This window comes from Lygodium microphyllum, chromosome 14, assembly GCF_053477565.2.
Source record: "Lygodium microphyllum isolate KBCC chromosome 14, Lygodium_microphyllum_v1.1.10, whole genome shotgun sequence".
NCBI classification, from domain to species: Eukaryota; Viridiplantae; Streptophyta; class Polypodiopsida; order Schizaeales; family Lygodiaceae; genus Lygodium; species Lygodium microphyllum.
Window position 1 is genome coordinate 43,463,042 of NC_141148.1, and position 121,896 is coordinate 43,584,937.

General features: G+C 41.9%; 1 protein-coding gene across 17 annotated transcripts; it reads left to right on the plus strand.

Annotated features, from left to right (window-relative positions):
- The first annotated feature begins 24,685 nt into the window (after positions 1-24,685).
- On the plus strand, positions 24,686-121,636 carry LOC148025546 (uncharacterized). 17 transcript variants are annotated; one of them, XM_087692759.1, is made up of 12 exons: positions 39,895-48,362; positions 48,482-48,982; positions 49,057-49,162; positions 49,248-49,461; positions 49,537-49,811; positions 49,899-50,127; positions 50,220-50,311; positions 50,401-50,606; positions 50,702-50,920; positions 82,409-82,541; positions 119,532-119,602; positions 119,957-121,105. In XM_087692759.1, the coding sequence occupies exons 2-10, from the start codon at positions 48,769-48,771 to the stop codon at positions 82,423-82,425; spliced, it is 1,572 nt and encodes a 523-aa protein (XP_087548885.1). In that variant the 5' UTR covers positions 39,895-48,362; positions 48,482-48,768; the 3' UTR covers positions 82,426-82,541; positions 119,532-119,602; positions 119,957-121,105. The 17 variants fall into 17 exon arrangements, with proteins under 17 accessions (XP_087548889.1, XP_087548892.1, XP_087548893.1 ...); XM_087692753.1 differs by lacking the exons at positions 82,409-82,541; positions 119,532-119,602; positions 119,957-121,105 and adding exons at positions 50,995-51,067; positions 51,172-51,308; positions 51,386-51,523; XM_087692754.1 differs by lacking the exons at positions 82,409-82,541; positions 119,532-119,602; positions 119,957-121,105 and adding exons at positions 50,995-51,067; positions 51,172-51,308; positions 51,386-51,523 and having other exon boundaries at positions 48,509-48,982.
- Positions 121,637-121,896: the final 260 nt, after the last annotated feature.

The following is a 121,896-nucleotide window of genomic DNA, read 5'->3' on the forward strand; positions in this document are numbered from 1 at the left end:
CTTGTCACAGTATCACTCTTTGATACTATGAGCTTTCTCTTGCCCTTCCTCATCTATGTTATCAAAGTATGGCCACCTTCTCCTGATGTCACTCCTTTCCCACATGCAATTGCAATGGTTGCCTATAGCTTGCAACGGAAGTCAATGATCCCATTTGTGTTGCTCTCCCTCTCGCTCTTGGAGGGTGACTCCCCCCTTGTGATTGCATGTTGCTAGTGACAATAGCTTGTCCTCTTGCTCTAGATCGAGGCAAGTCTGAGTCCTCAAGAGACTCCTCAAATCATCGCTCTCTTTCTTGCAAACAACGATCCGAAATAGGGTAAGAGGGGGAGATAGAGCAGCCATAACAAAAATCAAGAGAGGGGCTATTTACCATCTGTTCCATTGGCCATTGCACAATTGTGTTTTTCTCAACGTCAATTTCAGTATCGCCCAGGCTCGCCTGCGGTTAGACCCACCTCCCCATTCCACTAGCACGAGCACAATGCACTAACATGCTGAGATAAGCACTCCCCTTAGGAACAGCACCGCACCTTCTCCTTCCAAACATCAGAGAATAACAAACCACCGACTTCGGAGGCCCCATCAACCACGCAATGCCCGTTTGGCTCCTCCGACAAACAATGTCATAGCTCCTACCAGCACCTAAGTCTCCAAGTGGCCCTCACCATTGCACCACTTGGCCAATTGCCTGCCAACCTACAACAACATAGAAGTGCCATGGGACTGGCACCCGTCTAGGAGGGAGGTAATGTTAACCCCAAATCGAGATGGCCCCAGGTCGAGATGGCAGAAAAAGGAAGAAAAAAGTTTTTTTTTTAAACATGGAAAAAGAGCAAAGACACGCAGGTGACCTCCAAAACTAAGCCAAGGTAAAAAGTGCAATTTTAAATGAAGGGCGCCTCAAAAAACTCAAAAAACTCTTGTAAAAGAGCGCCAGGCTCCCTCCTGTGCCAATTGTAAAATGCTAGACGGGTGTAGGCTAGAGGCATAAGACTAGAAGAGGGAAATGGAAAAAAGATCTTGCCACAAGGTCCGGTCATGTAAAAAAGGGATGGGTGCCCATGGGATTTTAGGGTTTGTATACATAAAGTTCAAAAAGTGAATGAGAGCTCATTATTTTGGTGTGTGGCAACAAGAGTCTTCTTCTTCTTCTCTCCTCCTCATCTTCTTGTTTGTGTGTGCTCTTGAGAGAGGGAGTGTGAGAGTGAGAGGGAGTGAGTGTGTGAGAGTGAGGGATCGAGGGTGAAGCTCTTCACCATCTCCTCTTCTCTTCTTCTCTTCTCTTCTCTCTTCTTGCACACGCGGCTATGGAGGATGGAGCTTGGAGGTGGAGGAGGCTTGAGGATGCTTGAGCTCGCATCTAGGATCGTGGAGCTATCGGTGTGTGTGAGAGAGGAGGCAACTCATATCAGCATCAAGGTAAGGTCACTACACTCATAGGATCGACGGCGCGTCGGCTAGGTGAGAGATAGCTATCAGAGCTCGCTTGGAACGCTTGAAACAATAAGCGGTTCGTGGGTCTTGGCAGTTGAGCGAAAGCTCCCACAGTAAGGGGAGGGGTTCCTTTTAAAGACAAAGGAGAGAGTGTGAGGGAGGGATACAAAGAGAGAGAGAGAGAGAGAGAGAGAGAGAGAGAGAGAGAGAGAGAGAGAGAGAGAGAGAGAGAGAGAGTCACATACCGAGATTCATGGGAACAATTTGCAATGAGAAAAGGAGGGATGGGTCCTTTTATAGGTAAAGGAGAGAGAAAATGGGGGGAGAGAGAGAAAGAGTAATGAGAGAGAGGGGAAAGAGAGAGCATGCGATATGTGTAATTGTTTCTCACCAGAAAGGGGTCATCAACAGTCCCTTATCGAACGAATTTTTTTCGATGACCCATTCTTGAAGAGAGTAAATTTTGGCCCAACTAGATTTGTAGTTCTTTTTCCCACTAAGGGGCTGCTAGCAACCCTTTCTCGATGAAAAAACAAATTACAATTCTGAGAATAGACAGCATGCGGAGAAGAGAGACCAACAGAGTATGGGTTTTTTTTTCACTCAAGAAGGGGCTGTCGGCAACCCCTTCTTGTCGAAAAATAATAATCCACATGTCTGAGAATAGAGGGCATGGGGAAAAGAGAGTAACAGAATGATGAGAGAGGGGATGAGAGAGGGAGAGCATCCAATATTTTTTCATCCAGGAAGGGGCTATCGGACGGTCATGCCTTCTCGGCGAGAAAAAATAATACATTTTGCATTCTCTCTCTCTCTCTCTCTCTCTCTCTCTCTCTCTCTCTCTCTCTCTCTCTCTCTCTCTCTCTCTCTCTCTCTCTCTCTCTCTCTCTCTCTCTCTCTCTCTCTCTCTCTCTCTCTCTCTCTCTCTCTATGTTACTCTCTCTTCCCCCCATGTATTCTTGGACATGTGGGTTTTTTTTCATCAAGAAGGGGTCACCAACATCCCCTTCTTGGGTGAAAAAAACCCACACTCTGTTGCTCTCTCTTCTTTCCATGCTGTCTATTCTCGGAACTATGGTTTAATTTTTTGCCAAAAAGGGGTCATCGACAGCCCCTTATTGGGCAAAGAAAACTCACAAATCTAGTTGGGCAAAAATTTACTCTCGCCAAGAATGGGTCGCCAGAAAAATGCTTCGTCCGATAAGGGGGTTGTCGGCAACCCCTCTCTAGCAAGAAAAAATTACACATATCACATATCCTCTCTCTTCCCCCTTCTCTCTCATCACCCTTTCTCTCCCTCCCCCCATTTTCTCAAATAATTAACTAATATTTACTTAATTAACTTTATGAGGGAAAGAGAGAGACATAATTTTCTAAATAGTATATATTTACACTCCTTGAAGCATAATATGAGATAGTCATACAGAGTAGAAGTTTATACACAAGCTCGCTAAAAAAACAAACATTGCTTTATTCATGTTGTTCCATGTTTGCTAGAGATATATGCTTCTTAGCCAAATCCATATCACTGGGGGGAATTCCATGTTTTGTATAGGTAGTATAGTCTTACCATTATCTATGGTCAAAGTCAGGGTTGAGTTGTATGGACGTACTTAGATGGGGACCCCAACAACTTTGTCTTTATAATAGCATCAACTAATCTTCATCTAAGATCTGGTAGTATGTTCTGAGGATCCCTTGGTCTAGCTAGTCTCCCTTAGTGTAGTCCCACATATCTTTCCATGTGTTGAATCTCTTTTTACATGGCTTGTGTGCCTTGGACAATTGGTCTACATATAAAGTCTAAAGAGCTCTATGGTAAAGTGAAATTTATTACTAGTGATAAGATTGTTCTTTGCTTAAGCAAGAGCCATGCACTCCAAATATTCTTCATGAGTTTTATGCACCCTTTGACTACAAATTAAGCTTTGTTGAAAGCTATTGTGATTGCATTGTGCCCTTTCCATCTTGGATATCCTTCAAAGGGAAATTTGTAATAGCTCTTTAGGATTAGAGTTACCTAGTCTTTTTATTCATGCTAGAAGGTTTGGACAATCCATTTGGCTATCATTTTTTCTAATAGTTTAAGTAGGTTGGGTAATCCTAGGCCACCTTCTTGTTTGTTCCATGTAGTCTTCCAAAGCTACCTTGGGAAGTTTTAATGTTTCACTATTCCATGACTAGATAAAATTCCTAGCCAATTATTATAGTTTTTTTATGATCTTTGAGAGGATAATCAACCTGATACATCAATGGATTTTTGTTTCAATTCCAACTTCAATTGAGTGAGCTCACACACCTCCCCAAAAACCTTTGGCCCTTTGTTAAAACTCTGATGGTCCCTTTCGGGAAGATATTAGGGAAGAGACTAACAAACATGGTTAATCCTTGATTGTTCCCCCAAGAATTAATTAAAATGGATTTGATTAATAAGCTCCCTGACTTTCTTCTCATATCTAATTTCAAGGGGAATATGATTATGAAACAACCCCTATCTTACAGGAATTTGCTTAATGGCATGCTTCAAATGCATGAAGGTGGGATATTTTATTAGGGATTTTCTTGATTAAAATCAAAGAAGTCTATAGAAACTAAAGAAAAAATGAAACTTGTAGATGATGGTTTTCATTAAGTAAATAGGAAAGGGAAGAAAGGAAACAATCAAGCTAATCTTAATCAAAATTCCAATAAAAAGAAGACTAATAACAATACATACTCCCCCCTTTGATGGAGGTCCCTAATGAATCTATAATCCCTAAGCCTATTGCAAGGGCCAATAAAATAAGGGAACTGCTGATTCAAAATTTAAAAATGAAGAAGTTCTAGTGGAAATCAACTAGAAAAAAGAAAACCCTAATCTAAATCTGAATGAAAAGTGTGATGACATAGTGATTGAGGATGTGGATGATATTTAGGAGGATTATGATCAAAATCCTAAGATCTCTCTCAATCCTCAAAAAGATCGGGCTAATCTAAATAAAATTACAACACAAAGGTTCTCTAAGGTGGGAGAGAGTGATGGCAATCCCTTCTCCAAAGGTATGGACATCACAACTAGAAAGGGGAGAAACAAGAAATATATAAAATGATTAAGTCCCTTAGAATACTATCTTATAAGTGCAAAGGATTGGCAAACCCTAGAAGAGAAAGAACCCTTAGGAATCAAGTCAAAGATCTCAAATATGAGCCAAATTTGATATATCTTTAGGAAGTAAAAAAAGGGAGAGACGTGGGGGTGGATGGAGCCAAGTGGGCGGGGCCAAAGGGCATAATTGATTTGCCGTGAAAGGGGGCATCCACGCCCCCTTGTCGGGCTCCCCCAAACTTATTGTCACACGATTGTCCCCCGTTCTCACACGACCGCCCGCCCACATCTGCACAACTATCCCCACCCATGTCTCTCTCTCTCTCTCTCTCTCTCTCTCTCTCTCTCTCTCTCTCTCTCTCTCTCTCTCTCTCTCTCTCTCTCTCTCTCTCTCTCTCTCTCTCTCTCTCTCTCTCTCTCTCTCTCTCTCTCTCTCTCTCTCTCTCTCTCTCTCTCTCTCTCTCTCTCTCTCTCATGCACATGCTTTATATATCCTCCTCGCTCTCCCTCTCTTGTATATGGCATACACCCCCACACTAAGTCTTTCAATGACACCCATATCTGACATGCATATTCCCACGTGTAGATAGCTTTGAAAATGGATCTAGCATACATGCTACACCAAATACAAAGGTCCACATATATGTATCCTCCCTCTTTGCCAAACCTATTGTGCGTTATACAAGTAGTTGGATTTTGATATTGAAGAAGACTTTGAAAGACATTTCCAATGGCAATGGCTACCGTGTTCTTGCCATCACCCATGCAAATGGCCAAATACAAAGCACACCGATCCATTGTAACAATGACCATGAGGCTGTCCCGGTGTATGTTCTGGATACCTTGGTCTCACAAGACTATCTTGTCAAACAAGGAAATGGGCCTATATTGTGGCCTACATTGTGCCCTTGCAGTGTTGAGAAAACAACAATCACCGTGGAAGCCTCAACACCCCCCTTGGACATTGAGAAAAACAAAACCATCCCTATCATGCTTGATGTGGAAGAGGAGGGGATGCGACAATTTTCTTATGTTGTAAGTGTGGTTAAGTACATAATGTCTTCGAGGGGCCGACACTGAGTGTTACGTCATTTGCTTCAGAATAGGAGCACTATAGAGAGAATGGAAGAGATCCCAGTTTTGTATGATAGCAATGTGGCATATGAGCTTTCACTAGTAGCAGACAATATGCGTCCAATGGAGAGTATGGAGCAAAAGTACGATGGCGATTGCTAGACAAAGCCCCCATCTCAACATCGATGGCATTCCTCGGTACTATTCACCGAATCAAATGTATTGGAGAGCTAGAATGTCCCAATAGAAATTGTACTGGCGGGTCAATTTTTTGCTCCCCAGACAAGGTGGCATGGATAGGTACAAGATTCTTCATTCGCTCCACTATCATTAAAAGATTATAGTCACATGACATGGTTCTAGTACCCTATTGTAAGTAAATCATACTAATCAAGTCCCAATACACACCATGCAGGTAAACTCAATACCAGCATACCAACTATCGAAATGTCACATGATGGTCTCGAAAGCCTTGGATGCTTCTATTGTAAGAACCCCCCATCCTGCTCTCCAAGTGTGAGTGTGTAGTATATTATGTGATGTTAGAGAGGCCAATGTCAAGATTGTTCATCCATCAAGGTACACATAAACATGAGGTACAAAGAGGCACATGCAGAGCTAATGTCAAAGAGGTGCAAAAGTCCGTAGAGGAAATGGTAAGAGACTTTAGTGTAGCTAGACGTCGACACATACAAATGACTGTGGCTAGAAGGTTAGTGATGAGTGCCTTGGTTCGTGAGCAAAGTGTCCCCATGTTTGACACTGAACTCTCGAGGATGCTCGAGGAAATCCAACCACTCATTCAAAGGAATGGGTAACATATTATTCTATTCACAACACATTCCAAAATATCATTAAAACGTCATGCATATGAATATCAATATTCTATGCATGCAAGTTCAAACACATGGCCCGTGTATCACATGTTGAGAGTGATCAGGGAATGGAATCTTGTCTTCTAAAGTTAAAGCAACATTGTGCATATAGATTTTTCCATGGTAACCTATTTCCTAGGAAAGCTGTTGACAATGATAGTAGGTGCTTTATATTCAAAATGTCAATGACTGGACCAGCCTTAGGGGTTGACTTAGTGAATTGTATGTGAAGGAATGGGCACTGGGGACCTACACAATAGTTGGATATGCTTTGACCACGTGCATGACATTAATGATTGGACCACCATGGCAGCACATGTGTATGACCCAAGGTAGTTTCTCTTACATGATTCTACCGTCACAACAGGAACTTAAGTAACATAGTTCTCCTTACTCTTCCATTCCTGTCTTGTGTTTCTATAGTGTACAAGAGTTGATGACTGTGGCAATATGTGAGATGAAGGAAGAGGATAAAGATGCACAAGCTCTTTTTTGGACAAAGATGAATGAAGTGATGGAGAAGTGTAGATACCCAAGCGTTGATTTTCAAGGATTCATGGTAGACGAGGCACCTACCAACTACACCATGTTCAATGGTGGTCTGGACAACGTAATGCAAGGAAGGGAGAGATCTTGCTTATTTCATTGGAAACAAAGTCTCCAAATACACACATCACAGTATATGCACAAGAGTTTCCAAGATGAGCATAAGCACTTGTGTCATATGTGGAGATGTGCAATCATGGAAGATGATGCAACAATGCAATATTGATTCATTCGGGCTTGGTGGGCCTCAAGGAAAGTTGTAGATTGCAATATACCAGCAATGGATTGTTAGCTTAATTGGTGGCATATTAGATATCCACGTTGGAGGCGGCCCTTTATCGAGGTAAGACTAGTTCATAATAGTAGGATGTGATATGTGGTGCATTTGTTTTCTCACGCTCCTTACCTTCTCGTGCTGTATTTTTGTCCAAGTAGTGGAAAACATTGCTGATATGCCAACCACGAACCTAGCAAAGCCAATGAATGCAAGTTGGTTGGCAGGGAAGGGATTCAAGGGATCTATCAGCTTGTACGATGCATGTGTCATTGTTTTGGCCAATGCTCTACTACGTAGCAAAGAATGACATGCATTCATTGGTGGAAAGTTCCATGGTGCAGTCTTAGCGACACATTTTGGGCTAATAGACAAAATTGAAATAAATACCATTAGCATGTCATACCACTTTGATTGGTATTATCGCACAGCTTATCAGACATTTAAAAGGACTAAGTGGAGTTATGTATTGCCTTGGATACATGTATCGAGAGACTTGAAATTTTCTTTTGACACAAAAGACATGAGAGAGATAGCTGAAATTCTAGGTCTAATTCTTGAGCAAGAGGAGAAACTACCATATGGAGAAGAAAATCCAGAATTGCCGACTATTCTCAAATTTTTGAGCATATACTTAACCACAAAAACCCTAACTTTGGAGCTTTAGGAAAAAATGTATAAGTTGCAAGAAATTTGCAAAGAATGGCATTAGTGGGTACTAAATTAGTGGTGGATGAGTTCTGAGGAGAGAGGGAGACAACAAATTGAAGCTTGAGATCAATGTGCAAGGGAACGAGCAGCTCGACAAGAGGCTTGGCTGCCAGAGAGGTTGAAAAGGGTGAATGCTTTGTTGAATTTGGGAATAGACATTGCGTCAAGTTCAATTAACGTGGAGCCGTTTGGTCCTAATCCAAATGCCCATAAAAATCAAGACTATACCTCTCTTTGTAGGAGGTGTAGTGGCAAAGGGCATTACAAAAAGAATTGTCCTAAGCGAGAGGAAAACAAAACTAATGACAAAGGTAAACAAGCCTCCAATGAACCTTCAACATCTGTTACAAATTTAGTTGAAGTAGATACAAAAGTGCAAGGGAGTAATGTTAAGTCAAAATTTTTGTCTCGGAGGGTGACCTTTAAGGCTAACCCCATGATTGGTATCACTACTAGAGCGCAAAGGCAACAACAAAAGGAGCATGGTCTAGAGGAAGAGAGTTCACAATCAAAAGAAATCATGGAGGATAAATCTAAGGATGTAGATCCTAGCATAGAGCTACCTGAGTCGGATTCTCCTCAGTAGTCTTCTGATCATCGGTTACTGCCTGTGCCCCTAGCAAATCCCAAGATCCAAGTAGGGGTAGCTCCTTTTCCTGAAAGACGTACCTCCAAAGAAGAGAGTAAAGAGCAAGTGAAAACAATGAATAAGGTCTATGATATTTGGACATTATTAGAGGAAATAAACTTAATAATTAACATGAGGCAGCTACTTAAAATAGCCCCTTTATATTGAAGACAGCTTTATCATAAGCTAGTTCGACATAGGAGGAAAAGAATCGAGACTAACGCTTCTAAAGTAATTGCAAATGCATCCAAAAAGAAAGCAACTAAGGAAGTAAAAATTATAGATCTATTTGTGGATCCAAGAGCACTAGTTATAGACACTACCATCAATGGACATTTGTTGAATGAAGTACAATTGGATGGTGGTTTAACAGTCAATTTAATGACAGACCAAACGATGTAGGAATTAGGATTGAAGAATCTAGAACCTACTCATATAGTTTTACATGTGGCTGATCAAAGGAAAGTGACTCCTTCAAGGTTACTTCACAATGTGAAATCTGTAATTGTTGGACTAGAATTTAATGTGAATTACCTAGTAGTTTGCTCATTGTCAAATATCTCTTCATACTGTGTGTTGCTAGGTCGATCTTGGTCATACCAAGCAAGGTGCACTCATGATTGGTATAAAGGTTCAATTGTGATTGATCATCACAACAATGATAGGGTCAAGATACAAGTTATTACAAAAGGGTTTTTAAGGGAGTCAAGAGACGAAGTAGTTAGTGAGATAGATGAAAAATCCAATAGTGAATTCTATGATTCAGAAGTAGAGAGGACCGATAACAAAGGGCCTTACGCTTGGTTATTTAAAGCACAACGACCAGCACGAGTAGAAAAAGTAGGGGCAAATATTGTGTATCAGCCTAATAAAGTAGAACAAGTGGATACTGGTGGTGGATATCCTATTAATTTCTCATTAGATAATGACTCTGATAGCGATATTAGTCACTGGTTATCCACCTCAAAAGATACAACCCTAGATTGTTTAATGGTTTTAACAAGGGAGGATAAATATCCTAAGGATGTAATCCATGAATTCAATTATTTAAATGATTCATTTTTTGAAGCATGTCTTGGATTTTGTAAAGATGAGGAAGAAGGTGACCTTGGGGATGCATTTTTTGCTTATAACAGATCAAAAATCTTTTCTACTAATGACTTAGAAGAGGAGGAGGAGAATGAGGCAAGAACATCACACTTAGACAAAATTTTAGTAAGCTCCTCAATAACTATGGAGGAAGTCGATACTACTGAGAATGATCGTGACGAACCTTAAGAGAGTTTAGTTACTTCCTTATGAGGTAGATATTCTACCTTTTGGACTCGAACAACTTCTAATTGTAGCTGAAAGATATTACTATCATCAACTAGAAAAGAAAGAAAGAGAGAGAAGAAACAGGGGTAGTTGCAAACCTTTACAACAATTGATTTTACATAATGATATAGATGATCCATCTTTGGCTTTAAATAGATTTTCACAGACTTTTAATGAATGTCATGGTAATTATGATAGGATAGTCTAGACAATTAAATGAGGCTTTGGAAATAGAACATGAGGTAGCAGTGACAACTGTGAATGAAGTAGCGAAGAAAATTGTCGAGTTACAAAAAGAAAAGTCAGAATTCCAATTTAGGGAGAGGTGATATCTAGAAGAAATCTCACTTCTAGAGATGTATTTAGAAGAGCAAGAATCTAAATTAAATAATGATGTGCAAAAAATGGAGCAAATATTGCTTATTCCTAGGAAATGCTCAGTTGAATGTGAGCAAACAAATGAATTTTATCAAAGAAGTAAATCTGTCTCTACTTCTAAAATTGGATTGCAAGAGAAAAATTCTACTACTGCTCCTTGGCTATATCATTCCCTTAAGTGCTCTATGAGCAATAGGCAAAAGCCATATCATTATTTTAAAGGGTAGCTAGGGGGATATCATAGAAGGCAATTGAAATCAAGCAAAACTCACTTGCAAAAATATATATGAGGTAGTATTACCCCATCCCAAAGAAATAGTAATGGATTTTATTGTTTATGGGGATGGAGTTGAACTAGATCTTAGAGGGTTTGAACCTCTTGCACCTAAGGACTTTCTAGAGCTGAAACGGGTTATACACTATTTAGGGTGTTGGATTCAAGGTGAGGAAGATGAAGATTTACACTCATTAATCCTTAAGCTTAGCAATGCTCAATGGTCTTGGGATTTGAATGACTAAGAATGTTTCGAAAAGCAAAATAGAATTTTACATCATTATCATCGAACATTACATGCTCAATTTCCATGTGATCAAGAGCAAATTTCTCAGATAATAGGCTCTATAAATACCATGTTCACAGTAAAGTATAACAAAAAATTAAAGCCTATTTTGCATGGTTTGAGCAAAAGACAAGGAAGTTATACCGGTAAGCTATTATTAGATATATTGGATGTCTATACAATAGAAATGACTTAGGGTATTCAAGATAATCTAGCTATTGTACCTTATAGGGCTTTATCCTTGGCACACTCTATGAATGTGAGGGAAGAAGAACCAAAACCTAGTACTAGGCATAGTCTACTTGAAAATGTATCAATGGAAATATCAGAAGATTCACCTATCATCAAGCCTAAAAAAATAGCCTCTTTGTTATTAAAGAGCCCGAAGTGAAAGTAGTTAAAATAGAAATGGCAGAAGGAAAATACTTAAGCTTAGGGGCTCAATTGGAATCCCAAGATCAAGAGAGATTTGAAGAAGTATTACGAGCGCATGTTGAGGGGTTTTGCTTAGCCTTATACTCACCTTAAAGATATTAAAGTTGAACTTTGTTAGCATTATATTGATCTAGAACCATGCACAAAACCCATATCCCAACGCCAACGAAGAACAAATCCTGTGTATGCAAAACTAGTCAAAGCTAAGATTACTAAGCTTCTTGATGTGGTCTTTATATAGCATGTGGCATATTGTGAATGGGTTTCTCCTATTGTGGTAGTACCAATGAAGAATAGTAAGAAAATACGCATCTGTGTTGATTATAGGAAGCTTAATAGTAAGACCCAAAAATATCATTTCCGTTTGCCATTTACAGATCAAGTATCGGATAAGATTGCAGGCCAAGAGCTATATTCTTTTATGGACGAGTTTAGTGGCTACAATCAAGTGCTAATCCATCCTGAAGATCAATCTAAAACTACTTTCACTACGGAATGGGGTACATTCGCTTATAAGGTAATGCCTTTTGGCTTGTGCAATGCACCTACAACGTTCCAAAGGGTTATGATTGTAGCTTACCAGGACTTTCTTCAGACAGTGGATGGAAGTTTTTCTAGATGACTTTTGTATCTATGGGATAGCAAAAGAAATGCATGATCAATTGCGTAAGTGTTTGAACGTAGTGATGAGGTAGGTATATCATTAAATCCTGATAAATGTGTTTTTGGAGTTCCAAAAGGAACACTATTGGGGCATATAGTTTCTAAGAAAGGAATTTCTATGGATCCGGGTAAAATTGCCAAGATTTCTACACTTCCACCACTAACAAATCTTAAGCAATTACATGGATTTTTTGGACATCTAAATTATTATTGATGATTTATTTCGGATTTTGCTAAGGTGGCATCACCTTTAACAAATTTGTTACAAAAGGATACTCCTTTCAACTGGGATGATGTCTGCCAGAAAGCATTTGAATTTCTTAAGCTGGAGGACCAGTATTGGTACCCCTAGATTGGATGAAGGAATTCCATATTCATGTAGATGCATCTATGTATGATGTGGGAGCTGTTTTATGTCAAGCCGATGACAATAATGTGGATCATCGGATTTATTATGCAAGTCATAATCTAAGTGATGCGAAAAGAAATTATACTATCATTGAGAAAGAATGCTTATAAATGGTTTTTGCGGTGGAGAAATTTCATCATTATTTATTGGGGAATAAATTTATTATTTATGTTGATCATGAAGCATTAAAGTACTTGCTTAATGAAGTAGAACTTTCAGGACATGTAATTCATTGGATGTTATTATTTCAAGAGTTTAATTTTCAAATAGTTACTAGTCTTGGTAGAGCTCATGTTTTAGCAAACCATCTTTCTCAATTATTAACATCAAATAAGGAGGAAGGTGTAGAGGATGATTTATCGGATGCCTCACTTTTTACTGTGGAGACACAAGTTCCATGGTATGCTGATATTGCTCATTTTCTTAATACAACTCGATATCCACCTAGTGTAGATAAATGCAAAAAGTGACATGTATTGATGCGAGCACTCTCCTATGGATTATTAGGGGGTTACCTTTATAATTTTTTTCCAAGAGAAGGTATTTATTGCTCGTCAATGTGTATGAGAAGATGAAGTTCCGATGGTTCTTAAAGCATTACATGATGAACCTTGTGGTGGCCATTTTGCTGGTGAACTAACAACATGGAAGGTTTTATTAACTCGATATTGGTGGCCTACTTTATTTAAGGATGCTCATTATTATTGTGGAAAATGTGATATATGTCAAAGGACTAATCGACCTTCTAAAAGTTTGCTACACCTTTGACCCCTATCTTGGCATTAGCACCTTTTGAGAAATGGGAAATTGATTTTGTGGGTCCAATTGATCTACCTACAAGGTATTGATCTAATCGATATATTTAAGTTTGTACAAATTATATCACCAAGTGGATGGAAGTAAAAGCACTTAAGACATATAAAGCCATTGAGGTAGCTAAGTTTATGTATGAGAATATCATAAGACATTTTGGTTGCCTACTAGAATTAGTAAGTGATCATGGTTCCCATTTCTTGAATGGCTTAATTGACAAATTAACAGAACTATATAAGATTAAGCATCTCAAGTCAACACCTTATTACCCCATAGCTAATGGTCAAGTAGAAGTAACTAATTGATTTATTTGTGGGATTTTAACTAGAACAATTGATTCTCATAAGCGAGGTTGGGATGAGCGTTTATGAGGCATTATGGGCCTACAAAACTACCTACAAGGTGATAGTGCAAAATACACCATTTAACTTAGTTTATGAAACTAATGCTACTTTTTCCAATTAAGCAAGAATTGCCTACTTTGTGAGTAGCTCTATTGTTATGGCTAGGGGAAGCCGAATCATTGAAGCAAAGGATCTTACAATTAGTGTGGTTAACTGAGGAACAATTGTTAGCTTTACAAAGCTTACAAGCCATGCAGAAATGCTGAAAAGCTTGGCATTATCAAAATATCAAAGTACGAGAGTTTAAGGAGAATGATGGAAGCTTAAAATTCATTGGTTATGACCTTTTAAGGTTATTAAAGTTTACGATAATGGTTCTCTAGATGTACAAGATATTAATGTTGAAAATGAGATATTTAGGGTCAATGGCCTCCGCCTTAAACATTTTTGACTTAGGATAGTTAGGTACAATTAGGTTAGTGGTTAGATTAACCCCTGGCTAATGGATGCATGTATGGCTTTTCTATGGATGGGTGCGCTTTACCCTCGTCTTGATGCTAATAGTTCTGATCCAATTTATGTAGGGCCTTATAGTATTCCACGTTTTCAGATGCATGACAGGTTTTTATATGCACCAAGGGGAGAGGCTTGTCGCGGTTCTTCTTTTGTGATCATTTTTTATTTGCAATACCATCCACCCTTTGGTTGTAGACAGTGTCATCGACATCTTTATGTGCATGTGTAGCTTTTGTGTTGGCAGTATTGCACTTACTTTCAATGTTATGGTACCACTATCATGTAGGATGCTATTGGTTACACTTATCAGCGCCACAATTATGATAGTGTATTCACCAGTGGCACCTATGCCCTATTATGATGATGTAGCCGACTCCACTCCATGATGTGATGGAAGTTTTTAGTGATGCACCTGATAGTGGGTCTCTGACCTCTGATGTGCCTATGCTAGAGGCTATTCATGAGCATCTTATATTTGCTAGTTTAGTTGATAGGTTTGACTTAGATAGTATAGATGATTTTGGGTTGACTTTGTTGTTTGTGCTAGAAGATTTTTGAGAGTTTGAGGATTTTAGTTTAAATCTTTTGTTTTCTTAACTTCTTTTATGTTTATTTTATCCTCTTTCAAAACATAATTAATTAATTAATTAGAAAAATCTTTGTGCGGGGAAAAGTTTCAATACTTATTTATCTAACCCTTTAACAATGCACTCGTTATTAGTGTTTGATTTATATGTAGATTTGGTTCTCATTTTGATTTAGACGTTGTTGCATACTTCTATCGACAATTCTTGAAGTTGCAATATCCCCGTACATAACGTGTTGTTTCATATCTTATCTATCTATACCTATTTGTTTGAAATAACAAAAAGTCACAAATATAAATTGATTGAGATAATTTAGAGATTCAAAAGCCTAAGTAATTACAAAAGGAACACCGAACAACACCAAACAAAACTTTTAAAATAAAAAGAATCAACCAAAAGAAACATAAACATTTCACTTTATGTGAGAGTCCACCCACATTGGATGGGACATTAGCACTAAGAAGTGATTTCAGGGGATGGTATGTGTGCATAACAATGAATTTCAATGTATGTGGTGCCTACCTAGGAATCTAATAGATTTTACTCCTATAACTTTGTTGCTTTCTTAGTGATGAAGGGTAGTTGAGTAACAATGTTCTCTCCACAAAAATTTGACTAGGGATAGCGTGGATGCGAGATGCTAAGCTGGTGGGTATAATTGTCTTTTCATTTGCCTAGGCAAGGTGATTGATATTCCGTCCTAAATTAAATTCCTCAAGTAAAGTTGTTGAGCTAAAATGTTTGAAAGTTCAATTAGTGATGAATTCCTAGCCTTCTAGTCATTCATATAAGTCAATAGACTCAAAACTAAAATAACAATAAATTAAGTTCAAGAGAGTCTATCTATTTATTCTTCTAGAAAGACAAAGAAAAAGACAAGAAGAAAACAAAAAAAGAAAACCCTAAAGACTAAAGGGGCCAAAAAAAAAAACCAAAAGAAGATAACCATCGTCTCTGAGGTCCTGGTAGGCTGCTGTAGGGATTTCCTTAACGAGTGCCCTGTGTCCAATGCCCTGCATCTCTTTGGGGTGGGATCTTTTGGGAAGAAGAATAAATATGTATACTCTATTGACTAAAAGTTCTAATAGAAATGCTTTTTTTTATAAAGGGAAGTTGGGAGTTAGGGACCATTGAACCGGTTGTTCTAGTAGCACATTGAAGGTTAGCAGCTAAACCATAGGAGTCCTATTTGGTATTGTAGTATTAGATTTCCTTATATAGGTTCTTTGATAGGCATGGAACTTATTAGTGACGCTATTTAAGAAACACTATTTGGTATTGTAGTATTAGATTGCCTTATATGGATTCTTTGATAGGCATGGAACTTATCAGTGACGCTATTTCAGAAACACTGTTTCCAACAGGAAATTAGTGTGGCATTTTGTTGCCTAGAGCGATTCTTGTTGCTTAATGAATCTAGAATGCTTCCTAGTTGGTATGCTCCATGCATTGGATGCAGCTATGTTATGCACTCTAGTGGGGAGAGTGAGTTAAGGGGAATGCTAGTTTGCAAGAATTTTTATACAACTTACTTGTATGATTTGTCTTGTTTAATTTATAATCAAACACGTCTTTATTTTTAAATATACATTTTCAGTGTCTACTAGTCTTCTATGTGCTATTTTGCAAATGTTGTATCTATGCTCGCAAGGATGTTTCGTATCTAAGTGGAGGAGAATATATTTTCTTTTTTGAAGATGAGTAGTAGCGGTGTTCGTGATGCTGGATGTTTGTGATGTTCATTGTAGCTATGCTTGTGAGGACACTTCGCAATTAAGTAGGGGAGAAATTACAACATCTAGACACATTTAAAAAAATTGCAACTATTTTAAACCAATTGTATCTAGTGACACAATGCTACCGTATTTTTGAATAAATTCTACACAGATGCGATTGTACTTGTCGTCTTTGGTAGTGGATGTGTCTTTATAGTGTGAGAAGGAAAGAAGGATGGTGGGATGACTTGATACTATAGGTAGATGCAATGTTATAACCTTAAGGGTACTAGAGAAGGACAATTGGCAATTAGACTTTTCATTTTCCCACTTGCATCTTCAAATTAGACATTTAAGAGGGGATTATAAGGTTTGGAGAATATGGTTTTAAGAGGGGAGTTAACGAAAGAGAAAGAAAGGGAAAAAATAAAAAAATGGAGAGAGGTCGTTACCATGATTGAGAAGGGGATGAAGGCATGAAAAAAATGACCGCCATGATTGAGAAGGAGGGCGCCATTGTTGTTGGAGAAGAAGGGGGAGAGAGGCATGATCGTGGCAATCATGGCGGCCATGAATGTGGATGCGTAAGCATAAGCGTGTAGAAAGAAATTGTTTTTATCATGATTGATGTTTAGTTTAAAGAGAGAAGAGAATGACATTTTTATCGAAAAATGAGAATGAAGTAATTATTTAAACATTAAAGAGCAACAACTGATTTCACAATACGAAGAGGGTTTGTGCTTTAAAAAGGGGGAATTAAAGTCTTGGTTAGTGGAATGTCAAATGATTTTCTCTGAATGTTTGTTGAATTAAATAAATAAAAGAAATTAATTGTATAAAAGGTGGAGAAGAAAACAATTAAAAGGAACTTAAACGGAGATGTACTAATAGATCCATTGGATCTATATTTTGAAACCAATCTTTCTTAAGTTAAACAAATTTCCTAGATAAACCACCACAAGTATGGCATGACAAAATTATGAGGAGCTACCCCTATAAGATTGGGGGAAACCATAGCTATCCTAGACTTAGCATTCTAGTGCCCAATCTAGAGACCTACCTGTGAAGTAATTATTGAAAAGAGAAACAAAAGAACTGAGTAGATTTGTTGTCTTAGGCATTGAGTGATACTAGTTGAACTACTACAACAAAATAGTATCATAAATACTTGGAAGGTTAGATGGAGCTATTGAAATTAGTGATACTTATCACCTATCTAGTGCAACAGCTCTTAGGAGTTGGCTTGGCAATCCAGTTAAAAGTGTCTTGGTGGCCGGTCACTACTATGATAATGGCGGCGTTGTCTTGAATGAGAGCATAGATGTTATGATCTGTATTTAACCTTCTAAAGCCATGGTGTACTAAGTGACTATGAATGTGAGTGTACTATTGCTTTGATGCTTGTTTCAAGCCATATAGGGCTTTATGTAAAAGACAAATATGGGTAGGAAATCTAGAATCCACAAAATTTGGATGTTGGGACATATAAATTTATTCATCTAACTGACTATGCAAGAAGGCAGTTTTGACATCGATATGATGCAGAAGTAATTTGAAATGAGCAGTTATGGAAACTAATACATGTAAGGAAGTCATGGATAGTACTAGAGAGAACGTGCTTTCATAGTGGAGGCCTTTAATCTCTTTGAGATTACAAGCTACTATGCAAGCTTTGCACTTGTCAATGGTACAATGTGGTTTGAGCTTTTTCTAAAGCATCCATTTTGCAGTTGATCGCTAATTGCCCAGGAGGAAGAGGAACCAATGTCCATGTGTGGTTTTGAATAAGAGCCTTGTATTCCTCAAGCATGGTAGCTTGCCAATGAGGAGCTTTTATGGCCTCTGAGTGCTTGAGTGATGGAGGGACAATTTGGTGGCTTGGGAATTCTATAATGAGGTGGATTTCAGGCTTGTCCAACTACAATATTGGCTTGGACATAGAGGTCATCCAAGCTCTTGTAGCATGGATTAGGTAAGGACATGACTTCATCATCTTCAGAGTCAAAAGAGTTGAAGAGAGTGATGGGCTTGGAGGAGGAGATGAGAGGTGGAGGTTTGAGAGTAGTGACAATGAGGGCAACATGAGGGGAGTTACCTGAAGTTAAAGACAAGGCAACTATCCTTGAGAACCTTTGAAGATTGGGGGTAGAGTTGGAGGTTGCTTTTCTTCTTGGATTTCTTGTTTTGGTTAAATGGAGCTGCTCAAGAGTGAAAGATGAAAAATGAGATTTTTTAGGAGCTGAAGCCAGTGAGGGTGGAGTGAATAGATCTGTCGGGACTATATGTTGAGTATAGTTTCCTAATGTAGCTAAGGTTTGAGTATCATTGGGCATCTGAAATGGAGGAAACTGTGAAGGTACAATTGATGAGCTGGTTTGGTAGGGGTTTTTTGATGGATTGATGGATGAGATAGTAGCTAGAATGAGTGTTGAAGCAGTAGGAATGTGACATGCTGCCAGTGTGGCTTGTATTTGTGGACTGCTTTGTGCCATATGGTGCATGGTATGTTGCTAAATGGCACTTTTGTGACCTGCATTGGATTGGGAAACTAGGCCTACTGCAAGTAGGGAGTTACGAGAAGGATTTGTGAGGGAAGAAGGAAGAGAAGATGGCACAAATTTTGGCACTAAAAGACTATTGCCAACAAATTGCCATGAGCTGGAAGGATGAGGTGAGGAGCTTTGGCAAGTGAAGAGCACCCTGCCACGGCACAAATATGAACCACGAACCGGCTAGGTAGAGGCTGCAAATACATTGCTGGACACAAAACCTGCAAGAAACCTCTTCTTCTTCTCACCAAAAACCATGCTCTCAAAACACACAAGAGGAAGGCACACAAGAAATTGAGAAATTCTTCCATCCTCACCCTCTTCCTCTTCCTCACTCTCCATGAGATCTTGCAATGAAAGCACAAGAGAGGGAAACAAGAACAAGAAAGATGAGAGTTGTGCCAAAATGAGAGAGGAGAAATGAATCGTGAGAGGAGAAGATAAAGGAAGAGAGGGTGTAACCACCTCAACCTCCCACCTCCTCAAATCCCACGACTGCAACCACCTCCTTTTCCTTTCTTGAATTATGAAATTCAAATTTGCATACATTGGCTAAGGTCTAAAGACCTTTCAATTTTTAGCATGAGACAAAAGGGTTTGACCTTTCCTTTTCCTAGCAACATTTTATAGTGTGTCTCTTTTGGACTACACATTTTACATTGCTTCATATTTGATTTTTGACAAGGGGGTACAAAAGCAAAGTGTTATTTTGCAAAGGATGTTTCCATGTGAGCACATTTTTGTGCCTTTATTTGCACTGATTTCCTGGTCATCATTCCTCCCATGCTTAAGTGTGAAGCGTCCCCGCGAACAAACTTGAAGAAGAACCACGATCAGCTTGGACAAATCTTCATCTTCATCATTAGTCTTCAGTCTTCATTTCTTTTCTTGAATCTTCTTTGAATTGCCATTGGATTTGGAGGGAAATAACACACAAAATAGAATCACAACTAGGACGTTGAAGCCTAGGTTGAAAATAACACAATTAAAACCACAAACAAAACCCATAAGATAGGGCTCTTCAACAATTTGCAAACAAGAACAAGGTCACACTCAAGTTAGAATGGAAGATAACCACACTATAAAGCTCATGAAGAAAACCCGAAAAAGATATTACATGTAAGCACACCCTTATGAAGGATTTTAAAATAGAGTTCTCCCACCCGATTTATGTTATTTTTTTAGAAAATTCAAGAAGGAAGGTTTTATTAAGAATAAAACTCGGAAACTGAAAAGAAAATGAAACATAGATATACGTGTGTGGTTTGAGGGGCATGGGGATTCTTGGTAACGAAAGGCATACAAGGAGGGTTAAAGTCAAGCATATGAACTAGATTTTAAAGGGATGGATGATAATTAAATTGTTTTTTTTTAAATTGATCGTTCTGTTATAGCCTGAGGATAAGGATGAGATATGAAATGCCATCAGCCTTGAAAACTGGTTCACTAATTCTGCCATGTCATGAAGGATTGGAGGACGTGCTGGACTCGTGTGGTGGATGCGTGGCACTGCGATGAGGAGGATGGAGGAAGTATGAACGTGGATGCGATGAAGCCAGGCGACGCTGGTCCTGCCCTCCATTGAGCCAAGCAATTGAGAGTGCTGGGTGTACTGGTTTCTTCTGCGCCGAAAGGAATGGGGGAGACTGGATCCAAACCAATCTCCTCTTGAGCTTCTCGTAGAGCAATGGCTGTGTTATTTGCATCATCCTTGTCCCTCTTCCCGCCAGGAAGCGTAGGCCTTCCACCAATCGTGGAGGAGAATGAGCAGTACGGGGAGCCGTGAGGTGATGAGGAACATCGTGGAGGACATAAAGGGAAGGGACGGGCAGAGTGTGCGGAAGTTGAAGCAGAAAAGGAATAGGCGGCGGGGGACCTGAAACACGGAGAGGAAGTGGAAGTTGTTGGGGGCGTTGTGTTGGGCAGAATTCGAGGAGGGTGGAAATTGCAATGGGTAGGGAGACTGGATGGATGGGGCTTCAGCATGCCGTCATGGAAGAAGGAAATGATGCTTGATGAACTGGATGGGGGACTCAGTCCTCAACACTGCTCCATTTTTCTTTTCTTCAACTTATCCTTCATCGATTTCTGCAACCACATCTTCCCTTTAAGAATCCAACCTTTCTCATTCAAGCTCTTCATATTTTAGAGTATGTCTCCTTGCGGGCTTCATAACCACCTCTTTCCCGGCCAGTGCACCAAATGAAGAGCACCCTGCCACGGCACAAATATGAACCACGAACCGGCTAGGTAGAGGCTGCAAATACATTGCTGGACACAAAACCTGCAAGAAACCTCTTCTTCTTCTCACCAAAAACCATGCTCTCAAAACACACAAGAGGAAGGCACACAAGAAATTGAGAAATTCTTCCATCCTCACCCTCTTCCTCTTCCTCACTCTCCATGAGATCTTGCAATGAAAGCACAAGAGAGGGAAACAAGAACAAGAAAGATGAGAGTTGTGCCAAAATGAGAGAGGAGAAATGAATCGTGAGAGGAGAAGATAAAGGAAGAGAGGGTGTAACCACCTCAACCTCCCACCTCCTCAAATCCCACGACTGCAACCACCTCCTTTTCCTTTCTTGAATTATGAAATTCAAATTTGCATACATTGGCTAAGGTCTAAAGACCTTTCAATTTTTAGCATGAGACAAAAGGGTTTGACCTTTCCTTTTCCTAGCAACATTTTATAGTGTGTCTCTTTTGGACTACACATTTTACATTGCTTCATATTTGATTTTTGACAAGGGGGTACAAAAGCAAAGTGTTATTTTGCAAAGGATGTTTCCATGTGAGCACATTTTTGTGCCTTTATTTGCACTGATTTCCTGGTCATCAGCAAGTATTGATTAATGTAGCCATATTAAATTGTTGGTTTGTTAGAGGAAGTTCACATGTGGCAAGTGGGTGGGAAGGTTTATGAAGTGACAAGTGGGTGTAAGAGAGGCAAGACCTAGCATTGTAAATGGTAGGAGAGGATCTTGAAGATGTGGACTTGAAATGGGATTTGTGTGTTGTAGAGGATGAAGTGGAAGTAGCGGGCCCGGCATTAGAGTTATGTGTGGCAGCAACAGGGGATGAATTCGAAGATGTGGTTGCAAAGGGTGCAAATGGACAAAGAGTTAGAGATTGAGAGTTTGAGGTGGCTGATGAGGTCGGAAAAATATGGACCTCATTAAATATGGGGCTCCTACCATAAATAAAGATTTTGTGTTGTGTGGGTCATAAAATCTATAAGCTTTGTGAACATAAGGCTCACCATATCTAGTGAAGATAAGTTGTGTGGCTCTGGGGCACCTTTGAGTTCACAATGCTTTTTCACAAAAACATCAATTCTTTTCGTGTGTTAGAGATGCCTATAAAGAGGCCATAGGTTGTGAATCGAGGGGAGGATGAAAAACTCGTGAAAGAAGACATGAATGGTGCAGTGGACAATCTAAGAATACAAGAGTGTGTGTTTGAGGTGTTGAAGAGGAATATCAAAGGTTGCTACAATTGCTCATATTGAAGGCTTGGAAACCATTGCTGAGGATTCGTGGAAGTATGGAAGCTTCTTGAGAGGTGACTTGTGGAGGAATACAAAGCTAGTGACATGCATGGGATTAATGAGACTATGGAGTTGAAGTCTCCTTGGTAGATTGGTGAGAGCTTCTGCTTGCCCGCTTCTCTTCATGAAGTTGGAGTAGATTGCAATGCTAGTGCTTTTGATTTGTGAGCCACGGGTCAAGATTGTTATGTATGTGGCTGAAGACAATGTGTATGATGGTGCTATTGTTTCCAAGGATGACTATTCTTTTGTGTTCATAAAATTGATGCGATGTGTCTTACTAAGAGTTTCCCTCCTAGGTGTTAGAGATGATTTCTACCTTTAGCAAATTGTATAGTTGGACACCCTCATACACCATGCTTCACTTAGTGTGGTCTAAGAGTGTGACTTTATGCCTTGCTTCAAGCTATTTTTGGTTATATATTCTATGGCTAATGAGCATCAAACCCTTTGAGCTACTAATTAACCATTACTTATACTATTGTGAAAATACCCCTTCTTTGTTATAAGTGAAGTCTATTGGGAAGGTAAATTGTTTAACATGCCTTCTAGATTCATGATTAAGGAATTAAAGATTGCCCTGGTCAAAACAACAAAAAGGACTTTCTTGGATTTGTAGAGAAGATAGAAAAGGCAGTTTGGCTTTAGCATAGTCTTTATGGATTTGTAAGCATGCTTTTGTGGATATCTTTATTTCCTTGATCCAAGACCTCTCTATTCTTCGAACAGAGAGGTCAATGACCTCAAACAACATTATAGTTTAATTGATAGGGAAATTGAATGGTTGGAAGAAGTTTGGAGTAAAAGATGGAAAATTGGCCAACTTGAACCTATTTGAGACTTGAAAATCCTCAAAAAATTTGGTCCAATGTTAGAGGAGTATTGTTAGTTCATCTGAGATGGAGAAGTTAGTTCTCTAGCAACATTATGCAGTGGTTGCTACAAGCTCAAGTCACTTGGAAGAGAGTCTTTCTGCATTATTCAATAAAGGTTCGAAAAATGAGATTTAAGTATGTTTCAAAGGCTTTTGCATCTTGCCTAGGAGAGTTCTTGTACAATCAATTTTCTATAAAAGGTAGAATTGTTAAGTTTAATAGCATTTCTCCTTATTGTGTGTTTTAAAAGAGTAAAGAGGAGAATGTAACTTGTCTCTTTGAGAATGCCCAACAGCGAGGTCTCTTTGGAGCAGATCCAAAAATACCAAGAACAAAGTGGGTCTGTATTCGAATGTGTATAGTTGGTGGAAGATTTTTAATGATTGTGTTAAATTTAAAGGAGAGTAAATTAAAATAAGGGATACCTATCTTGATGTGATCTTGAGGAAGGTATAGTCTTACAAAGATTCGGTTCTCCATGGAAGAATTAAGAGTCACTTGGGAGCTGCTTTTGTAGACTCATTGATGAGTGTTTATATGAGGCTAAGATAGCACCGACCTTTTTGAGAAAAGTTGCAAATACTATGTGATGTTTGGATAGAGTTGAAGTTTTTGAGAAAAATTGTAAATACATAACTAGTAAAGATGGCCTCTTGCATTAACTAAGTGCAATTTATTTAGAGTACTTAAGTCTTTCCCTATATGGAAGTTATACAAAATTTTAAGTTTTTATAAGAGGCTAATAGATATGTGTATGAATTGAACACCAAGGCTTACATCTAGACTTGTAGTTCAAGGGCACCCAAACCCTTGACCACTAATGCAACATGTGGGCCGGATACAATGCCCATCTTGGTGGTCAGCCAAGTGGCTTGAGCCATAGTCACTTTTTACATTGTATAAGGTGCCTTCACTACAGCCAGTGAGAATGGAACCCTTGACCTCGGGGTCAACAAGGCATCTCATGTTACCTATGAGAATGGAACCTTTAATATTGGGTTTTACAAGCCAACTCACTACCACTTGAGCTAATGGGTCTTGGTATTAATTAATCCTTTTTTTTTCCTTTTTTGAGAAGGCTTGAAATTTGAAGGATGTAAGATGCTTGTAGGTTGTATGCAAGGTTTGGACTCACACACCCATGTACACGCCCACACACTCAAACCACTTGGGCTAGAACCTGGTAGGCCTTAAACACTTTGGGATGATTTTTTAAACTTGGAATAGGCAAGACAAACGTTACCTGGTGCAAGAAGAAGAAGATGATGATGATGATGATGTGATGTGCAGAGGAAGGGAAATCAACCAGTGTTAGACGCACTGGAATGAATGGCTCTCCTGAAGTATGTGGTGATGCTGCACAAGGACGTGCCGCGGGCTGCCAAGTTCTATGCCGACGGCTTAGGCCTCTCTGTCAACGTCTGCACCAACAGATGGGCCGAGCTTCAATCTGGGCCCTTCAAGCTGGGACTCATGCAAGCTCCCAAGTAATGTCTACTTCTCTTCCCACTTTCTTTCTGAAAACATCATGCCATGCTTGTATTGCGGCGAGCTGTTTGATCAGGATTTATAAGGTTTCCTCTTCACTTCCTTAACTTCGCCAATATCACCTGCTTGGTATTTCAGGCTTCATGTTCGTAACATTTCTCATTATGCGAGAGAGACATGTTAGTCAATCCAAGATATCATGTCAGAGACCATTTGGTCCCAATTCGAGAATCATAGTACCATCTAGGTGTAAGCATGAAAAATTCTCAAGTCCTTGTGGGTATAAGATGAAATCGCTCCTACTTAAGCCGACTAAATGTAGAAATTTCCGTACAGCTATCGTAAGTTTGCTGTACTTTGATCAGAGTCTCTCTCATGAGCTGTTGTAAGATAGAGAGATTGAAGTGGCGGGAGTCATCTCCTTTGACACAATGATAATGGCTCTGATTGGCAGGTGGCAAGGGGGCTGTGGGTGAGAGCTCTTGGTGGGCGTGGCACCATGGGCATCTCACACAAGGTACCCTTGTGGCTATGCCAAGGGTGATTCCTCTTGAAGCTGGTCTATGGGTACTTGACTCTTGAGGGTGCAATGGAGGCTGTGATAATGTGGAGCGTAATGGTATTTGTGCTGAAAAAGTTTGTCATGAATCCCTAGCAAGATGGGTCTGAGTGTTATGCTGTTGGCTGGTAGGAGGACCTCTCTAAGACAATCAAGCTCTAATAAGAAGAGCTCCATGCATCTTTGGTCCTTGAACTCCATCACCTAACATAATGGTTTTAATGCCTCTTTGAAGTGGCAATGGTATCTCCCTTAAATATGAGATAGACAATCATTACATTGGCATGTGCAATGTTTCTTTATCTCCACCCCTTGGTGATAGAACTGATAGATACAATCCCCTTGTATCCACTACTAGTCTCTATCCTCAGTTGGTGTGATGAAGTGTAGATTTGTCCAATGGCATAGTGGATGCTGTGAACAATGAGTACCCATTTATGGAGGTTGTGTTATGAAATCAAAATGGTGTTGATTATGCGTCATCTTTCTACTTGGTGGTAGGCAAGGATTAAACAATATCCTCTTTGGGTCCAGTCTCACAATGTCCATCTTGATCATTCTATTCCACTCGAAGTGGTTGAAGACCAAGAGAGGGTAGTTGTATCAAAATGGCAATGGAAGATGAAAGTGTAATCAAGAGATGAGAACAATGAAGAGCAAGATGAAGGTGGTGAAGAACTCAGATTGATGCAAAAGAAGTTTGATACAAGAATAGCCCTTGCATGTGCTATAGAGTGATCATAGTGAGGGTATTGGGAGAATGAAGGTAGAACAAACAGTCTAATACTTGAACGAGTAGTCACCCAATGGACAAGGCGGTTTGTAGATTGCTAATAAGAACTAAAAAAGTTCTAGAAAGGGTCTAAAGCAAGGGTGGCCATTGACCAAAAAGTGGATAAAAAAAGACCAAATAGCCCAAAGTGATTAACACTAGATTGAGCTCCTAATATTCCTCATTGACTTAGTGTAGGGCTATGACCACTAAATCACAAACCCCTCTTTGTCTTAGGTGTGCTTGAATTGTGAAGGAGTGCAAATGTAGAAGAAGGGAAGGCAGTTAAATAGCCTTTGTGAAGATGTTTGCCATTGTCCACATTGTCCTCCCTAGATAGGTACACCAACTCTAGGTCTTTGTGTCACGAGGATATGATTTTTTAACTTCATGCTTTTTGAACACTTATGTTGGGACACTTAAGTTATGCACATGTGAGATGAAGTCGAATGTGTGTCATGGTTACAGATAATCCTAGCTTGGGTAGTGGGGCATTGGTAGAAGTTGGGGTGATAGGCGCTGATGGCATACCCAGGTCAAATTTTGGTCAGGGACATTGAGTACCCCCTTGGGAACGACTTTTTGTCATGGGGATAAGAAAATAAATGACTTAGTGTCTCTAATTAAGGTTTGTGGAAAGTTTTCAATGCCTTTAGGCTCAAAGAGATTAGGAATTAAAAATTCCGATTGGACATGTTAAAGGTTGGATAGGGGCCATGCATTTTCCAATTTTATTAATAGTTTTTGGTTGAAAATTAAGTCTAGAGGCTGAATTTGCATGAGGAGGTTTTGAACTTCGTAGTTAGTCAAGTTTGGGAGCCATGCAAGTTTGTGTAAGGCTATTATGGGCTGTTTGATGCAGATATGACTTGTGAGGATGAAGAATTCAATTGTGGATTTGGAGAGAGTAGCTGATTCATGAGAGGAATAGGGTGATGAGGTCTAGGGATTTTCTTTTGGGGCAGAGAATGACAAGGTGACATGATCTATAGCACTTTTTGAGGCTACTACAGTAGGGTGACTTGATCTATTGCATGTTTTGGGGCTGGAAACAGGGAGTTATTGCTGTGCAAGCATTTCTCTTATGGTAAAGTTTTAAAATTTTCTCTAATTTGTTGCTCATCTCTTCCCCCTCAGTAGATTTGAATTTTCTCAGCCTTAATCGGTTATTACAGACGAGAATAAGCGAAAAACAAATGAACAACAATCAACAAGAACACCCCCCTGTCAGAGTGCAGCGATGCGGAAGCGTAAGACTGAAAGAGAGAGAACGCAGAGAGAGGAGAGAGAGAGTGGAATATGAAGATCTGCTGTATAAGTGTGCTGTATACAAAGATATGCAGATATATACACGGGCGCAGTGCGCTGGACTGCGTGTCTCCACCTCGACGATGCAACCTGCTGTTCACCTCGAAGTCCGCTGCAGTCTGCACGATCTCCTGCCTGAAATCAGCGAACAGAGACGGAATCTGCACGTATCTCCAGCCTGGAACCTGCGTACAGAAGTGCCTGAAGACTGCTGAAGTATTGGCTATAAATAGCCAAAAAACTGGGCGCTAAAATATGCAGGTCGGTTGCATTAAATGCAGCCGACTGTCAGAAACAGGTCGGACTGCCATGTGGCAGTCCGACTGTACAGTCCGACTGGCTGCTCGATTGGCTGCCCGACCAGGACCTGATTTCGCTAACACCCCCTCTCAGAGCTTGGGCGGGGCAGAAGCTTGAGGGATCTGGAATGTCTCCGAAGGAGAGCCTGGGGAAGCGCCTTCGTAAACAAATCTGCAAGATTGTCCTCCGTCTTGCAGTACTCCACTGTGATGGTCGCATCCAGAAGCTTCTCTTTGATGAAGTGGTACTGGATTTCGATGTGCTTCGTCCGGGCATGGAAAACAGGGTTCCGTGCCAAGGCAATGCAACTCTCATTGTCACATTACAGCAAAGTAGGACGAGTCTGGGGGCAGCCAAGCTCCTCCAACAATCTTCGAAGCCACACAGCCTCACATGTGGTGGAAGATGCGGCCCGATACTCCGCCTCAGTAGACGAGAGGGTTACTGTGGGCTGCTTCTTGCTACTCCATGAGATAACACCTGCACCGAAGGTAAAACAGTAACTTGTTGTAGACCGCCTGTGGTCCATATCACCAGCCCAATCCGAGTCGCTCCAACCTGCAAGTACAAGATCTGAACCACCTGTGCCTACTGGATAATGAATCCCTAAATCAGATGTCCCCCTCAAATACTGAAGTATCCTCTGGGCAACTTGCCAATGCACCATCTGAGGTTCACTCATGAACCCCGCCAAGAGCCCAACAGCAAAACAAAGATCAACACGAGTGTTGAGAAGCCAAATCAATGATCCAATCAACTGACGATAGCGGGAAGCATCCGCCATGGGAGAAGTTGAATGTGAAGTGGCCTTCCAGTTCGGATCCATAGGAGTAGAAATGGTCCGACAATCCTCCATCGCAAAAGAAACTAAGAGCTCCTGTACATATCTCTACTGAGAGATGAAAATCCCCCTCTGAGACTGATAAATCTCATGGCCCAAGAAGAAATGGAGTAGACCCAAATCCGTCATCTCGAATGTCTGATGTAAAGCTGCCTTCGTCTCTTTGACTTTCTGTGCATGATCGCCTGTGACAATCAAATCATCAACATACAACACAAAAAGCACACAACCAGCCTCGGAAGTGTGTACATAAAGCTGCGGATCGGCCTTGGAGTGCCGATATCCCAACTGTGACTGAAGGAACGAGTCAATCTTCTCGTTCCATGCACGCGGAGCCTGCTTGAGGCCATACAAGGCCTTCTTCAACCTGTAGACTTGCCCATCTAAAGATCCAAAGCCAGGAGGCTGCTCGACATAGATCTCCTCCTTCAAATCACCATTCAGGAAGGCTGACTTCACATCCAATTGGTAGACAGGCCATCTCCTATGGCCAGCCAAGGCAAGAACAGCTCGAATAGTCGCCATATGAGCAGTGGGGGCGAAAGTATCATGACAATCAATCCCTGGGCGTTGTACAAAACCTTTAGTAACAAGGCGAGCCTTGTGCTTGTCCAAAGAACCATCGCTAAGGTACTTGGTTTTGAAGACCCATTTGACGCCAATCACCTTCTTATTCGGGGGGCGAGGCACGAGTGACCAAGTGCCATTCCTCTCAATAGCCTCAAACTCGGCTTCCATAGCTTTCTTCCATGGTGCGGATTGTAAAGCCTCCTTCACGGAGGTGGGCTCTCGATCCTGCATAACACGGGTCATCAAACAATAGTTAGAGCAAACAAGCTCCGTAGAATGTGCCTAGTGCCTCTGTGATCGCCGCGGACCATCCTGCGGTCCCCACTCCTCAGGGACCCCCTCGATCCCTAAAATCGGAGTGTGTCACGGGCCCAACGAGGAGGAGGCCAGATCTCTCCTCGTCTCTCTCCATCAGCTGAAGACTCTAGGATATCCACCTGTGGTAACTCCTCGGGGGTGACCGGTGGAATAGTAGACTCTGTATCGGAAACAGAATCGGAATCAAAAGGCCGGGCTCTAAAGGAATTGTCTCGGGAGCCCAACTCTCCCCTGGATCTCCAAGAATGTCACAACTCTATAGAAATAGAATTTGTATCATTTTTCATTAATTTGTCTATATAATGATTTATTAAATTTATTTTCTTTGCACTAATTAGATATAAAGAAAAGTGCATTGGAGCTGGCCATTGATGAGTGGTCATAGGTTATGGTGGACCCACGCGGTGGGTTAGAGAAAAGATAGTTCACACTTCCACCTATATGGCCCGATTGGGCGCTTGTGACCAGAACTCACGCATATCAGGGTTAGACTCGCACATAGAAAAGATTGATGCCTTGAAGTGTGGGCTAGATCCACCAGAACAGACAGTTACAATCAATAAGATGGCTCTCATGAAATGTTTGTATAATGTGCATTTGTGGGCTGAAAGCTTGAAATGCACATTTCTTTGCATAGGAAAGTCACATGAAGATTCTGATACCGTTTTTGCGATGTACACGGAAAAAGCTTTCATATGACACCCATATTGGGGGGGTCCCTAAATTTTAGGAGATCTCTAAATTTTAGGAGGTCCCTAAATTTTAGGAGCCTCGAATTAGCCTAAAAATGCTAGTCCTAAAATATAGGGATGTCATTCTAAAAATAGTAAGTTCTGTACTCTGACTGTGCTTACTAAATTTGGTTGTTTCTATTCTTGATAGTATTCAGCCCAAAAAGGAAGGCCATAGAGAAGAGACAAGTGTCAAGACACTTGTCACACAAGTTTCCAAGTGTCCCACCACTTGTCACATCTCATGACATGTGGCTGGACACTTGTCTTGTGCTACTCCACTTTCCCCTTTTGTACTAGCTCTTCCCTCTCCTATAAATAAGAGCTCGTTTTTCTTCATTCAGCATAATTTTTCTTTGCTGTAAACTGATCTACAGCACTCACAGATAGCCAGAAACTGACCCCATCCATCCCCATCATCATTCCCCACTTATCCATTATCAAATTCCTCCATATTCCCTCTTCTATCACTGCTGCTTTACAGGACAGCAAGCCTGTAAATTCATTACAGCACCTTTTTCTCAAGCTCTTTCTTCCATTTTAGCAACAAGAAGCAAGCCCTATCCATGTACTATTGTTCAACGATGGAGAAAGGCTGATTTTCCCTCTTTCTTCTCTCATACTGTAAAGAAATCAGTTCTTATCATTGCATAATAGATAATGCATGTGTGTTTGTACATCTTTTCATGATCTTGTGAGAGTGAGAATTACTTCTTCTCACTCTCAGGTTGATTGTAACTGAGCTCTTCCCTAAGGGACTTGGGTTGAGCAGAAATACATTCCTTCGGGGGGGAGGGGGGGGGGTTGCCCATCTTCAACCCTCAATCTTGTCTCCATTACTTTTACATTTTCATGGCTGTAATTTTGTAAGTAATTTTCATTTTCAGCTTTAAGTGTTCATTCTCTTTTATATTAAATCTCGAAAACAAGCGAATATCATAATTGTTAAGCATACTACGTCGTTCGGGGCGTTTACAAAGAAAGGGATGCTCCTCACCCGCTGCTATGGCCGGAACCTCCACGAACCGCACATCTCGACTGGTGTACACATCCCGCTTGACGGGATCATACAAACGATAGCCTTGGGACTGAGAGCTATAGCCAACAAACACCTGTCTTTGGGAAGCTGCTTCAAATTTATCACGATGAGCCTTGGGAATGTGAACATAGGCATCACACCCAAAAACCCTAAAATAAGAAACATCGGGCTTAGTCCCAAAGTATGCCTCAAAAGGGGTCATCCCATCAACGGCCGAAGTGGGGGATCCGGCAACCCTCGAACAAGCTGTCCACGTGACGCCCTCCGAAGATAATCATAGTTGAGGTGACCAAACCGAGCATGCCATAACTCTGACTGTGTCTGAGAGGTAAGAAGAAGAGTAGGGAGGGCGGTAGAAGACGTCAATTTGTAGATGCCGTTCTCCTCATATCCTGATGAGAGAACCTTCCTTGACCCACGATCAAGGACTCGCACCGAATCACTGTCAAACTCCACCAAAAGTCCAAGGGAACAAATCTTATGAATTGAAAGTAGATGGTATCCTAAACCTGGCACATGCAAGACCTTTGAGGTATGGGTACCACCACGTCCATCTGGAATAAGCTGCATCTCACCCTGTCCTGCAATAGACATCGAAGAGCTATCTCCAATGAGAATCTGCCCATGCGAAGGTCGCAACTGGGCAACACCAACTGATGAAGGAGTCATGTGCTGGGAGGTACCACTGTCAACGATCCACTCTCGAGCCTGGGGAGCTGTTATCGCAGCATCAAAAGCATTCGGTGAGTCCTCAATGATAGCTAGATGAAGAAACGCAGCTGATGAGGGTGCAGCCACCGCTCCAGAATCCTTCGTGTCCTTCTTGTTGGTGGATCTTGTCTTTGTCAGGGCTATCCTTCTTCCAATGGCCAGTCTTTCCACAAATATGGCATGTGGATTCTTTGTCCTTCTTTGACTTATTGTCCTCCTTCTTCTTCTTATGGTCCTTCCCCTTCTTCTGAGAGACTTGACCTGTCAAGGCTTCCGACTTGGAAGCATGCTGTCCCTTCAATTGTTCCTCTTGGTCCAAGACCGTAGGAACCAGCTCTTCTCACCGAAGAGTAGACTCATGCCCCGAAGCAATAAGGGTGGAGTAGAAAGCACCAAATCGTGGCGGCAACTGGGACAAGAGTGTGATCGCCATGTCTTCGGAGGAAATCGGCTTCCCCGCATTCTGAACCTGCATCTGAAGCTGTCTAAGCTTGTTGATGTGCTTCCGCAACGAGAAAGACTTGTTCACGGACAAGGTCCCCATCTGCACCTCCCAAGAAACCCGCTTCATAAGGGTCATCCGGTTATACATCTGATCAAGCTCCAGCCATATCTCTCGAGCCACCGTCAAGTGCTCGATGTGGGCTATCACGGCTGTAGTACAAGACAGAAAAAGAAAAGAATGAATTCGGGCATTCAGTTTGTCCCAGTGAGACTGTGCCTTGGCCAACTCTGCACGAGCATCAGAAGAGAGTTTGGACTCATCTCTCACAGAGGGCCGGTCGATCTCCTCCTGTACAAGCTTCGCCAAATCGTAGGACTCAAGGATGGCCAACATCATTACGCGCCAGATGCGATAGTTGTCGCCATCGAGCTTTTGATCTGCGGGAAGAGCCGGTAAGACAGGCACCTTCCGGTCCATCATCGTCTGGAACTCCAAGTCAATCTTTGCAGACATCTTCACCTGTAATGCCTTCACAAACGCAAAAGCAGCCCCCTCTGACTGTGAAAACGCAGCCTGCTAGGGCTCTTTCTTCCGCGTCCTGAACCTTCTTCACTCGCCGGAGGCGATGAAAAAGCAAAACTTGCACTTGAAGACTGAAAACTCAGCCTTCCTCCTCTTCAAACAGCAGCAAACAGTAGCAAATCCATCAACTGGACTCCTTTCATGGGCGCTCACGCTCGCTTTAGCCTTGTTCCGAGGCGCAGCCCTCCCGCTCGCCCTCAAACGCTGGAAATGCAGCCTTGTGTCGCGATGGAAACTCCTCTTCAGGTTGATTCTTCACTCAGCCAGCCCTTCTACACTGCTCTGATACCATGTCAGAGTGCAGCGATGTGGAAGCGTAAGACTGAAAGAGAGAGAACGCAGAGAGAGGAGAGAGAAAGAGAGTGGAATATGAAGATCTGCTGTATAAGTGTGCTGTATACAAAGATATGTAGATATATACACGGGCGCAGTGCGTTGGACTGCGTCTCCACCTCGACGATGCAACCTGCTATTCACCTCGAAGTCCGTTGCAGTCTGCACGATCTCCTGCCTGAAATTTGCGAACAGAGACGGAATATGCATGTATCTCCAGCCTGGAACCTGTGTACAGAAGTGCCTGAAGACTGCTGAAGTATCGGCTATAAATAGCCAAAAAACTGGGCGCCAAAATATGCAGGTCGGTTGCATTAAATGCAGCCGACTGTCAGAAACAAGTCGGACTGCCACGTGGCAGTCCGATTGGCTGCCCAACTAGGACCTGATCTCGCTAATCCTCCCCCCCCCCCCCCTTAAACCCAAAAGAAAAGCTCAAAGTGATTCCATCCTCTTTTTAGGTCTTGGTAGGCCATTGGGCAGCCAACGAGCACCTTTTGTCTGATGTCTTGGCCTCTTTGGAGGTGGCCCTTTGGGCTCCAAAACTAAGATAACCATCACCTTTGTAGTCTTGGTAGGCCATTAAGCAATTGACATGCCCTGGTTGCTTTGGGGTGGGATGCCTTGGGGGTCTATGGGCTAAGCTATGTTTTGCAGTCTTTGGTACACCATTGGTTAGTTGACATGCACCCTTTGTGTGATGCCCTGGCTACTTTGGGGTGGGACGCTTCGGGGTATTATGGACTGAGCTATGTTTTGTATATGAGAGGGGATCTTGAGGTAAAAATGCATTATAAATTGATTACCTCAATGAAATAGCGTCAAAACATGCTTATCACTAGACATTTCATTAAATTACCTAACTTTCCTAGAGTATCTATGTCCTGTATGCGAAACCCTAATTTGGGACAATCCACAGATATAAGTAGAAGTCAGTCCTTTCACTTAACCTCAATCTTGTTTTATAGATCTTCCACCCGTTGGTCTGTGTCTTCAATTTTCATAGTTGTCTACACCCCTCCTTGGCAAATATCTCAATTTGTGGTGCTGCTGGCTAGTGCCTAGTCTTGGCGACTTGCCCTGACTACCTAGATGTTCATGTTTGTTGTTGGCAACTAATCTACAGCCTGTTCTTGCAGTCTACCAATCATTGCCATCATCTTCTAAGCAGTAGACTACTGCATTTTGTTGTAGAGAGCCCTTCCATAGTCAAATCTCCCATAGTGTAGCAGTCGTAAACCTTTTAGGGCCATCCCAAGATGGCTGTTACAAACTCTTGGAATGGATGCTCCTTTACCTCATTGCACTAGAAGGGCTGCTAGACATGTAGCACATGATGTGGGGGGGCACATTTGGCTGATATTACAGAAGCAGATGATTGTGATAAGCATGTATTCATGAGCTCATTGTCGGATGATGATGAGCCTACGTCCTTGGACGAAGTTTAGCAAGATGTACATTGGATTCAAGCCATGGAGGATGAGTTAGACTCCATTGCCACTAGGTGTACATGGGATCTTGTGGATTTACCACATGGCAAGAGTGCCATTGGCACAAAATGGGTTTTTAAACTCAAATGGAAGGTTAAGGGTACAATTAACAGATACAAAGCATGGTTGGTAGCAAAAGGCTATGTCTAGAAGAAGGGTATAGATTATGGGGAAACTTTTACATCCCGTATGAGTATGGTGAGATGTGTGATTGCTATGCTTGCAAATTATGGTTGGAAAGTACATCAATAGGACATTAAGACAACATTCTTGAACGGATATTTTCATGAGGATGTTTGTGTCACAACCTCTAGGGTTTGTGATTAAGGGGAAAGAGCACATGGTATGCAAGCTATGTAAAGCTCTTTATGGTCTTAAACAGGCTCCTTGTACATGGTACTCTAAAATTGATGCTTATTTGTGTTAGAGATATGGTTATTTGGTCATCCCTTGGACAGGCAACCACGTTAGCAGCCATATCAGATCGCCATGTTAGTAGCAGTCGGATAGGCAATCGGCTAGTTCTGGTGCAGTTGTGAAGTTGGAGGATTTCTCCAACTTTAAGGATTGGTTGCTCTTCGAGGAGAACCGATCAAGCTAGAAGTTGAAGACCTTGTAGTCAAACAAGGGAGGAGAGTTTGTTTCTAATTAGCTTGCTAGGTTTTGTGTAGATCGTGTTTCGCACCATGATGGAGCATCGTCAGACACCTCACTGTCTTTGGGCCGAGGTTGTGGCTATTGTTGTCCACATCCTCAATCGGTCATCTACTTTGGCCATGGTTCTTATTTTGGAGCCAAGCCAGATGTTTCTTATTTCAAGATCTTTGGATGTGATGCTTATGTTCATATCCCGAAGACTCAAAGGGACAAGTTTGAAGTGGCTTCGAAAAGACAAGTGTTTGTGGGCTATAGCTCATAATCCCAAGGCTATTGCTTGTATAATCCCGTTAAGCAAGATGTCTACACAAGTCATGATGTGCGATTTGTGGAGGTCCTAGCTTTAGAGGGGAGCGAGGAGCACCCTGTACTTGGAGATCCAGGAGATAGTTGGGCACAAGAGACTGTTCCTTTGGAGCAAGTGCCTCTTGGGAATGCTTCTTCTTCAGATGAGGATTTTTTTTCACTAGTGGCCACCCCACATGAGCCCTTGCTTGTGGATGTTCCAGGGACTTCAGTAGATGGAGAGTGATGAGGAGCGATTTGGCCTCCTCATTGGGCACATGACACACCCTGTGAGGTAGGGATTGAGAGGGTCCTTGAGGAGTGGTAGTGGTAGGATGGCCTGCGGTGTTCTCAGAGGAACCAAGTCCATTCCATTGAGCTTGTTTGTTCTAACTATTATCTGATGACACGTCTTATGTAGGACAGAGAGTTCACCTTTGCGAAGGAGGCTTTGCAGTCACCACATTAGAAGAAGGCTATGGAGTAGGAGTTGGATGCTATTGAGCGGAATGGCACTTGGGATCTTGTGCCTCAATCCATTCATAGGAAGGTTATTGGTGGCAAATGGGTCTTTAAGACCAAATATCACAGTGATGGGACTCTAGATAAGCACAAGGTGCAGCTCGTTGCAAAGGGTTTCGCATAGTGGCCAAGGGTGGATTTCCATGATACCTTTGTACCTATAGCTTGAATGGCTACCATTAGAGCCGTTCTTGCCTTAGCCAACCATAGGAGATGGCCGGTTTATCAACTTGATGTGAAGTTTGCCTTTCTCAATGGTGATTTGAAGGAGGAAATCTATGTTGAGCAGCCTCCTGGCTTTCCCTTAAGTATATAGGTTGAAGAAAGGCCCTCTATGGCCTCAAACAAGCTCTCTGTGCTTGGAACTAGAAGATAGACTCATTCCTCCAATAGAGATTGGGGTAGTGGCACTCCATGACCAATCTACAGCTTTATGTCCACACAATAGAGGGGGCACATGTCTTGTTTGTGCTCTATGCGGATGATTTGATTTTGACAGGTGATCATGTACAAATGGTCAAGACAACCAAGGAAGCATTGAACGGATAGTTCAAGATGACAGACATGGGACTTCTCCATTTCTTCTTAGCGCATGAGATCTATCAGACTCTATTGGGGATCTTCATCTCTCAGCAACGGTATGTGTAGGAGCTCTTGATTATGTTTGAGATGAACAGATGCAGGTCTCTATTGACTCCTATGGATTCAAACTGGAAGGCCACAACCCATGTTGTTTCTCCTTTGGTGGATGCTACCTGTTATAGGTAGCTTATTGAGTCCTTGCTTTGGCTTCTCAACACTCGTCTTGATTTGTGTTATGTTATTAGTTTGTTGGTTGGGTTCATTGACTGAACCTAAAGAGGTATATTGGCAGGATGCTTTGAGGATTTTGCGGTTCTTGAGGGGGCTCCGATCTAGGGCTCTTGTATCTAGTAGGTATAGATGGTTCAGATCTTGTGCTTACCTGTTGGAGTGATTTAGATTGGGTTGACGATGTGGACCATTGCCGGTCCACCATAGGTTTTTGCTTTACTTTGGGTATATGTTTTTGCTTGACACTAAAAGCATGACATTCAATATGTAGTATCTTATGTGAGCGGGTATATGCACAGCCCACGAACCATACATTGGCAAGCTGTTAAGTGGATCTTCAGATATTTTCAGATATTTGCAAGGTACTTAGTCACAAGCATTATTATTTCCTGGGGGGAGATGGGCACCTATAGCCTTATAGTGATTTAGATTGGGCGGGTGATGTAGACACTAGGCGGTCTACTAGTGGACATTATTTCTTTTTAGGCCATTTATGCATTTCATGGCTAAGCAAGAAATAGCCTCCAATGGCTACCTCGCCTTGTGAGGTTGAGTATAGGGCAACCTTCACCCAACAGTGAAATGCATATGGCTGCGTAGATTGTTGGCTGATCTATAGATTTCTTTAGAGGGTCCTATACTCATTCTTTCTAACAGTCAGAGTCATAGTAACAGGGAGTGCCGTCCCGAGGCCCCAGAATGCAGGAATGTTGTCCCGAATGGATGTGTCGAAATGGAACGGGGATGTCCCTCGTCCCGTCCCTTGCAACCATCCCCCCATCTCGGCCATGCCCTACCTTGTCCCCTTGTCTAGGGTTTAAAAAAAAAAATCGAGTGGGTGTCTTTTTGGGGGGTGGGTTTTTGTTGGGTTTTTTTTGGGACTTCTTCCAAGGACTTTCCCTTTTGTAACACATACACATATAAAATCAGTATATTTTGTATGAAGTCGAATCAAATTAGCCCACATTACATATGTAATTTTTCTACAATGGAAAATACATGTACGCATGCATGCACATGTATATGTTCTTTGGTAGTATACATACATCCACACACATAGTAACATGGGACCCGTTTTGGGGACAGGGATGGAAATGGAGACGGGGACAAGAATAATAAATTGCCTTTCCCTGTTACCATGAAAGGGGGCTCTAACATGGGGATGGGATGGGAAGCTATAAAATGGGCATCCCCTGCTATTCTCCTCACACATCCACCCAGCACATCCCCTGCTACTCTCCCCACACATCCACCCAGCACATCATATGTTCTTTGGTAGTATACAGTCATCCACACACATAGTAACATGGGACCGGTTTTGGGGACACGGATGGGAATGGAGATGGGGACAATAATAATTAATTGCCTTCCCCTGTTACCATGAAAGAGGGCTCTAACATGGGGATGGGATGGGAAGTATTAAAATGGGTATCCCTTGCTACTCTCCCCACACATCCACCCAGCACATCACATGTATATATTTTCAAATGCTATTTATGTATGCCGTTCCCTCCCCCATCCCACCCCTTGTTCCTGTTCCTTGCTTTTAGCCATTCCCCGTTCTTGTCCCCCATTCCATGTTACTAAGGTCAGAGTGCTATTGTAGTGGCACGAAATCCTCTATTTCATGCTCGTACAAAACACATTGAGGTACATTATCATTATATCATTGAAATATGCTATGTAGGAGAGATCAGTTTGATGTATGTCCCTACACAAGAGAATGTTGCAGACATTTTCACCAAAGCACTTCCTTGTGAGAAGTTTGAGGCTTTTTGAAAGTCCTTGGAACTTTGTAGACTTCCTACTATTTGCATGTTCTGCATAATCGGAGTTTATATACCCCACAACTCCTGTATCGTGGCTGCCATAGCAAATACACATATCTGCTGTGCCTTTTAGGTATCTCATGATACCTTTCACTGCATCCCAATGTTTCTTGCTAGGTGTAGCCATATAGCGTGCCACAACATCAACTGCAAAGGCAATATCTGGTAGAGTGGCTATCATGGCATACATCAAATTGCCCAAGGCTGATGCATAAGGGATCTTGGCCATCTCGGCTTTCTGCTCATCTGTCTGCGGACCAACTATCTGTGGACCAATCATCCTGTGAAACCTTCACATAAGACCTGCTTCAAGACATAAAGACTTCATGTAAATCTCATCATGCAAATCTCCATGCAAGAATGCAATCTTGACCACATTGGCATTGTAGGAGGGTCTTAGAATTTGCCAATTCTATGGGCAGTGCCCAACGTTTTAGTTAGTTGGTTTGTAGTGTGAACACAACTACATTAATAAGTTGTGTCACCACTTCTAGAGTTAGTTATAGAGTTAAAATAACTCTAGTTGAGATAGGGATAGGTCTAACTTACTTAAGACCTATCTTATTTTCATTCTATCATTCTAGCACTTGCATCTTTGGAGTATGGAACTATTGCCCACTCTTGTTCATTATCTTGTGTTTGCTCTCTCTCTCTCTCTCTCTCTCTCTCTCTCTCCATTTCCAATAGAAAAGAGGAGAGAGTGAGAGGCTAGAGCTTCACAAATCACCACCAAGATCCAAGATCCAAGAGAGGGAGTTGAGAATAGCAAATGCTTGCTGAATCGGTGTGGAAGCATGGAGGAAAGGAGCACCTTTTGTAGATGAGAGAAGAGTGTGGAGAACAGAGAGATCTAAGAAGAGTTAAACAATCAAATAGGGCAAACAGTCAAACTTGGTTGGATGGTATCCAAGGGGGTTGGGGGAGGAGTGCATAGGTGGAAAAGGGGGTGGGAACACGTAGGAACATGCCAGACACGGTGGCCGGAAAAGGTTAGTTTGACTGTATGATTTTGTACAGAAACGTATCGTCATATGGTATGAATCGTATGGTAGGATTAGTATTGTATGACGTATGGAGGCAACCATGTGACCAGTTTAAAGATCAACTAAGGCTATCAACTAAATGTTTTTGCAGTTGGCAAATGATCCCCAATTCATGTGCTTTTTGAACCTCTTAAAGGAGGGAAACAAAGGCAAGAAGAGAAAATTGTCTTCAAGAGCTTCGGGACAGCAAGATGCATCGAAGAAAGAGCTATTACAACAGCATGATATTCTAGGTGGGTAGTGAGCATAAGCAAATGAACTAGTGGGACAATTGATGCATATTCAAGGCCAACTTGGAACTGCCAATCCAATGCTTTATGGACAATAGGGCATGTATGCAATGATGGGGCAGCCATGGTACTTTGGTGGTGGCACTAGTTTCCATGCTATGGTGGGTCAGGGATCTCATATGGGGATGTATGATACAACTCCTTATGGTTTGTAGCAACCAATGCATGGTATGTAAGGCCCAATGTATCCTAGTATGACTGGTAATATGCATAACCCATGTATAGTAATGTTGCATGATGTTGGGGCACAAATTGACAAGTTTGGCACTGCATATATGCAGCCCACTATGTTTGGGACTCACGGTATTAATGCTGGTTATGCAAATGCTCTGTATAATGCTGGTCATGAGGAAAAGTGCAGCTATTCATGCATGCAATGTATGGAAAAATGTATCTTGGTATGGCTAGTAGTATGGAAATTCCCATGCAGATTCATATTGCAATGGTCCAAAGTATGCAAATAAGAATGGTGCTTAATGCATTTGGTGCTCTTAGCATGTTAGGTACATGAGGGGCTAGTCAATTGGATGCAATGTTGCATTTAGTTAAGTTGGAATTGCGGCAATGTGAAAGTATAAAGCATCGCAATTCTCAAGAGAGAAAAATGCCTAGAACCTTGTAGAGGTTTCGTGGCAAGTGAAGTTAGAGGTGAAGTTTCCATGTGTTTCTAGGTTAAGTTTTAGTATTATTTCACCTATGATGGATGCAATGGATGGAGGAGGGTGACTTGGTAGATCATTCTCAGTGATGCACTTTACCTTGATGTGTTTCAGTTAGAGCCGATTTTGGATCGGGCTCTTCCAAGCTTAGCAGAGGATAGAAGGTCCAAAGTATTGCCTGATGCTCAATGGGAAGGTTGCATCTCCACTTACCTAGTGATGGACAACTAAGTTATAAAGTGGATCTTGAATGTACTTGGTTTGCATCCAAGGTACTATATGTTGATAGTATTTTTGCCATTGGGATTACTATTCAATATACTAGTCACTGTGAGTTGGTATGCAAACACGGTTGCTAGCATATATGGAATACATGGAATGTAAATTTGGATGTGATGTGCATTTGCAAGGCATGCATGGAATACATGGATGATATGCAATATACATTTGCAAGTGATGCAAGAGAAGTACAATTGCCTAAGTTACATGTGGTTTGTAGTTGATGTATGTCTTACATGAGTATCATGTGGTACATCATTGTGATGAGACACTAGTTATGCTTAGTTTATGCATTATAATGCCTTGGTGGCTAGAATAGTGTTGGGTTTCGGCATGTGGATGCATCCCTTACGGTTCTGACAGTGGTTGTGATTCATGTGTGTCGTTTGTAACTCATTTAAGTAATTGGAATTTCAGACATGTAGAGGGCATGAGCATGGTTAAGGGATAGGTGCACATATTTTTTGACTACGATGCGAGTGTGTATTTTCAGTAATGGCAATTGATGCTTTAGCACATTGTAGTGCAATTGAGGACGATTGTAAGGATTTCGAGGGGGTGACTTGTCACAAGGATGTGAAATTTTATTGCTTTGCTTAGCATTTGATTAAAAGTTAATCAAATGTGTAAATGTGACTTGCACATGTGAGGTGCAAGTTAATTATTTTACAGTGTGGGACTTAAGACCTCGAAATATCAGTTGATGCTAAAGGCAAAAGCTATAATAAGTTATGCCTAATAGGTACTAGGTGGTGTTTGGTGTTAGATTTTGCCTAGACCAATTTATTGGCCATTAATGTTAGTGATGACATTAGAGATTAGGCCTTAGAGATTTAATTAATGCTAGTCTAAGGGCTAATAATTGCTTAGGGATACTTGGAAGACAAATTGGCCTAGGCAACTTAATTATTAGGTGGTGGAATTATTTTTCTGGGCACTAGAATAATTATCAACTTGATTTTCAAAATTAATATTCTAAAAATTAATTTGATAAGTTGGATAATGTTGAAAAATAGGATTAGAAGGTTGCCACGTGGCTAAACTTGCCCATGCAAGTGGAAAAAACGTTTTTTAGGGCCAGTGGAAGTCTATTCTAGCCATTGTGAGAGAGAAGGAGGTGGTTAGAGAGCAAGAAGATGCTGTTGATGTGATTCAGCCACTAAGGACCATTTGTACAGCAAGTGAGTAGTTTGGAGCCCTCTAGGAGCAGATGATAGCAGCCCAAGGTACTCTTGGTGCATGTGACAACATACAGGAAGGGGTGTGTTATTTTTGTAAGCTTTTGATTTCGTGCTTTTGCAATTGAAATTGATTTTTAGAGCTTTTTGAAACAACCTTGGATGCTTTCTACAAATGACATGTCAAAAATATATTGCGCATCATGCATTACTAACCCATTCACAATAAAGGGAGCAATGGTGTTGAATAATCACAACAAATAATAACATTCCAAAGTTTTGCATTACCCAAAAGGAGTACAATATCTAGAAAGGTTCCAAGATCTTCATGTAACAAAAATGACATGTCACACCCTAATGAAGTGCATGATGATGAGTCCTCCAGAACAATGAATGAGCCATGCTTACGTTGGGCTTCCTACATAACAGGGCATATCTTACGTGTTTGCCCTAACACAAAGGCAAGGTCTGTGGGGGTTAGTGCAGGCTGATGTATGACCATGTGCTCCTTGGGTTGAAGGCCAAGTATGTGCATGTACACATAATATATATGTTTGCAAGCAAGAAATGCCTTTTGGGTAGATTCTCTTTTTTGAAAATCAGGACAAGTGCACCTAGGCTCTTCTTTGATGTGCACATCATAACAACTCTCTGTCAAGACTCGAAATACTGAATGTTGTCTCTCAAGTTGCACTACCTCCTCCAAGAATGTCACAACCATGCAACCAGCTGCCTCTATTCTCTTTTGTGCATCTTTGGAAATTCCATGTCTCCACTTGCGTCTTCTCCCGCTTGAACCACATTCTGTAGAAATAGGAGGTTTGCTCTTCTCGTTCCTTGGTGGTGCTGTAAAGCTAAAGCAGGCAAACTTGAAACCAGCCTGTCTTAGGTTGCTACACTCTTCCTTCGATATATTTGTTCCTATATCAACTGGCCACAAAGATGGAGTGCCACTTCTACCTCTTCTACGTGAGTTGACGTTTCCGCATTTGGTGCACTTACTCCACCTGCAAAGGGCTTGATTGGTATCTCCTCATCCTCTTGGATACATATCTCTTCCATCTTTCCATCGTCAAACTGTATACTCCGCGGCCTGCCCCTGATTTTCCTTTGCCTTGACTCCATCACGTATCCCGGTCTATGAGAACTTACAGTTGCTCCACCTCCCTTCTTTTTTCTTTGCACAGTCTCCCTATCACCTTGCATTATAGGCTCCTCGTACAAAGGACTTCCAGCTACAACACCTTGCAACGCCCGTGCAACAGAGGAGGGATTTGGGGATTCCCTTTTGCTGGCACTAGCCAACAAAGACTCCATAGAAGGCCCAGATCCAATAAACCTCCCCGTGGTATAGCCCAACCTCTTTGCACATTGAATATATGCATTCAAAACATCACTAACACATGCATCATAAAGTGATATCTTTCGTTTTCCACCCTCACCTGCTAACCAACTAGCATGGACACTTTCTGATAAGTTTATGCTTGGAATTTGAGCATGTTCCCAAGGACTTTTGTTAGCCTGCGGAGTCAAATCCAAAAATAGAATCAGTAGCTCTCCCCATTGCTACATTGTGCAACAAATCTTAATGAGCTGGAAAAAATGTCACACTTACATGAGATTCAATTCCTCCCCAGTGGGCAATGCTTTGCTCCCACCATTTCAACCACCTATCCAAAGCCTTGATGTGTTCCTTGTTGACATTTCGTGCCCACCAATCTCGGATAGCAGAGGCTTGAAGTGAGGCTAGTTGAGTTGTCGTTGCTAGCCTCCATGCTTCACACAATTCAATGTGGTGCATTTGTTTATCCACAGTGACTAATTTCTTGGTATGCTTTTGCAAACTTTGCTCCCAATGAAAAAGACAAGAACGCTCCCTCCCTTCCATTATGTTATGAGGCCCTCCATTGTACACAGCCCTTATTGCCATCCAATTCGCACTTGCCTCATCGGACATAAATCCAGCAAAGTCAGGTGGATCATGGCCACATTGAACCATGACAGAATTCAGATTTCTCCAAAACAGGATTTGAGACTCTTCATCCTCCTCTTTAAATTCACATATTGCAATTACCTGCAATGCTCTCATGCTAGTTCATGATTGATACATTAGTATAGTGTTCATCAACAACAATTTAATTTCAATAAAAGCTTTCATTATGTTGCCACATACCCGTGATCATAAACTGAACAAGACATAGTTGCCCACCCTTCAATCCTATGTTTATGATCAAAGTGCACACATGCACGCCGTAAATCTCCAGTCCCAATTCGCCTCATACGATTCACTAAGTCCACCCCTGATGCTGGTCCCTTGGTGGACATTTTAAACAAGTAGCACTTCTCCTTGGCATCACCTTGTCCTGGAAATCTACTTCCATGGAAAAATGGGAAGACACAACGTTTTTGCAAAAGAAGTATGTTGTCATACCCATCACCAACCACCTGACCTTGTTTGGCTCTTTCTTGTGAAACAATGCCTTTGAACCTATGTGTTTATTAGAGGGTTATTTCAAATGCAGGACATACATTGTAAGCAGAAAATAATAATGCACAAGCCTACCCTTTATTCTGCACAAGTGGCATCATTTCTTCTAGAAAATGATTAAGATCCACCTCTGTCGCCTCCGACTCGTCTTCTTTTGTTAAAGATTCAAACAACATCTGCCGAGCGACTAGCATCTGTATTTTTCGTGGGCCTCCCTTTTCGATCTTTAGGACCGTGCTCACAAGCCTTCGCACCTTGTCAAGGGTTGCCCTCTTAGTGCCATGTTGAACACTGTGAGCATGCTCCCCAACATGGATCACCAAACGTGTCATTGTAGGATGCAGTGGCAACACATAATAGATCATGCATTTGCAAATGGCTACACAAGTAGCAACATTAAGACAATAGTGACATGTTATCTTGGAGTTTCCCTCACTTGCAGGATAACCCATGCTCACGGTTCTATCCAAGTGACCATGGAAAAAAACATCATTGTATTTTCCCTTTGTTATGTAGTAAGGACAAGTGATCCTAAGACATTGAAGACTTCCAAGACAATAGCTCAAGCGCACAGTGCACTCAATTGCCATATTTGTCTGTGAGGGCCGCGACCACAGGTGACCATCATATTTTTGTTCCATACCCATCATTCGTTTCTTGCTATCTGTGGCTGGAAGCTCAAAAGCAATTGTGCCATTATACTCGATTGGGAGCTCATCCACCCTTCGTGGAGGTCCACAGAGCGCTAGTAATTTTTTCAATCTACCCGTTCTAGCTTTCTCCTCAATGAAGGCTGCAATCGAGTTATCATAGGAAGATAAGTCCTCGCTTTGGCTGCCCACACATAGGTCCTCCCCGACATTTGTGTCATCAACATCCTTCTTGTTATCTGAGTGTACGTCAAGACACACTGGAGTTGATTTGCTACAACCTGGAGTACAATCAATGTAGTTGTCAATCTCATCTTCTATTGACTCAATAGTGTTAGAGATGCACACATAGTTACTTGAGTGCCTGATAGAGTAGGTGGCTGATAATGTACTATCAATTAGATAGTGCGCATGCCCTTCATGATCCCATCTTGGAGACACAGTGACATTGTTTGCTCCACCATCATTCTCTATGACGGCTTGCAACCCCTGGAATTTTTGTGTTGGAGGCAATAGATTCTGTAGATAGTACTCACTCAAAAGAATCTCCCCATTTCTTAATGAAACCCTGTGCTCTAAGCAATCACTGGCTAGTCTCCATGTCAAAATAGCAAAACTCAACATGTTGTGCCCTCTGGTGGGTTAGTATTTGATGAAGAGAAGAAAACTCTGAATATAGCTCACAGTGTGTATTTGATGAAGAGAAGGCAACAGTTCACCGTCACTACAAGCGGAGAGAAATCAATAGAAAAATTTACGACTCAACCACCCACCATCCCTCACCTTTATGCACTCATAATTTATTTATGTTGTATTAATTATTTAATTATTTAACGGCCAACTAGTTACCTAATTACGCAATCAACGGCTAACTTCTTTATTAGGGTTATTAAGTCTCTCCTCAACTCTCTCCTCTCTTTCTCAACTCTCTTCTCTCTTTGCTCTCACTCTCTCTCCTCTCCCTCTCTCTCTCTCCCTTCTCTCCCTTCTCTCTTTCTCCCTTCTCTTTCTCTCTCTCTCCCTTCTCTCTTTCTCCCTTCTCTTTCTCTCTCTCTCCCTTCTCCCTTCTCTTTCTCCCTCTCCCCCTTCTCCCTTCTCTTTCTCCCTTCTCTTTCTCTCTCTCTCCCTTCTCTCTTTCTCCCTTCTCCCTTCTCTTTCTCTTTCTCCGTTCTTTCTCCCTTCTCCCTTCTCTTTCTCTTCTCTTTCTCCCTTCTCTTTCTCCCTTCTCCCTTCTCTCCCTCTCTCCGTCTCTCTCTCACAACGGTGCCCCACAACTCCTGCAGCTCCTACAGCTCCTACAGCTCTCACGACGGTGCCCCACAACGGCTTCGTATCCTGCGCGACTGTGCAACTCCTGCAGCTCTTGTAGCTCTCGCTTCGTTCTTGTAGCTCCTGTAGCTCTCGCTTCGTTCCTGTAGCTTCCGTAGCTCCTGTAGCTCTCGCTTCGTTCCTGTAACTCCTGTAGCTCCTGTAGCTCTCGCTCCTGTAGCTCACGACGGTGCCCCACAACGGCTTCGTATCCTGCGCGACTGTCCGTAACTCCTGCAGCTCTCGCTTCGTTCGTAACTCCTGCAACATCCGCGACGATCAACGACTTCGTCCGTGGCCTCCCAATCAACGGCTTCGTCCGTGGCCTCGTTCGTGGCCTCCCAATCAACGGTTTCGTCCGTGGCCTCCTAATCCGCGACGATCAACGGCTTCGTCCGTCCCAGGTAACACCTTGAGCCCCCCAATCGTCCGCGTCCACGCGGACGATGGGTGGGCTTAAGCTTGGTCATTTGCTTAAGCTTTGTCACGCTTCGTCTTTTGGTCACGCTTTGTCACGCTTTGTCATGCTTTGTCACGCTTTGTCTTTTGGTCACGCTTCGTCTTTTGCCTTTTGGTCATGCTTAAGCTTTGTCACGCTTTAGCTTGTTAATTTGGTCATGCTTCGTGTGGGCTAAGCCGTCGTGTGGGCCTCCAAGATAACACCTTGAAGCCCCCCAATCATCCGCGTCCACGCGGACGATGGGTGGGCTTATGCCCCATGGCAACTGTCCCGTATGCCGTCCCATCATTTGGTTATGCTGTCCCGTCGTGTGGGCCTCCAAGGTAACACCTTGAAGCCCCCCAATCGTCCGCGTCCGCGCGGACGATGGGTGGGCTTATGCCCCGTGGCAACCGTCTTGTATGCCGTCCCGTCATTTGGTATGCGCCGTCGTGTGGGCCTCCAAGGTAACACCTTGAAGCCCCCCAATCGTCCGCGTCCACGCGGATGATGGGTGGGCTTATGCCCCATGGCAACTGTCCCGTATGCCGTCCCGTATGCCGTCCGACGGGCCTCCAAGGTAAGAGATTGAACCCCCCATGGATACAAGCGTGTGGCTTCGTCCCATATGCTTCGTGAGAATAAGGTAAGAGATTGAACCCCCCAATCGTCCGCTTCCGCGCGGACGATCCGTGGGCTTATGCACAAGCGTGTGGCTTCGTCCGTGGCTTTGTTCCGTGACCTTAAAGAGATTGATTGTGTTGCTAATCTTAAAGAGATTGATTGTGTTGTTAATCTTAAAGAGGTTGATTGTGTATCTATTTGTAAGTGTGTAGAGAAAGTTATGGCACCTGAAAGAGTGCTTAGAAAGAGAAAGAAATGTGTGTCACCTCATAGTAGTCGTGAAGTCTGTATGAAGCTACGTTCAGGATGTGTTCCTGGGCGGATCTTAGAGCAAGAAGCATCATCGCGTTTGAGATCAGTGGACACTCCTTCAACAAAGAAAGGACGTGGTCCAAAAAGATGTGTCTACATTGATGACGAAGCACAAGTGGATGGGGACTCCAATACAATTGACGGGGTTGCGGAGCACACAGGTAGTCACTTATGTGTCCATTTCATTTGCATATGACTCTTTGTTCAGTGTTATGTATTAAATATGATTGGTTTAATGCTACTTTTTTTTATTTTTACTTATTAATATCTGCTCCTACAGAGACTAATGTGCAGCATGATAGTCTAGATGACAAAGAAGAGGTGAGTGGTGATAGTGATCAAAGGGAGAATGATGATGAAAAAGAAAAGAAGCACTCAAGGAACTTAGGCAAGCAAGTCTCTCTAGGACTGATGAAGGATGTGCTGAGTCAATTTTATATAAAAAAGAGGACGCTACCTCCTCTTGTGCCTCTTTGCAGATTAGTGGCTCATGAGGCAGTCAGATTTGCTACGGATGATGCCTAGTGGTTGATTCCTTCCTTTGATTCCACTGGTTATCTTGAGACTATGGGACACTTCCTTGTGTCAGTTGAAGGTCCGAGAGGGGAGACCATGTCTGTGATAGCCAGCAATCTAGATGAATGGGGTCCAATATGGCGTCAAAGAAATGAGGATTTTGAGAGGGCTCTTGGAAGAGAGTGGCAAGACCTTAAGGGTAAAAAGTTCTTGGTTTGGGATGGAAACCACAGGCTTAAAACGTGGTGGAAACGCATCAAGGAAAGTAAGTTGTCCACTATACATGCAAGTATTGAATGTTCGTATCCCATTCTTATGTTTGTTGGTTTTCAATTACAGAGTACTCCGACTGTGCTCACTACCATGTTAGTGTACGGTGCCAATTCATTGAGGTGCCCAAGGCAAAGGAAGCAGAGCTACTACTCGCACTAGACACCACCAACGCGTAAGTCTTCTTCCTTTAACTATGCTCCTCTTTGTAATATGTTACACTTACATTCTCATATTATGCTTTTGTTTGTTTTCAATAGTATTGCCAGAGCTCATGTTACTCCAAATATTGCGCATGAGGTGTATATGTTTCAAAAGTTTGGTATTGCAAACAAAGACTCCATTCTAGATAGATTGAGCCCGGCCATGAGGAAGTGGGCTGAGGTTGAGATGAGTATAGAGGCAAGGTATTATCATGGTGTTGCTCCATGGTATAACTCTCCTTGCGGTTTAATATCTCAGCTTGTATGGAAGGTGATTTTCTTTCTATGGCTCACTTGTATGAGATGTGCTTTTCTATCTCTAATTTAGTTTTTTTTGGAATGATAGGATGGATTTCATGTCTTCATCTCAAAAGAAACTGCTAAGCTTGAGGCTCTTGGTCTAGATGAGGTAGAGAGGAAGAAACGTTTGGAGAAGGCTATAAGGGTGGAAGAGGAGCGCCTTAAGGATAGGGGTTACAAATACCTATCCATTGCTAATCCCCAAAATGGTGATGAGTTCTTTAAGTTGTTATTTGGGCTAAAGTGGGATGATGCAAGCATGCTCAAGATCACAAGAGACAAGCTGTATCGTCTCACAAGCTCAAAAATCCCTGCGGAAAGGTAATTTGTATATATAACGCAAGGTATGTGTATGTGATGCTTTTTTCTTCAATGCTTTCTATTTGCGTATATTGTTGTGCATCACAGGAAAAAAATATTGTTGCATCTTATGAGTCTCACAAAGGCCAAAGACCCCCAATACCCGCATTTTGGTGATTATAAGCTCTTTCGGGTTTACATGAAGAAAGAGACATATTGGGCTCACTTGCATTCGGAGGCACTACTTCAGATTGATAGGATACAAGTAGAAGGTCCACAGCTACCAGATTCATTTGAGGAGTTCTTTAAGCTTAACATGAAGAATCATGTCATGCAGGTTGACTCAATGCAATGCATTCATATTGCTTTCTTAAGTTCTTTCTTAAAATGTATATGTGCTAATGTTAAGCGTTTGTGAAACTTGTGTAGGCTTTTGTACACCTCTTGGATGGAGTGAAATCTTCAGATGTTGCAGAGAAGATGCCAGAGCTTACGTTTTCAGCCAAACATGTGATTTATAGGTTAGCATGCATTTTCATATTAGATTGTGTGTTTGATTTTCATATTAGATTGCATGCATTTGCTTGCGTAATTGGCAAGAATGTTGCAGGTGGATACTACAATGTGTAGAAGAGAAGAGGCTGGATGCAGCTCCGCAATTCACAAGAGAGTGGATTGATGTTCGTGACGAGAACACTATGTATTCTCCATCATTACGTGATAGAAAATTGACGGCATGGGAGGCAAGTGTTTGCCCTTGGTGGCTGGATTACCCTGTGGGGGTTATCCCTAAGCAAGAGAAAGATCTGCATGACAGTAAGTACTTCAATCTATGTAAACATCTTGTCGCTTTTGTAGCAATAGTTTTTGTGCTCATGCATGGGAGTCTAAGGGTGAATGATACTATGTAGGATTCAAGGAGGGAGTTGATACTCATGAACCGCTTACCGCACCCACCACTGTAGAGGAGCAAGCAACCAAGGCTACCAAAGGTGCCACCCAGGGTACTCAAGGTAATCCAGGGAGAAAAAATGTGCTAGAGTCCTCTATGGCGCCCACCACCTCCTTTGTTGCAGATTCATCTCTTGGTCGAGAGAATTGGGAGAGGCGACCTATGACCCGTTTAGTAGGTGAGAAGTCTTATATTAACTTGAAATTCGTGTATGATTATTAAAAATAAATTACTTTGAGATAATTGTTGCAGGGTTCCAGTATCAAACATATGTCGATGCTCTATTAGTGGATGTGACCCAAATTGATAGATTTGCCCTTGATAGGTAGACATGACAACTACATATTGCAAGAACATCAATTTACATGTTGCATATAGCATTGCATCATCGGTTACTTTGCATTAATGACTATGTTGTTTTGTGTATAGCATCAACAAGTTTTTTGCAACACAAAAGATGCATCTTTATAGCAAAGATGGAGTTCCATGTCAAGAGGTGGCTTGATTGATATTTGCGGATTTTCCTACAAGCTTGCTTATGGATGCTCTAGGTCCCATCCCATTGGGTAAGTTATGCTTTCTATCACACAAGGTTTACATCAAACTCACTTCTCATATATCATAATGCCAATGTTGTTTGTAGAGGGCATGACTATTCCCAAGTGGAACACGTTCTCAAAGGGTCTAGTTATGGGTTGTATGGACCTTGCTCGCGAGTATTTGGCCGACCAGGGTTTCTTAGTCACTATGTGCTTAGCAGAGCATATAGGTGAGTTTATTACGGATGCGGCAAGGATGGGGTTTGTGCTTCACCGCACTTGGACACTCATGTGTGACTCCAAGGCTTATCGACATCCCGTTACTAGAGAGGCGGTAAGATAACAAAGTTGGATACGTTGAACGTACGGTTGTATGTTCTAAATAAAGTTTATGTTATATGCTTTAAATAAAAACATGGATCACTTATTCTATTTCCACTCGTGAATAGATACTTGATCTTACTGTGTGTCTTTGGCATCGTGCTGGTCATGTTGTGCCTTGCTACGACAGAGAGGCTGGGGAGAAGATTTCAGAGAGATTGTTTCCAGCGTATCGTAGCTACATGATGGATGATTGTGTCTTTCCCATGGACGTTGATGGTGTCATTGTCAGAGGCGGAGCAGAGAGGTCTCATCTTTTCTTTCGGTAAGTAGTCTTGCATGTTTTTGCTCTTAGGTTACCTTGTATGGTATTTTCATTGTTTCTACTTGCATGGCCGCAAAGATTCTGTATCTTGATTGGTGATATGTGATTGGTAATATGGTTAGGTGGTTACTAGCTACATTTACGAAACGCTACGACTATGTTTTGGATGTGTTTGCGGGGTGTGGTGGTTTGGCGCGGGCGAGTGCAGAGGAGATGAGACATTGCATATGTCTAGAAATAGATGATGTGCTCTATGGGGAGTGCTTGTCCACCATAGTGTGTGGACCGGTACCATGCTGAGAGAGAGTGTGTTTTTTTTTTCGAGAGACTCTAGACATTTCATTTTGTTACTACTTTTATATATATGTTTATTATACACTTCGTCATGTGACTATGCCCGATTTTGTCTAAGAGATTACATGCATTGGGATCTTTGATTTGTTTTTAGGAAGAGTGTACCTTGCAACTATTTGACACGAATATATTTTACTAGTTTTCCGTTGGTTTTGTTTTCTTGATGTGTGTTCATGTAAATGCAATGTGTTGTACTCCTTAAGTAAGACTATTTATATGCAAAATGGATATGTTGCACGAAAAAGCTCGAAAAAAAGAGATTGATTAGAAAAGAACGAAAATGAAAGCCCGCAAAAATAAAATCCCCTACAGGAAGGGGCAATGGCCCTTTTGGTGGTCCTAAGCTATAGGTGACAGCTTCCATGGTTGTTTGAGTAGGACAGCAACAATTTTTTAGATTTTCTTGCGATAAAACTTTGAAATTTCTCTCTATGCAACATTCTTTCTCATTCTACAGCCATTTCTCAATTCTCTTAAGCATTTTTCAACAGTTTGAGTCATCAGAGATAAAGATATTGGAAAATCTTTGTTATAAACCCTAATTTGTAGTAGAAATTAGGGTTTTACAGCTACTGTCATGAGGACATATATTTTTGAAACCTCACTTAACATGTGGATTAATTTTTAATCACATGGTTAAGTAAACGTTGCACATGTGAGGTATAACTGGGGTTAGAGTAAATACAAGCCCGAGACTTGAGGAAATCACGGGATCTCAAAGGCAAAGGTTGCTATAAGGTATGCTACACAGGTACTTGGTGGTATCTGGTGCCAATTGTTGGCCTAGGTCATCTATTTGGCCATAAGTGTCAGTTGGTGACACTAGAGAAGTGGCATTTAATGGTACCTAACGCCAATTTGATGGTCAAAGATGGCGTAGAGATACTCGAGAATGGAAGTTGCCTAGCCAATTTGATTATTGGCCAGTCAGATTATTTTTTAGGGCACCGAAATAATTATTAGATTAATTTTCAGTATTTTAAGGCTGAAATTTAATATTTAATTATAAAAAAATGCTGAAAAAACCATTTGGGAAGGCTGCCACTTGTGAAAAATACCCATGCAAGACTGAAAAACGTCTTTAGAGGTTGGAGAGAGGCATTTCTATAAATTCAGCCTGCAAGAGAGAGGGAGGGGAGGTTGCTGGTCTGATTTGCAGCCATTGGAGGATCTTTTGAGGCAGCTAGGGACAAAAGAAGACCAAACAATAGCAGGAGACAGCATCTACAAGCTGTTGAGGCAGGGCATCAGCAGTAAATGATTGATTTTCTTCAACTCTTTGCATCTATATGCTGTTGTGGCAGGGCAGCAGCTGTACTTGACTGATTTTCAGTCATTCTTCGCGAGACAAAACTCTGAATTTTCTCTCTCTACAACTTTCCCTCTCATCTCCCAGCCATTTCAAAGCCTTGCTGTGAAGATCTCAACATTTGGACCCTTGGAGGCTGAGAAATTTCAGATTTCTGATTTTGAGTTATTCTTCGCGACAAAACTCTGAATTTTCTCTCTACAGCTTTCCTTCTCATCTCCGAGTCATTTCATAGCCTTGCTCTAAAGATCTCAGCATTTGGACCCTTGGAGGTTGAGAAATTTCAGATTTCTCTGTTATAAACCCTAATTTACAGCAAAAATTAGGGTTTAACAGCAGCCTTGAGAAGTGTTCCAGAAATTGGAAGCTCCATGACTTGGATTCAACAAGGCTTGTTGGTCACTTTGGACAGCAAGGGGAGTTGAAATACCGAAAGGGATTGGGAGAATCCCATTGTAAATCAACTTTTTCTTCAATAAAGCTAAAGAAATACCGAAAGGGGTGCCAATTTTGGGGCCAATCGGGTGTGCATTGTCTTTGCTTCTGTAATTAAGTTGTAATTAGGGACTTACCACCCTATTCGAGGAGGAAGGCTGGTTTCAACTACCTTGGGATACATGCTCGAAATTGAGGGCCTAGGACTTGATCTTCAGTAATTGAAATTAAAGAATTTCAAGCTAGCTAGCCAATGTCAATTTGGGGCTAAATTTGTCTTGCAAGGAGTAGGGTGAAGGCCAATTTCCGAAGCAAACGAAGGGGCAAATTGGTTTGAAGGCTTGCTGGTTAGTTACGACAGTGAGAAACACTTGGATTAGCGAAGGAGATTGGAGAATTTCAATTGTACTCCATCCATTTGCAATAAAAGCTAAAGAAAGATTGTAAGGGGCCCTAGTTTTGGCACCAATAGGCCGTCAATTGCCAAAGATTAAAGTGGTGAAGTGTGCATTTCAATTTATGTGAATTGATTACTTGCTGTAATTAGTGTTAAATCAAGTTAGTACCTGTGAGAGTGCGCAATGGAAGAGAAACACGAACGCACAGAGAGAGAGAGAGAGAGAGAGAGAGAGAGAGAGAGAGAGAGAGAGAGAGAGAGAGAGCAGAAGATGAAGGAAGAATACTGCATTGATTGAAGAAGAATGTTAAATGCAATGATGATGGATTGATCAGTCCTTGCACGCAGCTCAAATTGTCAGCGAAAGCATTGGACCAGGTTGATGATAATGGCAACACCAAGCACGGAGAGTCGGAGTGTGCACCTGCAAAGGGAAGATTGAAGATTGAAGAGTGTGTGTGTGTGTTTTCCAAGTGGGAGGTGTAGCAATAAATAGCAAAAGCACCAAAAAATTGCCCGACTTTGATCCTGAAGTGGCCATAAATGCTGGCCGACCAACATTCAATGCTGGTCATTGAAAAAAAAATTCAGAAAAAGTAGGAGAGACCTCGAAAAAGTCCCAGATGATAATAACATGTCCAATAGGTGTAGGCACACTATGGAAAGTAGGAATTGGTCTAGTAATGTACACAGGAAGCTGACACATAAAGAAAATATACCTAAATTGCTAGAGCTTGTATGTCTTTGTCAGACTCTAACAAGAGCTGACAACTAGGAGATGACAGATTGACATAACTAATATAGGCAGACTAAGAGTACCACCCTATCTGAGGAGGAATGCCGGTTTCATTGAAAACTTAGGGATTCATATTGGAGGCCAGAGGGCATGCTTAGATTTCCATGTTATGCTTGCAAAGCTAGTGGGCATATTCTCACATTTTGGGGCAACCATGGTTAATTGGTATGAGATTTAGATTGGTATAGAGGCCGATTGGGACTCTATTTAGACAGACCTGCTTATAAGAGGGTGCTCATAAGAGGGTGATTTTTGATATGAAAACAGGGTCTATCATTGAAGGTGGGTATGAGATGAGACCAACGACTTACAAAGTTCTAGCATTGATGAAAAGGACAGAGAATGGGAAGCTAATTTACTTTCTAGAGACGTTGATCTCTTTGGGCTATCAATTTAGGGTCCAAAAGAATAGCAGAAAATAGTAAGTCCTGCGTTGGAAATGCATAACCCGCAGTAGGAAATATGTGACCAGCAGTAGGAAATGAATGTTGGGTTATCTAAGCTGATGGACACATTGGGAAATGACTTGACCGAAAGTGAAAGAGCTAAATATTTAGCTGTCTTTCAAAAAGACCCAAAGTTATTTGTTGCTGAATATTATCAGCTGAGGGGTACCGATAGCATTGTGCATCACATCAAATTGAAAGAAGGATATAAACTAGTAGCTCAGAAGCTAAGAAGACTTAGTACCATTCAAGAAAGTGTATTCAGAGCTGAAGTTCAAAGTGGCTGATGAAGCAGTTGCAGAGATTTGAAATTTGGTATATTAGTAGGGAAATTAACACTAGAGCTCATGAATTTACTGAAAATGCTAATTTAAATTATGTTGCTGCAACGAGTATAGATAGCCCTAGATATAAAGGCAGGGAAAGCCTTCATTTGATTGAAGAGTTTCTAAATTGGGGAGTTGAAATCTTTGGCTATGTAAGTGTCGAGAAGAATGTGAGAATGACAATACTTTGAACTTAACCAACTCAATCAATTGTCACCATGAAAATTAGAAGATAGAGAGAGAAAGAGAGAAAAGAGTTGACACCACATTGAGAGGGGAATTGGGCCCTCCCCCTTAACAAGAATTAATTGAAACAAAATCACGGGTACCAAGTGCTTGAACCATATACGAAAGACTGATTTGTTGCAATTTTGAAAATTAGGGTTTTGAAATCCTAATTTTTGCAAACTCGAATAGCAAGTAGATTTTCTTCTGTAGTGCTTGGTTAGATCAAACTAAGTAGAAAATGCTTCTTGGATGAGAGAGAGATAGGAGAATACAAAGCATATGGCTGAAATTTCAACATGAGAGCTTATTCCAAACGAAGAGAGAGATCTCCAATATATAGGTGTGGGCTTGGCTGCTCAAAAGAGAAAAGTAGAGGTTACAAATGACAAGTATTTGCTTAAAATGAGAAGTGTAGGGACATTTGTCTCTTTAAAATGACTCATGTACTCTTCTAAATTTGAGATAGTTGCTAAATATAAAATTGTTCCTTGCGAAATTCCGGAGTCTTTAACGTGAATAGAATTTCCATAAATAGTAACCTCCTAAAGTTTAGGAGTCGCCAAATATCAATCATGAGTATCTGGTTTTTCTTTTTCAAACCACTCATTATATAGGCTTTCAGTCAATGTGACTATAAGTGTAAAAGTCTTAGTTATTTGAGCTTTCTAGTCAATGTGATCGCTCTCGACTAAACTCTTAATTTCTCTTGGGCATCTCGTCAATGATGACCCAAGTATACTTATAGGGCGTTCTGGCCATTGGCCACCCTTAAATAGAAAGATGAACATTTAATCGTATTTTGAAACACTTAAATAATACAAATTGCCTTTTAAAGTATCTGAGCATCAAATTATTTTTGAATCATTGAGCCAATATGTCTTGGTAACGATTGATATACAAAAGGTTTGTTATAGGTTGATGAGAGTAAAAGACATGCAATTGTTAGAAAGGCAAAGTCATACATGCTTAGAAACGATCAGTTGTATATGAGAGGGATTGATAATGTACTAAGAAAAGTATTGGACAGATGTGAAATTCCTGCTTGTTTATCTTCTTTTCACGAAGAAGGATGTGGAGGTCACTTTGGATTTGAGCTAACCAAAAGGAAAATCCTGTTAGCAAGACTTACTTGGCCTAGTTTGAGTGTTGATATTGCTCACTGGTGTAAAAGTTGTTATTCGCTAAGAGTTGTTGATTTCGCAACCTGCTAAAGCTATTGTTGCCTATGGGCCGTTTGTGAAATGAATTTTATTGGACCTTTGCCTTGAACTAAAACAAGAAAGTCTTATATCCTTACTGCAATTGATTACATGACCAAATGGCCTGAAGCAAAAGCTACTTGAAAATATAAAGAAGTAGATGCAGTTCGATTTTTGATGGAGGATATATGCTACATGTTTGGGATACCATTGGAAATAGTGATAGATCAGGGTAGTTTAGGAATTGATAAGGAAGTTAGATTTGAAGCATAAATTTGCTACCCTTACTATCCTCAATGTAATGGGTTGGTAGAATCATTCAATGGGACTTAGTAGAAGGTTCTCTTTAAACTGGTGGAAGACCATCCAAAGGATTGGGATGAGTACCCGCATCAAGCGTTATGGGCTTGTAGGACAATTCAGAAGACGAGTACATGTTTCACCCCTTTTCATTTGGTATATGGTTAGGAAGCTATAATGCCTATAAATGCTATGTTTCCCACGATGGAGTTTGGGAGAAAATGTTAGTTGGATCAGTTAGGTTGGAAGTTGACAAAGGACTGAAATTGCATATGCTATAGCTGGAAGAAGCTGTTAGTTGGATCAATTAGGTTAGAAGTTGACAAAGGACTGAAATTGCATATGCTATAGTTGGATAGATAGCAAGCAATGGATTGTTATGAGAAACAAATTTTGAAAAGGAGGGAATGGTTCAATAGGCAATTGAGGAGGAAAGACCTTGATAAGGAAATGTTGATCATGAGATATGATAGTAGTCTGGTCTCCACTTTTCAAACTAAATTTTGAGAACTAAATTTTGAGTTAGATGGGAAGGACCCTTTATGATCAAGCAAAAGTTTGAAAGTGGTACTTATTCATTACAGGATGGAACGGTTCATAAAAGTGGGATAAATGGGCTTTGTCTCAAGAAATACATTTACACAATCATGTAAATATGGATGCTGTAAGTAGTGTGTTTACAAGTTATAGAGTAGCTTGTTATGGTTAGCAGTTTTGGGCAGTTTTTGGTATTCTGAAATTTGATGTTAATTATGTTAGAGTGCAGCGATGCGGAAGCGTGGGACCAAGACTGAGAGAGAGTGAACACAGATAGAAGAGAGAGAGAGAGGAGACAGTAAAATGCAGAAAATCTGCAGTGTAGAATGCTGTATAGGAATGCAGAAATATACATGGGTGCAGAGAGAATATCTGCGTATGTCTCTGCCTTGAGGACCTCGATCTTCGTCAGGTCGTGTGCTGTTAGTCACCAGCAGGCTGTCTCTGTCAGATGTCAGATGTGTGTCCAAGTGCTGGATTGGTCTGCTAAGCAAAGGAAAAATACCAAAAAAATGACCAGAATCAAGTCGGCTGCCGGCTGCCTGAAACTGTCCCACTGCTGCTGTACCTGACCGACTGTGCTGATGTGGCAACTGTCTGACTGGTCTGGCCGTACTGCACCTGCTGATGTGGCTTCTGCGATTGCTGACGTGGCACTCTAGCCGTACTGCTATACACACTACTGTCCAGGGAATGACACTCTAACACCCCCTCTCAGGTCAATCTTGGATCAATCTTGGACAGGTTAAAAGATTGAGGGATTTGGCATGTCTCCAAAGAAGAGCTTGGGGAAGCACCTTCGTAAGCAAATCTGCAAGATTATCCTCCGTCTCTCATTGTCGCACCTAGAAGAGTAGGACGAGTCTGGGGGCAGCCAAGCTGCTCCAACAATCTTTGAAGCCACACAGCCTCACATGTGGTGGAAGACGCGACCCGATACTCTGCCTTAGTAGAAGAAAGGGCTACTATGGGCTGCTTCTTGCTACTCCAAGAGATAATACCTATATCCAAGGTCAAGTTGCTCCAACTTGTAAGAACAAGATCTGAAGCATCTGTACTTGTTGGATAAGAAATCCCTAAGTCAGAGGTCTCTCTCAAATACTGAAGAATCCTCAAGGCAGCTTGCCAATGCACCTGTTGGGGTTCACTCATGAACCCCGCCAAAAGAACCACAACAAAACAAAGATCAACACGAGTGTTGAGGAGCCATATCAAGGATCCAATCAACTGATGGTAGCGGGAAGCATCTGTCAAGGGAGAATGTGAGTGTGAAGTGGCCTTTCAGTTCGGATCCATAGGAGTAGAAATGGTCCAACAAGTCTCCATATCAAAAGTCAACAAGAGCTCCTGAATGTATCTCTGATGAGAGATGAAAATCCCCCTCTGAGATTGATAAATCTCGTGACCCAAGAAGAAATGAAGAAGCCCCAAATCCGTCATCTTGAATGTCTGACGTAAAGCTGTCTTGGTCTCTTGGACTTTCTGCGCCTGGTCACTTGTAAGAATCAAATCATCAACATACAAGACAAACAACACATGACCAGCCTTGGAAGTGTGCACATAAAGCTGCGGATCGGCCTTGGAGCGCCGATATTCCAACTTTGACTGAAGAAACAAGTTAATCTTCTCGTTCCATGCACGCGGAGCTTGCTTGAGGCCATACAAGGTTTTCTTCAACCTGTAAACTTTCCCATCCAAGGATCCAAAGCTAGGAGGCTGCTCTACATAGATCTCCTCCTGCAAGTCACCAATGAGAAAGACCGACTTCACATCCAATTGATAGACAAGCCATCTCCTATGGCTAACCAAGGCAAGAACAACTCGAATAGTCACCATACGAGCAGTGGGGGCAAAAGTATCATGGAAGTCAATGCCTGGGCGTTGAGCGAAACCTTTAGCAACAAGGTGAGCCTTGTGCTTGTCCAAAGAACCATCGCTAAGGTACTTGGTCTTGAAGACCCACTTGACACCTCTCACCTTCTTGTGATAGGGATGAGGCACAAGGGACCAAGTGCCATTTCTCTCACGGCTTCCATAGCCTTTTGCCAATGGTCGGCAAAGTCTCCTTCACAGAAGTGGGCTCTCGATCCTGCATAACACGGGCCATCAAACAAAAGTTAGAGCAAAAAAGCTCCGTAGAATGTGCCTGATTCCTCCGTGACCTCCGCGGTCCATCTTGCAGTTCCCACTTCTCAGGGACCCCCTCGATTGTTGAATCTCGGAGTGTGTCACGGGCCCAATGAGTAGGAGACCGGACCTCGGATCTCTCTTGTTGCTCTCCATCTGCTGAAGACTCGGGTACATCCACCGGCGGAAGCTCCACTGGGGGGACCGGTGTAAAGGAAGACTTGAAATTAGAGGAAGAATCTCCATCAAGAGGCTCTGGCTCCAAAGGAATTGTCTCGGGAGCCCAACTTTCCCCCGGATCTCCAAGGACGGGGTGCTCCTCACCCCCCTCTGTGGTCAGAACTTCCATGAACCGCACATCTCGGCTCGTCTAGACATCCCGCTCGACGGGATCAAATAGACGATAACCTTGGGTTTGGGAGCTGTAGCCAACAAAAACCTGTTGTTGGAAGCCGCCTCGAACTTGTCACGCTGTCACGCAGACGTGAAAATTTGATGCTTTGCTTATGTTTAATTGACATTTAATTAAATGATTAATCAAATGTGCAATTAAAAGATGCACATGTGTTGCACATGTGAGGTGCAAGTTACTTTTTCACAGTTGAAGGCCGAAGGTGTTACATTATAAGGTAAATTAAGGGAAACATGCATAAGGATGACCGTCCGGGGTCTTGGGCGCCCGAACGGGGTTTAGGGGAGCCTAGAACCAAAGAGAGTCCAAGAATAGTAGGACTCACCAAGGTTTGACGGCTGGCAATCGGATCACGATGAAGGTGGCCAGCAAAGATCTAGGCAAGGCTGGGAGGTGAAACGATCTCTCGTGCTCGTTTGGTATCGGAGTGCTTTCCTCGAGTCTTCATCGTCTTCTTCAGAGCCTCCTGTCAAGGTCGTTGCATGACATTGGTATCAGAGCCACACGGTTCGACGGACATGACACGTCATCTATCAGTCGATTAAGGTCGCCCGTCATTCGTCAGTCGTCGAAGATTTCTATACGAAGTGGTAACTCGTGGTTGTGCCACGTCACGTAAGTGTGACACGTAGCAGGCAGAAGAAAGGCGTAAGGCGACTGTTGTAGTCGTGAGGAAAAGCGTCAGAACTGTGAGACGAAATGCGTGAGGCGACTGCTGTGCGTGAGGCGACTGCTGTGGGACGGACGGAAAAACGTCAGATGGTACACGATTGAAGTCAGGAGTCAGTTCGTTATCGGCGGACTGAAGTCAATCAGACCCGTTTTTTTTTTACATAGAAGATATACCGGTTGTTCCCATGATTCTTTTGTTTCTACCACAGAATTTCATTCCCAACATGACTGGTTCACTGCTTTAGTCCGGGAAGGCAAAATTTGTTCCTTACTCTTTAGGTTTATTTACAAAACCAGCAACAGTTGCCTGCCATTAAAACCAGGGAAGTACTTTACTCTGTATGCAAATTTCTTATCTTTGCTTTCCAATTCTAGTGTATTAATGGTAGAAAAAGGGAAAGAGGGAGTAATGGAAGGTTCTAGTTTTGGGGACCACCCTATGGTAGATCCCCATGAATCAGAGATGCAAGAAGAACAGTGGGAAGAATTTTTTGCTACGCGAGAACAATTTGATGATCTTACTGCTCGTATACAAGCTCAGGGGGTTCAAATGGAATTTTTAACTCAAACACTCACTGAAATAAAATCTCAATTAACTTTATTGTTAGAAAGAGATAAAAATAAGATAGAAACCTCGGATGTCCCATCTTCATCGAAAGATTTAGATGTGACTATGCGAGATCCTAAGGAACCCCATCACAAGTTGAGGGATAATCCAGTTCTAAAAGATATGAAAATCCCTCAGTTTCACGGGGAGGAAAAATATAGAAATAAAGATACAATCTTTAATTTCCTCCAAAAATACGAAGATTTACATAAACTTAAAAATACTCCACCACATCTCCAAGCACTGGAGGCTAGTTTAACTTTGGGGCCCAAAGCATATAACTGGTGGCAAACTTTAAAGGAGGCAAATAAAATACCTGAAACTTGGGCTCAATTTGAATCCATCTTTTTGAAAGAATTCCTTCCTGAAAATGAAATGGAAAGAAATTGGAAAGATTGGGATTATGTCAGACAAAAGGGAAGACCCCTGTTGACATATCTGGAGGAATATCGTGAGATAATCCTCAAATTGGAAGGAATAGATGAATTTCAAAAGACAAGAGGATTCATTAGGGGACTAGATAAAGCCTGTAAAAAGGAAGTAAAAAGGAGTTCACCTAAGACGCTGAAAGATGCAATTAAATTTGCATTAATTAATGAAGATAGTATGCGTCCAGGTACACTCACTAGTCTCACTGATACGGAGCCCAAGTCTAAGGAATTGGAAACCTCAAAATTGGTGGGCAAATTTAAAAGAAAAATGCCATTTTTAAAGGGTAAAAAACAACCTTTTGAAAAGAAACAATATGTAAGGCCAAAGTTAAGTCCAGACGACTTTGATAAGGCGAAAAAAGAAAAGCTGTGTTTCAATTGCCTATCCCCTAACCATGTTACTTGGAATTGTCCTCAAAGGAAAAAGGGGGAAGATAAAGGAAAGGATAAGAACAAGGGCAAGGGAAAAGAAAAAACAAATCCATGTAGTGCAGACCTTAGAATTAAAGGGGCATGAAATGTTTAAATCTTTAGAGGTCTTGCATATGGATGTACAACACAAGTGTTGTATGTCAACTTCTATGTGGCAGCCTACCTTTGGGCCACATGATTTAGTTGGAGTGCATGGATTGATAGCTGGAAAGAGAGTTAGAGTCATGATTGATGACTCTGCTACACATAATTTTATAAATTATGCACTTGTCAAAAAATTGAAACTTCCCTAACAAAAGAGTGGGCATCAATATGTTGTTCGTATGATGCAAGGTCAAGATAATAAAATATGGGATACAATGGTATCCAATTTGGAAATTGAGATTCAAGGATATAAAGATAAACTTGATTTCCAAATTATGAACATGGAAAGAGCTGATATTGCTCTAGGGAGGGAGTGGCTATGGGGATTGGAACCATCCTTAAAACGTAGTTACCATCATAATACACTGGAATTTGAAAGGGATGGTAAGACTTTTGTCATTCAAGGTGAACATGAAATATCTGATAATCCTTTGTTGTGTTCCACTGAGGTTCAGAAGCTGATAAAGAAGGAAGCTTGTGAGGTATATATGTTATGGTCTCTTTCTGTACAAAACACTTTTACTTTCTGTAATATAAAGCAACAATTTTCTTATGTTTGTGAGTTGAATGTAAATAATGAATTAAGCAGTTTGTTAGATGAATTTAAAGATGTGTTTCCTTCTGATTTACCAAGTGGCCTTCCACCAGATAGGGGTGATATAAATCACCCAATTGACACAAATAAGGATACACACCCTATTTCTAAACCACCATATAAGTTAAGTGAAACACAACACCAAGAAGTTGAAAGACAAATTAAGGATTACCTTGATAAAGGGTTTATACAACCCAGTAATTCACCTTGGGCTTCACCAATTTTATTAGTAAAGAAAAAAGATGGTTCTATGCGACTTTGTGTTGACTATAGAGCACTTAATAAAATAACGGTGAAGAATAAATTTCCTATGCCCAGAATGGAAGATCTTTTTGATCAATTACAAGGGGCAAAATTCTTCACAAAGATAGATTTAAGATCAGGCTATCACCAAGTAAGAATTACGGTACAAGATGTTCCCAAGACAACATTTCGTACTAGATACGTGCATTATGATTTTTTAGTGATGCCTTTTGGCCTCACTAATGCACCAGCTACCTTTATGAAGCTGATGAATAGTGTTTTACGGCCCTATCTAGGACATTTTGTAGTAGTCTTCTTGGATGATATCTTGATCTTTAGTAAATCAAAAGAAGAACATTTGGAACACTTACAATTAGTATTCCAACTGTTAAGAACACATTCCCTTTATGCGAAGAAAACTAAATGTGAATTCTTTGCACAAGAGATCAAATATTTGGGGCATATTATCTCGAAAGAGGGAATCAACATGGATCCAGAAAAAGTAAGGGCAATTATTGAATGGCCATCTCCAAGGAACCTGGAAGAGCTGCAGATCTTCCTAGGTTTATCTGGATTTTATCGTAGATTCATTCGAGATTATGCCAAAATAGCTGTTCCAATGACAGACCAACTTAAAGGGAAAGGAAAAAGTTATAATTGGGGAACAGACCAAAATGAAAGTTTTCAAAAACTTAAGGTAGCTATTGCTACAGCTCCAGTACTATTAATTGTGGATCCCAATAAACCATTTGTGGTTGAAGCTGATGCCAGTGATAAGGCGATAGACGCGGTCTTATTACAAGAAGGTCGACCAGTTGCTTTTGAAAGCAAGAAATTAGACCGTGTAAAACAGAATTATTCTGTTTATGAGAGGGAGCTATATGCAATAGTACATGCAATGAAGAAATGAAGGCACTATTTGTATGGTGCCAAACTTTTGATTTTATCGGATCATGAAAGCATTAAGTGGCTTAATGATCAACCGGATTTACATGGGCGTAAAGCCAGATGGGCCGAACTCCTCCAAGAGTTCGACTATGAGATAAGATATAGAAAAGGAAAGTATAATATAGTAGCTGATGCACTCAGCAGAATGCCCATCATTAATGAATTGAGTTTTACTCAGTTCACTTCCAACTTGCTTGAATCTTTAAAAGGGAAATGCCAGGCTGATCCGGCATATTCCAACATATGGGAAGCAATAAAAAATGGGGATCCAAATGAAAGTGCTTCTACTGAGGAAGGAATATCTAAGGATATTCAACAAGGAAATGGAGCATTAGGGGTTGCTCAAACCAGATTCAAGTGGAAGAATTTTACCATTGATAATGGTTATTTACTCTACAAGGGTAGGGTATGTGTCCCGAAAGATACAGAAATAAGGCGCCAGATACTCTTTGAGTGTCATGATACCCCTAGCGCAGGACATCCAGGAGTTAATAAGACTTATAGTCTTATTAAAAGACAGTTCTATTGGCCTGGAATGAATAAGGACGTCCTTGACGATGTGGTCAAATGTAATAAATGCCAGGTTAATAAAGCTGAAAGATTGAAAATGGGAGGGCTTCTCCATCCACTAGAGATTCCTTCGGGAAAATGGGAGAGTATCTCCATGGATTTTATTATTGCTTTACCCAGAACACAGAGGGGACACGACTTTGTGTGGGTGATTGTGGATAGGTTAACCAAAATGGCTAGGTTCATTCCAACTTCAACTGATGTTAAAACACTAGAATTGGCTAGATTGTTCGTAGAGAACATATATCGATTGTATGACCTTCCGGAAAATATAATTTCTGATCGGGATAGAAAATTTGATAGTCAATTTTGCGGTATTTAGGAAGTTGGATACTAAACTTAGCATGAGTACGGCGGATCATCCGCAAACTGATGGGCAAACTGAAAGGGTTAACCAAATCCTTGAAGATATGCTTAGGGCATATGTAAGTAAAAGGCAAACTAATTGGGAAGAGTATCTACCGATAGCAGAGTTCGCATATAATAGTACCAAGCACTCTTCCACTGGATATAGTCCATTTATGTTAATGTATGGGTTTCAGCCCAGAGCTCCTTTTGCAGTAGGACTGCATAAGGAAAAGGTTCAGGCAGCTAAGGATTTTTTGGAGGAAATGAATAATATGTTAAAATTTGTTCAAGAAAATATTAAAAAAGCTCATATGCAGATCCTCACCAAAGAGACATCTCCTTTAAAGAAGGAGAATTGGTCCATCTTAAAGTGCTTGAACAAACTAAAACTATGAAAAAGGGACAATGTCCAAAGCTTTCACCGAGGTATTGTGGTCCTTTCATAATACTTAAAAAGGTGGGAGAACTGGCTTACAAGCTCCAACTACTTGCTGGTAGTAAAATACATCCAGTTTTTCATGTAAGTAAATTAAGGAAGAAGCTGGGTGATTTGGATAATGTAATCTTAAATGATAACATTGAGGAGCTATTAAATGACCAATCTAATCCACATGAACCAGAAAGAATATTAAATGTTCGTAATAGACGAACAAGGAATACTATTTATCAAGAATGTTTGGTTAAGTGGAAAGATTGTTCAGTAGAAAGCTCAACATGGGAGCGAGTAAGTACTTCAAAGAAAAGGCTTCCCAATTTACAGTTAGACCTTCCAAGTATCGTTTTCAAGGATAAAACCGATTCTTAAGGGGAAGGAAATGTTATATTATAAGGTAAATTAAGGGAAACATGCACGAGGATGACCGTCCGGGGTCTTGGGCGCTCGAACGGGGTTTAGGGGAGCCTAGAACCAAAGAGAGTCCAAGAATAGTAGGACTCACCAAGGTTTGACGGCTAGCAATCGGATCACGATGAAGGTGGCCAGCAAAGATCTAGGCAAGGCTGGAAGGTGAAACGATCTCTCGTGCTCATTTGGTATCGGACTGCTTTCCTCGGGTCTTCATCGTCTTCTTCAGAGCCTCTTGTCAAGGTCGTCGCATGACAAAAGAACCCTGTGAAAAAGATGGGTTTCAAAGGCAAAAGTTGTAACAAGTTACACTTGTTAGATTCTAGGTGAATTTTGGTGTCAGTTTGCCCCTAGGACCATTAATTGGCCATCAAGTGTCAGTGGTGACACTAGGGACTAGGCATTAATTAATGGATTAATGCTTGTCCAAGGGTCAATTAATGCATGGGACCACTTTGGGTTGCAAATGGCCTAGCCAATTAATTTTTGGATGGGCAAGGTCAATTTTCTGGGCATGGATTAAGGGCTGAATTAATTTTCAGAATTAATTAATTCTGAAAATTAATTAAATGGCTGGAAATTGCTGAAAATGGATTAAGAAAGCTGCCACTTGGCAAAACTTTCCCATACAAGTAGGGGAAAGGTTAAATAGGGCTGAAGGGGGAGGAAAATCTCGTTTGTTCATTTTAGAGCTGTTGGGAAGAGGTGTTGGACTGTTGTTGCTAGCTTTTGGGGCCAATTCCCAGCCATTGGAGACCATTTTGGTGATGGAGATTGCATATTCTTGACCTTGGGAAGCTGGCAATTGCTGCTGCTGCACTTTCTCCTGAAGATCACAGTCTCTGATGCTCCTATTGTTGTTGGTGCATCCATTTGGGGCTAGTACAGCAGGGCAGTAGCTGATTTTGATCAGTTCTTCGCGACAAACCTCAGAATTTTCTCTCTCTACAACATTCTCTCATCTCCTTCAGCCTATGCTCAGCCATTCTCGGCAATTCTCAGCCATTTTTGGTGGGCTGATCTGTAATTTCTGCAGTAAACCCTAATTTACAGCAGCAGAAATTAGGGTTTAGCGGCCACCTTGGGATTCATGCCAGAGATTGAAGGCTCAAGGGACTGAAATTAGCAGCTGATAATTGAAGATTATCAAGGGATTTCAGGAGCCAGCCCATCCCGAATTGATTTGGGGCAGCATTTGGCCAGCCAAGGGTCAAATTGGAGAAGAAGTCCTGGGTGAATCAAGGGGCAAATGACCCAAAAGGCTTGCTGGTCATATATGACAGCAAGAGCAATTGGTTAGCAGGAGGAGATTAAAGAATCTCAAGTTATACTCCTTCCGATTGAATGAAAGCTAAAGAAATATCACAAGGGGCGCCAATTTTGGGGCCAACAGGGAGTCTACTGTCCAAGAATGTTATGGTAAAGTGTGTATTTCATTTTATGTGCATTTATTTATTGCTGTAATTAACTCTTAAATCAGGTTATCACCACCCATTCCAAGAAGGAAGGTTGGTTATACACGCTACGTCTTTGGGATGTGTACATAGGCGTTAAACCCAAAGATCCTGAAATAAGAGACATCAGGCTTAGTCTCAAAGTAAGCCTCAAAAGGTGTCATCTTGTCAACGGCCGAAGTGGGAGATCGATTGAGGATGTGAACTGCAGTAGCCATTGCCTCGGCCCACATAAATTGAGGTGTCTGTCGGTGCTCCATCATGGTGCGCGCCATCTCGATTACACTTTTGTTCTGCTCCAAAATGCCATTTCCTTGAGGAGTGTTGGTATTATCAAAATCTTGGTGAATGCCCCTATCTGCACAAAAACGAGCAAACTCATTAGACACAAATTCACCACCCTTGTTTGAGCGCAAGATCTTGAGCCTCTGACTAGATCGGTTCTTCTCAAAGAGAAGCCAATCCTTGAAGTGGGAGAAAGGCTCCGACTTCAATGTCAAGAAATAGGCCCACGTCATCTTGTTGTAGTCATCCAAGATCAACATGAAGTACAAGCTTCCCTTCAGGGACTTGGTCCTCATCGGGCCACAAAGATCCATAGATACAAGCTCCATAGGTGAAGTAGACCACTGCGAAGCTTTGTTGGGAATTGTGTCCCGATGCAGTTTCCCACGAATGCAGGAGACATATGGCTGTTGGCTTACCACTATGTTCGGCAAATCTCGGACAAACGATGCGATGCCTTCCGAAGGTATTCATAGGTTAGGTGGCCGAACCGAGTATGCCATAGCTCGGACTGTGTTTGAGAAGTAAGAAGAAGAGAGGTAAGAGCTGTAGAAGACTTCAATTTGTAGATGCCTTCCTCTTCATATCTTGAAGAAAGAACCTTCCACGATCCACAATCAAGAACTCGAACATCACTGCCAAACTGCACCAAGAGACCAAGAGAACAAATCTTAGGGACCAAAAAGCAAATGATACCCCAAGCCTAGCACATGCAACACCTCGGAAGTGTGGGTATACCCATGTCCATTTGGAATCAGCTGCATCTCACCCCGCATAGCAATAGACACAGAAGAGCTGTCTCCAATGAGAATCTGCCCATGCAAAGGTCGTAAATGGGCAACACCAACGGGAGGAGGAGTCATGTGCCGTGAGGCACCACTGTCCATGATCCACTCTTGAGCTTGGGGAGCTGTCATCACAGCATTAGAAGTCTTTGGTGTAAAGTCCTCAATGACCTCTAAGTGTAGAAAAGTAGCTCATGAGGATGCAACCACTGCTCCAGAATCCTTCAGGTCCTTCTTCTTGGTGTCCTTTTTGTCTTTGTCGGGGCAATCCTTCTTTCAATGACTGGTCTTACCACAAATATGACAAGTCAATTCCTTCTCCTTGTCCTTCTTGGATTTGTTGTCCTCCTTCTTTTTGGTCCTTCCCCTTCTTCTGAGAGGCTTGACCAACCAAAGCCTTCGATTCGGAAGCATTCTATCCCTTCAATTGTTCCTCTTGGTCCAAGACCATAGGAACCAACTCTTCCCACCAAAGAGTTGACTCCCACCCGGATGCAATAAGAGTGGAATAAAAGGTACCGAATCGTGGCGGCAACTGGGACAATAACATGATCTCTATGTCTTTGGAGGAAATAGGCTTTCCCACATTTTGAACCTGCATCTGAAGCTATCGAAGCTTGTTGATGTGTTCCTGAAGCGAAGAAGACTGATTCACGGACAAGGTCCGCATTTGCACGTCCAAAGAAACCCTCTTCATCAGGGTCATCCGTTTATACATTTGGTCGAGCTCCAGCCATATCTCTCGAGCCACCGTTAGGTGCTCGATGTGAGCTATCACGATTGTAGTGTAAGACAAAAAGAAAAGAACGAATCCTGGCATTCAGTTTGTCCCAATGAAATTGGGCCTTAGTCAACTCCGCATGAGCATTGGAAGAGAGTTTGGACTCATTTCTCACCGAGGGCCAGTTAATCTCCTCCATCACAAGCTCTGCCAAATCATAAGACTCCAGAATGGCCAACATCATCACGCTCCAGATGCGATAATTGTCACCATCAAGCTTTCGATCTGATGGAAGAGCCGGTAGGACAGGCACCTTCCTGTCCATGATCGCGTGGAACTCCAAGTCAGTCTCTGTAGACATGTTCACTTGCAATGCCTGCACAAATGCAAAAACAGCCCCCCTCTGACTGTGAAAACACAGCTTGTTAGGGCTCTTTCCTTCGCTTCCCGAACCTTCTTCAGCTGTCGAAGGCGATGAAAAGGTAAAATCTGCAATGGAAGGTTTAAAACACAGCCTTCCTTCCCTTCAAACAGCAACAACCTGCAGCAAATTCCCCAACTGGACTCCTTTCATGCACGCCCACACTCGCTTCAGCCTAGTTCCGATGCGTAGCCCTTCCGCTCGCCCTCGAATGCTGGAAACGCAGCCTTGTGTCGCTCCGAAATCTCCTCTTCAGGTAGGTTCTCCAATCAGTCAGTCCAATTTCACTGCTTTGATACCATGTCAAAGTGCAGCGATGCGGAAGCATGGGACCAAGACTGAGAGAGAGAGAGAGAGAGAGAGAGAGAGAGAGGAGACAGTAAAACACAGAAAATCTGCAGTGCAGAATGCTGTACAGGAATGTAGAAATATACACGGGTGCAGAGAGAATATTTGCATATGTCTTCGCCTTGAGGACCTTGATCTCCGTCAGCCTGCGCAGTGTTAATCACCAGCAGGCTGTCTCTGTCAGATGTTAGATGTGTGTCCAAGTGCTGGACTGGTCTGCTATAAATAGCAGAAGAAAAATACCAAAAAAATGACCAGAATCAGGTCGGCTGCCTGAAACTGTCTGATTGCTGCTGTACTTGACCGACTGTGCTGATGTGGCAACTGTCCGGCTGGTCTGGCTGTACTGCACTTGCTGACATAGCACTCTGGCCGTACTGCTCTTCACAGTGCTGTCCAGGGAATGGTGTAACAAATTAGGGGGTTTCAAATGATGGATAGCATGCTCAAAATGTACTTTCATACCTATGGAAAGTCCCTATCAAGTTTGGTAGCCAACCAAGCAAGTAGCTGGGAGATATGTGCTCTAGGAGTTTAATATTTGTAGTAGATTACATGCAGAAATGTGGGATTGCAGATTGTGTAGAGGTTTTTTGGGGCTGAAATCCTTGGAGTTGGACTGTGGTGTCTTCGGACAAGTTGTAGTTTGGAATTGGAACTTCTACTTTTCTCCAAAAAACTTGGTGATCCGAGTTACAAATCAAAAGTTATGAGCAGTTTTGTGCTTAGGTGTCCTGTTTGACAAGATTTTGGAAGTCAAAGCATATCTTTGTTGGATGTTGTTTGGATTTTCTAGTAAAGGTTTGTTCACACTTTGTGTTCCAAACTGGGAGGGGGGTTGCTCGTGGTGTTTGAAAATGCGTAACCATGGACATGTCACTACATGTAGACGAACTGTACAAGTAGTTTAAATGCCGTTTGTTTGACTTTTCGATACTTTGTAGGGACCGGTTAGGCACGGAGATCGAGGTAGAGAGTCGTTACGCGCAGTGAGAGAGTCGGAGAGAGTGTGAGAAAGCAGAGTAGAGAGTGAGCACGTTTTTGGTACAATGACAAGCGTATCACTTTAGGCTTTTAGATAGATATATGTATGAAAGTACAATGTGCTAAGGGGGTGTTCACACTTGTGCACATATAAAAGGCACGATGGCCCTTTATTCCCAACAACCTCCCACCTAAAGGCAATGTGCCTTAAGAGGAGAAAAGAATCAGCTAAGTCTAGGTATGTACAAAGCTGAAATAAATATATCTATCCAACTCCCATCATCTGTCGGCAATGAGCAAACTGCTCTGTTGGAAGACGCTTCATGAGAAGGTCTGCAGGATTATCATTTGTATGCACTTTGACAAGCTTAATGCTCTTGCTGTCAAGTACATCTCTAATGAAGTGGTACTTCACTTGTATGTGTTGTCTTTGCATGAAAGACAGGATTCCGTGCTAGCATGATAGCACTCTGACTATCGCAATGGAGAACAGGTAACTCTGTGATGCTAAGCTCTCCCACCAAACGTGAAAGCCATAAAGCCTCCTTGCATGCCTCAGTGGCAGCTACATACTCTGCCTCTGTAGTAGACAATGCAACACACTTTTGTAGCCTGGAGATCTAAGAGACTGCTCCTCGTGTGAAAGTAAACACATACTCAGAAGTGGACTTCCTGCAATCCGCATGACCAACATAGTCTGCATTTGTAAAGCCAACAACAGATGCCTTCTGCTTTCCAAAGCAGATGCACAACTCCTTTGTGCCTTTGAGGTATCTCATAATACCTTTCACTGCATCCCAATGCTTCTTGCCAGGGGTTGCCATGTATCTGCTAACCACTTCCACTGCAAAAGCAATGTCAGGACGTGTAGCAACCATAGCATACATCAAACTGCCAACAGTTGAAGCATATGGTATCTTGGCCATTTCAGCCTTCTCGTCATCAGATGTAGGGCTGTCCTTTGCATTGAGCTTCACATATGGAGGCAATGGAACCCCAATTGTTTTCCCCCCCTCCATATTGAAACGTTGCAAAACTTTGGAGATATACTCCTGGTGACATAGATAGAGTAAGCCTTTAGATCTATCTCTGAGTATTTGCATGCCAAGAATGTGATTTGCATCACCCAGATCCTTCATGTCAAAGCTGCCATAAAGACTTTGCTTCAATGAATCCAAGGCATGAGTATCCCTGTCAGCAATCAGTATGTCATCAACATACAAAGCCAAGATAATCAGGTTGTCATCTGCTACCTTCTTGGTGTACAAGCAGTGATCCACTTGACTTGGGACTGCATGAATGTATCAAACTTATGATACCATTCTCTTGGTACTTGTTTCAGTCCATACAAACTCCTTTTGAGTTTACATACCATTTTTTCCTTCCCTTGTTCAACAAACCCTTCAGGCTGTTGCATAAATATGTCTTCATGCAGATCGCCATGTAAAAACGCAGTCTTTACATCCATCTGTATGAGCTCCATATCCTCAATTGCAACCAAGCCCAAAATGGTTCTCAATGTAGTCATCTTGACTACAGGAGAGAAAATTTCATCAAAGTCAATTCCATGCTCTTGCTTGTATCCCTTTGCAACCAATCTTGCTTTGTACTTTGGTGAGGAACCAGAAGTGACCTTCATCTTGTAAACCCATTTGCATGGAAGGGTTTTCTGCCCTTTAGGCAACTGCACTAAGTCCCAAGTGCCATTTTTTTCAAGAGATTCCATCTCTGACAGCATGGCTTTATACCATTTCTTGCTGTCCTGTCTGTCCATTGCTTCCTTGAAGCAAGACGGTTCACCACAGTCTGTAAACATTACATAATCAGCCACATTAATTGCACCAGGAACAAATCTGTCAGGTTGCCTAGTAGCCCTAGACGATCTCCTAAACCAATGGTCATTGTTTGCTGGCTGTTCTTGCAAATTTCCATTTTCAGCATGCTATCCTGGCATTTCAGCCTGCAAATCAGGATTAATAGCTTGCTGTCCTGGTTGTTCCTGCACATGTAATGGCTCATTTTCATGGGCAACAGCTGGCTAATCATTTTCAGCATCATTTCCTGCATTCACAGGTTCATTTACAGCAGGTATTTGCTACTGTACAACGGGCACATTTTGCTGTCCAAAAGGTATTTCTTCCTGGAGTACAACCCTACAGACCTCCTCTGTCTTTTCGGGCTGTTTGTGCATGTGATCTTCCCGGAAGATAACGTCATTGTTGTGTACTATTTTCCTTTTCTCGGGATGCCACAATTTATACCCCATTTCACTCTCGTCACCATATCCTAGGAAAATGCATTTACAAGACTTTGGCTCAAGTTTGCTGCGTTTTTCTTTACGAATGTGCACAAAAGCCTCAAAGCCAAACACTTTCAGATAAGCATATGAAGGTGGCTTGCCCGACCACGCTTCTTGGAAAACTCCCCCCCAAAAGACCTGTTTGGTGACCGATTAATTAAGTGAACAGCTGTCATAATAGCCTTTGCCCAAAAACCATGGGGTAATGCAGCATGAGACAGTATCGTACGGACCTTATCTTGTATGGTCCTGTTCATATGCTTTGCAACTCCATTTTCGGGCAGATTATGAGGGGCAGTGAGCTCCCTCTTTATCCCTTTGCTGTCACAAAATGCCTGAAAGGCCTTGGACACATATTCCCCACCATTGTCAGAGCGAAGACACTTAAGTGTTTTATCTGTCTGATTTTCAGCCAATGCCAAGAATTTTTTAAATCTGACAAGCACTTCATCCTTGCTACGAATAGGGTAAACCCATACTTTCCTTGTAGCATCATTGACAAAGGTGACAAAATATTTCTTTTCCCCTAAAGATAATCCTGGCATTTGACGTACATTCGAATGTACTAACTCTAGAGGAGAAGATTTCAAAGAAAGAGACTTTTTGTGAGACGTCTGTGCATGTTTGCCATAAATGCAATGATCACAATGCTCAAAATCAGCATAACGAAGACAAGGCAAGTAACCCAAACGAGAAAGCACTTTCATTCTTGTTTGACTCATGTGTTCCAACTAGCCGTGCCACAAGGAAACGCATGGTCACGCACACTAGATACATGAAGTGGATACAAAGTATCACTCTTGCAATCTCTGGCAATAACCCTAGATCTCTTACAGATCTTCCATTTTCCATCACCAAAGGTGGTATGAAAACCATAATCATCTAGCTGCCCTGTGCTAATCAAGCTCTTCTTGAGCTGAGTTACATGCCGTACATGGTGAAGTGTAAAGACAGAGCCATGCTGAAATTGTAACTGCACACTGTCAATACGTGCAATCTCACATGCATAGTTGTCCCCAAGATGGACAACACCATGTTGACCCCCTGTATAGGTGAAAAACCACTCACGATGAGGGGTAACATGAAAGGAAGCACCTGAATTAAGAATCTAGGTATGCATGTCATCATCTGTATCTGCAAGTAAAGCATGTGAACCAAAGTGTAAAGAGACAAAGAGTACATCACTCCCACTGTCACTGTCATGAGTGACTACATTCACCTCTTCAATTTTTACAGTGCTATTCTTAGGCTGACTGTCCTTCTTCTCTTCCTTGCTATCATCTGTCTTCTTGCCTTTTCCTTTCTCTTTCTTCCATTTGTAGCAGTCACGTTTTCACGTTTAAAGTGACCCTTCTTGCCACAATGATGGCATTCAACATCTTTGCCACGTGATTTACTGCGTCCCTTGCCATCATATTTTCCCTTTTGCTATGATCCGCCCCTAGTATGCAAAGCACTGGAAGACTTACTGGATGCATTGTTCTGCCGATTCATTTCTTCCATGAGTAGAGCACTCTCTACATCAACGTACAAAAGGATCACATTAGAGTTGCTTATAGCAGTTATGAATGTATCCCAACTCTGTGGTAGAGTTTAAAGAAAGAACTTAGCCTTAAATTCTTCATCAATCAAGAACTTCAAGGCAACCAGTTGGCTGAAAATAGAGTTAATCTCACTCAAGTGAGTAGACATTCGTATACCCTCTTTCATATGCAAATCCATAAGCTTTTTGAGCCAATACACTTTGCTTGCAGCACTCTTCTGTGCATACAATTCTTCCAGTCTAGTCCATATAGCATATGCAGAATCCAAACCTTCAACGTTAAACAGCAAGGCATCAGAAATCGATAGCTCGGTGGTTGAGCGTGCAAGCTCATTTAACTCATCCCAATCTTCCTGTTCCATGTCCGCGGGTTTTGTCCCTTTGGTTTTGATCGGCTTTGCTGTTTCTTTTGCAACAGGATATTGTAGCACTGTTTTTGCCATACTGCAAAATTATGTGCGCCTTCAAGCTTCTTTACTTGCATCAAATTACTGCTGTCATTGCTGCCAGCCATGATTTTCAGCCAAAATGTGACCAAAAAACAGCAAATGTAGGCCCAAACTGTCACCCAAGTGACCAGGGTACAAACAAGTACCAATCAGCAATAAATGACCATGCAGAAGTACAGATTTCAGATCTGTAATTAAGTTTTCTGAAGCATCAAACCAAGTGCTACAGCATTATCCAACTGATTACAGCTGTTCCAAGGGCATGTGCATCACATTACATGAGAAATCTCAAAATTTCAGCTGCAATTTCTGTTGTACAAGTACCCATGGGCATAAAATTTGACATGAACGGTCAAAAAAAGCCCTAAATTTTTGTGCTCAAAGCATCAAATACACATTTTCATTTTCTCTGTCATGCATAGGACTGTCCAATTTTGCCAAAATAAAGCAATTTCAGCAAAACCCCCAAATTTTACCAAGTGTTGATGTCCGCGGAATTCAACCTACATATACATAAAATGACCAAATTGTGCACAAATTTTGCCCAAATTGCAAAAGCCCCAAATTGCACAGGGTCCAATGTGCATCAATGTCGAGAAATTGGGTAAATTTCAGCCCAATTTGCACATGTACATGAAAAGCCCCAAACGTCAGGGACAGAATGTCACAAAATTCTTGCAATTTCTGAGACAGATATGTTTGTCTTGCATCACATTTCTCAAATTTGAGAAAAGGCCCAAATTTTGTGGATCCAATGTTGAGAAATTTCACTCAGATGAGCGAAATTTCAACAATTTTGGCGAAATCCCCAATTCAAATGCGCACAATGTTTGCAATTCTGACGCAGATGTCTCAATTTTTCATGAATAGTACACAGTCTGGAGAAGCCCCAAATTTCTGGACCAAAATTGCACAGATATGAGATTTTGTGCTTAAGCGCGCGAAACCCTGTTAGTGGGTAAAAGAAATTAAAAAAAAGAGAAAATTTTTAGAAAATTTTGACGGGTCCGTTGACCGCTAAGCATCGCCGTGAGCCTGGAACCCCGCCGGCTGTCATCTGATGCGCGTCGCCTGTCCGTCACGGGCTGGTTGGAACTCCCTGCAGACGTCGCTTGCAGACGTTGCTTGTGCTGCTTGCTGGCTCCCTCCATGAGTCACGCTGCTGCTTGCACGCTTGCTATTGCTTGTCAATTGCTGTGTGGCCAGGCGACTGCTGTGAGGTGTGGCGACTGCCTCTCACGTCAAATGCTGCCTATCGTGACTTGTCCGCTGCCTGTCGTGGCCTTTCTGTTGACTCTCCTGCTCGCCTTTGACTACCCTCGATGCTTGTAGCTCACGACTTGCTCGTTTGTCCTGTTTGAACTCCGAGAGGCACGAACACCTCAACCGCAGCTCTGATACGAGTTTGTAGGGACCGTTTAGGCACGGAGATCGAGGCAGACAGTCGTTATACGCAGTGAGAGAGACAGAGAGAGTGCGAGAGAGCAGAGTAGAGAGTGAGCACATTTTTGGTACAATGACGAGTGTATCACTTTAGGTTTTTAGATAGATATATGTATGAAAGTACAATGTGCTAAGGGTGTGTTCATACCCGTGCACATATAAAAGGCATGATGGCCCTTTATTTCCAACATACTTACCCACAACAGGAGTCGTGTTAATGGATAGGAGTCTTGAGTGGTAGCTCATATATTTGCCACATGTGTTTGCTATTTAGTTTTGAATTTTGTTCATGTTGCAGGAAGTGTGGTCCTATTGACAAGATTTGTAGTCCTGATGTAGTATTTGGGATCCTGAGTGAAAATTGTAAGTGTTTAATGGCATGCTTGTCACTTGGCATGGAAGAGGGACCTTACTAATAAGGGAACGTGGGAGATGTGAGAAAAGGAAAAAAAAACATAGCGTGAGAAAAAAGACATGTAACAGGTGATTGAAGCTAGTGTGGTTTTAGAGCTTGATGGTGATGTATTGAAAAATGGAGTTGTGGGATGAAATTTGCTTCTGCAATTCCTCTGTTGTTTGACTACAATAGCAGGGTTTTGCTTTCAACTTCTCTTTTCCTCTCTCGTGCCATAGGAAGTGCGGTGAGTGCAAACTTTTGTTGGAGGTGTTGTTGTTGGCAAGAGAGATAGTAGGAGGGTTGGAAGTGTGGTGAGTGCGGACTTTTGTTGGAGGTGCTGTTGTCGGCAAGAGAGATAGCAGGAGGGCTGTTTTGCTTCATGCTGTTGATGGCGCATGACACATATCAAAGGTTTCTCATTAGTTAGAGAAGGAAAACTAGAGTTTTGGTGATTGGAGGATTGGTATGATGCAAAGATTATGTACTGCTGTCGAAGGCTGAATATATGACTTGAGTCAATAGAAGTTTGAAGTATCTTTAGTAGTAGAAGTAATAAAATTGTGGATCTAGAATGAAAAGGCAATTCGTTATCCACAGTCTTGTAATCCCCACAGTAGTAATCACCACTCCACATCCGATCCTGGAGCTTTATAGTGATTATCCGTGAAGAGCATATTGAGATGTATGCATTTTACGCTGAATACATATGTGGAATAGAAAGAGGTAATTGCTGCTCGCAATCTTGTATTTTAGCAGTGATAAGCAATGAGATCCACTAACCTGGAAGACGCCTTGATGAGGGCACAACTATTGGTGACTACTCTTGCGAGGCAATACAATAGGTTCAACAGGTTTTCTCATGCTAAAAGAGCTCGAGTGAATTACTAATAGGGAAAGTGTAATGAGGGCATCGTAAATCTTGCCAATACTTTCTAGAACCACGGAAACAATAATAACAATAACAACAGGAATTGAAATAATGAGCCGTGTTGCTTAAAATGCAACCAACCAAGCCACTTTTGCACTCAATGTCCCGATAGGGGAATGAACACCTATGCTAATGCTTCTCGTAATCCTCCAAGGGAAGGAAACTTCAATAATCAAGGACGTGGACGCAAAGCAAGGCATGGAGTTGGACATGAAGCAAGGCAAGGAGCAGGATGGGGGTTGGAGCCCATGTCTGTGCTATTGCAAGCGATGAATTGGATCCATCTCTTGAAGAAGAAATTAAAAGGGGGTCTATTCATGCATCCATTAATAACTAGGGCGTTTGAGCGACAAATTTCTGTTATCCAAATTCTAGCTGAACATCAAGGTATTTCTCTCCAAATCCTAATCGATTGTGGACCTACTCATTCATTTATTTCCCGTTGTAAAATGTGTAAAAAGGCGTGAAGCAAAAAGGAAACTCATTGTAAAACTAGCAAATGGATTGGATAGTACCCAATCAAGCAAACATACTCTATGGGGAAGGTCAAGTCACATTCAAAAGCCTATTTGGAAAAATGGTCCAATTAGAAGGGAAATCAGGCAAATCAAAGACTTAATCAACCAAGGCTAGTCCAATCCTAAAGGGATCAAGGAAATGACTTCTTGTCTACTTAGTCAAACTCAACAAAGTCGAGGAAACCAAGGATGAGGACGAGCCGACTAAGTGAGTTCACTGATGTCTTTTCCTAAGGAGCTAACAAAATTATCTCTTGAAAAGAATGTGGATCATGAGAGCAAGCTGGTCCATGGAGTTGAACCAGTTGCACGAAGACCCTACAGAATGTCCATTCTCGAGGCAATTGAATTGAAGGAGCAGTTAGAAAACTACTTGATCAAGGGTTCATTTGTCCTAGCATCCCTCCTTGGAGTGCTCCCCTTCTATTCCAAAACAAGAAGGATGAAACCCTTACACCTTGGGAAATTAAATTTACCCCAAATTCAAATGTTGGCTGCTCCCACAATTGAGTTTTGTTGATAACTAATTTTGAGCCCTAAAAATTAAAGTTTTGAGGCTTCAATCTCTAGGCACACTTCCTGAGGTTGCTGTCAAACCCTAAATTTTGCTGTAAATTAGGGTTTACAGGAAAGAAAAATGCAATTTCTTAGTCTCTAGAGATTAGAATGGTGAGGTCTTTGGAGCAGGGTCAAGAAATGGCTGGAGATTGAGAGAGAATGCTGAATAGAGAGAAAATTCAGATTTCCATTGTGAGAAAATGGAAGAAATCAGTTGCAGCACTATTTAGATAGCCATGAAAGTTGTCTCCATTGATGGAACACACCAAATATGATGTTTGTTTGGCTGAAACAGCCCTCAAACTGCTGTCACCTACTATTGTAGTCTCTTCACGACATGCCACTAGCTCCCAGAGGGTCTCTTGCTGGCTGGAAATGGCTTGTTAACTATTATAGTAGCTATGGCAACCTTCTCTTTATCTCTCTCAGCTTGCACAAGATTGGAATGATCCTCTCACTCTCTCTCTCCCCCCCAAACCCGCAGCCTAAAAAACGTCTTTCCCACTTGCATGGGCAAGTTTTGCCAAGTGGTAGCCTTCTAATCCCAATTTTCAACATTATCTACATTATTAAATTAATTTTCAGTCTTGAAATTTTGAAAATTAATTTAATAATTACTTTAGTGCCCAACAAATTAGTTTGACCAATCAACGATTAAATTGGCAAGGCCAAGTTATCTCCAAAGTTTTCTTCAGTCTTCTTTAGCCCCGGAATTGGCATTAAGTACCATTAAATGCCAAATCCCTAGAGTCAGCAATTGATACTTATGGCTAATAAAATAATTTAGGCCAATTTAGAGCACTAGATACCACCTAGTATCTGTGCAACATTACTTAAGACAACTTTTGCCTTTGACATCCATTGATTTCCTATATTCTTGGCTTGTAAATATGAAATAATCTCATTTGCACTTCATGTGTGTAACATATACTTAAACATTTGATTAAAAAATACAATAAGAAAAAGTTATCATTGGCTAGAAATGGAAGCTAATGTGCTAAGATATGTCACTCAATGCTTGAGTTGTCAGCAAATTAAGGCTGAAAAGATCAAGTTGCTAGGAGAGCTGCATCTAGTAAGCATACCACAGATGAAGTGGGAGTGCATCAATATGGATTTTGTAGTAGGTATTCCAATAGTGCAAGGTGGATACAACTCAATTCTAGTAGTCGTCGATACGTCGACAAAGGTCGCTCACATCAATCGTGTGAAGACTATATTCAAAGCATCTGACATTGCTAGTTTGTTTGTCAAGGAGATTTTCCGGTTGCATGGATTGCCAAAAGGATTGTCCACGATAGAGGCTCATTGTTTACCTGTAAATTCTAGACTTACCAAAAGGATTGCCAAAATGAGATTTTCAGGTTGCATGGACTGCCAAAAGGATTGCATACTGTACCAGGGAGCCTAAGAGATAGTTTGAATACTCAATTTTAGGGGAGTTTGCTTACGCAAACTTCAATCTTAAGAGCAAAATTTTAATAGAAAAATAAATCAAATAGTGGAACTAGAAGACTCCGCTACCTAGACACAAAGAAAGGTTGGCTTCAAAGCCTAGTGTCCCTTGTGGTCTATCTTTATTATTATTGACTTGCTAGTACAATTGTTACTACCCAGAAAGTTCTGGTTGCTAGCTTTCAAACTTAGCCCTTAGTAGGCCAATCCAGTACAATCGCTCACGGATCTGCATTGCTCAATTACGTATCTCCAACTGTGTTTATTGCCCAAGACCAAGATCACTGAATTCTGAGAAAGATGGCCATGAATACTCAGAAGCAAAGAAACCCCATTTACTTGACACTGGATCTTGCTAGGTCCTATCTTTGACAAAATTTGTTGTGACAAATCTCTCTTGGATGCCATAAGTCATAGCAGAAATGCACAAAACTTGTAGAAAAATACAGGTCCACTCCACAGCCACTCGAACTGCTCTAGAAGTGCATCATCCAACTCGGGAAAGCATCGCCTACATTGAACAATCATTGCCCACCTTGCTATTGTTATCGCACGCTCTAAAACAGCTTCACTAGACTGAAAAATAACAGCACCAATATGAGATAGCATTGCTAGAATGATAAACAGCATGATATAAAATATATAGGTGTGACAGCCACACTTTTGCCTAGACATAGCCTTCATGTGTGAGAAAGCTGCTTTCTTACACCTTTAATGCGATATGCTATCTTTCAATTATACAGTTGCATTTATAATTAAGATATAATCATCCAGCCATTATTTATTATATATAAATGTCCCAGCCCAAGATTTTGGCCTATGCCCAAATTTAATCAATTAAACAAAACTTTCATTAAGGTTCATTTAAATTGAATGAATCAAATGTGTGCACTGACTTACACGTTAATCAATATGTTTTTTCAAATCACAAAATCTTAATCATTAAGGTACCTCCCCATATCCACCACAACTCATGCAGTGTCTTGGATCTGCCAAAAGAGAGCTTCAAAGATAAATCATGTCCCCATGAGACATAGACCCTGTAGTTTGTGCGTTCGAAAAAGAAAGGGATTCATGAAGTTTTTGAGTTGGAAATTGCCAATTAACTGGTAGAAGAAGATGAAGATTGCTCAGATAGTAAAGTTCATCTTATGATTCGCTGGCATGTTTACAGAAGTGAATTTGTGATGCAGTGATTTTGAACCTGTAAAGAGCTACTCTTCATATTTGTCTTTCGATGTCAGTGACTTGAGTACTACAATTACAAAGCTTTTGGGAATGGGAGCTGAGCTTGATGGTCCTATCAAGTATGAAATACATGGGAAGGTATGCAATGTGGGGCTGATTAAATCTGTAGAAACTTTAGATGTAACTAGTTAATGAACACTTGATTTAGCAACCATGATTTCTGTCAAGTTTTAATTGTGGAGGAAACACTTTTTAGAGCAACCATTGTGGTTGAGTTCTAGCAACTGATTTTACATGTCCAATAAACTCTTTAAGCTATTTATTAGAAGGTTTAGGTTTAGGAATCTCATCCAGTTAGTACAGCATTTAGACTTACCTCTGCTGAAAGATCAGTAAATGTTAAATTGTGTTAGTTGAAATGATTTTGTTACCTCTCTTTTTCAGGATGGGTTTGGCCAGTCCACATCATTAGAGCTGAGACCAGTGCTACTCATGTTTAAAGATCTGCACCCTAACCATCATGGCATTGTAGATCTATGCATGTCATTTTACAATATCTTTCTTTAGTTTCATTACATGAAATTTGTGCACTGAGTATAAGTACCTGTTAGCATTTCATGTATTTCATGACGTTCATCTCCTAATTGTGAGCTTTGTCAGAGCCTGATGGGGACACTGGACCTTTGACAGTCAATGCATTTCATTTTCAGCCTGTCAATTCATTTTCTGTGTGTTCACGCTGGTTGCAGTGACCCGATTGGAGTGCATTTCAGTTTTGTGGCTGTTTTTGTCAAGGAGAGGGACTGGGAGAGAGAAAGAAGAGAGAGAAGACTGCAGAGAAGAAGAAGAAGAAGAGCAGAAGAGAGAGAAAGATAGATACGAGGAGAGAGAAATACTAGAAATGGAGAGAGAAAGATAGGAAGAGAGAGTGAGAAGGCATGGAAGCTTGGAGAGCAAGGTGAAGGAGAAAGAAGACTTGTGTTAATTATCTGATAATGAAAAATTAAGTCTCCCTCACCTTATATACCAGCCAGTGTAGCTAGTATTTCCCCGTTATTAAGCCCCCCTCTCTTACATTCCATCCCCACCCGAAGGTTTTTGCCCTCAAAAACAATTTGGGCACGTGTGGTAACTGGGAGGGGCCGATCAGAGTACTACTCTGGGGCATTATTACAAGGGTATACTGATGAATGAAGAGGTATTATTGTGTATGATAGGTCATGGGGTATGTACGATACATGGCCCTTATTGGGGAGTTATAAACATGAGTTTTGACCCAAATATCTGGAGTAAATGCGGGCTGTAGACAGTGGACAGCAAGTTGTTTACTACAAGACCCTGCTGTAGTGAATCTGTCATAACTTTCTGTGGGAGGCTCCGAACGGGGTGTGCTATATATCAAAACGGAGCTCTCGAGAAGTACTTTTAACCCATGTATGGTATGCATTGCTGTCCATAGTGCAGAATAAAATCTGCTTTAAAACAGAGTGCTGTCTGCAGTCAGTCTGGGGGAAAACAGGGCCATAGTTAGCTAGATTTCGGCCAAATTTGCTTTTAAAAGGTATGGGAACTCTTCCGAAACTGAAGCTAGCCTCCAAGAAGCTTCCTTGAGTGGTAAACCTTGCCACTTAATCAAGTATTCCATGATCGAGCGAGAGGGAAGCCTCTTTTCTCTTTGTCCCATGACTTCTTTGGGTATGTATTGAATGATGCCTTCTTTATCTATCGGTGGGAGTTCCTCAACATAGTCCACTGTTGAGCCAATGAAGGGCTTCAACTGACTCACATGGAAGACATTATGGATCTTCGTAGATGGGGGTAATGCCAATCGATATGCCAAGTCTCCCACTCTCTTGATAATCCAGTATGGTCCATAGAACCTGCATGCCAACTTATTGCTAGACCCATCTTTAAGGGAGGCATATCTAGACTTAGGCACTTTCAAGAGCACCAAATCCCCTTCTTGGAACTCCACATCCTGTCTTTTGTCATCAGCATAAAGCTTCGTTTGATCTTGAGCTCTCTTCAAGTTAGCTTTACACTGCTGAAGTAAGGCATGCATTCTATCCAATTCTTTCTTGCTTTGTGGATTTATTTTATCATTGAAGATAACCACAGGAAGAGGCACCTTGTAGTCATACAAGGCCTCAAAAGGTAAAACTCCAATGCTAGTATGTGTAGAGTTATTATAGGCAAACTCAGCCAAATGCAACCATGAGTCCCAAGCATGCTGGACATTATGACAGAAATGTCTCAAGTAAGTTTCAAGCCATTTGTTAACCTTTTCTGTCTGACCATCTGTCTGTGGATGGTAAGCAGTGAAAGGGGCTAACTGAGTGCCCATAGAGCTGAAAACTGCCCGCCAAAAGTTACTCATAAACTTAGCATTTCGGTCATGCATAATGACCTGTGGTAAGCCATGTAATTTGAAAAAATATTCCCACTTGAGAAGCATTATACTGAGTTTTCGTGGGAATGAAATGGGCTGCCTTTGTGAGTCTGTCCACAACTACATAGATGCTGTCCCAACCTTTCTTGGTCATCGGTAGGCTAGTAATGAAGTCCATAGTGATGTGTGTCCACTTGCCTTCAGGCATAGGCAATGGCTGAAGTAAACCAGTTGGTTTTAAGGTGTTGTCCTTGTTTTGCTGACAAGGCATGCAGCCCAAGACAAAGTCTTTCACATCTCTCCAAAGGCCCTTCCAGTAAAAGCTTTTAGCAATTTTGTCATAGGTCTTAAAGATTCCCAAATGACTAGCTATAGGGACTGAATGCATCTCCTGCATGATTTTCTGCTTGAATGGGGAAGCATGAGGGATGGCAATTCGGCCATTATACCATAAAAGCCCATTTTTCAGCTGTAGTTTCTGAAATACATTGCTGAAATCAGGGTCTAAGAGGTAAGCCTCCTGAAGCTCATGTATCCAATCACTGTGTAACTTCATGATAGCAGAGACTTTATATGCCCACATCCTAGACAGGGAATTAGCCACTACATTGTCCTTCCCACGAGTGTGGGTGATGTCAAAGTCATAGTTCTGTAAGGTGGCTACCCATCTCCTCTGCTTCAGAGTCAGATTTGACTGAGACAAGAAGTACTTGAGTACTCTAATCATAACCCTTTCATTTTCAGCCAGCTTTCCGCTCTCAAAAGCTATGTTCCCATGTTCTTGCAGCAAGATTGCACCGATTCCTCTCCCACTGGCATCACACTGAATGGTGAATTTCCTAGAAAAATCAGGGCATAGCAAGATAGCGGCTGAAGTAAGCATATCTTTCAGCTGACTAAAGCTTCTATCTGCCAATGCATTCTAGAAAAATGCTTCTTTTTTCAGCCTATCAGCCGAGAGGGGCTGCAATAGTGGTATAGTGCCGAATGAATCTGCGGTAAAATGAGGAGAGACCGAAGAATCCTCTCAAAGAGGTAGTATTTGTAGGTGTGGGCCAATCTCTGACACACTGCACTTTCTTGGGGTCAGCTCTAATGCCTGCCTCACTGACAATGTGTCCCAAGTACTCAACCTCAGTCTACATGAGCGAACATTTTGTCTCCTTAGCAAAGAGTCTATGCTGTCTAAGTATATCAAATATCTGCCTCATGTGCATAACGTGAGCTTCCTTTGAGCGACTATAAATGAGGATGCCGTTGAAAAATACCAATACAAATTTGAATAAGTAAGATTGAAGTATTTTGTTTATGAGGCTCTGAAACATGGCTGGTGCATTAGTCAAGCCAAAGGGCATGACCAAGAAGTGATAGAACCCACGATTAGTCCTGAATGCAGTCTTTATCTCATCCCCTTCACGCATGCGTATCTGATGTTAGCCGGATCTTAAATCAATCTTTGTGAAATACTTAGCTCCCTTCAACTCATCTAACAGGTCGTCCACCCTAGGAATAGGGTATCTATTCTTGATAGTGATCTTATTCAGATCTCTGTAATCAATGCACATCCTGAAAGTGCCATCTTTCTTTTTGACTAGCAAGATAGGTGATGCAAAAGGAGATGAGCTAGACTCAATGAATCCCATATCTACTAAATCCTTGACTTGCTTGGCCACTTCTTCTCTTTCACATTTGGACAACCTGTAAGGGGGTTTATTGACTTGCTTGGAGTGGGGCTCCAAATCAATGGGATGATCAACCGCTCTCTTGGGAGGTAATGCTGTAGGTAACTGAAACAAGTCACCATACTCCGAAAGTAGAGCCTTAAGGGCTGAATTATCATGCATTTTTCGAGACTGTTTTGCATTTTCCTTGTTTAATTGCAGCACAAAAATCTGGGAGCATTTCTTGAACTCTTTCTTGAGCTGTTTGGCTGTAATAAGCTGAAATTCACTGCTGTTTTTAAGTCCTTGTAGGTGAACAAGCTGTTTAGCCCTAAAAAACTGCAATGAAAAATCCATGGAAATGGTGCCCAAAGTTTTCAGCCAATTGCAGCCCAACACAATGTCTATCGGCCCCATATTGAGTGCAATTAAATCCACTTTCTGCTCATAATTTTTAGCAAGCTTAACAGGTACAGCTGGGCATACATGAGTACTAATTTCCTCACTCCCATTGGCCACTTGCACCCTCATTGGTTGCTGTAAATCAGAGACAAAACATTTCAGCCTATCCATGACTGCTCTATTTATGAAACTGTGTGTGCTACCACTATCTACCAAGACAAATACATCTTTCCCGTGAATCTTGCCTTGAAGACGAAGAGTATTAGGGCTCTTAGATCCTGTCCCAGCATCCAGGGAGATAGTACAAACAGTGGCAGCAGCACGTGAATCCTTCTTATCACCCATATTTACATCTATATGACTGCCGGGGTCAAATGGAAAGGTGTCAGGCGGGTCAGAGAATTCTTCTTGCCCACATTCCTCTTCAACCTCATCATTTTCGGCCGTGATTGCAAATGCACTTGCATCTTCATGATCCTCATCAGATTCATCAAAGACTAACATGCTATGTACCCTTGCTTTTGTATTCCTATAAGCACATTTAGATGCATGCTCGGCTGTATACTTTTCCCCGCATTTAAAGCAAAGTCCTTTTTCTTTCCTCTCGTTGTAGAGGTCCATCGGGATAGAGTGTTGACCACCAAAAGCTGAAGCATTTTTACCCCTGCTGTCCCCTTGTCTATTTTCGGCTCTTCCTTGGTTTGCAGTCCTGAAATTACTGTTTTGCCTAGAGGCATTAAAGATGGGGTATGTGGGGATCTTCGGGGTGTTGAATGGCATATTTCCACCACCATAACTTGCGTCAAACTGCCCGGGCCTTACAACACTTCTTTGCTGCCCAAAATGTGACTGCATAGGTCCTCTTTGTTGCCCAAACAGTGGTTGAGACGCCCCTCTTTGTTGTCCATGCTGAAATGAAGCATCTCGGCGGTACTTACGAGAGTACCTCTCAGCCAACTCAGTAGGATTTGAAATTCTGCTTCAGTTATATGGCTATCTAACTCAAATTGAAGTTTCCCTATAGTTTCGATTGAGGCGATTTCTTTCCCACTAGCCAATTCTACTATCATTTTGCTTGTCCCCCTAGATTCTAGATGTAATGTCTTGGGTGCAAGAAAGGAATGCGTGCTACCACAATCAATTAAGATTATAAACAACGTACCCTTGTAAGTAGCTGGAGATTGAATTACTAAACATTGGTGGTCCGCTCCTTTCCTTTCCACGACAACATGAATGGATCCTCTTTCAATTCTTTACCTAACGTGCATTCCTCGAGCTGTCCAATCATGGTATTTACCTCAATAGCTTTGAACAAATCTGATGGACTTTGGACTGAAACATCAGCCGAGAGTTGGGGATCCAAACCATAAATGTACTTGTGAAGCTTTGCATCGTCACTAATGGACTCAACATACATTGTGAGATTGAGGAATTGGTTTGTGTAGTCACGCACCGTCATCCCACGTTGCTCTAATCCATACCATTGCCTTGCAAGCTTCTCCTTCTCAACCGGAGATACAAAGACTTGAATCATAAGAGCTTTGAATGTATCCCAAGTATCAACAAGCTGCTGATTTTCCCTCTTTATGTACCGCCACCACGTGTGGGCAAAGCCCTCTAAGTGTATCGTGGCAAAGTGTATCTTTTGATCGTCATTTCTTGGCATTATGTCAAAGTAGTCTTCAAGCTTCGAGAGCCATTCTTCTAATTCAGCCGGGGAGGACGACTGGCCATTGAACTTTGAGAAAATGATTTTGTCTCTCAACTCCCTTTCATGGTTGGGGGGCTGTCCCATATACCCAAAGTGGGGCTGATCGATTGGGCTGCCAAGAAATGACCCATTGTTTGAGCGATTCCTTCCAAAGGATGGCCGAGCACGCATAGGTGGCATGGGCGCGGGTGGTGGCTGAGAGTTACTCCTCATCCCATTGTTTATGGGCTCCTCATGCCTTTGTGAGGGCTCTCCTTGCTCAAAGCTAATGTTGGGAATGCCCGTTCTTCCCAAAATACCTTGGGTACTTGCATAGGCTGCATTCATGGATGGGACGGTTACTCTTTCAGCTTGCACGCTTGGTCTATCCTCTTTTTCCTTGCCTTTCATTTGGGAATCCATCCACATTGAGAACTTGGTTGCAAGTGCTTCCATGGTAGAGGTCATTTTAGGCGCATCTCCATCACCATTTGAGCTTGACCTTCCATTACTTCCTTATGCCTCTCCGTATGTCTAGTCTCGTGTGAACTGAGGGTATGATTGAGTGCACTAAGAATTCCCATGGAGTGAGAGAGGTCTTCCTCTTCAACCTCAAAGTTGGTGTCATCCCTCAGGGTGCGCGCATCCCTTATCTGTTGCTGAACATCTTCATTTGCTTTGTTTTTCCCCCTGTTACCCGCCATGTCTAGGTGCAGTCCCGTGAGACCACCTGTCACTGTTTTGGCTATAACTAGAGCTAGACAACTCCGATTGACCTACTTTTTTGTTCAAAACGGAGATAGCGATGCCCTCTTTGAGATGAGCATAAGCACGGGTTCCCAGGTTTTATACAGAAAATTCTGTAATCAGAAATGTGGGACTGTTCTATGCAGTCCAGCACCCTGTCCACACCTAGGAAAGGCCTGTTTTGGGCTGTAGGTATTTGGTATGCTCCAAGTGGGTATCCAAAACTGAGCGGGGTTCTTGGCAAGGCCTGAGGGTACTCTCCAAGGTCAGCACCTCAATTCTTGGGAGTGGCAACACCTCTGCAAATCTAAGCAATTTCTCTACAGCACCCTGAAACAGTCACAAGAGGGCTGAAATTGGGTTCCCCTTCTATTGCACTGTGGGATTCACTATTTGCTTGGCATCATACATCACTTTAGCATCCCTTAGCATGTTTGGCATCACTTCAGCATTAGTGAGCATAAGGGTAAGCATTCCAATGATCATATCCAACAAGATAGGCTCTCATACATGCATAACCACTACCCTTACTGCATATATGACTGCATAGGTGTATCCCATGATACATATATCCATCTTCAATCCAAGTGAAGCAATACATTCCCATAAATCACTGCATACATAGCTGCATGTGTATCTAAAGATACATTTGCTGAAGTACAACCATACATCCCATGCACACAAGAGTGTGTCATGCCATAGTCATCAAAATTTCCATCATGCCAAGTCAATTTCTCAATTTTCCAAGAAATGCCTGCACCTGTAAACGATTTTTGGGCTTCGAATCACCGGGAGGTGGGCAAAGTTCCCCCTGGGCCGGGTTGTGCACCCCTTCAGGGTCTTTGATGGCAAGGGGGGGTCACCCCTCTTTTGTATTGCCACCTCGCCTGGCATCGGGCTTGTCCTCACCCGGAATATACATGGCAGACATTTATCAATTAAACACCCAACATGAGATGCATTTTAGGAATGGAAATTTTGGGCTTTTTATGAAGTGCATGGAATTGGAATTGGGAATAGGGATAGAGAGCTTACGGGCAGTGACTCACAGCCAACTCACCCATATACAATGGATTTATTAATCAATTCTTGGCTCAGCCAATTCACAAGAAGCCAAACGGGTTATGGGTAAGCAAAAGTATAATCTCAATGAAGCTTCAGCATGAATAAAATCCATTCCAATGCCATAAGATCAAATGAGAATGACTGAGATTAATATTCATCATGCATACAATGTTTGGGACTCCTATTACCTACTTGGACTCATGCATCCTCTCAAACAAGTGGATAGGATTCAACAAGAGGCTTAATGGGAGAGAATGAGAGCCAAGAATCGGTTACCTTGTGTTGTTTGATGAAGATTGCAGCCACTAATGCCACTTCAGTCCTTCATGAGAGCTCCAATTTGATCCCGCATACTCCATAGCTCCAAAATGGTTGTGCTTCGTCAAGAAGAGATGAATTCAGCTTGGGGAAGAAGGATTCTTCAATGGGGGAAGGGCATTGCTTGCATAGATTGATCAAGAGAAGGATTCCTTCCAAATGAGCACTCCATAATGCCTTCTTGCTTCCAAGAAGCCTTCAAATCTTGAGAATGAGCTCCAATGTGGCTGTAGCTTGGAGATAGGATGGCTCAGGACCTTCCCATGAAGAGCTCTTGATGAAATTGAAGCTCTACTTCCATAGCCATGGCTACCCACAAATGTATGTCTTCCAATCTTGCTTCTAATCTTCTTCCCGTGCTTCTTGATGGCCAAATCTTGAGCTAGGCTTAAAGAGTGAACCCCCGGGACCAAGAAGAGACCAAAATCTTCAAGATTCTTGAGCTTGATGCCAAGCTTTCATGGCTGCCATGGACTGCACATGATCAGGGTTTCTGAGGTGGAAGAGAAGTCCAAGAAGATGAGAAAGGAGGCTTCAATCTTGCCCAAAGGACCTGCAAGAAGCTGGGAATGAGAGCCAAGAAGGAGAGGAAGCCTATGGTGCTGTAATTTTGGCCTGGAATCAGCCCGCATTTTGCGCCGAAAAATGCGGGGGGCTGCCTGGAGGGGAGAGGAGGTACCACACAGCACTTTCACCACTTGCCCTGTAGCTCAGGGGCTTGAGGAACCCCTGGGAAGGAAGGTAAACTCCATGGAAGTGGGAGAGCAAGGTTTGGGGCTGATTACCTCCATGGGAGCTTGCAAGAAGCTTGAGAAAGGGGGAGAGAGAAGAGTCTCCTTGAAAAGTAACCCCAACTAGACTTTCTTCTAACTCCTGTGATCACGGTTACTAAGAGTTTACCTTCAAAATGGGCCAAAAATAACCCACGAGCTGCCAAAGTCGGTCTTCCTTCCTCCAAACTTGGTCCAAGCCGTCATTAATGCTCCTACCTGCAGCTCTTGTGGTCCAGAAATCTTTGGGAACTCCGCTACTGCTCCCTGTACCTGTATTCTGTGACTCAAAATTCCATGTGACTAGAAAGTTGTAACTGGGTAAAATGAAGGACTAACTGGGACCAAGAACCTAGGCTCTGATGCCAATTGTCAAGAAGAGGGATTGGGAGAGAGAAGGAAGAGAGAGAAGACTGCAGAGAAGAAGAAGAAGAAGAGCAGAAGAGAGAGAAAGACAGATACGAGGAGAGAGAAAAACTAGAAATGGAGATAGAAAGACATGAAAAGAGAGTGAGAAGGCATGGAAGCTTGGAGAGCAAGGTGAAGGAGAAAGAAGACTTGTGTAAATTATCTGATAATGAAAAATTAAGTCTCCCTCACCTTATATACCAGTCAGTGTAGCTAGTATTTCCCTGTTATTAAGTCCCCCTCTCTTACAGTTTTAGGCTGCATTCATTGGGGGCATTTTGACTGAGGTAGCAGCATTTTGTGCCTGTTGGCCTGTTTTACTCTGTGGCAGCTATTTAAACAGCTGCCTGTCAGCCTGTGCTCATAGGCTCATCATTTTGGCCAGCACTCTCTCTCCTCAGGCTGCTATCTATTCATCCATCTGTCTGATCTGGTGCCCTTTGTTAACCCCAACACGAAGAAAGCAAAAGAAAATAAAAAAGACGCAGGGCAAAGGCGGAAAAAAGGTAGCTCGACTGAAGAAAGAAGAGGAGAAAAGGCCAAAAGTGCAAGGCAACCTTAAAAGTCCAAGGTACTTGCAAAAGGGGAAAGATGCATTTTAAAATACAAAGGCGCACCTTAAAATCTTGGAAAAGAGTGCCAGGTGGCGGAAAATACGGAAAGCTAAAATAAAAGACAAAGACAAAGGCCAAGGCAAGAGAAATGGAAGGCAAAGGCGCACAAGGAAAAGCGCAAGACAAAACTTGTGTAAAAGAGCGCAAGCGCATCACGGTTTAATTCAAGGAGCGCCGAGCTCTCACCCGTGCAATTTGTAAATATAGATGGGCGGTGGAAAGGAAGCTAGGAAGATAGAAGACAATGGGAAAAATGACCTAGGCTATGGCCGGCCATGTAAAAAAGGGAAAAGGGGATGACCGTCCAAAAGGGATTTAGGGTTTTGTATATAAAGTTGAAAAGTGAATGAGAAGCTCATTCTTGTGTGTGGCAAAAAGTGGCTCTTTTCTTCTTCTTCTTTTTCTTGTTCTTGCTTGCTTGAGCTTGTGCTTGAGAAAGGGAATGTGAGAGTGTGAGGGAGTGAGTGTGTGAGGGTGAGGGACCGTGGGGTGGAGAAGCTCTCCATCTTCTCCTCTCTTCTTCTCTTCTCTTTTCTTCTCTTCTCTTGCTCGCGGTGATGGAGCTTGGAGCGTGGAGCTTGAGGATGGAGCTTGATTGAAGCTTGCACTTGGATTGTGGAGCTACCGGAGTGTGCGGGAGAGGAGGTAACTCGAACGGCATGGAGGTAAGCTCACTACACCCGTAGATATGGATGGCGCGTCGGCTATGTGAGAGGTAGCCATTAGTGCTTGGCTTGGAACGCTTGAAACAATAAGTGGTCCGAGGGTCTTGGCAGTTGAGCGAAAGCTCCCACATTTTGGTTCCGTTGCCGGGACCAATGGATTCAAGCCTTGAGCGCTTGTGCGCTTCGAATCGAGCGTTGAAGTAGGGTTTTCCCCGAACCGATGCTTGAGATAGGTAGGAAGTGAGGGGGTTGAAGATGGTATTTGATCTCCTTGGCAAGTAGGTTTTTTGTTTTTTTGAGGTTTATGTTGTGAGATGGAGTAGTGTAGGTATTTACTTTGTGATTTGGATGCATTAGAGTAGGAGAAAACAAAGAAAAACAAAGAAAATTAGCATTAGGGTTTCTGCTGTCAAAACAGGGAAAGAGGGCTTGATTTGCTTGCCGATTTGTACTTTGGAGGTTATTTGCTATTCGAGGGGTATAGAATTCTTCATTCATGTCTATTCTTGCATTCTAGAAGTTTGTGTGACCCTTCAATACCAAAATCATTAAAAACGAAGCATTATTCGTCAAATCTGCCAAAACTGTGCTGCGCTTGGCGTGTCCGAGTGACATCGATTGTGGGCCGAGTCCCAGAATCGGCCCTCGGCCCACTACCACTCGGCCCTCGGACCGCTCAGTCATTCGGCCCTCGGTCCACTACCACTCGGACCACTTTGAAATTCGGCCCTCGGTCCACTTGGCTCGGCCCATGTGACTCGACCCTCCGTCCACTCGGCCCCGGTCAACCAGACTCGGATTGGCCAAATTTGACATTCGGACCAGACACATTCGGCCCTTCCTACTCGGCCCTCGGACGGGCCGAATCGGGTACTCGGCCCCTGCAATTTGGACCTGTTAGGCCGAATTTAGATTTTTTCAAATTTTAACCTGTAGACCTTGAAACTGACCGAGAGACCATATAGAGCCGAAACCACTTAATAGATCAATCACTGGGCTGAAATCTAGAAACAAGTAGTTTAAAATTGTCTGCAGACGGTTCTTCAAATCACATATGGCATTTACCGTAATGGCCCTGCGGGCCGGGGGGGACTGCCCCCCCGGACCCCCGCAGTGGGGGCTCTGCCCTCTCCGCACCTCCCCCAAGTAGGTTGGAGAGAAAACACGCGCCGTGACAGATCCTCCAAATTGGACCCTAGTGTCGTAATGGCTCTACACAAGTATGGATTCTCACTTGCAAAAGAGCAACCAAAAGCCCATACCTGAACAGAGAGAAACAGAGACCCTAGAACATCAATGGGCCAATCTAGCCATCAAGGGCAAAAAGGCCACACCACGAGAACACAAAGACATTGTGTTCAGACCATGTCTAGTCAGAGCGAAATAGCAAGCTACAAATGCCAAGATGACTAGACATGACACTCTTGACGAGAGATGTACCTTGAGCAACATTGCACAGGCAACCCAAGACATTGGTGGAGAATCCATGTCTGGTCGTGCAGTTGGGGACTCAAGGGCATCTGTCAGAAGACTTAAATTTACAAGCCAAGACCCGGAAGATGAAGATAGAGTATCACGGGCTTATCTTAGGGTCAAACTCACCGCAAAAAGAGAGCATACTATTGATGCTCTGATTGATGAAGGAGCAAATTTTAATGTCTTGACCTATGAGGCATGGACCCTACTAGGCCAACCAGAGCTGACACCGACTAATGCAACTCTTAGCCCTTATGGGGAACCTCCACAAGCACTCATAAGGAAGTGCAATATCCTTGCAACAATTGAAACTGAAAGCTTGCCTATCCTATTTCATGTTCCTCCAAATAGTGCTGAATATGGTAAGGAAACCCTCCTGGGAAGACCCTTCAAAAGGGCGACCAAATGTGAGGTTGACTATGTAGAACAGAGAATACATCTGACACTACCGTGTGTAAGGATAGTCACGACCTTTAGTGAGGGTGACCTCATCGAACCTCGAGGGAAAGGCAAGTAAGGTGCTGACATAACAACTAAGCCTGCTGACGAGAGCAAGGACTTATTGGAAGAGTTGATACAAGTGCAGGTTAAACAGAGAGAACCAGTGAGTGAGGCCATACTTGAAACAAAAAGGTTAGGAGACAAGGCCAAGGATAGGGTTTGGACTTACAAATATTGTAGAAGACCATGAAAGAACCCCAAGCCTTATAGACGAAGGCATCGATGGAGAGCTAGCACAATGCCACGATGGATATCCAAGGCGTTGCTTCATGCTCAAGGGCATTATATAGCAACCGATGGATTTGGGTACCAAAATCCCCTGCTAAACCGCCTCTATCAGCTAAAGGCCAGAGTGCATCAAAAGCAATGAAGCACAGGAGGAAATCTAAGAGAAACTCTAGGTCTCGAGGCAAGAAACTAGACATGATTGTTCGAAAGAAAGAGCCTTAGCCTAGCATGCTAAATAGACAGATGTCATATGTAGCCATTGAGCCTGTACAAAAATCATTAGTGCCCAAAGAGCCTTTGATTTCCTAAGGGGAGAACAAGCATTATAGGCACAACATTGCTCATGGCAAGGTTGCTCGCTCAACGAAGCAAATGGCATAATTGTCTAATAGCCTTGAGCAAGTCATTCAGCTAGTGCCACGTCCACCTATGAGTCCTAGATCTCTTGTGCCCTCTTTTCCCAAACAGACACAGGAAGCACTATAGCAGTTGTCAAGGGCGATTGCTCAATTCCAATCTCTATCTCCATCTAAGCTTCCAAATGTCCAAGAGGTAGGACATGACGCCATCTGTAGCTCTCGACCCAAGGATATATGCCTGAGTGACTTAATGTGACTAGATCAACTCATGCTCGATCTACACAATGAGTACTCAAAGGGCAACAAAAGACACGACCACTTCCGATCGCCCTAGGGACTTGACACTGCAATCCACCAAGGGTAGCCAGCCTACTAAACTAGCTGCTACTACTTTCAATCAGGGATCACAGCAGTCACAGCCCTTGGCCGTGACAATGCCCCTTGTGGAACGTGTCCTTAGTAGTTTACATGTGGAGGAGGTGTCGCAACCAACTTCCTCGACAACTCCAACACTTTCAAAGTGCCTAAAGCCTAGGCTGGAGGAGTTAAACACAAGGGAGTTGGTTGAAGAGCTAGACTCTCCGAAAAGGGAGGTAGTTGTGCTCTCACAACCTAGCGAGGCTATTCAGTAGGCCACAGCCATGTCCCATAAGGATATACTAGAGAAAGAGAATGCTGAGGCCCAACCAAGCACATCAACGGTTGACCTAGTCCAGGGTCCTGAGTCGTTGAGAGATGCACCTTCACTGACTAGGAAAAAGAGGAGAAAACAACAGCAATCACAGGTGGTTGTGGATCCCAAGAACATTGACACCAAGAGCGTTGGAGAGCTGGGGACTAACGCATCAAGTCCATCCACCAATGAACCCATTGATGTCTCTCCTAATAGCGGTGAAACCTCGGACACATCCGTGTGCTCTGAAAAATCAAAGCAGCCGTTGCCATCAACAGTTGCTTTCAACACTCAATCCACCGACAATAGAACTCTCATTGACCAATCAAGAGTGGAGATAACGCTGTTACAAGAGGGCGACAAATTCATACCAGTCACGTCCAAGGAGGACCATGATGCAATAACGAAGCCTCAAGAGAAACATGGAAACCCCAAACGCATGAGCACTCCTAGCGTTGACCAATCTTGCTCATCTAGGCCTGAGCCCCCAGCTACGCTAAAGCCCAGGCAACCTCCTAGAACCTTGGGTGAGATGGCAACCGAGCAAGCCCTCGTTGAACATAGAAGTGTCGCGGAATGCCTAACTAAGTTGGATGCCAAGCTCAAGGTGTTCGCGCGTGTCTATGTCCTGGCAGACATGCGCGCATTCCCTAAAGAGCAGCTTGGAGGATACTTGTCCTTTCCCTTATCTTGGAAAGAGCAAGAACATCTTGATGAGCACTATAGCAGGCTCCTGCATGAACGCATGCGACTCATCTCTGACAAGAAAGTCGACGAACTACGCTTACCTGTAACATTTAATGAAATGCTTTGCCAGCCAAATCTCTTAGAGATAGAGCAACTAAAGCGACAATCAGAGGGTAGAAGCCAATTTGACAAACGTTGGTTTGAAAACCGCGCTACAATGGCCGAACTTGGAGCCCAAATCATGACAGTCTCAGAGGAGCAACTGGCCAAATGGCGGTCCCAAAGAGACCCGACCTATGTGGCACCAACTTCATTTCGAGTTCTAGCTATAGTTCAAGGTATGAACCTAGCTGGAACTAGCCTAGAGAGCCCTTTGATTGATAAAGTTCTCACTGAGGAGGAGCTACATGTTTCCAATAGACTCAAACAAGGCACCATGCTACTCGATGTTGCCAAGTATTTATTATTGCTAAGTAGGCTACCATAGAAGCTAGATATGTGTGCCACACTCGAGTACAATCCTGAGCTCTACAATTAGTTTTTATCCTCACGGAGTGACATGGTTTCATGAACATGTACATAAATAAACGTGTTTTGTGACTGTGTAAATAATACCAAAAGAAGCAAAGGCCAACACACCCCATGAGCAATGATGATCAAGTGCAGGTGATACGCATCAAGTCAAAACTAAGGGATTCAGGTTGGCGATGTCTTGTTTAGCTGGACATTTTCATTATGGTTGAAACATGTGACTTGCATGTGCTCTCACGCCTTTCCAAGTGAATGCAGAATGGCACATGTCAATATTTAGACGCGTTTAACATCCAAGTCACCGCAAGACCACCAACCCCACAAAGAACCATTATGGAGGAAGTGACAGGAATACCAAGAAACAAAAGCCATGACGGAAACGCCATTGGATGAGAACCCAAGGACACCTCTGCAGAAAGCACATATTGCAACTGAGCATGGCCAAAGCATAATCATCGATTATCTCCTCCTTCTTGACCAAACTCTATGTTCGGGCATGAGCCATGCTCTCAACAAGGGCGAACGTCTCTTCATCATCCAGGATTCAATTCGCAAGATGCTCTGCCCTTGTCTATGCACAGCTCACTCCAAGTGCTACCTCAATTGTTCGATGTCTCACATGTTACAAAGAGATTTGCAAAATCTCAAGTGTATTTCTTCATCTCAACAACAGTTCCTCTAGCATCAAGGCTGGTGACACAATCATCTCTATAATATTCATTTTTCATAGCCTTTGGATCCCAACATTTCTCAATCCAAATGAAAGGCTAACAGCCTCAATGTATGGCATTGATTGCATTCATTTTTTCCACAATAAAAAAAAAGAGAGAAAGAAAAGAAAAGAAAAGAAAAAAAGCACAGACGATTGCAGTAACGCACCTAGGGGTCCTCAAATTAGGTACGTCCAGTGATCTCGGTCGGCTGGCTCCGTCCCTAATTCCCTAGTTCTTTGTACATCCCCCACAATTGTTCAGGGCACATTAAGGACAGGACATACCTAGGGAGCTCGCCTCGCCTATGGTTAGACCTGTCACCCTGAACCACTTGCACAATTCTTTTGCACTCCATCTCAATGCCATTACAATCAACAATGGTAAGCAAGGCATGAAAGACCATGGAAAAGTACACCATACTTTTCAAGCACTACAAGTAGCCACTAGCTACCAAAAGCTAAGACATCAAGCAGCTCAATTATACTACATTGCCTTGACAAGACCATAGTGATGTCTCAAGCAATCTTCAAGTGTACTCCCTGTCTTCATCGACAAATTTTTCCATCAACTTAGCCCCTTGCTTCACTGATCCATTGCTATACAAGAAACTAGGCCGACAGTCTTCTAACTAAGTAATACCTAAATACGCACGCGTACTCACTTAATATTCACACTATAACCTATACACGGTTTGGGTCCTCAAGTACAGGACAATACTCCAGGCTTGCTTAGAGTTCTCGACCTGTCTCCCAAACTAATCAAAATATGTCTTGTGCACAATAAGAAGACTAGTACTACCCCTTAAGGAGAGACCACATGAGAGGTTTTCCAATTGCAGGTATTGAAGACTCCAACGAAGGTGTCGTTCGCTCTTCATCAACACTCAACGCTGAATTCCTATCCTTATCACCCTGTAAGCCTGCCAAGAATTATCATGTACAAAATCCCCAACAAACCGCCACTTGTACTCCATCAGTGCAACCCTCTCCAAAGAACAGCCCTACCACCCATTCCCATTGCCCTACCACTTGCCACTTAATCCATCAATGTGCCCCCAACGACCTTCCTCCCCACCACTACCAACACTCCGCCATGGCAACCACATACGTCCTTGCCACCCACGTCTTCGGTGCATGCTAAAGCCTGCTACCTACGACGGTGAGTGCCATGGGATTGGCACTTGTTTAGGAGGGGGGTAATGTTAACCCCAACACGAAGAAAACAAAAGAAAATAAAAAAGACGCAGGGCAAAGGCGGAAAAAAGGTAGCTCGACTGAAGAAAGAAGAGGAGAAAAGGCCAAAAGCGCAAGGGCAACCTTAAAAGTCCAAGGCAACTGCAAAAGGGGAAAGGTGCATTTTAAAATACAAAGGCGCACCCTAAAATCTTGTAAAAGAGTGCCAGGTGGCGGAAAATCCGGAAAGCTAAAATAAAAGACAAAGACAAAGGCCAAGGCAAGAGAAATGGAAGGCAAAGGCGCACAAGGAAAAATGCAAGACAGAACTTGTGTAAAAGAGTGCAAGCGCATCACGGTTTAATTCAAGGAGCGCCGGGCTCTCACCCGTGCAATATGTAAATATAGATGGGCGGTGGAAAGGAAGCTAGAAAGATAGAAGACAATGGGAAAAAGGGCCTAGGCTATGGCCGGCCATGTAAAAAAGGGAAAAGGGGATGACCGCCCAAAAGGGATTTAGGGTTTTGTATATAAAGTTGAAAAGTGAATGAGAAGCTCATTCTTGTGTGTAGCAAAAAGTGGCTCTCCTCTTCTTCTTCTTGTTCTTGTTCTTGCTTGCTTGAGCTTGTGCTTGAGAGAGGGAGTGTGAGAGTGTGAGGGAGTGAGTGTGTGAGGGTGAGGGACCGTGGGGTGGAGAAGCTCTCCATCTTCTCCTCTCTTCTTCTCTTCTCTTTTCTTCTCTTCTCTTGCTCGCGGTGATGGAGCTTGGAGCGTGGAGCTTGAGGATGGAGCTTGCTTGAAGCTTGCACTTGGATTGTGGAGCTACCGGAGTGTGCGGGAGAGGAGGTACCTCGAATGGCATGGAGGTAAGCTCACTACACCCGTAGATATGGATGGCGCGTCGGCTATGTGAGAGGTAGCCATTAGTGCTTGGCTTGGAACGCTTGAAACAATAAGCGGTCTGTGGGTCTTGGCGGTTGAGCGAAAGCTCCCATACCCACATTGACATGTAACAGCTGTGTACAATGATTGATCAGTCCAGCCTTGTATTCAGCATTCATTTTCAGATCAGCTCAGTCCATTCCTTCTATTTTTTGCATTCTTTTCAGTCTCCCTGTCCTTCCCTTCTTGTTTTTGTGTTTCTCTTCTGTTGATGCATGCAAGTGCCTGTTCCTCTTTCGTGTCCCAAGAAAGAGCATCTGGATAGTTCTAATTACTCCCTTTGGTCTTGCAAAGTGGAGTGTATCCTAGGCTCGTTTGACCTTTGGGACTTTGTTGGCACCCCCATCCACCATCCAGTAAGGGATCCTCATATTGGATGGATTGTTGATCAAGCAATCCTTTGGGATAGACTCAACTCTTGAGCGTGTTCCTTTCTCTTTATGAGCTGCCATGATTCAGTCCTTGTTCAGGTTTGCAATGTCCTTTGTGCAGCGAAGGTGTGGATTTGTTTGTCTTCTTTCTACCAAGGTTGAACCTTTGCACATTGTTGAGACAAGCAAAGCCATTAAATTCATTGTATTCCGTGAATTCCTATTTTGGTTTCCATTTGTAGCCTCCAAAAGGCTTCATTTGTATCATTTATTAGTGTCTGAGTGCCACCCAAGGTGTGTGTTTCCAGCTCCTGCTGCGACACCAGCATCGAGGTGACAGTTCTCAACCATCAGCTACTTTACAAAGATTGCACTTGCAGTAGATTCAGGCCATCTACAGTAGATTACACCTTTACTAGCCCTACATTAGATACGAGGGATTTCTGTTTAGTTCACTCTAGAAGGGCTTGAACAACAACCATCGTTTCGGAGAGAGTTTACCATATCCTTCATCTCGGACAGCTCTTGAGGACTGTATTTTTGTCCCTCCACTATTATCCTTCATCTTTCAATGTTCACTCTGATATTCCATTCTCAGAGGATTGCGTTTTGCTCCCTCTATAGAGCTGCTCCTTTCCTTGTTATTGACACCTCTATCTGAAGGACCGTGTTTTGGTTGCTTCATAGTGCAAATTCCTTCCAAGTGCTCCCGCTTAATCAGCCAAGACAATCCAGTTATCTTGGAGTTTTGCTCCATTGTATTAGCATGATTCAATATTCATCATTTTTCACACTTCTTCCTCAGTGTTTTAGAGTTTCTTTGTCTCAGTGTTTGCCGTACACTATGTTTCTCCCCACAAATCCTTCTGTTTCTTGACACACACTATATGATCCTTGAGATGAGGTTGCATCAAATATCTATGGCTGATTGCTTGACTATGAAGGACCATATCAACAAGATGGGGATGAGTTAGCATCCATTGAAAATAAAACATCCTCACACTTGTCACCAAAGTATGATGTTTTTTTTATTAGCCTTCTCATCTCGAGAGTTCGGGACCCCATCACATGGGAGGAGCATGTCTCTATAGTTTTAGAGTAGGATGCTCAACATAAAGAGGCTAGTATTGACAGAGCCAGAATCACTAGTGGTGCTTTTGTGGCTAGGACATCTCAAGGGCTTGTCATTAGAACCAAAAAAAAGGTAAGAAACAAGAGTAGGAGAAGGAGAAGGATGAGAAGTCCAAGGGGAAGCCTAAGCACATTTTGGGAAAGGCACACATTGTGAAGAGAAATGTTGGTAGAAATACCCACATCTTAAGCCTAGAGCAAAGGATGGTGCCAAAGATTTGAAGGCTACACTGGCCATGACTATAGAGTTTGTTTTCGTTTCTCTCTATGAGATGGATGATACTATTCTTGCTTTTTTCTCTATATGAAGAAACCTTGACTCATGGATAGCAATGCTGATCATCCCATACGACTTACCATTCTAATTGGATTCAAGATCCACAGAGGGAGCAACGTCACCATTGGTGACAACTCATCGGTGCTAGTTTGTGGAGTGGCCATGATCCCACTAATTTTCGGCAGACAAGACACTTGAAGTGAAGGGCATGAGCAAAAGTACTCAGGTAGTGTGCATGTCAAACAAGGTATATTCTGTAGTAGAGAGTGTGTAGTGAGAGTGGAGATTTGAGAGATGGGTGTATACCAGTGTGGTACATACAAAGAATAAAAGAATGTATTTATACTTAGGGTACGGTATATTTACACCCGCAAGGTTGTGTTTACATGTGCAAGTAAATATATACACAGGAGTAGTGAAGGGCCTTTGCACCCTATAACCTCCCACTTAAAGGTCCTAAGAGAACCTTTAACCAACTTCCACTAGTCGAACGCAATGCCCATGTTGAGCCTTTGCAAGACTCTTAGTGAGAACATCTGCAGGGTTATCATGTGTTTTGATCTTAGTCAGTATGACTAGACCATCATCTAGAACCTATCTGAGAAAGTGATACCTCACATTAATATGTTTAGTATGTGCATGAAACATGGCATTCTTAGCTAGACATACAGCACTGGCTATCACATCCAAGTACATGTGTTTTGGTGGATAGCTCAAAATCCTTGATTGAACGACCTAGCCAAATAGCTTCTTTCGAAGCTTTTGTGGCTGAAATATATTCAGTCTCAGTGGTAGAAAGTGCTACTATCTTTTGCAATCTAGAGCACCAAGAAACGTCCCTATCAGTCAAAGTAAATATGTACCTGCTAGTAGACTAGTATCCAAGTCACTTGCCATGTCTGCATTACAATACCCTTGCCGATCCAACGTATCCTTTCCATAGCAAATACATTTTCTTTGTGTGCCCTTAAGGTATCGAAAGATGCATTTCACTGCCTCCCAAGGTGCTTTGCCAGGATTTGACATAAACCAGCTTACAACTCTGAGTGTATGAGCAATGTCAGGTCTAGTGGCAACCATAGCATACATGAGTGATCCACAAGCTAAAGCATAAGGAACACCCTTCATAGAGCTGGTTGCCTTATCGTCTTTTTGGCAATTTGCTTTGCTAAGCTTAAGGTATGGTGGTAAAGAAACACCAAGTGGCTTAGTATCTACCATAGAAAAACGATCAAGTACTTTGCTGATGTACTTTTCTTGTGAGAGAAATAAGAGCTGCTGCTCTCTATCTCTTGTCACACACATGCTCAAAATGTGTGTAGCTGCACCCAAGTCCTTCGTGGAAAAGGTTGAATTCAGCTGTCTTTTTAGTGCATTAACATGGCTCTTATGCTTACCAACAATAAGCCATAGAAATAGGAAACGGCCGGAACGGCCCCTCGACACGTGGAATTGCCATCCCCAGCACGAAGCCGTCATGGGATGCGTTGCAAATCGATGGAACGTTCCCTGTCCCGTTTCAGACAGGGAATGCCATGTGGCACCCACTTATACCTTCGGCTGGCTGTTGCTCCCGCCCGATCGTCTGCGACTACACGTTTCTACCCGCTTCTCTTCTGCTTGTTGCTTCCGCCCGACCGTTCCCACCCCTGTTGAGCTAAAATATTCATTACTTGTTGGTTAGCCTCTTAAACAGCCCCAAAACACACTAAAAAAATGCTCCTTTAGAGTAAAAACCCTAAAACAAGGAGCGGTTCAAGAGAGTTCAGTGGAAACCCTAAAATGGGGAGCTGTTCGAGAGAGTTCAGTGGAAACCCTAATTTTTGGGGTGCCCTTCCATATCTATAAATAGACAGGCTGCCCCCATTCAGCCTTATTCCGTCTGTGCAAGTTTCTTACTCCATGTGTAGATTTCAGCCATTAGCCTCCTCCCACGTGGCTGTCCAGCCCTCGAGACTGCTGCTACTCCATCCGTGTTTGCTCATGCTTCTGATGCCTTCATCCATGTTGACGTCAGTTGCTGGCGATATCATTATCTGTTGCGATCTGATCATCCGGTCATCGCCAACCACATCAGACACTACTTTTAGCTTGCTGTTTACAGCAGACTGTGTGTAGTTTCCAGCCTTCGATTGGTGGTACACTGCTGTGTTTACCAATTTCCAGCATGCAGACTGCTGCGTTTTGGCGACTAGCCTGTTGCCATTCACTATTCAGCACTCCTATGCCCCGATTGGTGGCCACAGACTTGGGATCCCCCTCCGGTGGATGTCACACTCCGACATTGCTCTACCCTTGAGCACACTATACACTCTTACATTCATTTACAGCATTCATTCACTTCAGAGTTGTGTTCTCTCTCTCCCTTCTTCTGTTTGTGGTTGAGTTTTGAGTTTTGCGTTTAGGGTTTGAGTTTTTGAGTTTTGCGTTTAAGGTTTGAGTTTTGAGTTTTGCGTCTTCATTCTTCTCCAAGTTCCAAGTTCTCTATTCTTCTTGTCTTCTCTTCTTCCTTCTCCCTTCTTTCCTTTTCCCTTCTCTCTTGACTCTTGACTCTTGAGCCTTCTCCCTTTTCTTGAGACTTGAGTTCTCACTTCTCTCGAGCCATTTTTATTTCAATTTTCAGCCTGAAATGGCTTTATCTTCACGCTCCGCTCGTTGGGTTGGTGGTTGAGAAAGAAGGTCTAATGATTGGTCATGGTGGGATGAAGTAAATACTGACTATTCATTGAGTGGTGGAGGATCTCGACCATGGACTTGCAAGCTTTGCCCATATAAGCGAACTAGTGGAGTAAACAAGATAATCCATTGAGCCGAGCATTTGTATTTCAAATTTTTATTGATTTTAATTTTTCAAAGTTACTTAAATATTAGAATATGGAATATCAATTGTCACTTGTTCTGTTTTATGCATAATCAAATCCGAGCTCATCTCCTACATGAGCCAAATTCAGAGATACAGTTTTGTCTAAATGTGACCTTGGAGAAGCAAAGGGAGCTTCGTGACCGTGTAGCAGGTCAACAAGCTTATCTTGCATCTAGACCATGACGTGCTGCAGTTAACCCTGTAACTTTTGTGACACTATCCCCATAAGATGTGTCTAGAGTAGGGTCAATATTAGGAAGTGCTACCTTTACATCTATTGTTGGCGTTGCATTGGCCATGGCATCAACAACGCCACATATCGCACGTAGACAGAGTACACTTGATACTAGTTAGGATTGCAAGAAGGAAGAGGTGGATACATCAGTGGAACGTTTTTTTAATCATGACCACATTTAATTTCGTGCAGCCAGATCAGAGTATTTTAAATTGATGTGCAAGAAGATTGGTGAGTATGGTCCTTCGTATGTACCTCCATCATTAGAGACCTTACACACCACTTTACTTGACAAGGAAAAGCGCCTTGTTGAGCAAGCAATAGTGACTAGAAAGAGCCTGTGGGCTAAAAATGGAGTTTCCTTGATTGCTGATGGTTGGAGCGATACACGCAAGCGATCCATTCATAGTATGGTTGTTTCTTATTGTGGGAAAATGTATTTCATATCTTCATATGATGCATCGGGGATAGGAAAGTCATCAAATGTACTTGTAGCAGAGTGGGTTATAGGTATTGAGCTTATTGGCCCAGAGCATATTGTGGGATTTGTTGCAGATGGAGAGCCCACAAATAGGGCAGCAGGTGCTATTATCCAGGGATATTATCTGCATATCATAGTTTCATATTGTATGACTCATTGCTTGAACAACCTACTAAAGGATATTGGTAACCTGCCATGGATTGCACTTGTCATAGAGTAAGGAGCTCAAATGGTTAGCTTTGTTTTGAATCACCAGTTTCTTCGCCATCACTTCTCTTTGCGGTCGAAGAAGACACTTTTAAAATACTTTGATACCAGATTTGCCTTTAGCTTCTTGATGCTAGGCAGATTAAGAGAATGCAATGGTGCCTTGAGGCAGTTATTTCTTAGTGATGAGTTTACCTCATCAACATTGGCAGATACTCCTACAGGTATCTTATGCTTGGAGAAAGCAAATAACTCATTTTTTGGAATGATGTGAAGTGGATAGATGCTATGGTATCAACTATTGTATATTTATTGAGGGTGATGGATGCTATGCAACCTTGCATTGGCAAGGTATATGAGGCTATGGATAGGTTGAATGAAAAGTTGCAAGAGTCGGTACCGAATGATGAGGCGTATGAGGAGACACGCCATTTAGTTGTGACGAGGTGGAACTCCTATAGCTCACCCATGCATGCAACCGCATTTGTTGTGGATCTTGAGTTCCAGGGCAAGGGTTAGGAGAATGACACTGAGGTTATGGATGCATGGAGACTTATATTGTCTCGTCTAGTGCCTGATCATGGCACTAGAAGAAATATCAGAGATCAACTTTCGTATTGCAGAACCTTTCGGGGTTATTTTGGTTGTGGGGATGCACAGGAGGATCGCTGTAAGATTGGGGCAGCTTTGTGGTGGAAGGACTATGGTTTGGATGGTCTTGAGTTGCAACAACTAGCCATCCGTATTTTGAGTGAGTCAGTTAGCTCCTCTTGTTTGGAGCAATTGTGGAGTATATATGCTCACATTGCTTCAAAGAAGAGGAACCGTCTTGGTGTGGAGAGGGCAAACGATCTAGTATTTGTTAGTGCTAATTTGAGGATGTTATGTAATAGTATGACAACAAAGCCCGATCCATTCACAAAGTGGGAGATGCAGCAAGAAGAGGAGACACATGTTGATGTTGAGGGAGATGTAACAATTCATGGTACACATGATGATGAGGCTGGTACTTCACGAGTAGCTAGAGCAACCTCAGATCATGATGATGATCTTTGATTTAGTGTACCTATCATGAGTCTCATGATACATGACACATGTACATTGTATATGATATTATGATCATTGATGATTGTGTGATACTTGGGATGTTGTGCCATGTCGATATTATATTTACCTTGCGGTCTTGCACTTGCCCTTTGGGCTATTTTGGCATGCCGCATTTTGCTTTAGTCTAGAGATTAGACTTTATATTTGTAGTCTTTTTTGGGGCAATGAGCATATGTTCTTTCAAAGATTAGACTTCATATTTGTAATCTTTTAAGTTTTTTGGCAATGGGACCATAGGCATGTTCTTTCAGATTAGACTTTAAAGTTTAGTTCATTGTTCATTGTTTCATCATTTATGGCATATGTATTATGCATTTTATAATTGAATAGCTTACCTCTTGAGCCTTGTAAGTTGCAATTCAATTTCTAATGAGTAGTTTTAGAATGATGCATGATATCTTAAAGTTATATAATTTAAAATTTTTAAATGCCATTCCGGTTCCCATGTCCCCGTTTCCTAGGTTTGGCGTCCCCATCACCGTCCCTGTCCTTGTTCCCGTTCCCTGTTTCATGTTTCTATGCATAAAGCACAAGTATTATAAGGCTTCTATCATCAGCCTTCTTTATATATTAATGATCTGCATTGCTTCTTTTAAACCCATGTGAGAGCATGAAGGCATCAAATTTTTTATACCATTGTCTAGGAGCTTGTTTCAAATCATACAAGCTTCTCTTTAGCCTACACACCAAGTACTCCTTTCCTGGCATAACAAAGCCCTTTGGCTATTTAATGTACAGCTCTTCTTCTAAATCACCATGTAGAAATGCAATTCTAACATCCATTTGATCAAGTTCAAGCTCTATCGATGCTACAATAGCAAACAATACCCGAAGAGTGGTCATTTTGACAATAGGTGAAAAGACTTCTTGAAAGTCAATCCCCCTCTTTTTGTGTATAATCCTTAGCTACAAGCCTGGCTTTGTATTTGGGTTTGCCATCCACACACTTGATTTTATAGACCCATTTGTTAGGAATAGCTTTTCTATCTTTGGGCAATGGAACCAAATCCCAAGTATCATTCTAATACAAAGATTTCATTTCTTCCTGCATAGCTAGCTCCCACTTTTTCTTTAACTCACATGATAATGCCTCTTTATATGCGAGAGGCTCACCCTCATGTGTGAGTAAAATGTAGTCCAAAGAGGGATCAAACCTCTGTATAGGTTTCCTAACACGCGTAGACCTTCTTACACAATGATTTGTGTTATCAGGCAATGGATCCATATCCAAAGGAATGTCAACGAACTCATTATTTGGTTGCCGAATTGTATTCTCAGGTTGTTGTAATACATTTTCAAACTGTTGTAATTCATTTTGAGCATGCTAATTCTGTTGTCCAAACTGATTTTCAGCATCCCTTTGCTGCTCATTGTCATTTGGCTCAATGATGATACACTGATTATCATAACCAGTATCAAATGGAGCTGAATTTTCAATGGTTGATCATGCTGAAATTTCACTTTCTTTTTGTCCAAATCACTAGATGTGGCATTTTTCAGTAGCTTTGACTTATTAAATACCACATCTCTGTTGCGTAGCACATTTTTCATGCTTGGAACCCAAACTCTATAGCCCATTTCACCTTCATCTTCATAACCCATGAAGATGCCACTATGGGATTTCATGTCAAGTTTGTTCTGCATCGGCTATCAGAGTACTATGCTCAATGCAATTAGACGCATCCAATGCGCACTAAGTGCTTTCGAGCACATGGAGGATTGATTTTCCTACGACCTCTTGGAGATCGTCGCAATGCCAACGGCAGTCTTCTCCCACTTATTTTCAGGTACTGTGGCTTTCATGACCTACGGATCTGCAGTCCGCTCCATCGAGAGATAGTGATTGTTTGGTATCGTCTCCTCGTCAGTTTGGTCCTTCGAGAGACAGTGGCTGCTCGACTCCTTTCTCTTCTTCGGCTACCCAGTCTGCTCCACTGAGAGATAGCGACTGTTGCCGACCTTTTGCTCATTCTGAGCCCTATCTTTTCCCACCCTTAACTACTCAGGTTCGAGAGGCTACCTCTGGGAGCTCTTTGGCACCCTAGATACCTTTTTCAGCACGACCGGCGGCACTTCCTTCGTCATCAGACATTTTGGAGTCCGTGATCCATGAGTTTTTGGATTCCCTATCTACTTCAGAGAGGGATTCAGAGGGGGATGTCATTTCTTTGCTCTCAGAGGGGGCATCTACTTCTTCTTCAACTTCAGCGGGGGCCCCTCCACTTCCCACCTCAGAGGGGGAACCTATTGCACATGAAGTTCTTCACCTATCCCAAACTTTCTTGGGGTGGCCGTCTTCGATCAATCATCTCTTCTACTGATACCCAGGATCTTCAAGTATCATCTAGATCCGGACCTCGGAGGTTTGGCTGCGACTTGGTGACGAGGCCTTCGTATTCCTTCTAGTATGTACGGAGCTAGTGGCTTCTTTTCCGAGGTTGAGTTTCAGGTTCTCCAGTTCACTTTGTCTACTGTTCTTTACTGCAGGTTCCCTTTCCGGTGAAAATCTTGGATCTTCAAGATCCTCTACATCTTCCTCCTCTTCTTCTTCCCTTCGACCCTTGGTCAGCATGGAGCCAATTCCCAAGATTGAGTATGGGCATATCCTTATGGTTCTCGGTACCACACAAAGTCCGACATTCCTCCTATGCATTGCATGATTTCATCATCTTTGTACTAGGGCGCTTGGGCAAGTTAACAATTTCCCCACGAGGGATACTGTCCAAGTAGCACCTGACGCCATCCTAGACTGACTATGCCTATTTATAGGCCACTCTCTCATTCATTCCTTACGGTTGATTCATTTAGTCTGTCACCTGTTCTCTCCAGGCTCTCCACTACCCTTATACCTCTTTAGGAGGACATTGCGGTTCGTGGTTCGTAGCTGTCTTCATCATCTTCCTTGTGCTACGGCACCTTCGTTCCCTTATATAACATTCACTCCACGATTCAGAACTTCGTCATTCCATTCATTAGAGTTTCTTCTTTCTTCTCTTCTCTTGTCCATGTTTGCCAAGTTCACTCCATGTTCCTTCCCGCAAACCCTATTGTGCGACCCAAATAGTAAACCTGCTCGACTCCCCCTCCCGCCCGACGGAGCCCTCCCCCCCTCAAATCCATGATTGCCACGCGTGCCAACATGGTCCAAAGTATCCCCTCTTCGTTGTTGTGATGCCTCTGCCTCATGCCTGACGAAAATCGCGGGCCCTATCCACGTGCCACGTGACCCGTCAAATCGACTGACAGCCTCTCTTTTCCAGCGGCCCGGCCCCCCTTTAGCGCCGAACCGGGTTTACACCTAGGGCCGGATTTACTTTCATTGGCGGGGTTTACTTTCGTGGGCGGGGTTCACTTTCGTGGGTACGTCATCTTTTGACACCATTTGGTCAAAATAACCACTGACTAATCTCGATTGCTTGTCGGCTCGCATTCACACACAGAGGCCGACTTGTACAGTTCTCGAAAAGTGCGCACACTTTTGTCGAAGCTTTGATACCAATTTGAAGGGCGCGAGCGGAAGTACTTGGTATTGTGTTCGTTAAATGAGGTATGCAGTGAGAGTGGAGATTCGAGAGACGAGTGTTTATCAATGTGGTACACATAAAGAATTAAAGAATGTATTTATACTTAAAATACGATACACTTACATCCGCGAGGGTGTGCTTACATATGCAAGTAAATAAAAATATACACAGGAGTAGCGTAAGAGGCTTTATACCCAACACAAAGTTCTCTATTTCCTAGACTTAGGTTTGAATCTATTGTCTGTTTATAAACTCATACAATTGGAGATCTATGTGGTCTTTGCTCAAGAGAGGTAGTGGTTGAAATCTCTTTAACCATTGGAGATGTGATTTGGACAGTTACATAGGAGGTTGGCTTTACAAGCTCATGGCAAACCTAGTTGTTTGAGGGCAAACACCATTGCTAACCTTTTTCTTATTAAGACTTGTACTTTCAGCTGCATAGCTTTCTTATAAATAGTTGACAAGCTTGGTATTGAGATGGCAAGCTCAACATGTGCGGACATTGATGATGGACCGCTTGGCTAGATGGGTCTGCACATCTACACTTAGCACGTCGATGGTTATTATGATCCTCACATGGTCATTGACTTATCACTTATTATATTTAGTTTGTTGTATCTACCTATAGTTGGCATAGTTATTATAATACTAGTTGATTAGTATGGTTAGTTATGCACTATTTGACTTTTAGCAGGTGACTTTCTTTTATGTTATATCTTATCTATACTTTGTGTACATTGTATTGTGTGTGGAAAAAGAAGAAGAAACCAACAAAAAAACGTTTTAGTCTCCATCTCTCTTCTTGTGTTTTTGAGTGAGCTTCCTCTTGTGTGTATGGTGTAGCAACTCAAGTAAGTTCCCCCACCACAGGATTCTTGACATGATATCAAAGTGGCGCCATTGAGAGAGGCTGGTTTTGAAGGTTGAAGTGAAGGAGAAGAAGCAAGGATTTAAGCAAGCAAGCAACGGATAATAAGCTCTTTCATTCTTCCACTCTTTCCCTTGGATAGTGATGTTTTTTTGTCATCTGAGACTGTCTCGAGTCTCGTTTTAGAAACACAAGGTTGCGAACAACAGTTTTAGAGTATATTGCAATTTCGGCTGTCGGTCAAAAGTGGGTGTATATGTCACACATTTCAAATCTGTAAGTTTTGAGACGTTTGCCAAGAAGCAAATATAAGTTTTATTTGCAAATAGGTTACAGATTACATATACTTTTGAGCAGTCAATGAAAAAGGCTGTTTGGTGTATTGCTGTGTATTTATTGTGAAAGGTTGCAGAAGACTTGCTTGCTATTTTGTATCATTTTTGTGATAATGACAGAGAACAGAGAAAACCCCATCATTGAGAAGTTGGACAAGAATAACTACCCATCATAAAAGTTTTGTGTGATGAACTTTCGTATTGGAAAATGCCTTTCTGAGTTAGTTTTAGGTAGAAAAAAGGAGCTAGAGTTAACCCTGCGATTACAGATGAATTAAAGGCATGGAAAGAATGAAATGCAAAGAATAAAAACGTGATGTATTGGCTATCTACAATCATTGATAATACTATGGTGGGACATATCAAGAATGTAGAAACTTCACATGTAGCTTGGACAAATTTTGAGAATACGTTTTCAGTAAATGCAAAGGCACGAAAGATTTAACTCAAGCAAGAGTTGAATACTTTGAAGAAATGGAATATGTCTATCAATGAGTATGTTTTGAAGGTGAGGAGCATTGCAGATGCTTTTGTAGCATTTGATGCAATGTTTGATGTATAGTACGAGAGAGTAACGGAAACGGGAAAAACCAGAGTTTCGGAGTTTCGGTCAAATTTTGAAAATGGAAAAACGACGTTTCGGATTATACACTAAAATAAATACAGTATTATGTAGGCATGTAAATATATCAATGCTTATAATAATCTATATCCAAATTTCATTCAAAACTTTGAGTCTTTATATCATATGATTGAAATCTTGATTCATTATATATATTACGACTCACGAATGAAGATTGAGGAGTCAAGACTCAATGTTTGAAACTTAAGATAGCTTAACATAATTAAGACTCAATTTTCAAAACTTAAGGCAACAAAATGAATTATAATTTATGACTCATGAATCATCTATGATTTAAAGTTTAAGGGCTTCAATTGAGCCTCTATGGATGCTTTTTCCTTTTGAAGCTTCTGTGTGCATAATGCATCCATGGATGAGCCTTCCTACTCACACCCTATGCAGCTCACTGCCCTGATTGTTTTCTTTCATTGATGTGTAGTGGCTACATTGAAAGGGATAGCATACCGAATAAATAAGCGTGTGAGTTTTTTAGTTGCCTCTACAATTGCTTGGCTCTGAAGTCGTACATGGACACTTGCATTATGCAAGGAGCCCTTTTACCCACTACCACTAGAAGATGACGACGGGGTGCTTTTTGAACTTGGATCTGACACGGATATGGATGCATTTTTTTTAATGGGCCACTGCCACCTTCAATTTGGCTAGTGCCACTAGGTCCACTAGTCTCTTCTTATCTCACTTGTGTTTCATTAGCCCGATGTGGTATTGGATTAGAGGATTTATCCTCTTCTAGCTCAATACCCATACGCTTTCGGCGTTAAAGATGGAGACTTATCGTTACTTCTGCTAGCACATTTGCGCAAGGCTCGATGTCTTTGTTGGAAACACATGCCAAGTGGTCTTTCACACGCGTTAGGCTTCTCGATTTCTCCAATCCACAATAGTTGCATCGCCACTTCTTTAATCCGTTAGAGCCCTTGTATCCCTTGATTGGAGTGACGTGCCTCCAATATGAATCCGATGCCATGATATGATGATTAGCCTTTATGTAATGAATTATGGAAAGAAAAAGAAGAAGAAGAAGAAGAATAAGAATAAGAATAATAATAATAATAAGAAAAATAAGAAGAGGAAGAGAAATAGGAAGAGGAGGAGGAGGAGGAGGAGGAGGAGGAGGAGGGCCACGGGAGTTGGAGTGTGATGTAGGTGTTGGAGTATGTGCGGTATCGCTTGTAGATTCCAGACTGGGATCACGATTTGGACGCGATTAGCGTGTTGGATAATCCAGTCCGAAATGGACCGTAGGATCTCGAAACGGCGGTCTGGCGATTCTGTTCCAATCCGAAACGACGTTTCGGGGTATTGGCCTGATAATAATGATTTTCTTTCATCTACTTTGGGTGGCCTTAACAATGAGAAGGCTTGGAAATCATTGTCACTTCTGTATATGTACGAAAGCCCTTTCCAGATTTTGATGAGTTGATTTCTCTTATGATTATTGAAGAGATTAATATACAGGGTGACTCATCTAATAGAAATGGTAAAGAGATCCAAGCATTTTACTCAAGTTCAAGAAGGGGACATAGCAGATTCTTTTCGAGAGGCAGTGATATAGGATGTGTTGGTGATAACCAACAAAATAGGTTAAATCAGCAATTCAGTGAAATGCAAGTTTCAGGAGGCCGTCAAAACTTTAGAGGCAAAGGGAGCTCTAGAGGAAGAGATGGATGGCAAAATAAAGATTCTAGAAATTCTGCTATTGTTTACCATTATTGTGGTAAAACAGGTCATATTGCAGTCCATTTATGCTAAAAAGAATATTATACATAGTGATAAATTGCAGCAAGGAAACTATGCATCATTTTCACGATAGAATGGAGACAAAAATGAGGGTTCGTTTGTTATGCAGCATATGATGAATGTTGTTACAAAAAAGGGGACATATGATGATGTATGGTATGTTGATTTAAGTACATCTAATCATATGACCAGCTATGCTGAATGGTTTGGAAAAGATGTAGGATTTACAAAACCTAGGTTATGTGCAGATGGGTGATGATTCATGCCATCCAATTTCTCACATTCAAAAGGTTCTCTTGTCCTTGCATGATGGCCAGACAGTTGTTAGATGTATTACATGTGCCATCAATCACAATGAATTTAGTGTCTATTGGCCAAATGGTGGAGCAAGGGTTGGAAGTTCGATTTAATGTAAAAGTTTATTTTGTAGAAGACTTGAATGATAAGTGTAGGTTGGTTGCAAAAGAAAGTAGAGTTGGCCATATGTTTGCTTTAGATGTTGGAATTCTTGCTATAAATATTGCTATATATACTAAAGAAAAAGGGGTGGTAGTAGATATTGAAATATGGCATAAACGTATTGGACATGCGAATGTACAAAGGTTGAAATTAATGCAGTCTAAAGGATTAGTTATAGGGTTGTTTGCTTTTAGAGTTGCAGAATTTCACAAAGTGTGTGAAGCATATCAGTTTAGTAAGTAGACAAGATAACCTTTTTCGCATGACAGAGATATGAGCAAAAATATACTTTGATATTGTGCATACAAATGTTTTGGGGCTTACATAGAATGTATTTCTTGGTGGTAACAAATACTTTGTCACGTTTATTGATGATTGTTCAAGTAAGCTATAAAGATATTTCATGTAGGAAAAGAGTGATATATTTAAGCACTTCAAAACTTTTAAGGCTATCTTTGAAATAGAAATAGGCTTGAAAGTTAAGTGCTTGAGATGAGATGAAGGGGGAGAGTACCTCTTTAATGAGTTCAGTGCCTTCTTGAGGTCTCATGGGATAAAGAGAGTTTACTTGTTGCAGGTATATTCCAGAGTAAAATGAAGTTGCAGAAAGAAAAAATAGACATATTGCAGAAGTGACATGGGCATTGATAGCTGAAAAGAATATTTCAAAACATTTCTAGTTTCAAGCTGTTCATACTATTGTCTATTTTATGAACAGAACTTTCACAGCTGCAATTCATGGGACGATCCCCGAAGAATGCTTTACAAGCAAGAAGCCTGATGTGTCACACTTGAAAGTGTTTGGTTGTGAAAGAAGCTTGATCCAAATGTTGAAAATTGTATTTTTATTGGACACTTTTTAGAGCAGAAAGAGTATTGTTGTTATAATCTTGTTATAGGTGAGTTCAGAGTAAGTGGGGATGTTATTTTTGATGAGATGAGCAATTGGTATGCATCTAGTGGTGATGCATTGGATGATAATGATGATTATGTTAGTTATGTGCAAAAAGAAAATTAACAATCATAGAGTCTTAGTGGACCAGAAAGATCATCTAGTACTACATCTACAATTAGCCCTTGGTGTGGGAGACTAAGGAGTAGCCCTACATATTTAGGTGGATCTGCAAGTATTGTAGGTAAAGACAAAGGAAAGAAGAAAGTGTTGGATGGTAATGATGCATCTACTAATCATTTGGGATTTGATGAAGATTCTAGTGGTTTGGAGAGTTTGGCTAATGAGTCAAGACACCAGGTGTACAAAGAGCACATGGTAATGTAAGGACTTCATTAACTGATCCAATGGTACGTAGGTCTAGCAAGGCCAGATACTTTATTAAAAGATTTGTTTTTGAAGGTTATGCAACTCACCATTATGCTTATATGGTAAAGGTAGTTGAGGACATTGAGTCCACTTGTTTTGAGGATGTTATTGGTCAAAATTGAGATGCAGCAAATGGATGAAGAGATGGTTGCATTATGTTGAGAATTAGGCAATTACACCCAGTGTAGCCCCTTTGTATGGAGCAGTTGGGCCAAGGATATGCAGGCTTGCTCAATCCCATAAGCAAAGTGGTGGAAAGTGCTACCTACCCTGAAGCCTATAAAGCATTGTACTTGTCTTTCATTTTAAATGCAATGTCATAGTACTTTTATCCTTTTACTCAAGTGTCTATGTCATTGTCTATATACACAAGATTGTCTTTATGAGTCCAAGTCTCAATCTTGAAATCTAATTTACTTGTGTAATAAACAACTGTCATGTCTATGTCTTCACGAGTCTTGTTTACATCTATCATCCACCATAGCCATGCATTTCAACATGGTATCAGAGCCATGGTGAGCATGATACTCATCCTCCAGCTTCTTTCCACTTCTGTCTAGCTCAGCCTAAGATACTCATCCTCCAGCTTCTTTCCACTTCTGTCTAGCTCAGCCTAAGCTCATGACTTCATGATCAACTCAATTTTCACTTCGAGCTTCACTCAAGCTTCTTGTCTGCCATAGCCACACATCATCTATCCTACTTTAAGCTCCTGGATCTCTTTAACCAGGCTAGATCTTGACTGGCTTTCTTTTGAGCATTTGTCCCTCTGCTCTAGGCGGAGATCCTTGTTAGCTTAATGGCCATTCTACAGCTCAACATTATCAAAATTTGTGGTCGTTGCCTGTTTGTAACCCGTCATCTAGTCGTATGGAGGTTCTCCCTGTGCGTAGCACGACGCCCACTATGACCATAGGGCTTTGAAAGCCCACTACTCAAGCTTCCTTCCCATCAAGGCTTGCACCAAATGATCATGTCCATGAGCTGCACGAATAGAAAAAATAGTTGCGTGCCATGAAATCCTAAAGAGAAGCCATAACCTTCAAACCTAAAGCTTACTTTTCTCTTCATTTCTTCACTTCTCTTGGCTCAAGGGACCGACTGACACTCTAATCTTATTGAGTACTTAAATTTCGAGCATCAAATCAGGGAGGGAAAGATTTGGACTTAGAAGATCTTGAAGGATTTAAAAGACTCAAGAAAGAAGATATAAACATAGTGTCTATTGATACTTGTCTAATGCTCTTAGCACTTGTGTCTTTTGAGACAATTAACTCTTCTGCTGCTCAAATCTAAGAATTTGGTGCTGATTTGTTGTTGTTGTTCTAGTTACTTCAGCATGGGCAAAGACTTTTCGACATGTCACTTCAAAGAAGTTGGGTTTCACACTTGGCAGATCAGCATAAAGCTTATCTGATGAAGGGCTTATGGGCCATTACTAATGGACAAGAGAAGAAGCCCTGGGATGCTGCCCTTGCAGCAATCTAGTAAAAAAAAATGATGATTAGCAAAACAAGGATCTAGTGAAAATGAGTGGGAGGTTCAAGCCATCATTAAGCTTGAGCTAGATGACAATTACATTCATCATGTGGATACCTATGACACATCCCATGACACCTGGGATAGATTCGACACATTGTTTGGTGCCCGGGCAAAGTTTTCTAAGTATGGATTCCTAATTGAATTCTTTAGACTAGACATGAAGCTTAATACATCGCTTGCATCTCATCTGAACTATATGGAAAGTCTTTTAATCCAGCTTACAGGAATAAATTTGAAAATGGATGAAAATATATGTATTGGTGTCTTGTTAAAAAGTTTGTCTCCAGATTATGATAATGTCTCAACCACTTTAATCAACATGCCAAATCCTAAATTTGTTGATATTAAGGTCTCCTTATTAGAGGAAGAAAAGAAGATTAAAGGAAATGAAGAAATTGCAAAACATGGACAATTGTTGTATGTCAGTAACATGAATAAAGATAAAAATGACTACCTAATTTGTGACTTGTACAGAAGGATTGGACTTATTGAGAAGTTTTGTCATGCCAAAAAGAGGTCTCAGAAAGCCTATCTCCGGTGGTGAAAGAAGAAGACCATGGAGCAAAGGAAGAAGAAAAAGACAACCAGGAGTAGAAGGACAAGCCTCACCAGCCCTTATTTTCCTAGTTTTTTGATAGACTTTTTTTAAGCCTTGTATAACCTTGCTCTAATGTTTCTGTCATAAGCTTTGTAAACTCCTCATGTAACTTGGCACTACACCCTTTGTACACTTTGCGAAGCCCTATTACAATCTCTGGATATCCACTATGTCTTTGGTACCCACAGTTAGCCTTTTCTATGATAGCTTCTAGATAATCACCATGTTTGTGGTGTGCCCACACTTTGCAGGTGGTTGCTCACTAAAGCCTCTACATACTTTGTCTTTTTGGTTGTGATTGAGGAGGGATGTTGAGAATTAGGCAATTACACCCAGCGTAGCTCCTTTGTATGGAGCAATTCAGCTAAGGATATGCATGCTTGCTTAATCCCATAAGCACAATGGTGGGAGGTGCTACCTATCCTGAAGCCTATAAAGCATTGTACTTGCCTTTCATTTTAAATGCAATGTCATAGTACTTTTGTTTTTTCACTCAAGTGTTTGTATCATTGTCTACATACACAAGATTGTCTTTATGAGTCCCAGTCTCAATCTTGAAAATTAATTCACTTGTGTAATAAACAGTTGTCATGTCTATGTTTTCATGAGTCTTGTTTACATATATCATCCACCATAGCCATGCTAGATCCATGCATTTCAACACTTTAGAACCCAATAAAGCTTAGGATTTGATACCCTTGTCTTAGGGCAAGAAAGCTATCGGCTATAAGTAGGTTTACAAAATCAAGCATAATGTAGATGGTTTGGTTAGCAGGTATAAGACTAGGCTAGTTGCAAAAGGCTATGCTGAAAAGCATATAGCAAGTTAGGAACCCAGTGTTCTATGCTAGGACAAAACACATTGAGGTGCACTACCACTTTGTGAGAGAGAAGGTACTTGCAAGAGAGATTGACTTGGTATATATTAGCATACAGGATCATATAGCTGACATTTTCACAAGGCATTGGGTGCAGTGAAGCTTCAAAAGTTTCCAAGCTCGGAGTTGCAGAGATACAATTGAGCTTGAGGGGGAGTGTTGAGATGGCAAGTTCAACACATATGGACATTGATGGTGGACCACATGGCTAGATGGTTCCGCATGTCTACAATTACCACATCGGTAGTCATTATGATCCTCACATGGCCATTGACTTATCAATTATTATATTTAGTTTGCTGCACCTACTTACAACTGTCATAGTTAGAGCGCTAGTTGATTGGTATAGTTAGTTATGCACTGTTTGACTTAGCAAGCCACTTTCATTTATGTTATATCTTATTTATACTGTGTACATTGTATTGTATGTGGAAGAAGAAGAATAAACCAACAAGAAAACGTTTTGGTCTCCATCTCTCTTCTTGTGTTCTTGAGTGAGCTTCCTCTTGTGTGTATGGTGTGTGTTTGGTACAGCAACTCAAGCAAGCCCCCCCACCACGCGATTCTTGACATCTGGCAATTCTTGTGCACTATTGGCTAGGCAGGTATGCAATGTTTTCATTGTGTGATTTATGATGCACCAAGCCAATGCAACTTGTGAAGGAAACATCATTGAGAGAAGCTAGAATATGTGCCTTTCTCCATCTTAATTAGTTGTGTGTGCTTCTTGGGTACCCAGTACATTGCTGAAGAAGTGGCCAGACCAATGACATGCACATAAACCCATATGGTTAAAACCTTAGGATCATGTTTTCCTTGCAATTAACTAATGTATCTCAAAGTTGAAAATTCATAAGACGTCGTACCATGTGATTGGGAGGACAAATATGCTCAAGCTTATACTTTGATAATCTTGATAATAGCTGACTCAGTTATTTTAAGTATGCACATGGAAGCAGGACATGCAAGCAAAGTGAATGATCAACACAAACATGGATGATGGTAATGAACAAAACTTCATTGATGATGAAGAGTTTGATGAAGGTGCAAAATACTTCAGAACACCCAACTAAAAAGTCATCTGTATATCCACACGAATTTGGTTGGCCAAAAAATGCCACAAGGTTGGACAGATGGGAGGGGGGTCCAAAAGGTGGCAATTCCCCAGACAATGGACTAAGCATCCAATGTGTCCTATGGACTTGGTGATGGGGCTCACAAATAGGAGATGATCATATTGCTATTGGTGCAAATCTCTTTGTTTGCTCCAAACTGCAGTTTATGATCCTCTCTTGGCAAGAAGGTTTATCAGACTGCGCTTTTAAATCAAGATATGTTGAAGGATCTTTGAAATGTTACCAATGACCATGCTTGTTTTTTTAGACGTTACTAGAATGATCACATGTATTTTGAAAAGAGGATTGCTTTGAACCCAATAAAGTTCTATGCCTTAGACAACAGTTTACTGACAATATTCGTATGTTTCTGGGTATGCAATATGCTGCAAGCAAGATGTGTTACTATATGTAGATGTGGCAAAGACTTATGATGCCATGCATTGGGATCATAACAACAATTACAGCAAGACTTGGATTTCAATGGAGTGCTATTGTATACCAGCTATATGCAGATAATTTGGCTGGCTGTAGATTGGTTAAAGGTTTGTCTTGCCTGTGGGATAATCAGTCTGACAAGGCTATCTTCTTAGTGATCTACTTCATGTGATTGTTATGAATTCATATAATGTGACTGCTGGAGGACCATTGCACGGTCTTGAACTGCCTAGGTCTTTGGTAAACAAAATGATTTATGGAGGCAATGTTTGAGTGACTGCGTGTTGGTAAGTGAAGTATCTCTGTGCTACTGTGTGACAAGACTGTCTTCTTAGTGCTCTCTACTTCATATAATCTGTCTGCTCAAGAACCATTGCATGGTCTTGAACTGCCTGGAATGTCTTTGGTAAATGAATATACTTATAAAGGCATTATCCAAGTGACTGCATGTTGGTAAGCGAGGTGTTTTTGTGCTACTCTGTCAAGAGTCTTTAGGTGCAAAGATGAAGCTTGCAAAATAGCCCAGGTAAAATTGTATTCACTGCTTTTTACAGCTTTATGTTTCACTATTTTTATAGGTGGCTGCGGTACGTTGCTTGGACGGCCACATGTTGGGTCTGTATGAGCCGGCCTAATATTTGGGTTCTAGCCTTTCAAAGGAAGTACTTTTTTTCCCTTCAACATGATATTTCAAACCAATTCCATTCCTGCTTAACCCCTTTGAGAGAGAGAGAGAGAGAGTATTATGGAAAAAAGAAAGAGAGATAAAGAATGGTTCCTCAATACTCATGGCTTGGGAATATGTATTATCGACAGAATATAAGGGTTCTCAATGGTCATGATTGGAAGTAGTAGGGGATTGGAGTCTCTATGTGTCAACATACGATAAAGCAAGGAGAAGTGGATTCCTGCATCTAAAGAAGAATGCTAATGTATCATTTCCTCTTGTAGAAGCAAATTCATATTCATCTGAATTACGCATCCTACAACTTAAGCCTAGTAGTACAGATTCATTGTGTTGAACATGTATTGCAATTATCAATAAAGCTGTTAGCTGAAAGTTAGATATTTTACTTTATTCTCTTAGAGGTATGATTGTTAGGCTGCATTGAGTGGTGAAACACTGAGAACTGCATTGAGGTTTTTCTATAGTCGCAGGTTGCTCTTTGAGGCAGTGCAACTTTTAGATGGTCTAGGTCGCTAGCCCCACCTTGAACATTAGTGTCCTTGCCCTTATGTGTTGTGTCCTTGTATTACCCATCATCATCATTGAGCCTTGTTCCATCTTGTTCTCTCTCTCTCTCTCTCATGTCTATGTAGCCCCTCCCCAAACCTAGGAGTTATCT

Excerpts from the sequence above, each read along its gene's own strand:
- LOC148025546 (XM_087692753.1), top strand. The coding sequence starts at position 48,769 with ATGGGACACTTCCTTGTGTCAGTTGAAGGTCCGAGAGGGGAGACCATG. Across the intron at positions 49,163-49,247 it reads GCACTAGACACCACCAACGC|TATTGCCAGAGCTCATGTTA; the intron begins GTAAGTCTTCTT and ends TGTTTTCAATAG. Across the intron at positions 49,462-49,536 it reads TATCTCAGCTTGTATGGAAG|GATGGATTTCATGTCTTCAT; the intron begins GTGATTTTCTTT and ends TTGGAATGATAG.